This window comes from Athene noctua, chromosome 15 (assembly GCF_965140245.1).
Source record: "Athene noctua chromosome 15, bAthNoc1.hap1.1, whole genome shotgun sequence".
Classification (NCBI taxonomy): domain Eukaryota; kingdom Metazoa; phylum Chordata; class Aves; order Strigiformes; family Strigidae; genus Athene; species Athene noctua.
This window is the reverse complement of record NC_134051.1, coordinates 19,947,315-20,088,123: the sequence shown is the minus strand read 5'-3', so window position 1 is coordinate 20,088,123 and position 140,809 is coordinate 19,947,315. Positions and strand designations below refer to the sequence as shown.

Here is a 140,809-nt window from a genome sequence, read left to right as displayed (position 1 = left end):
TTTGATTTAGATTGGCTTTCAAACACTTTCCACTTATTGATTTTCAATATCGTACTTTTAGCACTGCAGCCAAATGTCATTTAAATAAAAGGTTGACAGAGTAGAAAATATTCACGGCAGACCGGAAAATTCCGCTGCCCGCCAGCCCGGCCCTGCTGGCCGCAGGCAGAGAGCAGCGAGGGGCCAGGCACGCGCTGGCCTCCGGAGCCCCCCCGTGCTGGGCTGGCGCAGCCCTGGGGCGAGTCCCTCCCCTGCCCCTTGCCAGGATTAGCCGTCGCCTCCAGCACGTCACACGAGCTGTGGGCACGGTGGCACCGCTGTTCCTGGCAGGGTTGTTGCTGTTTTGTTGGTGACATTAAAACTCCTTCTTGATAAAAGTCACACCATGAAATTATTGGGTAGGAGCAGAAGTTTGATCTGCCAGATTCTCCTCCTGGCTTCAGCTAATCCTCCCGTCCTGGGGGGAGGTGCCCGAGTCTTCTGGCATAAGCTGAATAACAAGATTTTATTTGCATCAACTGGAAGTGGTTGGGGATTTGGAGACTGCAGGAAAATTACACTTAGGTGATTTCATAGGGAGCTTCCTCCTAAAATATGCAAATGAGTCATTAACATCTTTTCTCATCAAGGGACCCTCACTTCCTCGCAAACCTCCCAGCCAGGGAGGAGTTCACGGAGTTAATGTTTCTGGTGAAGGCACCAGAGATGTGAAATACGAACAAGCGGGACTCCCAGCGCTGCGACTCGGCAGATCCTTCCCCTGGTTTTGGGGGCCGCTGCGTCCTTCCGCCCCACGGAGGCGGGTGCCAGCTATCACGCACGGCACCAGCCTTCGCCTGGGCGTGGCAGCTGCTGCAAAAAGCTCAGCTTTGGTGACAATCTCGTGATCTAATGGTCACAGTTGCCACCACCACCAGTCTCGTGGATCTGGGGTCCCACCAGCCAGCGATCTCCCCGCCCCGGTCTAACGCTCACAACAGGTCGCCCCTTTCACCACGGCTACATTCCTCATCCTCGGCATTTACAAGTCTTCCAGCCACTCTGGTGAAACAAAGAGGCTTTTTGATGGGAAACCCCATCCTTGTATGTTGGAGGATCTTCGTCGTCCCATCTTTCAGAGTTGTGTTCTTGCTCCAGCCTGCGGGCACGGGGAGAGGGTGGGCACGGTGTTGCTTTCAGCCGTCTTGGATGGTGCTTCCCGCTCTGCCGTCACGTAAAGGAGAAGCTCTGTGATTCTTCACTGTTGAGTGCAGTGTGGTGCCCTTTATATCCCTTGAGACCAGGCTGTAAAAATAATACAAAACTGACATTTAAGCTATTGGAGGCAAGCACTGGGTTTTTTTATATTAGGTTGTTCTGAACTAAAATGCACAAAGGAAAAAAAAATCACCAAAAATATGCTGCTTCTTGCCTGTTTTACATTTCAGTATGGGTAATATGTGCACATCTCAGAGTAGATTATATTAATGTTTCTGAACACTGATGAGTCCAAACCCACTAAGAGCTGTACCCGGCAGCTCAGAGGGTGGGGGAGTGGCAGAGGCACGGGGAAGTCAGAATGCAGGCAGGGAGCTGTTTGCTTTTTTCATGGCTCGTGTCTCCTCCTATCTCTCATACTTTTATTTTCAGGGGCTATTTTCTTCTTCACATTTTGGTGATGTGCTGAATACAGATGAGACACAATGTACACAGAGCTATTAGACAGACACACGCTCATTTTGTGCTTTTGGAAAAAAAATCACCCCCTGATCAGGTTATCCTGGCATAGCCTGGAGCTGATGGGGGACACCTGGCGGGCGGTGGTCCCTCACCTGGCGGGCGGTGGTCCCTCACCTGGCGGGCGGTGGTCTCTCACCTGGCTGACACCCGGCTCTGCTCACTGGTGCCTGCGCAGGGCCAGGGCCGCGGGACTCGCTTCTGGAGTCTGCCTGGTCTGACGTGCATGAGTCCAACAATTTATGATCTGGCCACTTTGCTCCGTGGCTGCATATCCTGAGGTGAAGTGATATTTCTTTCCATAAATTTCAGGGATTTCCACGTATTCAGGGAACTCTCTTTACAGAGCGCCTGGCTGGCCACTGTGGTTCAGGCAGAGCTGATCAAATACTTGTCAAATGAATTGTCTGATTAATTTTGTCATTTCAAATGATTTATTTATAAGTCATCTGCAATAACAAATATTTACATTGCCTCCTGACCAGCAATTATGTGCCCTTCCTGATTATAAACTAGTATACACCTGCAGCGGCTGATGCTAATGGTTTAAACCATGGAACAATCATCCAAGAACATGAAGGAGCACTTTGTCATTCCCTCAGCAGTCTGCAGAACATTTGTTTTATTTTCAGCTCTTTTCCAGAATTCTTCCACATACACTTTTTGACAAAAGGTGACTGCAGAGACCCCATGAAGGTCAAAGCTATTAAAAATCTTTTCCGTGAGCAGTGCTGCAGATCTCGAAACACTTGCAGCTCTCCAGGGAAAGTCTGAACTTGCGTTTTTCACCTCTAGTTGTTTCAGTCCCGCCCGTCACCCACCAAAAGAAACCAGTGTGGAAAACAACTTTCTGAAGCACCTGGGACTGTCAAATCAGGCTTGATGAAGTAGCCGTTGTATTGTACCTGTTGAGCCTAGAGAGACAAATACATTTGTTCAAGTAATTTATGTGACTGGAAAAATATAGGGCATGTGAGATGGAAGACATTTTCAAATACAAAGGATCGCTTGTTCAGTATTTTTTCGGGTATCTGCTGAATTTGTATCAATAAAGAAAATCATGTGGCTTAAATAGACCTTGCAGTGGCTGCTCTAAGACTGCAAGGTATGTGGCAAGATTTTGTTGCTCACTATCTTTACCTGCTTTCACCTCACTCTTCCCTTCAGGCACTTCTGGATCTGAACAATGTAAATAGTGGTGTCATCTGTGTGCTGTGCTGAATTTTCATTCCTACCCACTGTCTCGCTTCTCGGGTGTGTGTTAAACGAAAGCGGTTCCCATGCAGGCCAGGATGGCACCCGACTAATAGCCTTTGTCCTGCAAACATCTGTGATTTGTGTCGGCTCTCTGTTCTGCCTCCTGGGCCCCAGCTGGGGGGGATCTGTCGGGATGCTGCAGAACTTTGCTGCATATGACCAGTAATGTCACCCTCACGCCGGCGACGTTTCTGAGGGATGATGTGAGAATGACATTGCCTGCAGCCTCTCTGAGCCAATTAGACAGAGAAATTAAACAACGTCTGAGTCAATTAAAAAGAGAAATTAAACAATGTGACAAGCAGGAGACAACGGAGACTAAGCTCACCGCTGAAGTGCGTCTCAGGAAGGGCACCGAGTCCCTGTGCAGCCCTGGCCGGGGTGCAGGGATCCCTGGTGAGGGGCTGGACCTGCTCTGAACCCCCTTCCCGCGGCCTGGCCTCTTCCTGGCGCCTCCCCTCGCGTGCTGGCGGCGCAGCCCAGCGGAGCCGCTTCCTTCAGGGGCTCTTGAGCCGATGTTTGCTGGGGCCGGGGGCTGGTGGGGAGTGCGGGGGGCGCAGGGCCGGCTGGGCCAAGGCCAGCAGCCCGAGGCCTTAGGCTGGAGCTCGGTGATGGCACAGTGGCACAGACCAGTCCCACTGTCCCGACACTGCTTCTGGTCACGGTGTGTGCCGGGAGTCAAGTAGTAATTCCTCTAGGGAGCTCCTGTGTTTGGTTAAGCTACAGCATTTCTCTCTGAAAAATAACAGTCCGGGACTGAAAACTTGAAACATCCACAGTGTTCCTCACTGCTCCCTCAACCTGCTGGTGGAAGGGAGAGGCTGTCTAGAGAGCAGGATGAGCCCCTTGTAGAGGCTGGCAAGGGGCTGCTGGAACGTGTTTTGCCAGTCACTTCAGAGGAAGTTCTAAATCGGCACCGTAAGCTTGGCCGCGCTTGGCGGGGTCAGCACGGAGCAGCTGGTGCAGGGGTGAAGGCTCCTGGAGTTCAGAAACGCCGACGCTTGCTCTGCCTTGGGAAGCGGCTGCTGGAGCGTCGGGAGCTGGGGCAGCGTCCCCAGTGTCACCTGCACATCAGCCCACGCGCAGGGTAGCCGCGAACCCCCCGGGACGTCTCGGTCCGTGGGCGCAGCGGGCAGGGCCCTCGCCGGGCCGCTGGGCTCCTGCTCCGGGCTCTCCCGGGGCTCTCGGGACCTGCGTGAGGGACCTTTGGGTCTGCAAACCCGCCCCGGCACAGGGGGCTCACGCGGCTCGCTCCAGCGCGCCCAGGGTGCGAGGGTGTCGCGGGTGCCATGGGCACAGGGGGGGTTCAGCGCCCTGGGAGAGGAGGAGCCAGCGGACGGGCCGTCACAGCCTCTCGCTGCCCACACTAAGCAGTCGGGCTTTCCTGGTCTTTTTCCTGCAGTCTGTTGAGCGACTTTTCTCTGTTAATAGGAGCAACCAGGCCAGACTATGTCTTTGCTGTATCTAATTGGCACTTTCAACTGTAAGTGAAGTGATCTACTAATCATTTTGATCTCTGTTCAGTCTTTGATCTAGCTGTTGTTCTCAGGTGCATATAGTGACAGCACAATTAATTAATTGCAAGTTTATAACTGTGCAGCTGCAGCATGCTCTAGTTCACGCTTGGAGTTTTACTAGTTGAGTTGCCAGGGCTTGTCATTAATCCTGGCACAGAACAGTGATCCAAAATACCATTCCTTGACCTTTGAAATGTCCCTAAGTCCAGCAGCAGAGCGTGGCAAGGGACGAGCTCCAGCTTCCTGCGAGGGCTCCCGGTGGCAGCGGCGCTGGGCGCCCGGCCCTGGCTGCGGGACAAGGGCCCGGCGGTGGAGCAGCACTTGTGGAGCTGTTTGATAATTTATTGGTAAGCGCTGCGTGAAGCACACGATACGCTTGCAGGGAAGGGGGAGAGAGCAGGAGAGCACTTAGGGGAGTAACCCAAAGACCTTTGCTGGCATTAACTATTCTGTATCCTTCAGTCTGAAGGGGAATTAATTAAACCTCCTGCTGCAGGGTTTTGATCAGTCCCCGCTGCAGGACACGGGGAGACCTATCAGAGGAGCAGGTTATCCTCCGCTGTGTGCTCTTCTCTGGAGTGGCTGGCAGGAGAGTGCAGCAGATGCATCACAAATGGGATTTGTTCGTGCTGCTCCTCCTGCGTGGAAAACAACCCAAGGGGTGACGTTGCTCTTCGAACCCGGCGCCAGGGTGGCTGGCGTGGCCTGGCGCTGTGGGCAGGGATCTCCGCGGTGCCTGGGGACAAGGTAGGTCGCAAGGGCAGGAGAGCCTGCTTACTGAGGCGGGTGGCTGAGGGACCTGCAAGAGCAAGTGGCAGCCCTGGGTGTGCCGCAGCCAGCTCTGCCACGCTGTCGTGCTCTGACGGGGCTCGTTCGGCTTCGACAGGCTTGTGCTCCACGAGCTGTCACATCTCTTTGCCAGGAGAGCCAGTGGACAAAAGAGCCTCATCTATGCATTTTGCCTCCCTTAGAACAAGGCAAATATTTCAGTATCTGTTGAAGAGTATTTGCATTTTTATGGATAAATTCAAGAAAAAAGGCACCACGCAATCCCAATTTGCATCCCTTATTTCCATAGAAACTACAGGAGCCTTGATTGCTTTCATGTGCTTTTGATGAAAATTGAGTGGGGTATCTTTACCCTGCCATAAGGTGGGAAGAAAAATTGGCATTCACAATAATATCTAATGGTTCAAAGGATACTTTTGCAAAACAACTTGCTGTGATTTATTAAATAACTTGGTGTTTTCAAATAATTGGAAAAAACTTTCTAGAAAACTTGTTGCAAACCTTTGCTAAACCACTGTAGATTAACATCTGCTTGTGTGGGACGAGGATTGTTTACTGGGACATGACTGCTGCTTGTGAAATTGGGGTCGTTCAGCTCTAATCAAAGTTTAGACACTAGCGGGGAGCAATGAGGAATTTAGATATCATAATCTATACAAGTGCCTTTAAACTGTAGGGAGGGAAAAAAAGCGTAAACAGTGAACCAGCGCAAGGCGGCAGCTTTGCTGCAGGAGCTGAGGTGCCCGGGGGTCCCGGCCGGTGCCTCTCGGCCCTCAGCTGCTCCCGGCTGGTGGGGCCGGGGCCTGGGGGGTGTGGGGGCTGCTCGCCTGCGCCTCGATCCGATGGTCACATCCCGCTTTTAGGAGCCGCTTGGAAGCACTTGGGAGCCTGATCTCATTAACGCGGCCAGAGGCTGCTGACGGGTTGTGTCTCCTGGAGCAGGTGGGGTTTGCTGCGCCTGTGCTGCTCATCCTGACACGAGGCCATTTATATTTGATGGTGTTTGGATGAATTATGCACATAGCCACTAAGAGAAATTTAATGATGGGTTTCGTCTTCTTTTTTCATAGATTTCAGCCTTTGAATTAAGCACCAGTTCACTCTCGGTGCTACAGGGGATAAAGGGAATATTCCAGTCCCTGCATCCATCACAGCTGCTCTGCCAAGCAAAGTTAACAAGTAAACAGTAATCGCCCACAATTATTGCCCATTACGTGCTCTCTTCACCTGAGATCACACAACAAAGCCTGAGTGTAGAGTCACAGGAGGAGCTGGGTGGCAAGGAGCTGTCAAGATGAAATAACAGCAAAAAGACCTGTCAAACGCGGGCTCTGTGAAAGACCTAAATCCTCTTCTGATGGCCCCTCGGTGCGGTGTACAAGAGCTACTTCTCTGTAATTATAAATTGTCTGCAGGGCTTATCTGAGAGGTTCAGAGTTGACATTACAATAATAGGGTGGGTGAGCTTTATTTAAGGGATAATGTTGCTGGCAGTGGTGTATACGTGGCAATAAATGATGGTGGCGGGTGATTAACACCAGCTCGGAGCGTGGCCAGAGGAAAAGGAGCTTGGCAGGGAGGTCCCCTGGTGGGGGGGGGGCTCCCTGGGGGGCCACGGGGCTCCGCGTGTGACTGTGGGGCTGCGGGTGCAGGCGCGGGGCTCCGCTGGGCAGCCGAGGTGGGTGCTGGCGTGGCAGCCGGGGCCCCGCCGAGGGAGGCGGGAGGGAGGATCCATGTCCCCGAACGCAGGACGTGCGCCGGTGCCGCGTCTCCGTGAGCGCTGTCTGCCTGCTCTCTCTTTACAGCTAGCAGAGAGGGAAGGGCAGTTTTTTGGTGTGGTTTACCTGACCTACTTCAGGTGCTTATTTGAGGATGAACTGAATTGTTCTCAGAATTGCCTTTTCTCCCCATTTGCTACAAAAAAGCAGAAGGCGATGAGCTCAGATGTGGGCCTGCCAGTCAGGAGGGACTGATCCTGTTGGAAATACCTGACTGGCTTTGTCCAACATTTTCTCAGTGTGCTTCTCAGGTTCTACTGTATTTCAAGGATGAATTTTCTGAGGATGAATTTTCTACAGTGTTTCCATAGAAGTAGAGGTTAGAAGGGAAGGTGCAGAGAACAAGCCTTGCACCTGTGCATTCGAGGTAATTTTTTGTTTTCTTGAGCTGGATTTACCCTGAAGGGAGGTAGACCTGAGCAATATTTGCCCCACTGCCAGCCTTGGGCAAGGTGCTTCCTCCTGCCTCTCCGCTCCCACCCTGCAGAAAAGGGACGATCCTGCTGAAGATGGGGGGCTGCTGCGGGTCCCGTGGCTGGCAGGGAGGATCTGCGTGGGGGCTCCACTGACGGCAGCGCATGGGGCTGGCTGCCAGCCCTTCGGTAGAGATGGCCCCACAACTTGCACATAGAACGTTCTGGCTTTGGAGTCAATACTTGAATCTGGCACTTTGTATTCGGGGGGGGGGAGGGGGGAAAATGGTTCCATAGTCTCTAGCTCAAATCTGTCCAAAGGCTCCGCACGGGAGCTGAGCGCCTGGAGGCAGCGGCGGTGTTGCTGCAGCTGAACGTGGTGGGAGGGCGGCAGCCCCCGTAGTCCTCCTGCGAACGGGGCTGTCGGGCGAAGGGACAGGGTCCGTCCCTATTTTAAGGGGAAGGGAAGCGGCCGTGCTGTGGAACGCGTCGTCTGCAAGGGGCAGGCGGGTGCTGGCGGGTCGCGTTCCCTGCGGAGGAGGCGGCTGCCCCCCTGCCTGGGAAGCGGTAGAAGGGCGACGTGCCCGATGGGCGAGCTCTGCGCCCATCACCAGCCAGGGACTGATTGAGATCCGTGGAGCTGCCAGGCAGGGCCCACTTGGGAGAGTTAGTGGTGATATTAACTGGAGGAAATTCTACAGAGTAAGTATTAGCCTTGTATTATGTAGAATTTTTAAGTGCTTCATTAATTTACAATTCCACTTTTTATTAAATTAATTTGCATTTTAATGAAAAAAATAAGTGGATCCAGCTCTTTTCTTGGAGTAGCAATAACATGCAGCCCGTGTGCGAGTGAGAGCCTGAGCAGAGGGCGAGGCAGCTCTGCGTGCCCCGACCCCCACCCGCAAGGGGCTGTGGGGTCCTCCAGCGCGGGCGTCCCCGCGGCTCCCCGCGCCCACCGGGGACCCCCTGCCTGGGCTGGCTCCTCGGGCAGACGCGGGGTGAAAGGCTGTAGGAGGGTGCGGGAGCGGGGTGCAGCCATCCCATGCCTCTTGCTTGTCCTCGGCAGAGCCCAGAGCCGTCATGCATCCCTACTGCCAGGCCCTTCTCTTCTCCCAGAAATAAGGGCTGTGACAGTAGGAGCCCCCGCCTCCTCTCCTCTGGGCCTGCTGGACAAATTGAAGAGTTTAGCTGAAGGTAAAAAAAAAAAAAATTTCTTATTGACAGGCAGCGTTTGAAATGGGCACCCAGTGCTCCCCTCTGTCCCGTGTCAACCAGTGGCCCTGGGAAATGCCTTCGAAGCTCGGCGTCTGCTCCAAACTGGGGACCGTTGTTCTTCAGGGAGAGCGAACTCATGACACCCCTTGACTGACAGGCATCAGTTCTGGAGTGAGGCGGGGCAGAGTTTTATAAAGTAAATAGCAGAAATAATTCTGAAATCACTGGTGTCAAGCAGCTTGGTTAGTATTTAAAGTGTAACAAAGGTGGTGTTTTTCTCTGCAAGATTTTGGGGTTTGGGTTTTTTTTTGTGTGGGGTTTGTTTTTTTGTTTTTTTTTTTCTAGAGAGAATTTCAGGCATGGTTACAGCTAGGTAAAGCAAAAAATAAAAAAATAAAATAAATCCACCAGCCTCTTTGCCCCCGGCTCTCAGATCAATAGGTAACATCTCTGGTGCCTCTGCAGACTCCTAAACTCTTTACTGGCATACAAGCATTTCCTTCAAGGTCCTTCTGCACTGCTTCAGAGAGTAATAATTTAATGATTCTATTCTTCAGGGCTTTACTAATATAAGTTGACTGAAAATGAGATGCTCTCCACCACACCATCTTTGCTTCCAATCTCTTTTATCATCAGATCTCACAGGCAGCAATCCCACAAGTTTCTTTTCCTTTTTAGACAGGTTAATTTAATAAGCCTTTTAAATTTATTTTTTTTTTCCAGTAGCATCCACACGTCTGCTAAGAGAACTTTGGCTCTCTTACCTCATGGCTTACGTGCTGCGATGACTTCAGTAACTATAAACCACAAATGTGGATCTTCTGACCTGCGCAGCTGGTAGATGACGGGAGCACCCGGACCCTGGGAGCACACAAACTGCGGTTCCCTGCGACTTAGCAGAGGAACACCAGGGGCATTGTGTGTGTGTGTAGGGGTTTTTTTAGAAAGGAAAATTGAGCAATAAACATCCAGAGAAATGAGACATTTAAACATTCAAAGTAATTGATACCAGGAAAAAAATATGATGGGATGAAATCTATTCCTGCAATAAACTGTCCATTAGTTGGGCCATCAGCATAACCCTAATCTAAAGTTACGAGGATCCATTACAGATATAATCAAATACAATTTTCTATATTCCATGAATCAAAAGCACCATATGTATTAAGAGCCTAGTTTGTCTTTTTGTTCCTGCCTTCTCCTGGAACAGTATATATCTGATTTCTTGTGTTATATTGCTCTGATGTCTGCTAAGGGCACCATGCCCTAGAAATTCACATTAAATAACTGAGAGTGAGCACTAGAAATGAAAAAAGTGAAATACTATCTAGACAGCTGGAAGTAAAAATATGAAAAGTGTTGCACTTACAGAAGGAAAAAAAGCCTATTTTTATGACTTGAATAGACAGTTTGGTATAAAGAGAAATTCCTCACCCAGGATCAGACGTACAGCTGAGCTGCAGCAGGCGGCCGGGGCTTTGGGATCCGCAGTGTGCCGAGGTGCAGCGCGGAGCTGCCTTCGGGGGGCTGTGGGGTGGGCACGGCTGTGCAGCGTGCGGAGGCTCCCACACCTGCTGGGCTGACGGTCGCTGCCATCCCAGGACAAGTTTTGGCCTCACAAGTGCGATGTGTCGGGCTTTGCATGGAGACGCTGCGGCAGGGGCTGAGTGTGCAGCCAGGCGCCGGCTGCGGGTGTGTGCTCTCCGACACCAAAGGTGCTCCTTTCACTCCAGCTTGTCCTTTCTTTCCCTTAGTTTTGTAAATTTTCCCATTTCTTGCCATCGATCAGATTGCCCTCCCTCAGCAGCCCCCTCCCAGGTCCCTGCCTTGCCGTCCTTGCCTCTGCCCAGCGAGGGGCGTGGGTGTTTGGGCAGGGGACCCGAAATGCTGTTGCTGGTGAGAGAGAAACCAGTGGCCAGGGGACGCTTCACCAGAAGAATCTAGAGGGAACTGTCATGGTTTGTACGGGCTCACGCTTCCCATCAGAAGTTCCCCACATCTTTGAACACAATTTTCTAGAAGGATGTGTGTGACTGCACGTGGGCCCCAGCACAGGGGCTTCGGGGTGGGTGGTGGTGTCGGCAGGACCCTGCTGTCTGGAGCCACCTCTGCTCCACACCACCTCATCGATTCTCCAGCTGTTCCCTGATCCCAGCTGGAAAAAATAAATCTTTTCTGCCTGGCCTATCCCATTGATTTATCTGTCTCAGTTCATCTCCATAGGTGCCTGTCCATAAGTGGGGATGATTTAATTGATTCATCACACAGGACTTTTATGCCATTTTCTCCAGTATTACGCACACTGTATGAATGTGCCCTGCTGGCCCGCATTATTTGGCCCTACCCAGCCTTTGGGCAGCACCCAGCAGGGCAGACGCTCCCCAGAAGAGCCCTGGGATGCGGTGGGGTGGCTGGTGCTCTGGATTTGCTGTGTACCTTGGCTCCATCGGCCTGGCAGGCTCCGGGGGCACCGGTTGGTGTCCCTGTGCCCAGGAGCCACCGAGCACCCTGGCTCTTGGTTGCTGCCCTCTGTGATGTTCACTGTGCCGGGTGCTGTGGAGGGCTGTGGCTCCCCGAGGACGAGTTCTCCCCGCCCCGTGCTGGCTGACCCTGCTCGGGACCCAGCCTGGGGCTGGGGGGCGGTTCTTGGGGGAAGCGGGAGCAGCAGTGGGTCTCACGCCAGCGCAGGGGTCAGCTTTCAGGGCACGCTGCAGACTTGCTGCTAAATTCTAGGGTGAGGAGCAAAAGGTTATAAAAGGGTAATATTCTGTTGGTAATTGGGACAGAAGTTAGTGGCCCTGAAATCAGCCCAAGTCAATTAATGGTTGTGAGATGCTGAGAAAGTCCCGCTGCAGGGGATGGGAAGTGAAAGCCTGCTGAGGGCATTGAGTGGGAGAGGGATCGCATCCCTTGGCTGAGTGGGAGACTGCCAGCGGCGGAGATGAGAGAGGGAGAGGCAAGGAGGAATGAAACCCGGGTTTGGATTTCTTTGCTTGAGAGCTGGGGATCAGCCAGATAATGAGGCAGCGAGTTCTGAGGGCAAAGGAAGAGCTCTGGACATGGTTAGCTGCTCATTAGCAGCCAGAGACGTGCAAGCTCTCGGCACAGTTGCTAGCTCTTTGCTCTGGCCAAGCCTTTGAATGTCCCTGGGAGGAGGGCTGGCGTGCTGCTCCCTGCGGCAGCGGCTCCCAGCAGCCGCCGACCGCTCCCGAGTGGCGGAACGGCAGCTCTGAAGCTGCTGTGCTAAAGGCTTGAGAAATTAATTTTGCCTGTCAGAGATTCAAATGTAAGTGTGTGAACTGCGGTTCAGCGAGGTAAGCTAACCCACCTGGCTGCGCTCCAGCTCCGGGGATGCTGCTCACCGCAGGGAAGGGGAGGCCAACAAGTACCTGCCTGTGTAAGCTGGTATTGTCTTCCACATAAAACATGCCCTTAATTAATAGCTAGCATGAACCCAAGCCACTATCTCTGTTATCAATTTGTGGATGTGGTTGGATTGTCTGTCTCCCAGGACAGTAATATCCCTTCATCTTATTGCAAATTGCTCGCAGCATCCTTCTATTACACAGGCTTAATGCTTGAAAAATAGAGATTTAATACTCCACCATATCAGACTAAGTGAGGTCAAAGCAATTCATATTCAGGATCCCACAAAGCTCCCTGATAGTGTTTCCTGTGTGAGATGTGGATGCAGGGGCAGCAAACGGGGGAGGCCTAGGCACTGCTCCTGGCTGACGGCTCCAAGTGGGACGGCGGCAGCGCAGGGTCCGCTCCCGGGGCCCCCCCACCCTGCACCCTCCCGTCCCCACGCTGCTGCCACCCCTCCCTGCCCTTTCCTGGTTTGCCGTGCTTTTCTAGACCAGACCAGCAGCAGCACGGGTGTTTCCTGTGTGCGGTACAATCGGAGCACGCTGTGCGTGTTTCCCCGGTGCTGGCTGTTCCCTGGGTGTTGGATGGTTGATGTGTTTTTAATAAGCTGTTTGTAACTAACTTGTGTGCAAGTCTCCTAGGAACTGACAATTGTCACCTTGTCTCCTGACAGAGAGCTCCGGAGGAACACATCCTGTATTTACATGTTTATTTTTGTCCTGAAATGTATATATTTTGAGAGAAATTAATAGCTGGTGTGTGTGCGAGCCTTGAGGGTTTCCTCCCCAGCAAGAAAAGATTTATCTCCAGGGATGATGCATATATTGCCAGGACACATTCCTTCTGCATTTGCTTTTATGTGTGTGCCAGGACATGGATTTCACCTGCAACTCATGAGGAAATATCTAAGCACGTAAAATAAATGGGAAGTTTAGGTTCAGAGGGATTTACGTGCAGAAATTAAATACGGGTTAGGAGAAATATCCTTTGCCTTGCACCAAAGCAGAGTAACAGACATAATTCTCCTGGTGTGAGCTGAACAGACCTGGAGCTACCTCCTTCCCCAAACTGCAGGAGGATCCTGGGCTGATGAAGAGCCGTGCTGGCTCTGCCTCGCGCCCGGGAGGATCCCGCCCAGAGGTTTGGGCACGGGAAACAGCCTGTAATGGCACCAACCAGAGCGGTCTCCGCATGTGTGAAGGCTGCCTACGCCCATGCAGGGACCCGCGAGCAGGGGCTGCTCACCAGCTTTTGGGCCGAGGTGGCCAGCCAGGACACGAAACATCAGTCTCTGGAGAGGAGACGAGAGGCAGAGCCCCGAGGTAGCCAGGAGCAGGCGCAGCAGAGGTGAAGGACTGTCCTGGGGGACAGGAGGGTTTTGTTTGCGTTTGTCCGTTGCTGTGGGTAAGGACCGTTGCAGTCAGGGGCTTCTGAAGGCTGGAGCCGTCCCGAGGCTGCGGCCCCCCAGGGGATGCTGTGCGCTCTGCGGGAGCTGGATCCACAGTGGCCCATCCCCATCCACCGGCTGGGCCAGCACTGGGTGACGCCAGAGGTGGTCCTGCAAGTGCTCCGTGCACCTTTCCTGGCCTTCAGAAGTTCCCACTAAGGGAGTTTGCCTCTGACCTTGGGAAAGGAGCCCTCTGACATGTACCTCTTCATCAGTGGGCAACAGAGGGAGAGTTTATATCCCTGTCTTCAAGACCTGCAGGAGTTCCAAGAATCCTGTAAGAGAAATAGACTAAAGATGATCTGTGTCACAGACTATATATTGCTTGGACAAAAACTATAGACTGTGTAGAAAGACTGTGTTTTGCTTCAACCCTGAAAAAGTAGGATTTTGGAATCTCAGAGATGAAGAGACTGACAGGGCTGTACTGGAGGACTGTCATGAGAAGAGGAGCCCTGAGTGTTTGTTGGATGGGGAGCACGGCTCTCTCCGCTCCCGCCGCGGAGGGGCACGGCCCCTTGGGCAGGATGGGTGCTGCCTCTCCGTGGGCTTCTGCACCGACAGCGCTCGGCAGCGGCACCGTCACTAAAAACACTACTGGTCACGGAAAGGGATTGTTCCCAAGCCCGAGGGATTCTTAGAATGAATCGAGTGGCTCGGCTCACAGTGATGCCCACAGAAATACCCCGATTATGGAAGGAGAGGTGGCTGCGGGGAGCCCCTGCTGGGACCAGTCCACTGGTGACCGCGGGCTACACGTGGCCCCTCCGCGGCATTTCCAGTCAGGAGCTGCCGGGAGCTGGTGGTGTCCCCGCGGCACGCTGAGAGCTCTGACGGATGGCTAATTGCTCAGGGCAGCCTGACATAATGGAGCAGTTGTGAGAGCACCTCCGCTGCGGAGGTCAGCAGTGACGTGGAAGGCGTAATTTTTCATAGCGTGCTCCTTGTATCCTACAACTCCTCCTGTAATGGACTAGCAAATTACCACACTATTTAAAATGTAGCAGTTTATCACATTTTGATAACTGCATGTTCCCGAAGCTGTATCATCTGTGCCTGCGGAGAGGAGGCACGAGGGCACTGCCCGCCCTACGACGTGGCTATGGCCGTGGAGAAACACAACCCTGCGTGTGCCTCTGCCATCCCAACACCTTCCCTTCAGCGCGGGCCAGGGCCATGGGGCAGGATCCTGGGCGACCTCTCCTCTCGGGCATGGGCCGTCTTTCTCCCATTCCTGCTCATTTCAATGTGTTTCTAGTTTGGGTACCCTGATGACATTCCGGTGCTCCCCCAGTTTTGCCGCTTCCTCACTCAGCTCCCTGGGGTCCATGTGGGCATTGCTCACCCGGGCGCACTTGGCCGTTCTCCTCTGTGCACTGTCTGCTGTCACAAGGGAGTTATTTTAACCCCCGAGAGGTGCCCGGGTGGTTGCTCTGCAGAGGAGCCGCAGTCATGATGAAGCAGCAGGGTCGCTGAACTGTACTGACCCAGGGTCAGCAGGCAGTTTTTTTAAAGATCTCTCCTTACCTGCCCTTGGGAATGCACCTTGGGGCTCCATCCCACGTGCAGCTGCCCCGTGCCTGCTCTGACCGCCGTGCACACATCCAGGCGTCCCACTCGCCGGATTTCAAACAGGGGCTGCCCCTCTGTGCTGGAGCGGTTCCGCACTGGTGTCTCCTCTGCTGCAAGGCAGGAATCTCCCTTCATTTCTTGCCAGGAGGAATCTGAAGAATTGAGTGCCTGAAGAATTTGCATGGAAACATTCATCCCTCTCAAGTCAATGAAATCTCACCCCCGGGTCACGGCAGCAGGTCAGCTCTTCCTGCACAAATTGGGCCCTGTGCAATTTCCTTCTCTGCAGCCGTTGCCTTCACAGAGCTGCCTGGCCCCGTGTCCTCGCAGGAGGGAGCGGCAGGGGCGCAGCGCGCTGGGTGGAGCTGGCGAGTCTCCCCGTGGCACAGCAGCGACCTGCAGGGCAGAGGGAAGCGCGTGTGTCCTGCGGCACGAGGCACCGGGGCGGGTAGAGGGTCCCGGCTCACCGGCTGCAGCCCAGGCAACGGGCCTTGTGTCCCCCATGGAGCGGGCTGGGAGCTAAGGGCGTGGGAGTGAAGTCCCAGGAAACCAGGAAAACTGCACGATAGTGCTGGACTCAGAGGACACATCTTCTGGAATGTTGATGCTGCAAGACGTGGAAGCCTACAGCAATCCGCACTTGTGCAAGGCGTGCCCAGCTGCTCGGGCACGGGTGAAGCCACGCTTGTGTTGGAGTGGGCACTCTGCAGCGAGTGCGCCTGTGCGTGTGCACGGGTAGCAATTGTGTTCCTGCAGTAGCACCACAGCAACATTTTTTATTAACTGTCTGCTTTCCCTCTGGAGTGATGTAACTCTGCTCCACGCAGCAGAGATGGGTCCAATTAATCGGATGGATAAAAGTGGTTAATGCACCTTGGAGGAGCGTAATTTAATTGGAAATTATTATTACGTGCTGTTCCTATGTAAAGAGTGTGAGAATCAGCTCTAATGACTCTGTTATGAACATGACTTTTATTCGCTCTATGGTTCTGTGATTTAAGTCTTTTTCTGGGCGTGCTTTTGTTTCCCAGAGATTTCAGGTGGGATGCTGATTGCAATGACACGCTGGGGACAAACAAGGCACATTCCAGTGAGCTGGGGCTGTCAGTCCCGTTTGTGCTGATTCTCGAGTGGGACCAGAAGCGTTATTTGCCTTTGAGCTCTGCAGGGATGGGCTCCGTTCGCAGCCTCCCCACGGCCCCCCAGCACCAGCGTCCCTGCCTGGCAGCCTCAGCCCACACCTGCCTCCTCTCACGCCGACTCCCCGTTTGAGGTTTGCTTTGCAGCGGTGATGCCCGCTGAGGCAAAAGCTGTTCGCTGCTGCATTGTGTGCTTTGCAGTTTGGCATTGCCTTTCTCACCACGTCCCTGCCGTTTCCATGCAGTCTGCAGGACGTTGCTCCTTCCCTCGCTGGCTGCAAACCGCGTTAGAGCAGCACACGCAGGTAGGTTGTGCTGAGTGGCACGTGCGCTGCAGGCAGCTCTTTGTTGCTCCCACGTAGGCTGTGGATGTCGTGGGATTAAAGCTGGTGACGTGGTAGTAGTTACTAAGCTCCCGTGCGTCCCCCTGCCGTAGTACAGATTGTGTACAGGGATGCTCGCCCGTGGAGCTAATGAGCAACAACTGGATGAGGGATGGAAAATGAAGCCTGTATAACCTGCAAAGAAGACAGCGAACTAAGGGAAACTTATCCCCCCGCTGAGCTGTGAAACACTCCCAGTTCACAGGCCACACGTGGTGATTTTTACAGCCCCTTGGGTTTTGCTGCAACACAGGAACTGTGCTTACACGGGTGGTGAAGATGTTTTTGTAAAGCCATGGAAAATGTGGGTGAGTAGACAAGATTTCAGACTGTCGCCAGCACAGATGTACCTGTGCATTGTTTTCCTGGTTTCCGGGCTCCTAAACATGCCACTACAACCAACAATTTTCCTCTCCTTTTTTCCTTTGCTTTTACAAGTATCTTAAACCAAACCCCTCCTTCCCAGCAGGACAGAACACGCTGCTGGGTATGGGATAAAAAAAATCAGGATTTTGAATCCATCAAGGAGAAACAGGGGAAAAAGTTTCTGTTGGATGTGAAGCCAACCAGGACCTGCAGCGCCGAGTCCCCCCCCGCCGGTCCCAGCTCCGCCGTGCCAAGCTCGGGGCAAAGCTGAAGTGGGGAAACAACGTGTGGAAGGACCCTCATGGCCCTTTCTCTGCTGAGTGGGGTGGAGGCCCACGCAGGGATTACGTGAGCGCTGGCTGGTGCAGGCTGAGCGGGGCCGCGGCTGGAGCAGGCGGCCAGCGCTGGGAACTGCCCCCGTGACTTTGTCCTCTCCCTCCTCCCGTCGCCTCCCGCAGAGCCAGAGCAGAGTGATGCTTGCTGGGGCCAGAGGAGCGGGAGCAGACGGCCTGTCCGGGGTGAGCGTGAGGGGGGACGTCTCTGGCGGTGGCAGCAGTCGGTAGGTTTTACCTGCCCGGCACAAAACACATTCAGCAAGGTGCCAGCGTTGTCAGTAGCGCTGGGATAAACAAACATCCCCGAACAAAGGACCAGGGGGCATTTTTGCATAGGTCAGGTGTTTATCAAAGAGCAGTAGGAGATGTAGAAAATTTAGCTGGTCAGTGTGGGAGCTGTTTGGACCCAGGTCTCCTCTCCCGGCCCCAGCAGTGAGGCCTTTCCCCATGTCCCCGTGCCCGTGGGCCTTCAGGAGCCGCCTGTGTCCTGCCGGCAGCGCGTCACCCCGGCTGTGCCACCGTCGCCAGAACACCCCCCCTTGGCAGAGGAGCTGCCCCACGTCCTCCCTGGGGTGCGAAGGCGGCACCGAGAGGCTGCAGGTTTCCTTGTGCTGCGTGTCGGGGGCTGTTCCGCTCTGAAAGGAAGGTGAGCACATGCTGGTGCTCCTGTGGGTTTTCCCTGTAGAAAAGTTACAGTATTGCACGGGAAAAAATTACACATTTTAGAAAGAGAAGAGAAATTCAATCTTCAAGGAGTTTTGCAGGGGAAGGAGGAGGAAACAGAAGAACATGGTTTGATTCCAGAGTCTTAGGTCCCCGTGCTCCCTGGCCATGCAGCGAGCGAGGCCCAGCCGGTGCTGCCTGGGCACCAGTCCCCCCGCACAGACCCTGCGTGGGGATGACGGAGCGTGTGGCCTGGGGTACCCCCCACCCTGGTCTGTACCCCGAAGCGCTGCAGGTGCTTCAGTCTGGTGCTGTTATGCCTCTGTTTAGGAGCACTAAATTTGTTCACGAATCTGAAAGGAAACAAAGGGTGCTCTTTTAAAGTAAAAATGCCATTCACAAGTTCTGTAACACGTATTATATCTGAACTTAATTTTTAAAGTGACCTTTAAGCATTTTAGGTCACTCACTCTGATGCTAGATACAATTTTCTCCAATGAATCTCATATTAACTGTGGCTTTAAATTAAGTAAATTCTCCACCAGCAGGGCTGGTAACCACAATCACATCTTCCAGAGATTTTCTAGTTGTTCAGTGTGAGTGTGATGTGCAGACCTGTGAATCTCCTTCACCAGCTCCGAGCTCAGCTGTGCCATGAGCCCCGACGTCCCGCTGTGTTTGTGTGCTTTTTCATCTCAGATCCATCTTCCCAGGGAAGGTGGTTTGCTCTGGCTGTGTGGGAAGTGTTCGGCATTATCTCTTAACTATGTTCAGATGTTCCTCTTTAATTGATCCTGAATCGTTAAAAAGGCCTAATCAGTAGTGGAGCTGTGCTCCCTATAAACGTGATTTCAGCCAGCAGGCAGGGCCTTTGCTACTGAGCCCAGAAACACTGAGGCTGTGCAAGAAGTGTTTCCCACCCTGTTTCCTAAAGCTGGAGTTGTGTGTTGCTGATGAGGCACAGACACGGCTCATCTGTTCCCTGTATGTAAAGGTGAGAAATACAGAGTTTGGAGAGCCAGTGCTGCCTGAGTGCTCGGAGACTTGGCCAGAGGCACTAAACTTGGGTGGGCGCTCCAGGGAGGATCCTGTTGTAGCCACAGTCAGATCAGAGACGCGGGGTTTGTGTAAGCGGGGTTTGTGTAAGCAGAAGCTGGAGCAGCTGAGGCTGGAGTGTGCAGACTGCAGGCCAGGGCCCCCCAGACTCCTGCGCCAGGATTCTCATCCCGTGAGCCTGCTGGCTTTTCCTGGATCTCCAGAGGCTTGTTTCTGGTCCTCCTGGGAGATCCGAAGCTCACACATCAACTCTGACTCCCAGGTGCCCGGGGCAGCCCCCCTCGGCCAGACTCCCAGCACTGACGTTCCCCCCCTTGCCCACATCTGCTGGGGTGCAGTGGAGTTGAGGTGCCTGAAGGCCTGTTATCCCCCTGCCCGGAGCGGCAGGGCTGGGGAGAGGGAGGAGGAGGCTGGAAAGGGCTCCCCTTATCCACCAGCGCCGCGGCGCCATGCGCGCTCCTGCTGCCCGCCCCGGGTAGCTCAGGACACGCAGAGGAGCTGGGGGCCCGTCCAGCCGTGCCGAGATGCCACGTGCTGGGGCACAGCTGGGTGCTGGTGACCCGGGAGGAGACATGGGGACGATGACAAAGGCAGAAACCTTCCACCGCCTCCAACAGGTAAAAGCCTGAGGGGGGCTGGCACCAGCACAGTAGTTCTGCTTTTACCTTTAGATGTGTCATTGTGGATGCTTGTATGGAGGGGAGAGAGAAGGGACAGTGGATCTGAAAAGGCCTGTGGCTTTCTGTTTGTGCTACCCCTGGGCATGTCCCTGCCAGCGCTCGAGGGCCCGTCAAAGGAGCTGGGAAGGACACAACCTGTAAATAGTGATACTCAAGGCACCCTCTGTAAATTTAAGCAAAAAAGGAAAAAGCCCATGTGGCCTCACCATTTTCCTTGACAGTCTCCACTTTGCACCTTGAATTTCATAAGCCATTATTCTCCTCTCTAGTAGTGAGGTACAACAAAGGCGGAGCGAGCAGGCTCCGAGGGATCACAGGCAGCCCTCAAAGCAGCATCTCTGCCATGCAGAATCAAAACCCAGCTCTTGTTATTTATTCACCACAGAGAAAAAGGAACTGCTGAACCACTGCGAGGAGGAGGAAAGGGGGGGTGGTGGGGGTGGGGGTGTGTGTGTGTGCACACCAGAGGTGGGGGCACCCCGCAGCCGCGCTGCTGAGTGGGACCCTCGCGTGTCAGTCCAGGAGCGCTGCCGAGGCCGCCGGCGCCCAGGGCTCTGCCTTCCCTCTGCCCAGCCTGTGCGGGGCTGATTTTTGATTTAAGTGCCTTTGGAATGTGCACAGAAGGTCCCCCCAGGGCTGAGGCGTCTTGACGGGCTGGACCCAGGGGGTGACCACCGAGGACAGCGGGGAGCTCTGCCCCCCGGCCAGGATGCACGGGGGCCGAGGCCCTGGGTCTGCTTGCCCGGGGTGAGCGCGTGTGGGGCGGCGGTGCCTCCCGACCTGGCGCTGCCCCAACCTGCTCCCGCGGGGTGACAGGGCGATGCTGGGGCGGGCACGGCCCTCCTGGCCATCCCTCCTGCCCAGCGGGCTCCGGGGAGCTGCGGGCAGTGCTGGGCCGTGCTGCTGCCAGCGCATCCTCTGCCCCTCTGCTTCCACACTTCTGCTGTCGGCTTGGGCTGAGGCTGGGGTTGGTGCTGCCTGAAACCAACCCAGCAGCCCGCAGAGAGGCTGCCGCCTCTGCTGAGCTCTCACCCCAGTGCCGCAGGTCGTGCCGGTCAGCTGCACTCCGAGGCTGGCGGCGCCCGGAGCCACCCCAGTGCAAGGGAGAAGCTTTGGGCTCTTCGTCGTGCTCGTGGCAGGAGACTCAGATGCCGCTGGCCCCGGCAGTGGCCCGCAGGCCGAGCCTGGCACGTGCCCGTTCCCCTCGCACCCCAAGGCCGGCAGAGCGCGGCGGCTCTGCGCGGTTCGTTTTGTTTCCCATGGCAGGTCAAAGCCAGGGTCAGTCTGGGCCGCAGGCGCCTCGATCCGCCACCCTCGGGACCCCGTGCAGGTTCAGGGGAAGGAGGCGGCTGCGGGCGCGTTCCCAGCCCGTCCCCGTGGCCGCTGCGGGAGGACGGCAGGGCCGGGGGGCAGGCAGGCCGGACAGGCACCGGTGGACACAGCTGGTGGTGTCTCCAGGTCTGCCCCCTCCCCGGCAGGTGCCCAGAGCTTCCCAGCACAGCCCCTCCATCATCAGAGACCCCTTGGAAGCCTGTTCCAGGCTCACGCGGGGCCGAGGGGAGAGTCCGTCCTGCAGCTGGGAGGGCCGGACGCGGGCAGGGCCCTGGTGGTGCCGCTCTCCTGAGCACACTGAGCTGATTTAATAAACAACAGGAGTGTTTTCCCAGGCCACATGCTGAGCTGTATTCAAAATACATTTGTACGAACATCAATTTTTAATGCAATTTATGCCAAATGTTGTTGCAAAAAGCAGCCGTTAACATGACATTAATTCAATCACTGGAAATACAGTACGTGCTGCTAAATGAAAACATGTTATTAGTCAATTAGATTAACTGGATGTAACTCTTCCAAACACAGTGTATTACGGTTTCTACATGGTTAATTATGTTGTACAAATTGCATGGCGGTAAGGCTTAGCACTGGACACACACACACACAATTAATACATAAGTGGAAAAACCAGCTTGCCATTCACAGTTGAACTCCGTAAAAATTATTTGAAATATAAATATCTTGCAAGCTTGAAATAAAGAGACAGAATTATACTGATACTGCAATGGGAACCGGGCAATTTCTAAAAGAGCCAGCAAAGTCTTTGCTGTGAGATCGCAGATGTTCATGGTTGCTTTCATGAGTTTTTATCTGCTTTAAAAAGACCATTTTAATTTTAAACAGAAATACTCCTGGCCCTGGTGAAGTGCCTCCCTGTGCAGGAATCTCTCAGCGCCCACACAAGTGACGACTCTGCTGCCTCCTCCTTTGTTTGTGTTTTGGGATGAATTTGTGCCCACTTGCGGGGACTGGTGCCAGACTTTGGCACCAGGAGCGGGCGTTGTGCCCGGCAGCCGCGTGACGTGCCGCTGGCACCACCAACCCTCTGCACGGCGTCTGTGCCGCCGCCCGCATGGCTCGCTGCTCGCGGAGGGACCCCCGGCGGGGCGTCCCACAAGGGCCTCACCCCAGAGGCCCCTGGAGAGAGGAGCTGGGGTTCCTGCAGGCTGGGTGTCCCCGGGGGCACTCCCCCTCCCCTGGGACCCCCGGCACCCTGCACTATGGGAACACCCAACTGCACATCGTCCCGCGAACAGGGCGCAAACAAGGAGGTGGTGGAGCTCTGGAAAGGCATTTTTATTGCTGCTGTTGCAATAATTATCACAGTTCATGGAAGTGTGACTCTCTTCTTCTCAGGTGCTCGATCAGTGATCCCGACAGTGCCCTCGTGGTCCTGCGAAGCTTGGGATGGGGGGGAGCCGGGCCAAGCGAGCTGCTCCGGGAGCACGCTCTGCCCAGAGTCTCTGCGTCACCAGAACAGCCCCAGCGCGTGGGACTGATGCCCAGGAGCGTAAGTGGGGGGAAAAAGGAGCAGTGGGGTGATGGAGAAGTAAAACACGGGGTGCGACGCGAGCCGGCCACGCTTGCCGGTGTGCAGGGCCGAGCCAGCGCTCCGTCCGGCGTGGGTGTGGGTGCAGAGATGAGGCGCTCGGGCAGAGCGCGGGGCGGGGGAGGCGCTGGGCTGCTCTGGGGTGTGATGGGCGCAGGGTGCCAGCGGTGCCGGCGCACGCAGGCCCCTGCCGAGAGCAGGTTTTGCATCACAGCGTGTGCGGAGCCCGGCGGTCCCCGAGGGGTGCACGGAGAAACCGTCTGCGTCCCTGCCGAGGGGCAGCGCCCGGGCCCCTGCGCGGGCTGGGGGTGCGACGTGCCGGCAGTCGGCACCCCAGTGACGTGCTGGGGAAGGGGGGGTGCTGCACTGGCAGCCCCAGCTCCTGGGGCGCCTGCTCCCAGCCCGGGGGTGCCCAGGAGTGCCTGGGGGAACGTGCTGGCATTGGCAGTCTGATGGTGATGGGCTGAGATTTAATTTGACAGAACCGGGGGGCATGAGAGGGAGCGAGCCGGTGTGGTGGAGGAGAGCTTATTGGTTTCAGCGGGAGCAGAGAACGGTTGGAGCAGCCGCCGCACGGCCGGCCCAGACACACACCAGCTCACTGTTGACTGAGCAGCCGCCGCTGACAGAGAGAAGTGATAAAGCTCTTGGAGATATTCCTGTCTCATCTGTCTCAGGTAAATCAGAGGGAGGCTGGAAACATCAGAGGAGGCAAAATGCAAAAGCAATAAAAAACTCCTGACTCTCATTGAAGGCAGAAGCCCGTCCAACATGACCACTGGCAAGAGAAAGATTTCACATGATCAGGGGGTTGCTTACTTGAGGAGTTGTTGATTATTTAGTGGCTGCTTAAGGGGCTGGGGGAAAAAGAAATCAAAGCTCCTGCTGTTCGCAGGTTGATGAAAGGACTGCATGCTGCCCCTCTGCAGCCCTTGTTTACCACCAGCATTACCTGCTCAGAGTAGTTGGAGAGATTTCTGACTGCTTGCTCAGAAATAAAAGGAGCCCCAGAATCAATCATTTGTTTACATTGTATAACTTGTTGAAAATCAATTGGCTCCACATGTTGCAGATCTGATTGCATTTTGTTAGCGGTCACAGGGAATGGTTTTCCCTTGACATGCCTGTGTTCGTGGTTTCTCCAGTGCATCAATTGTACCAAGCTTTTAGGATAATTGAGACTGAGCAACAATCCCCTTTATAAATATTAACTCTGATATGCTTGGGAAACTCTGCCTCTCTTGGATGAATTTTTAACTAGCTTTTTAATCTATTGCTTCTTGTTAGAGCAGCAGGCGCGTTTCTTAGAGCCTGTTCCTGTCTCCCCGGCTCCAAGAGCGCAGCGTCCCCGCCGAGCCCCCGCTGCCGGGGCAGACACCCTGCTGCTGCCCTGCCCGGCTGGGACCCCCGCAAAGCCGGTGGGGGGGCACGGGGACGGGAGAGGCCCCTGCTCGGCAGAGCCCTCAGCACCCACCGCCCGCGCGGCCGCCGTCCTGCTCCCGCTCCGTCCCACCCTGCCGCCCGCGAGCCCGGGCGCCTTTCTGCGGGCGAGGGGCGAGCAGCAGGAGGCACGTGCTGGCCCGCGCCCACCCGCGCGGGGCTGCGTGGGGGCTCCCTGCTCTCGGGCCCGGGTTGCAGCTACCGCGCGGCACCAGCACCCTGGTCGTTCCCTTCCGCCGGCGTTCCGCGAAGCAGCGGGTTGGATCCCGCAGCTCTAACCTGCCTCACTTAAACTGTTTCTTTTCCCCCACAATCAGATGTTGCCTTCTTTAATATCATCTGAAAGTCTGTCAAACTGTGTATATTCTTGTGAAACCTCTGTGCAGAAAGAGACAAAAGGAATCAGGGGTGCTGTTAAAATGAAAGCCCTACTTTACATTTCAAATACTTTCACAGATTATTATCTTCTCTTTTTTTCTTGGATCTTTAATAAAAAGCTTTTAAAAGACTACTTTTTTTTTTTTTTTTATTGTGATTGCTTGCCAGGGGACATGTCCATGAGGATGTGAGGAAGAGTTGCAGTCAGAGGTTGCACAAGTCACTGCCCCAGAGCAGGCTCGGCGTTCCGGGCTGGTGCTCGCGGGTTCCAGCCGAGCGGCTGTAGGAGGGATCACCCCGAGAGCCCGGGCGTCGCGCTGCCAGCCTCTGCCTAACAGGCGCCTCGGAAGTGCATCCTGGGAGCTGTGCATCCTTCCTGAGCAGCAGCTGTTTCTCTCCAGTAAGTATGTAAATCCCAGCACGTTCCCAAGTGCAGGAGGTTTCTGTCAGGCTCCAGAGGCTGCCACAGAGGCTGGGAGACCCCAGGGTAAACCCCAGCGCATCATGATGTGAGCAGCATCGGGCAAAATATCAATTCTTGGGCACTTGGTTGTGTTACAGGGTAATACTTTTTTTTTAAATCATCTGTACCGTGCTGTGAATATTATTAAAATGTTCTACCAGTCAGTAGAAGTGCAGCTCACTCTGAGGAGTACGCAGAAATTTAAGTACAAGAAATATATTTAATGTTCTTGTAGACCACGCTGGGGAGAGTGGCACTTGCTCCACGCAGAGTGACAGACCCCAGCGCGGGGGTGCTCCGTGGGTGCCCCGCACACCCGCCCCTCCGCCGTTACCCTGCCTGGCAGCGAGTGGGGCACCTCCTTCGCAGGGAGGAAATGGAATTCCTGATGAAGGGATGAGTGCGGAGCTGCCTAGAAGGCGTTTCGCGCTCCGCAGCGGCCAGGCAGGCTGGGGGAGCTGCCCGCTGGCTGCCGCGCCGGCCAGCCCTACCCGTATTTCAGCGCTTGGGGAGGGCAGGTTATTTCCTGGCTGCTTGGCGTGGTTGCAAAATGTAGTGTAAAAGCTAAAACAAACAGACTGTGCAGTGTCACATGTCGTTAGTGCTGCGCGGAGAAGGGTTGTCAGACCCGCAAACAAGGCACGGGAGGGGTCTGGAACCGGCACAAACACGGTGTCTGTCTGTACTGGCAGGGCTCTGCTGCGGGCGGACATGGACGCAGGGGCTGGGACACCTTCGCTTGCTGCCAAACTTAGTGTTGAAGTCTGGAGCACTAACCGAAGCTGATGGAAGTGTATTTATTTAAATTGCCAGGATAAATTAACTTTTAAAGCCACAGTGAAAAAGTCTTAAAAGTCTGTGCCGCAAATCTGGGCCATGAATATTCAGGCACATGCACTCATTGAATTAGTTTGTTGCAAACATATTTGGAGGCAGCTGTTCATTTAATAATCAGGGATAATCACAGAAATAGACGACTGGTTACTCCATCTAAATTGGATGGTTAAAATTATAATTTTATAACTCCATCTCAGCAATTAGATTTAATAGCTATGAAAATCCAGCAAAACCCAGTTGAGAGAAAGCTGTTATTCCTTTAGTGCAGAAAAGCCAAGGTCAGACTGGGGCTGCCCCTACGCGTAACCAGCAGCGTCTCCAGTGTCTGGTGGTTTCCAACACTGCCCGAGGTGCAGAGCTGAGGCTGCGGGGCCAGACAGTCCGATGCTAAAACCAGCCCAGGCAAGGGTTAATTTTCCTGGCATTTCCTGTCTTCATTACAATATTTGTCCCAAGAACAGATTAATTCCTCCCATTCTTTCTGCCTTTCCAGCCTTTTGTCACGGGAATGCGTTTCACAGGACTGTAATGCTTGATACTTGCTCTGAGTTATAGCTGTGCCGTACGCTGTAAAAGTTTGACTCTCTCAGTATTGTACATTTTGATTCTACCCCTGCAGGCTATAAACAACCCATATTACCTCTTTCTTTAGCTTCCAAGAGGACTAATCCCCTGTCTAGTGCTTTATCAGTCAGTTGAGAAAGAGTGAGACCAACCTGCCAATCCAAACAGAATATATTGAAAAAATCATATTACCACAATGCAGAACCTTGCCGTAATTCACCGAACAGCTCAGCCGGTAAAAGCCTGATGCCGTGGCCGCCTCCGTTACTGTAATGAGACGGGAGCAGATGCACCATCCATCCACCACCCATCCTTCATGCCCCGTCAGCCTCCTGGGCGCCGCGTGCAGCGGGGAGGGGCGGCGGATGGCGCGGGCGGCCGCCGGCTGCGGGCCGTCGTGCCAGGATGAAGCCCGCGTCGGCGCCGGGCACTGCGCTGCTGCGGGCTCTCGGCGTCCCCCCGCTGCCGGCCGGGCCCTGCAGGGGCTGGGGATGCGCCGGGCGTGGGGTCGGGAGGGACACCCCGTCCTGGTGGGGCTTGCTGGGCGGGCTGGGGCTTCTGCATTTCCCCCTGGGTGCCTGCAGGCAGCTCGCAGGGGGCTCGCAGGTGGCCTGTTCCTGAACGCCGTTGCCAGATGCCTCCCGCTCCCGCTCCACACCTCTTTCCCTTGGAGCGTTTCCCTGTCCCTGCCCAGCCGAGCTGATCCCCGCTGCCCCTCGCAGAGCGGGGCGGTGCTGGGGATCTTTTCCCTAACTGGGCCCCCCCGCACCCCTGACAGCCCAGCTGGGGTGCGGTCCCTGCCCGGGCCGGGGGCTCTGCCTGGAGAGCGAGGCCGGAGTTGGTGGCAGCCGCGGCGGGAAGAGCCGCGCTGGCCCGTGATGGTGCCCCCGGCCGCTGCAAGCGGCTCATCGGCTCAGCTGCAAGTCCTCTTCTCTCAGGCACTGAGGCCAGCGCAGGTTGCTCCAAGGTTTAACGCTTTATTAGAAAATGAGAGGTTAGAGCATGTTCCAGAGAAGGAAATTTATTGTTGCCCTGGCCCTGCAGCAAAGCAAAACTCAAATAACCCAGGTGCGGGGAGGACTATAAATCCCCCACTGGCAATCACACTGCTAAAAGGATGGTGACAGCCACAGCAAAGTTTGGCCAGTTAATATTTCTCATATCTGAGTGAGAAAAATAGCAATATTTAAAATTATATCTCTCCTGAATTATGCAAGTAAAAAAAAAGGAAGCTTAGCGCTCAGGTGCAGGAGGTGCAGGTTTGCAGAGGGCTCCCCGGGAGCAGCAGAGGGGCCTGGGGGTCTCCCTGTTGCCCCCTCCATCGCAGGACGCCTTCGCTGCCTCGGGGCAGCTCTGGGCAGGTGAGGGCTTTCTGCCCCGCCAGCCCTGGCGAGATGCCCTGCCTCGTGCAGGGGGAGCTGCCTCGGCCCAGCCTGTCTTGTGAATGGGAGGGGAGAGCAGCGGGAGGGCGCGTGTGCTCCCACAGACACCGGGCAGGCGGTCGGAGCACTCGAGGGCTGCGAGAAGGGGGTGTCACACCGGTGTGACCGGGGCTGCAGCCTCCTCCCTGCCCGGCTCGCTGCCGCGGGCTCAGGGATCAGGAGGGACACGTTTCCTTCCAGCCCTGGCGGGTACCCCTGCAGCGGGATGAAGAGGGTCGTCATCACATCTATTTTCCATTTAAAGTCTTAATTGTGAGAGACTTTTTAATTCTTATTTTCAGGTGGTCATTGCTTTGAGGCCGTACCTGTCCGCAGATTAAAGGTCCTTGGCTGATGGTCCTGGGAACGGCAAGGAACACGTAGCAAGGTAGCATTTCAGCTCGACAGACCCTATAAATTTCCAGCATATGTTTTTGTTTTATGCTCTAAGTGAAGGGAGCAGAAATCATCAGTTCTCCCTTGCAGCCGACCCTGAGCTGCTCTCGCATGGGCAGTGTCTGTCTGGGACACCCCTGATGGGGTGAAGGTTGGTGGAGATCCGGGCGGTTTTGGTCTGACAGGTTTGCCTTTAAAAACCGATTTTCCCCGGGCAGGAAATGCAAGCTGCAAGGGCATGCCAGGAGGGGATGTTTGGATCTTTCTGGTCTGACATCTGAAATAACTCGCCGTTAGCCTTAGCAACGAACGCTCTGGCGCGGGTGTCGGTGTGGGCTCCCCCCGCACGGCCACCCGCCCCCCTCGCAGCCGCGCGATTCATGAGCTTTCACATCTCTGTCATTAGCCCGTTAATCCAACACCTTGCTCTGGCCTCGCACCACAGTGAGGATTTATGGTTCTTACAGACCGATTTTGTTATCCTGGGGGGAAAATCAGCATCTTGTTATGGATAAAATGACAATAAATGAAACGGCCATTAATTTACGATCCTGCCACACAGTGGCACTCAAACAGATTCCCATTAGTGGCTTGTTATTGTCACCTCCCATGCAGGCTAGCAGCGGGTCGTGGGAAGAGCCGCACACACCCGGGGGGGTGGTGGCTGCCGGGTGTGTGCGACCCCCGGCCTGGGTGGGGGAGCAGCAGGAGCTGTCGGGGTCGGGGCACCCACCGCCTTTCTGGAGGAAGAGGTGTCTCAGCAGCAGGCGCTGATGCTCCCCTCCCCGCGGGATTTTTAATTCAGAGCCTTCTTTTGCAAAGCCAAAAAGCGCAAGGCGAGGCTGTGCTGGCCGCACCGTCCGGGGAGCAGGCTCCGGGGCACGTTGGTGCGGGGCGGCGGGGAGCCGGGTCCAGCTCCGCGCTCCTCCTGCCCCTGCCCCACGGGCGTTACGCCCGCCAGCCGGCAGCTCCCTGGGCAGCGGTTGGATTTTGGATGCGTGTTAATCCCACTCGTGGCAAATGACCTTGTGGACTGCTGTGGGCTCCCTGCCTGGCCGGAGGCCGTGGCAGCGGGGGCCGCGGGGTCACGGGCCGCGGCGGGCACAGGGCCAGGGAGCTGCGCCGGCTGGGGATGGAGGCTGCTGTGCAGAAAGGGGAGGAAAAGCTGCCAGCAGGGAGAGCGTCCGGGGGAGTGGTATAAAAAACTGTTTTTTCTCTTTGCTTGCGGCTCAAAAAGCCCAGGAACATTGGCTTGACATTAAACAACTTTTCAAAAACTTCAGCAAAGCAAAAAGCACTGTAAAACATGAAACAAAGGCTAACCTTTCTATGTGCTTGTACTTAATTCACTCCAAAACGATGAACCTGATTTCCTTACCGAATTTGTGCTTTTTAAGAACATTAAATGGCATCAGATGGAAAAGCCCAGAACGTCTGCCCGAAACACAGTCCTTTTAAAAGCCAAATAAACTGGCAAAGCCAAACTCAGTCTGTGAGAAGTTTTGGTGTCATCGAATTTTCTTCTTCGCCCCAAAATGTTCCATTTGAAGAACTTCTCCTGGCTGCTTTCTTGTGGCAGCCTCCAAACGGCTGCAGCTCCCGCCCCGGTGCCGAGGGAGGGAGAGCACAGCCGGGAGGTGCCTCGCCAGGGCTGGGAGACCCCCGGGCCGGGGCAGGAGCAGCTGGATCCAGGGCTTCTGCACCGGGTAAATGATGTTTAATGTGCGTTTTGCTAAACACATTTTTTGCATGACAAGTAAACATGCTAGGAATTGGTCTTCATAAACACATTTTTACAGTAATATAACAGTATAAGTAAATGCTCCCACACATCTCCCAGTGTCATTTTTATTTACATTTTAAGTGACCTGTTATTACTGACCCCTCTGCCATAAACGCCTAATTGAGAGGAGGCCACCGAGCAGGCAGGGCTGATGTGAAAGTGCATTATGCTAAATAATTCATAACGAGCACTGTGGTTGTTGCAGTGATATATGTAAATAGGGGATCCTTATTTTTTAACTTACAGTCTATGTTGGTTTATGAATTTTAAAAGGAGAAAGTCTCCATTCTCTAGTACAGAGCTGAAGAGAGTTTCTTTTTCCCTGAAGTCCCACCCCCAGTAGCCATCTTCACAGATCTGGGGGACAGGAGAAATGTGCTCATGGACCTCTTTCTGCCTTAGCACATTTTAAATCTGTTTATCGCCGTGTTCTGCCTGTGGCTTGGTGACAGTCCCTGTGGGTGCCACCTGCAGGTCCAGAGGGCGGATCCCGGCACCCAGGGGTGGGAGCGCAGCGTCTGCGTGTGCGGAGACCTCAGCCCTGACAACCCGAGTCCGAGTTTCCCTGGGCTGGGTGAAGGTGCCTCTCGTGCGGCGGGACTCGTCCGTGCGCCGGCGTGCAGCCGGGCAAAGGCCCCGCGAGGGTCCCGGGCTCTTCCCCCGCAGCCCCGGGGTTGAAGCGCTTTGCACTTGTCGGGCAGAGCAGAGCACCCCAGCCCCCGGGGAGCACACGTGGGCTTGTGCCGTGCTGAGGCTCACGTGTGCGTTACAGATCACATGAGAAAAGTATTTCCCCTTTCATCCACCTCTTAATTCAATATCATGTTTTCTCTTCCTCTGTTATGAGAGTGGGATGAGAGGTGCTCTCAGACTGTCTCTTCAAGACCATTTATTATTTATTCATTCTGTTTCTACCTTGTTTTTCTGTCTCTCCTTATTTGAGAATTTTTCCAGTCCTTGATATTATTCTTGTCCCTCTCTAGTTCTCATCTATTCCTACAATACCCTCTAGAGATAGGGTAATCACTCCAAGAAAATTGACTTACATTCAATGGCAAAAAGCTTCATTAAAACCCAGTTAAGGTTCCCGAAGGTACCTTCTGCACCTCAGACATATTCAGCAGAACTCAGACTTCCAACAGCACAAACCCAGGCGCTTCGGTGCTGCCCGGTGCTGGGGGTGGGGGCTCCTCTGCCCCGGCCCGGGGGTGCAGGCGAAGGGCCGCGCTCTGCTGGGCCACCACCCTGCGCCGCAGGAGGGGCTCTTTGGGCTGCCCCGGGCCTCAGGGTGCTGCCGGCAAGCCTGGCGGCTCCATCGGACCCTCGGGACCCTCTGCCTGACCCCCAGGCCATCGCGAGGGGCTTTTAGCGATCCTTTTCCTGCCAGGGAGGCTTTGCTGGATCGGCTCCAGCACTGCTGGGAGGCGCCTTGCAGTCCTCGGCGGGGGGCTCACGCTGCCCTGCGCGTGCTCGCGCCGTGGTGGGCGCAGGGGTGTCCCCGGGCAGTGCTGCCCCGGGTCCTGACCCCCCCAGGAGCCAGGGCAGGTTCTGCAGCGCTCTGCGGGGGTGCGGGGACAGTTGGGCCTCCCCCGCCACTCGTGGCTTTGCACTGGTGGTGTCCGTGTGTGCCCGGTCCCTGAGGCTGCTGCGGCTGCCCCCGAGGTGTTGCTCCGCTCCTGCTCGTCTAGATTGGTGTCGTGGGGCGTTTTGTAAATCACTGCTCACCCTCCCTGCCCTTTCCAGCTCATTAACATGTTTGTTAACAAACAGGACCAACTGCAGAGCCTTGACACCGCTGCTGCTAACACGTAGTGACAGAGGAACGGATGCTGCCGTCTGCTGCAGCCCCTCTGTAGCCTTCCCCGGGAAACCTTGAGCAGGCAGGGCGGGCAGGGCAGGCAGGGCGGGCAGGGCTGCCTTCTGGTTGCCTCACCAGCACCAGTTAATCGGGCTGGTGGCAGCAGTGAGCGTTGCCCCAGGCCGGGGTCGGGGAGCTCCCGTGTGCCCCCACACACCCGTCAGTGAAATGGAGCTGCTGCATGGGGGAAAGGCAGAGGGGGTGGGAAAGGGCATTTCCCCTTGCTTCAGATGTTCTTAACGCCGCCCGACAGTTTTCCTGGGGTTCAGGTAACACTAAATCGGGTCTCGGTGCAGTGCTCCCTGCAGGCGCAGCAAGGGGGTTGTGATGATGGTCAGGACGTGCCCCGTCTGGATGCAGCAGAATTCTTACAAGTGCCGTGACCCGTGTGGCCCCAGTGTCCGGCCTGGCCTCGCCGGTCTCTGCTTGGCTTTCTGAGGGCAGGCGGGAGCGGGAGCCGCGGGGGCTCTCAGGAGCCGGGGGCTCGCCAGGCAGGTGCTGTCTGCGTGGGGGCTGCCGGGCTGTTCCCGGCGCGGGGCGATGGGGTCCCGCTCGCGGGGGGGCTCAGCGGGAGCAGGGTCCTGCGAGCACCTCTGGCTGCTCCGTGTGAAGCTGGTAGCCCTTCAAATGCTGCGGGCTCCGCCAGCCGCCACACTTCCCAGGGAAAGAATAAATCATGCTTGTGTAGTATTGCCCAAGAAGGGTTAGGCTGGAAAACTTGCCTTAAAATAACTTAGAAAGTCAGTCTCTTTCCTCTTGCATCAGAGGAGTAATTACCACTTTGTAAAGCTTTTAATTTTTTTAACATTGCATATAAATACTGCTGCTCCAGAGTTCAGAGGCAGGGATTTTAAATCTAATCCACATTTAACAAGGCTATTAAAGAAAATGTTTAAGCTGCCAGAATTTAACTGATTACAATATTTAATAAATCTTACCCCAAAAAAGATGTCTTGAAAAAAAGAAAAAAAAAGCAGTGAGGAGCCAAGATCACATGGCTTTTATATATGCACTACTGAGAATGCTTTAATGGGAAATGGAAACCCAAAAGATGCAATAATCCTGCCAAAAAGGCCCCAATGTATTATAAAAATGTTTAAAGCTCCATTTGAGTTTTTCTAATTAACTTGATAATGACACCAGCATCCTCTCTCTATCAGTCTCCTGGAAGATCAGATGCGCCTGGTTTGCTGGAGCAGTGGCGAGGGTGGCAGAAGAGGAAGGCTGTCCCCTCCCCGGGGCACCCTGGGGCTGTGCTGGGGCGAGGGTGGCAGCCTGTGCTCAGAGGGGAGCTGGCCCCGACGTCCCCAGGTCCCCCAAGCGTGGACGCGCCCGGCGGGCAGGGGGGTCTTTGTGCTGGTGGTCAGGTGGAGGCAATGGGCGAAACCTGCCGCTTGCCCGGGGCTCTGGGCAGGGGCCAGCAGCGCCCGGGGCTGTTTCCCGACTCAGGAGGCTGCAGGGAGCCGAGAGCTCTGCTGCTGGGGGTGTGCGGCCGCCCTCCCCGCACCCACGGCCGCGCAGGCCGGGATCGCAGCGGGGCCCTGCGCTCGCCCCGCCTGGGTGGGCGCACCCGGGGTCTTCCCCGGCTCTCCTCTCTGCCCGCGTGGCGTGAGGGGCGTCGGGTGCTGGCACCATCCTGGAGTGAAGCAGCCGTCGCTCCACCAACCATGCCTGGGAGCTTTCTGACAGCCCCCCCGAGCCCAGTCCCTGGGTCACAGGGTTCCAGCTCGTCCAGCACACCCAGTCAGAGATTTTTGTTAGTTTTAAACGACATGAGTCTCTTTCAGATCCTCTGGAAGAAGGCAGGCAAAGGAAGGCAGCTGCCTGGGCTCCTGGCAGCTGCCCAGCCCGTGCGTGGACGGGTGTCTGTCTGCGGTGCCTGTTTCTGCAGCCCAACAGGAGGAAGAACTGTGCACGGAGCCAGAGGGATGCTGGTGTGAACTGGGAGCGAGGGCATCTGGGCTTTGGGACCAGCCTTTCTGGGACCCGTCTGGGACCGAGTGCATCACGCGTGGGACATCTGCAGTGTCTCCTCTGGCTGGTGCTGGAGTCCCTGGGGAGCTGTAAAAGCAGCAGGACCCCGCCAGGCAGCCCCAGGAGATGCTTTGTCCTTTTCCCACAGGTCCTGTCCTGGTCTCGGACAGCACAGCATTCCTTGGTGGGGGGGCAAAGGCTCTGACAGAGCATCAGTGCCTGGATGGGCTGGTGGGGACAACCCGTGTGCGAATGGGCACAATGGGAACCACGACTGCAGGGAGGTGTCAGCTGCCTCCTGTCTCACCCGCCACAGCACTCAAACAGGCCCCGGGGCTGGGTGCAGGAGAGGAGCCTTGTTGGAGCCCTGGCTGCGGCGAGCCAGCGTCTGGTCGCGGTGCTGAGGCTGCTCTGAAAAGGGGGGGAAGGCATCCCAGTGAATTAGCGGAGATTTTGGGGCTGCATTTCTTGCTGGCCAAGTCAGAGAAGTGCCCCCGAGCTGCAGTGTATATTCTGTAGGAGATATTCACTGTAGGAAATCTGAGGTCAAGGCAGAGTCATATAATTTCATGGTCGAAGGCTCTGGCTGCAGCAGACACCTGACTGATGACGAGTCGGGTGCTGTCGGGGAGATGTCACCGAAGGAGTGCTGGGTGCGCCCGGGGCAGAGGCTCAGCCCCGAACACGGGGGGTGGCGGGGCCAGACCCGCCGCTGCTCCAAGGGATCCATCAGGAGAAACGCTCGGGGCTCCCGGCTCTGTCCTGGCTGGCCCGTGGGGGCACCTGCTGCCCCCGAATCCAGCGCCTGGCGAAGGGGACGGCGCTGAAACTGTGTGGAACCTCCACATGGCCCCAGGATGGGCCTGAGATCCTGAGCCCACTTCCAGGGCTGCTGCTGCCATTTGCTTCTCCCTGCTAATCTGGTCCAAGCTTTGCTTTTCAATAGCAGGCGTCTTCTCCAGCCTCTCAAATGTGTTTTGGGGCTCTTGTTCCCTCTCTACAACTTTCACAGCTCGTCGCAGCATGGGAGGGGAGCAGATGCGATACTCCTGCTGCCTCTCCCCTGCTGCCTCTCCCCAAAGCTGGTTTGCCCACCTGCCCCTTGGCTGCCACCTCTCGCCGGGCGCCTCGAGCACACCGCAGGGCTGGTACAGGCGGCAACTCCCGCCGGGGGGGTGGCCCCGTGCCCCTTCCCCGCGCCGCAGGGCTGCCCCGGGCGTCCGTGCCGGCGACATGCAGCGTCTGACCCGCGCTCGGCCCCGAGAGGCGGCTCCTTGACGGGGATTCCTCATCGACGGACGCGTCAGCTGCTGCTTAATCCATTTAGCGCGGGCTGCGGTGCGGAGCGCGATATTTCACTCAGAATGGCATGTGAGACCGTGCCAGGCACCTCGCAGAAGCCCGTTGCATCTATGTAATTGCCTTAATCAGCCCAACTTGTAATCTGCTGAAGGAGGAGGTGGGGTTGTTTGACAAGGCCTGTTTTCCGTTGCTCCATGCCAGCTGGACTTATCTCCGCCTGTTAAATCTTCATGGGTCCCCCTGTGAGCTGTCCTGTCATTTTTCCTTGAGGCTGCAGCCACCCCGCAGCAGTCTCTGACTCCCAGCTCCTCTCTCAGCCTTTCTAAATATCAGGCTCCTCATTTGTCCCCTCAGAGTTTTCCAGGGCAATGCAGTTCCTCCCAACCCCAAGCCTGAATAGAAATGAGCAGTGGAACGGACACTTCTCCTTCTGCCTCTTCCCAGATTTCATGGACACAGATTTTTCAGGCATGGGACATTGTGATGTCCTCAGCTGGTCATTGACTGAGAGAGCTCACCCGTGTGTGACAAACGGGCAGAACAGACGTACCCCATGAATATATGTGGAGAAGGTACAGACAAATTGTCATCTTTGTTATCCTTTGCTACTTTCTCCTCTGGCTCAGTGAAATTTCATTTGCTCTGCCACATCTCTCAGCAGTGTTAATCTGCATTATTAAAACTGAGATTTACTACTACTTAAAGTTTTAATTCTGAAGCTTTTTCTAGGGCTGTAGATCTGTTTCCTTGCTGTGGTTCAGCACCTCAATCTGCAGCCCAGTGTGCCTGGCTTAGGGCTATTGTGGGAAGGCTTTGCAGGGCCATGCACCCGCACCTGGGACTTGGGGTAGATTTGCTCCTCATCAGGCTCTCCTTGCTCGGCATTTTCTTCCTCAAAAAGCAGCTTTGGGTGCGATGTGCAGGCTGGCTTGGCTCTGTGTCGGGAGGAGTTTGCTGGCCAGGCAGTGCCCAGGCACTGGCTGTGTCTGATGTGGCTTGGGGGGGTACCTTTGCAGCATCTCTGCAGCCTTTTGACAAGGGCCCCCGAAGAGAGCCTGGGAAAATGGATCTGGGTCTGCAGCGTGTGTTGCTGCAGGCTTTGGGTGAGATGCACAGGCAGTGCGGGTTTAGTGCTGGAAGCAGCACAGAAAATGACTGCTATTTATGAGCATCTGCTCTCTCTGGTCTGGGCAATGTAAAGTAGCTCTGACAGCACGTGGCTGACTTGACAACCATTGAGGTATTCGCCTAATGCAGCGATTCCGCAGCTTCAGTGGAATTCATAAAATGTGCCTCGACAGATTCCCTGAATCATCGCGGCGGGATGCCTCACCCCCGTGGAGACCGGGAGCGCAGGCGTTCCCCTTCCAACAATAATTGTATTTCCGAAGTGTGTGTCTCCTGCCACGCGGCGCCGGGCCCAGTGGAGACGATTTTGAGAGTAAAATCTGTTGAGGAGCATCAGGCCCTGGTGCCTGCTGAGCCCCCCGGGGTGGGGGTACCAGGGCTGCACCCAGCACAGCCCCTAGTCCCAGGGGACGGGGGGGCAGAGGACTCTGGGCGCCCCCGCAGCCGCCCGTGTCCCTGCAGCAGGATGCAGCGACCCGGTGACGGGAGGAGGGCGGGAGCTGGGGGGGACACGGTTCCCATGTGCAGGGGGATCCCTCCTGGCACCCCCCCGACCGCCTGCCGGAGCCGAGGGGGTCGGTGCCCCCCGGGAGCAGAGCGGGGCTGCGGTGGCGGGGTGGGACAGCACCTCTGGGACAGGCTGTGCGGCCCTGGCTGCTGCACCCCGTCGAGCAGAGAACAGCCCCGTTAACCGTTCCTCCAGGAGGAGAAATGAGCCTTGTTAGCGACCTATAAAACGCTGTCACTTTGCAGAGAGTGGCTGGTGAAGCTGCTGCACTGTCTGTCCCTGTGCGGGTACCGATGCCCTGGACACAGGGCACAGCACGGAAGGGCTTTTTTTCCGGGGGGTCAGCACAGGAGTTGGGAAATGGCTGAACAAATGTTCCTTTCCTGGGAATACGTGAGATCTGCTGCTGATGGCTTCTCTGCCAGTGCGGCGGGTTAATCGTTCAGCAGCAGCACCTCGCTGCTCTGAGACAAAGGTTTGACTTGTGCTGAAAAACAGTAAAACACCAATGGAGAAAAGCATCTCTGGGAGCAGTAGATAGGCAAAGAAAAACGCTACCAACTTTGCATTTAGGAAAACAAAGAGGTTTTAACTGAGCTCTGATATCTGTCTGTCAAAAATACCTGTGGAAGCCGTTTCCTTGTTCTGAATTTTGCCGTGAATAAGGTCAAGCAAAGACTGCAGGAGGGAGAGTTTTCCAAGCCGCAGGATGCCCCCAGCGCCGCCTCCTGTGCCGGGGTGGCCAGCGGGAGCTCTGCTCCCTGCGCAGGAGCTGGTGGCTGGGTGCGGGTCCCGCTCCCGGTGCCTCGTGTCTGTGCCCAGACGAGCTCCACTGGCCGGCTTCTCCACGGGGCTGAGCACCCCAGGGCTGGGGGCAGTGGGGTGCTCCCCTCGCTGTGACGTGGTCCGCAGGCTCCCCAGCCCCCCCGGACCTCCTGGACGGTGTCGGTGGCGTTTCCCGCCTCGGCATCACCTCCGGGGGGTCAGACTGCGCCTGCGTCTCTCGGGCTTCACGTACCCTACAGGGAGATTTTGAAAAACAAGATATTGATGCAAGTGTTGAGCCACTTCATTGGCTCGTTCACGTATTAGTGGATGTGGCTCCCTTCCTGCTGTTTGTGCTCCGAATGGATTTTTATTGCTTAATTCTCTGTAAGTGAAGTGCTAGCAAATTCTAAAATCCTATTGCTTAACATGTAGCATTAAGTATTGAACTAGCAAAAGAATCAATTACAGGTTTGGTCACTGATTAGCTTGACTTTTTATGGAATTTAATGTCAAGTCTCATTATAATTCTGCTCTTTAATTCAGGAAATAAAGCATGTGTGTGGCTGTGAGTGGCTCTGTTCCAGCTCTGGGCTGGCAGGGCGCTCAGCCCCGTGCTGTGGGGGGGCCCTGCAGAGCCGCTGGCGGGGAGGGGACATCCAGCTGCGCTGCCTCTGGGGCCCCCTCCCCACCCGGACAGGGCCAGCACTGGGGCTCTCCCGGGGCCCCCAGCCCTGCAGGAGACAAGCCCGAGCCTGGCAGGCTGCCTCTTGGCTTCTCTGCCCTCGTTTTCTTGCCTGCACAGAGGCTCAGCACCACCCTGGGGCTCCTGGGGCTGGGGTCCCACCGCGCTGAGCCCCCCACCACCCCTGCCCAGGGTCACCCGCAGCCTCCTGGCTCCCCTCTCCAGTTGCTGCCTTTGCTGATGGACAAGTGCAATTGGATTTCCAAATTACACCAGCTCAGATTAGATTCAATATCCCTTTTCTCCAGCCAGGCAGCCCTTTAATTCCTTTTCTTTCGATTGCGTGGGGACCCTTCTGTGCATTTCAGACCCTTCGGCAGGAAATCTTTGCTGCGTGGAGGCTGCTGTGTGCTGCCGCTGCAATAAACCAGAGACTCAGAGCTCCAGCACAAATAGCAGGAGACCAGCGAGTTTTCCTTTCCATCGTGGAGATTTCTGGAGGCTCCTTCTTGTCTGGCTGAGCTTATCCACCTTCCAGGAGAAGCTCTGCTAGCATACTAATTTATAGCGTACTTGAGCAGTTCCCCTACATCCTGAGAGAGGATGGTCTGGGAAATTAAAGTTTGTAGGAAATGCATCAAAAATCTGATGTCCTCAAGCAAGACATCTGTTTTTCCAGCCACCAAAAGGGAGGTGATAACGAACTGCAGTGACTCGGGGGTCGGCAGGGAGAGGAGGGAGGAACAAGGCTGGGCCGGGGCTGGAGGGGGCTGCGGCGCTCACAGCCCCCGGCCAGGGGCAGGTGTAGTCAGTGCCCGGCGTCTGTCGGCACTGGGAGCGCGGTGCTGGCCCCGAGCCGCGTTACACAGTGCCTGCGCTGGGCATGTCCCCGGTGCTGGCAAATAATAAATAACAGTGATTATGAAAGCACTGTGCATGTGCCCCTAGGGCTCTGCAAAAAAACTTATACGTCAAAATCCAACCAGAACATTTTCCCCCTTGTCTAATTCACAAAATATGCCCATAAAAACAATAATTTATCTGTACAAGGGCAATTCCCTAGGTATTTGAACAAAGATTGATAGCTGCTGACTGAACCCCATCCTAGCAGAGAGTGAGACCCAGTGGAATTTCCTGGGATTTTGCACGAATGCAGAAGTGTTTTGGGTTTGCACATTCACAGGTCATTAAATGACATGATGCTTACTCGGGATTAAACTCTGGGGTAGGTCTGGTCGTGCCCCCAGCCATGTCTCCCAACTCGCTCATGACATTCCCGGGCTCTGGGCCTGGCTCAGCTCCTGATTTTCAGGAAGGGAGCTGGGAGCAAGTGCTTCTCCCTGTCTCCAGGTTTGACTTTCATATCATGGCTTTTCAATGTACTTAAATCTGCGTGGTGTTTAAAATTCAGCTATGTTTGTCGGAATTCAATTACCCCTGAAGATTACACAAAGATTATCAAAGTTGTAAACAGCAGAATATGCTCAGAGATCAATGAAGCGCAACAAAGACCATATTTAACAGGAGAAATAAAAGTAAGAGCATGCTGGCAAACTCTGACAGTGGAGCCTAATGTCGCATCATCACGCTGAAGGTTGGAAAGTAATTGAAATCTATGTTATAGCACAATATATCCCTGCACAGATTTGCAGTCGTGGAACACAGTTTCAGCTCTAATATCCAAGTTATTAATTTGGTTTAAGCAGACCCCAGCTCTGGGGGGCTCTCACCAAGCATGGCTGCGGAGTGCCCGCACAAGTGCCATGGTGGCAGCGGCGCTGCTGCCCACCCACGTCCCCCCCGGTGCTGCGCAGCCTCTCCCGGCAGCCGTCACCAGAGGGGCTGGGGGGCTGGGGACAGGGCGATTCTCCTTCATCCAAATCAAGCATCTTGCCATTCCTGTTTGGGGTTTTTTGGTAGGAAGGTATTTTCAGCTCTGCAGCCGTGCCCGCGGAGCATCGCCAGGGCTGGGGGTGCCAGTGGCCTCTGCGGCCACAGTCTGCAGGCACGGCCGAGCCCTGCCCGCGGTGACACCCTGCCCCGGGGGTGACACCGTGTCCTGGGGGTGACACCCTGCCTGGGGGTGACACCCTGCCCTGGGTCAGTGCAGTGCCCTGCGCCGGGGTAAGGGGCTGTAGGAGGGTGAAGGGTGCCGGGTCCTGTCCCGCAGCCCCGTGTCCCGGCGCGCGGCCGTCCCGTCCCCGCAGAAGGTGCCCGTTTGACGCAGGGCACCGGGCCGTGCCCATGGGCCCGCCAGCCCCTTTCCTGGCCGCCCCGGCCGCCTCACACGCCCGGCAGAGCCCTCCTCCGGCCCGCCGCGCCTCCGCCGTGTTTTGTGGCTTCCCATTGTCATTCTGGAGGCAACGCAGCCAGCTGATTTTTCGTCTCTGTAATATATTGCCACTATAATACCAAGTCTAGCAGAACAATGAACTCTGGAGGATGGAGATACCTTCCTCCTGTTTTGCAAACTAAACATAATTTTTATTTGTGCTCAGATTTGTGGATGCTGCAGGGGGGGGGAGCGATGGGCAGGGAGGAGGGACGGGTGCTGGGCAGGGGCTGGTGGGTGCTGCCCTGGGGACCAGCGCTCCTGCTCCCTGTCCCTGCAGGTCCCCAGCAGCATTGAGATTCAGAGGAGGATGCCTCCTTTTGTCAAACACCGTGGGGTTTCAGAAGAAACCCTTCAACCCAGATTAATTACTGTTATCTGTACCCACTGGGGCCCAGTCCACCTGCCTGTCTGCCGCAGCCAGAATGTGCTGAAATTCTCATTCCCTTTCTGCCTCCCTTTCTCTCTTTTTTTTCTTTTCCTATTTACTTCTGCTTTAATCTGCATATTATCATCAGTGCAAAGACCTCTGAAATAACATCTGACAAATGATGCCTATTAAAAAAAAACTCTGCACTGTCCTCTTTCACCGCCTTCCAATTTGGACTAGCACTATAACTATGCATCAATAGACAAGCAATATTATGTTAAGAACATGATAAAATACCAGCAGCTTCATAATGGCAGCAGCCAAATGGTAATTTCTGCTTCAGAAATTGGTCATTTATTTTGCTGGTCTGTTCTTACGTTCAAATTAGATGAAGTTTAATATACTGTAAAATTGAATGTATTCTATCCTTTTCAACAAATATGGCATGTATGAAATGATTTATGGGTCTTACAAACCTTAAAATGTTAAATAATCTCCTTTTTCCTGTGCCTTAAGTCAGTGATGCCAAATAGTTTAAGTACAGAGAAGCAAAACTTTATTAGCTCCCATCCTGATCATCACTTTATTTTGCTGCATTTACAGAGGCAGGAACAGTATTTAACATATTAGACTGAGTTTTAGAAGCAGCCATATTAATTGGTACATTAATTTTACCCTATTAACTGTAATTGGTAGGAAAGCGATTCTTCCCTGGTGAATGTTGTAATTTGTGGTTTAAATTTTTAATAAAGTCATGATGGCACTGCAGATGCCTAAATTAGGGTGCTCCCCTCAGCTCGAACCCCCGGGCACTGCTGGGCTGCCCCCGACCGGCCGGTGCATCGCGGGGTGGCCCCGGGGTGGCCGGGAGCACGGACCCGTGGCCTCGCCTCTGCCTGGGTGGTGCGGGCACCACCCCTCGTGGTGCCGCATCAGCTCAGTCCCGGCGCATCCAGACGCGCTTCCCCGGCCGGGGGTCACCGCGCGGGTGCCAGGGGCCGGCTGGGCGTGGGGGCTCTGTCGGGGGGCGCGGTGGGACGCGGCGGGCGCTGAGGCTGCAGTGACCCCTCGCCCCGTCCCGGGGCCGCCGCTCCTTGCGCACACACAGCCTCTGCTCCGGACCTGCTGGCACCCTCGGGCAGGGCCTGTCCCAGCACCGTACCCGCACCTCTGGCCTGCTCCCAGGGCTGTCAGAGCTTCCTGCAGCACCGCCCAGCTTTGCTCACACGAGCGGGCAAGGAGACCCCCGCAGCGAGCTGGACACAGCAGCCCGTGGAGGAATCCCCGCGTTGCCCTGAGGTGAGGAGCGTGTCTGAGTCTGAGCTGCATCCCACCTGCAGGTTGCTTCCCGAGCAGACGAGGCTATCGGCTCCCCAACGGCCCGAGGAGGAGCGGGACGAGCTCACCCGGGCTGGCGTCGCCCTTCCCAAGGCGTCCCCGGGCCCTCAGCTGGCACACAGCGGGCTCTGCCCCGGGATGGGCATCGCTCGGCCCCCCCGTCCCCGCGGAGCCGAGACAAGCGGGCTGGGACCTGCCGGCGAGCGGCTCTGCTCGGGGGCAGAGCGAGGATCAGCGTGGGTCTGCTGAAAGCTGCTGACTCTGCACATCCCACCTCGGCATTCATACCTGCTAAATTCAGGTTTTGAGCGTCTCGTGGCATCCAAAGCTTGCAGCAGTGGCCTTGCATTCCGCTTCCTACAAGGCTGGTGGCGGCAGCTCCTCCAAAGTGCGGGAGGTTGGTTTGGCACATCAGACCCTCTCCGAAGGTCTGGCCCCAGATCCCCGGGAAGTCGCTGGGGTGGCTGCCCTGGCTGTGGGGTGGGGTGACGGATGCTGCAGAATCAGCCAAGGAGCAGCGCGAGGGTGATTCCCTCCTGGCTTCTAGTTATTTAAAAACAACTTGTATCCTTGCCCTTAGCCCTTTCTCTGTTTCTCCCTGAGGATAAGCCTCAGAGCAGCACAATCTCCTGCAGTCCCCTGGAGCTGCAGCCCTGTGCACCAGGATAATAGAGAGGCCTTTTATTCTGTTTATTTGCTCTATATAATTTTTCCTGCTCTTGCTGACCCTTCTGGGAAGCGTTCCACCCTTCAATCTCTCTGCTGGGTGCCAGAATTGTTGAGCTTAGGCTCTATTTGCATTTCATATCCTAGTTAAACCAACATCATCAAGGTCAGAACACACTGTCGAGTTGGAATAGGCTACAGGACAGCATCCCCCTTCCTGGCACAGGGGCAGGGCAGAAACGAGACCTCCATCCCGGGGGAGCACCCCTCCTTGCCTCAGCAAAGAGGAAGGAGGCTTCTGCCCTGGGCACTGGCCACCCAGGCTCTGTGGCTAGTGGGGGCCAGGCAGGGGCGAACGCACTTTGCATCCTCCGGGCTTTGGCAGAGGCAGGGGCTCAGCTCTGGGGTCTGCAGCCCGGGCTCATGAGTCTCAGGGCAGATCCCTTTGCTTAGTCCATGCTCTGGACAAGGTGTGGGGGGGGACGTGGGGGTCTTAAGGATGTGACAGAGCGACCGGCTCCCCCTGGGCAAGGCTGGCGGCTCCAGCGATGTCCCCTCTCTCCAGGGACTTCCAGGGCACTCAGGCCACGGTCAGACGTCTGCTCCTGGCCCGCCCTGAGCTCCGCTGGCCCAGCACCCCCCCTCCTCGCTCCCTGCCTGCTGCTGAACCCTCCCTGTGCCCCTTCCCCGCAGCCACCCGAGCCGGGGGGATCTCCCCTGGGGCTGCCCGAGCCACCCTGCGAGCCCCCGGCATGGCGCAGCCATGGCTGGAGGAGACGCTCCCGCGGAGGGGCACAGGGCCACGGCTAAACACTTCTGTAAACACCTGTGAGGAGAAACAGGAAGAATGAGAGAGAACATTCTGGAAACAAAAGGGTAGCCCTCCTGCTCCCCGAAGGCAGCTGGAATTTGTGCCCCATTTCAGAGCATCGTGTCGATGCAGAGACACTGACGTGCATCTCCACGTGTGTGTTCGTACAAACAGGCTGGGCAAGGCAGCAGCTGTATAGAGCACAGAGCTGCTCTACAATGATTTTTACATCTGTGCACACAGTCTGTCTTTCCTTTCATTAAGGAACATTTCTTATGGAAAAGTAGCTGGATTTCCGATGTGAAAAAACAGTTCTGCTCAAGACTGAGAGCTGTTTAGAATAAACGCCAGACACTGTGATGGAGACATTGCATGGAGACTTAATGCTGGTCACATCTCTCTTCTCTGCCAGTAAGTCAAGGATGTGTCTTTGCTATTGTATTTGGTGACTCATCTTTCAAATAATCATCTCTGGAAGAATTTTGTGCCAAGATGAAAAAATGCCCAGCTTCCAGCAGTGTGTGTGTGTGTCGTTCCGTGAGCACAGCCTCGGAGGGAGCTGTGGGGCAGCCCCGCTCACCCCCCCCGCAGGGGCCGGGACACGGGCTGGCACGGGCTGGCACGGCCTGCTTGCCCGGAGCGCCTGTCTGGGCACGGGCTGGGGAGGGAGGGAACACAGATGCTGGCAGGAGGTAGTGCTGCCTCTTGCAGGTCCCGCTCGCGCGGGTTTGGCCGGGGAAGGGGGCCAGGGGGGCGCCCCGTGGCCACCAGCATGCCCGGCGTCACCCTGCCACGCCTGCCTCGGGGCTGGAGCCACCAGCACTGAGCATCCAGCCGAGCATCCCACTGGCACCTGGAGACTTCCCTCATCCTTGGAGCAAAATATGCAGATTAGCTGAGTAAGTGAACTGCTGTATGCTAATTAATTCAACAGACTCACTGTTCCATAACATCAAACCTACACAAGGAGGATGTGCTGGAATTAGCTTCCCCTGGAAAACATTTCCTTGCCGCTTAACAAAAAGTGACACAAACTTATTAAACACTTAACAAGCAGGTGAATACCAGCGGAGCTGTAGGTGCTGTGTGGGCTAAATCTGAGCAGCTGTGCCCACAGAGAGAGCAGGATTCCTCAGTGGCACAGGGGAGGCTCCAGCAGTAGATGTGTGCCTGGTGATGCTGAAACGTGCCCGCAGCATTTTATTTGTAACCTGTAAGAAACCTGTAAGTGTAAATGGCCCAGAAACCAGCAGGGCCAGGTGCCACGGGCTGCGAGCGCAACCTCCGGCTGCTCCGCATCCCATCGGGACAGCGTGGGGGTGGCAGAGCCGCCCTTCTCCAGGAAGCTTTAAAGGTGAGTCCGCAACCTGGTTCTCTTCAGGTGCGTGTCAGGGGTAAAGATCAGCCCCCGCTGAAACACAACCCAGCCCGGACTCGTGTCCGTTTGGGCTGCTCGGTGATTTCACGGGGGTGAAGCAGCCCCTAACGTGAGAGAGGGGATAACGTCGTGGGGTTTGGTCAGTGCTGGGGCACGCTCCAGTGCAGCAGCCTGCGAGCACCATCCCGGGGCACCCGCCTCTCTGCTGCCTTCCAGCTCCTCCTGCTCCTCTGCTGGGGCGCGGGCTGGCACCTCCAGTGCACGGCGCTGCCTGGGCCCAGCCCGGCCAGTGCTGCCCAGAGAGTCCAAAGGGACCACAGACGTTGCCCGGGAGTGCGACCGAAATGGCTGCAGGGGGCTGCGGGGGCTCCCCAGAACACAAACCAGTAAAGCCCCGCGGCAGGAGCATTCGCTGTCCCCTGGGCACAGCTGGGAGGGGTGGATGGAAGAGACTGCTGCAGAGACAGGGAGAGGAAGGCTTTAGCAGAAAGGATTTGACAGCTGCAATCAGGAGGAGCTGAAGGAGCTGAGGGAAGAAAGGCACAGCTGGGTAGGGGGGGATGGTGGCAGGCAGCGCCCCAGCTCCTGAGGTACCCTCTGCGCCAGCGCGGGCGGTTAAACCTCCACCAGTCCTGCACCCCTGTGGAGACCACCAGGCCAGCCTGAGCACAGGGCTGTGAGCCTATTGTTTGGCCTGGCTCTTGGCTTATATATTCAAAAGGCAAAAAGTCTTTCCCACCCGAGGGGTGGCCGAAGGCTGCGGTTCAGCACACGGGGTGCACAGGAGCGTCCTCAGGCTTTAATGGGGGGACTGCGTCTCTATGCGTAACACCCCCCAGGAAGGTGCAGTCCAGCTTGTCGACCCCACGGCACGGCAGGAGGAGTCTCCTCTGCTGCAGGGTTTGGGTCAGCACCGGGTCTGTCTCGTCTCCCCCAGTGCCGTGCACTGGTCGGTGCCCAGAGCCCTCAGGAATGCCTGACCTGTGCCCGTCACAGCCATGACTCCAGCTCGTGTTGCTGTGTAGATCTTTTTTCTGTGTTTAAAATAATAAAGTGGATGCTGCAGTTTTTGACAAGACCAGTGGGTGACTTTGTGGTTTGAGAGCTCTGCTGCTGCAAACAGAGCAAGACAGATGGACAAGCCAGTGGCATATGCCATTCCCTCTCTGAGTTGCATGAAAAGACATTTTCCCTAATAGAATGGGGATAAAACTCATGGTTCTCAGGGCAGTAGAGTATTTCTAATGTATGTCTCTGTGAACACGGGCTTGGGTTGGTTTTTTTTTTTTTCCCTTTCTGAGAGTAATTCTCATATTGTAAATCTAACAAATCTGCTTTGCCACATAAGTTGTTGTACCTGGAAGGAAAACACCAGACTTATGATTTTATTATTAAATCTTGCTAGAAGAAAATGTTAGTTAAACTCTTTTTCTATCTTACCCTGTAGAGATGGCCCTGACCAAATGGATGAGCCGAGTATTTTCTATTGTGTAGGCACTCCAGCTCAGGAGCTGTAGCTCTCCAGCAACTGCAGAGTCCCTCTCAGCAGGACCTCCTCTTCTGTGAACTCTGACAGATTGTGTGAACTGGAAAGTGGCCAAATTGCAGCCCAGATAAAGAGACCCTTTTTGCCTAGTCACTAATGAACTGTCTTTGCAGGCTGGTATCACACCAGGCAGAGGCTGTCGCGGTGCCAGTGTTTAGGATTAAGAAATTGCCGCAGTTGGCTCAGGAGATGCAGTGGGCTTTTAAGGCAGAGCAAACTTGGGAACAGTAAACCTTTGCGAGACAGTAAACCTTTGCTAGACAAACAGGTCAGCCCACAAAGGGCAGCCGGAATCATTGGTGCTTGGGCAAAACACTGTAAATTGCTCGACCTCCTTCAGGGAGATCATCTGCTGAGAGCGGCTCGTCTTCCTCTGCCGGGCCTGTGGTTGTGTTTGTCCTGCAGCCCCCGGGTGCTTCTGAAGCCCTGGGACAGTGCGGAGCAGAGGGTCGTGGGGCTGGGAAATTAGATTAACCCGGGTAAATTTGGCATGCTGAGGCAATGGAGCAATTCTCCATCCTCCGCCACAGCGCCGGAGCAGGGCAGAGTTTTCAGACGTGGCACCTCACCCAGCCCTCCGGCACGGAGCTGCTGAGCTCCAACCCCTGATCTGGGTTTTGCCCCGGGCTGCCGGCTGAGCGGGGGGAGCTGGGGGCAGCGCAGGCGCTGGTGGGTCCTCAGGGAATCTTTCCATTCAGGTGACAGTTCCCTGCCCATCGGTCCCTCTGTGTCCCACAGAGGCAGGTGCCAGAGCCAAGGCCTTGCGCTTCCACGAGCAGGAGATTCCCCGAAGAGAGGAAACGGCTGGGTTCTGCCCAGTGAAACTAAAACCTGCAGGTCACAGACACAGTGAAAAACCTTAAAAATATTACTCAGAGGGACCGATGTCCAGGGAATTGTCATGTGAATAGAAAGATTCCCTGAAAAAAGCTGAATTTGTCATAGGACTTGCTCTCAGCCACTTGTTCTGCTCAGATGAAATCCTTCAAGAGGGGAGTGCGGTCACCCTCCCTGACCTGTGTATTCCTCACTCCTTTCATTAAGCGCAACTTATTCTGCAGGTAGCTTTCTGCGATAAAGGCAAAAATCATCCATTAGCTTTCCCTCGCTAAACTAGGGCTGAACCCCAGCTGAGTCCAGCTGCTAGGCAAGGCTGGGTTCTGTGCAGGGTCCCCAGGGAGGGGAAGGGTGTCTGTCTGTCCCAGGGAAGGGGGGACACTGGGGCACCGGCTGACCTGCCAGTGCCAGGCCGGTGGTGCCCGCGGCAGCCGGGGCAGTGTGGCTTGGCCCTGGCAGCACTGCCCGGTATGCCCGCGGCTCCGTGAGCCCTTGTCTCCTCCTGGGAAGCGTCGCCCTCCTCGTTCCTCCTCTGCTCACCGGGGGCTGCAAGCTGGCGGCTCTGCTCTACCTGTGGCTCAGGCACTGGCCTGATCGCTGCCCGCTGGCCCCACACTCTCAAGACAAGCTTTGAAGGATGTTTGCACCATTAATGGGGTATATTTATAACTGTTTATCTCTGTCAGTTGGGTGGAAAATTGCCAGATGTGTTGTTTGCCTTCATTACACAGATTTCTCTTGTGTTGTCTGGATCAGTGCTTTTAAGTGGAGTCTTGCTACCAGGGAAAAGCTGTTTCCTCTGCTGATGTTTGTGGGCTCTGCCTTAGCGGGTGCAGCGTGCAACACCCCGGAGACAAGTCTCTGGACGGGACATACCTCTGTCACGGCAGGAAAGGGAGCAGCAGAGCTGAGAGCCTCTGAAGTGGGGCTCCCGAGCAGCCAAGGCTGCCTGGGTTGGGCACGGCAGCCTTGGAAAGCAGCACCCTGCCCCTCGGTGCCTCACCAGGGCCAGCTGTGGGCTGGCTCCATGCCCGGGGCCTGGCCCCTCTGCTCAAACACAGATTGCCGTGCCTGCCGCAACTTCAGGCTACAGCATTAATTACCCTGCTTGAGAGCTCTGAGGTCCAAACGGGTGCACTGCCCCAGCGCAGAAGCTCGTAGAGCTGCTACCATATGCCACCCACCGCTGCCTCGGAGCCGTCGGGGAACCGCAGCCAGGGGTGAGAAGTGCTGGGGAGCAGGGGGGGTCCCAGCTGGGCAGGGGGTCCTGGGGAGCACCGACACCTCACCCCCAGGAGAGGCAACGCAGAGTCATGCAGATACCCCTTCTGACACGGAACAAGGGAGAAAGATAAGAATGACTTAAATAGAAAGAAATTGTCTCCAAATAAAATGTTTTCCCTCATTTCCCATGACACGGTGGAGTTTCTTCACGGACAGACAGTCAGAGTAGAGTCCATTACACTCCACGCTTCTTGGCTTGAAACATAAATAGCTGCATCTCATATAAGTGTTTGTTATGAGGAAATGTGTATGCTAGAAAAAGTTAGACATTAAATCATTATTTCATGCAGAAAGATATTGCTAAAGGGAGAGGATTACTTACTATATTAATTCTGTCCTTCAGCTACCCGTACATCTCCCTGCACATAATGACTTTGGTCACAAAATGTGTTGTTGAAACAATCCCGGTTCCTCTCCATCCCGATCTCCTCGGGCCCGCGGTGCACGCCTCCGGCCCCGTGCCCAGGCGCAGCGGGACAGCCCCCCCGGGAGCGCCCCTGGACTGGGCGCAGGAGGGATGGGAGGGCACGGCCCTGCATCCTGCCTCCGAGGGCGGGGAAGCCAGCGCCCGCAGACCCTGTCCTTCCGCACACAGCTCTGGGGGACGGGGGATGCCCACCCTGAGTGTAAATCAGCAAACCAGCCCCCCTCTGCCAGCGAGGAGTGGCGCTCAGGCTGCACAGCTCGTCCTGCAGCCGGGGGTGAGCAGCGGATCAACGCTGCTGCCTCCCCAGCAGCCGGGGTCTGCTGCCCCGGCTCCCAGCCCGGCACGGGACAGAGCCCTGGCCACGGCCCTCCGAGGGTGCTGGCCCCCACAGAGCTGCTTTGCTGGGTGCCTGGCAGGTCCTCTGACACGGGTGAGACGTGTCCCACCCCACCCGGAGCAGCCATGGGGCCAGGCTCTGCCTTATTCTGCAAAGCCCCAATGTCTCCCTCCTCTGCCATCCTGGAGCATCACTACGTTAGAGCAGAAATTCCTGTTCATCTGAGGGTAAATCCTTCTGTGGAGAAACCTTCCGATCTGGCAGCCTCTGCCCTTGCATGGGGTGCATATGGGCACCTATTGGGCTGTTACACCTAAACATTTCCAAAATATCCCTGTATAAAGCAATAGTGAAGTGACCCTCAAGTTATTGCTTCTGATTTCAAGTCTTCTACCTGAAGTCAGAAGAGCTTCTTAAAAGGCACCAAGAATTTTCTAATCATATTTTTCTTCCAGCAATTGACTCATAGAGGGATAGTTTCTTAGGTCAGCAAAACCGTCAAAACCACGAAAGCTGGGGGGGTGTGTGTGTGTGTGTGTAGAACATGTTGAACTTGTTTTGATGTTTCTGCCTGGAAAAACTGGGACGTCACAGCCTGTTGGCACAGGGTGCAAAAGCCACCGCACTGCACCGCACGGGGTCACCGGCCCCCGCCCTGCACCAGGGAGGCAGCGGCGGAGGGCAGGGCGCTGGGAACAGGAGTTTGCTCGTGCTGACACAGCTATAAGAGGTCACTGCAGGTTTGCAACCCAGCCAGCTACATTAATCCCCATGTCGCTCTCCTCCCGGCTCGGGTGTCAGAGGGAAGCTCTTCCCTGCAGCCAGTGGAGGCTGGAGCGCTCGCCTGACGCTCTGGTTTCCCGCAGTTGCTGGTGGAGGTGCAGAAAACTCCGTGTGCTACGCACAGGGCAGGGAAAAGCAGCAGGCAACAGGGTCTTCTATCACCATCTACTATGTCATCCTTAGTCTAAGGGCTCTGTTTGAAACCTGGCATCAGCGTATACAGAACATGTTGCATCTTTGCTGGTACCTCTTCAATCTGGTTTGCAAGACATCCTGGAGGATGTGACCTTGGGAGGCAGGCGGAATATCGAACCTGCATAATAACAGCATCTCCGCATTGGTGGCAGCCTGTTGGGTACAGGGCAGTTAATAAATAATGAGGATGTCAAAGATAACAGCAGGAGAGTGGGAGCAGGTAACAGCTTTGCAGCCAGCTTTCTGACAGCCGCCTGGCAACGGCCAATTAAGAGGAGTGCGCGGCCGCGCAGCCCAGTGCCGAGGGCGCCCGGCGCCGGGACGGGGCTGTTGTGGCGCGGCACCGGGGCAGCCCCCAGCCCCGCACGGGCAGAACGTGCTCCCGGGGCCGAGGGAGCAGGGAAACGCTGCGTGGGGCTGCGCGGGTCTTCCCCGGAGCAAATCCTGGTGGCAGCAAGAGGCCGCGGCAGCCGGGAGGAGCGATGCCCGATGGCCCAACTGGAAGGGCTGTGCAAGGGGCAGCGAAGCCCCGCACGGAGCAGGGGAAGGACACCTTGCGAGGGACAGCTGGGTCACCCGCAGGCGGGACGCGTTCTGGGGCTGGCGAGAGAGGAGCACGTGGGCCCTGGCCCCGAGCAGCGTGCAGGTGCTGCCGGGCAGTGCTGCGGGATTACGGTCCCTCACACAGGTGTTTGTTTCAGGGCTTGAACTGCATCAAACCACAATTCAAATATTAGGAATCTGACTACGTTTGAGGTGTAATTGATCTTCTGATGACTTTTTAAACATCTGGTAAGAGGAGACTGCTTTCTAAACAGCAAAATCTAGACCAAAATGATCTTGATTTGAATAATAAGTATTCTATCCTTGTTTGGTAAATATACCCAGTGTTAATGGTGCTTAATGATGCCTGTAATTGGTGTCTAAAGTTATTTAAAAGTAAATTTACTAGAAAATAATTAGCAATTTTATAGTTCACTACTTCCTAATTTTGTTGATAAAAGTTTTTCAGTGGTTTTTATCAGATGACACAATAGGACCGTGCTGTGAAATAACTTGTTTCAAACTAGCAGGAAATTGTGCACACAAAATAAGATAAAAAAATTTTCCCCCTAATTTCTTTGCCTGGCAGCCAGCCCTCTCTCCTCTTTTATTATCCACTGATTTATCCTTAATCAGCAGCAACTGAAACTTCCCAGGCATTGCTCAGGGATTTGTTCTTTGTGACCTTGGGAGGTGCACCCCGAGCTGTGAGGCCAACACGGAAAGCTGTCCCCCGCTGCAGGGACACGGCCCGCTGTCCCCCGTTGAGCCAGCCCCTGGGTCTGGGGGCTGGTCCCTGCTTTCAGAGGAAAGTGGGGACTATGCTCTCCATGGGTCCCCGAGCTGCTCCCTTGCAGGATGTCTCTGGGATGGTGCCCAACGGGCTGGAAACTCTCCCCCTGCCCGGGACCCTGCAGGCTGGGTGCTGGCCCAGGCAGTCCTGGTCCTGGTCCTGGTCCTGGCTGTGGCATGTGCCTCCCCCCAGCCCCTCTGGTGGGTCTGCTGCCTGGGGGGTGTTGGTGCTGCTGGGGGGGGCCGGGAGAAATGGAACAGAGAAATGCAGCTGCTACAACGTTTTATTGTTTAGTGCTGTGGGTTCAAGTGTTCAGTTCAGGATTTTCATGTCGTTCAGGTACAGAGTGACACCGACAGACAGAGACACGTTTGGGAGGAGGCAACAGCACAGCAGTTTGGTTTCAGAAAAGACTCACTCTCCATTTCCAGCCTCTGAACCATAAAGTACCAGCTTTTCCAGAACAATGAATCACCCAGTCTGTGTATAAAATTAAATATAATTTATGCTTTGCTAATTGAAATCAAATACAAAATTCAATTTCCTGTGTAGTCTAATGCTGACATTTGAATAGTTTAAAAAAAAGAGTGTTATTAACCTGACTCTCATTTCACAGACCACTCTCTGGCCAGATAGAAAATAATTCCCCTGTCAAGCTTGTGCATTAGCACGGCAGACAAACACACACCCCCCCCCCAGAGGCCCCCTTGGTGCCACCCATGCCCCCAGCCCATGCCCGGGGGGTGGCACATCCCCGCTGCCTGCCCGCGCTGTGACGGGCCGGTGGCACCTGGGGGTCCCGGGGGCCCCCGAGTCCCATCCCGCCGGGCCGGGTGGTCGGTGTCCGTGCGGCAGCTGCGCAGGGGAGGAAGAGCGGGGCCTCCTCTCCTGCCAGGCGCTCGGCGGCTCGTCCCAAACGGGTATAAAAAACAAACTTCTGAACACATGGCAGAAGGAACGGGAGCAGGCGTCGGGGCAGGCGGGTTAAGCCGGGGCAGGCCCAGCACCTCCCCGGCCCGGCCGCGGCTGTTAAACATCGCATGGCCCTGCTGGGCCCTGCTCCGGCTCCGCTGGGCCTCGGCCCGCTGCAGGATGGGTGCCCCGGCCCGGCCCAGCCCCACGCCCGGACCCCCCCTGCTCTTAGGGTTGTAATTCTCAGACAAGCACATTTTTGGATCCCCTGTCCCTCCAGCGAGGGGCACGACGAGCAGCGTGACAGGGCCCCGACGGCAGTCGGGGACCGGAGGCTCTTGTGGGGAGAGGCCGGCCTGAGGGTGGGGTGTGCAGGGAGACCCTCTGGGAGGGGACGGGGGGGTCTCAGGGGCTCTTTCACGCTCAACTGCTCCTGGTTAAGCTGTGGGTGAAGATGGAGAGAATCCAAGCTCTGGCGATGGAGGCGATGGCCAGGGCCACGCTGGCAGCCACAGCCAGCCCACCGGCTCCTGGCCAGGCCGCGAGCAGGGCTGGCATCCCCCTGGCACCAAGCCCCTCCGCAGGCACCCAGGGCCACCGTCCTGCTTCTGCAGGCTCCGCTCGGCCCCGTCAGGGACGCAGCACACTGGGAATGGGCAAAAATTTCTGGGTACCCCTCCACTGAGGAGCCCAGACACTGGGCCTCGATGAGCCCCTCGTCCTCCAACTGAATCCATCGAGCAGCTTGCACCAAACTGTGTAACAACAGTTTTCACTTAGGAGCTGATCTGAGATTTTAATAATGTGTGAAACGCTGTAAAATTATTCCTATTACATACTTCCAATTTTCATGTAATAATTTGGGGATTTGTGGGTCTGTGAAAATCTGTGTTGTGTCGAGAGCTGTTTTTAAATCTAATCAGGCTAATAGGAACTGACATGACGTTAGCAGAGACCTTGCAGTGCCCCTCCAGCACGGCCCACGGTGTAAATTTTCTAAATGGCTTCAGCTCTTTTTTCATCCAATCCAAGGCACCAGCACCACTTCATGGCGTAATGAACCACACGACAGGCCATGAAACCCAAAGCAGGTTCGGCTTGTTACCCAACGTAACAGTGATTTCATTTGGTTAGCTGGATCAGTAGGGATTTCTTGCCACCTTAATCAAAACTGAGTCTTGGTCCTACCACAGACATCTCACACTCCATCTCTGCCGCCTTCCGACAGGCAGGGACCTGCCCCCGGGTGGGGATGGGGCACTCGCACCAGCTACGCTCCACCGGGACACATCCTGACCACTCGTTAGAACAAAGAACACGGCCAGGCAGCTCCGAGTGCCCTGAGAAACCACCCATGCGGAGGGAGCATTTCAGCAACAGTAGCTCTGCATTTTTCCTTTTGTTCCCTCGCTTACTGTTCCTCTCAGTAATAATGGAGGTGGAAGCAGGGCAGCTGTGCCGAAGCGCTGCCGGGCGGCTCCGCTGCTTCTAGCACACAGCTCTCATCACACTGCTGGAGGTTCCAGGTGGGATATGGGTTTATTCTACAGTTTCTACCAGGATTTACAGCTGTGGTCGATGTGGTCATTTCCACTAGAAAGCACACATTTTTTGCGCAGAGCAGTGCTCACGCTGGGAATTAATCGCTTTTTTGTAATTCTGAAGTAAAGATGAAGGCTGCTTCCCATTTTGCAAACCCGGCTGTCCACCCCACGCAGCAGAGATCTTGTTCTCAAGGTGTAAATGAAGGGCAGTTCCAGGGACCCCAAGGCTCCGCGCTGCCCAGACCCTCCGCTGGGGCTGTCCCCCCCGGCCCTGCAGTCACCCCCTCAGTTCCCTCCAAAGCGCAGGGCACGGCGCGGCCTGGGCGGGAGGTGCCGTGGGGGCTCCGCACCGCGCCTCGGCGGCACGGCTTCCAGGAGGAGCCGGGGGGCCTGCAGGAGGCCCCGGTTCCCATCTCACTGAGCATCCCAGCAAAGCAGGAACGACTCTCTTCCAGTGGAGATGACACACCCACCAGTCGGAGGAGAATCGGGCCCAGGTGTTTTGTGGCACTTGGTAAATACTAGTTTTAGTGCAACAGGTAATTAAAACATCCGGTGCAAATGAAGTTTCTGTACATAGTTTCTTTGCAGCATAACTGGCTTTATTCCTTCCACACACAAATACCAGTGTGCATCTGAATGCACGTCCTGAATTTACCAGATCTGATGCTGCTGTTTGGGCAGAACGAAAAGCCAGGGCAGGAGAAATCACACCTATGGGTTTGACCCAGTGCTGCTGGGTTTTGTGAGCCACCCTGCGCCCAGCTGGCTGCGGCAGGAGGTGCTGGTCCTGCCTGCGGGGTTGTGTGGGGGACACCAGCAGCAAAGTGTCAACACAAAGCATCCCATCGCCCTGAGGAGCCCCGCTCCCTCTGCCTCCTCCTCCTCCTCCTCCCACCCGCCCCTGACCCCTCAGAGTCATGGTGGGAAGAGCCCAAGTGCAACGCGAGGTGATATGCCACTAAGGTTTCAGAGCTGGAAACACGGGGCGGCTTTGGCTGCATCCCTGACAGCGCAAGAGTCTTGCGCTCACAAGGCTGAGCCTCCAGCCCTGAGTGAGTTTGGGTCTCTAATGAAGATTCACATCTCAAAAGAAAGTAACTTTTTTCCCGATTTTGTGGTTCTACTTATCACTTTCTTCCTGCTCCCACTGGAAATCTTGGCCTGTCATTTGGTAAAACATGACATTGAAGGGTTTGTAAAACTTCCGCAGTCTGTGGATGACGTCTGGGTCTATTTTGGGGTGAGTTCGACCCTTGGACTTGCCCAAGCACCGGGGAGCACTGCTGTCCTCTGGTTTCTTTAGACAGGGGAACCCCTTGGTTTTATTAAAATAAAAATGTTTCTCTGTCACAATCCTCTTGAGGCCTAAGAAGTCCTGGACCTTGGCCATCTCCCCGGCCGGATCAGTGATGAGCCTCTCACCACTGACAAAAAGGATCTGGGAGAGGGGGAAGTACTGGAGCCAGTTCTCCAAGTGCAGGGCGTAGATCCCGATGCGGATGGCGCTCCAGGAGGCGTCGATCAGCCCCAGGGTCCGGTTCTTGAAGGCCAGCACCTCGAAGGTGGGGATCTCTGGCTTCTTGGAGAGCGTCTGCGTGTAGTCCGAGATGGCCCGGGTGACCGGGTTCCTCACCACCACGATCAGCTTCGTGTCCTTGGCCATGGAGTGAATGCGCCTGGGGGCCTCGTTGGTCACGAAGTAGCTGGGGGTCTTCTCCATGGTGATCTGGCCCTCCAGCGTCTTGGGCATCACGTTCCTGCGCAGAAGCAGAGGAGGGGCGGTTAGCAAGGGCCAGGCAGGGGGGACACCTCGGCGTCCCTCCCGCACGTTCGGGAGGAGGGCGGCTGCCCCGCCGGCGGCCCCAGGGACCAAAGCACTTCTGGATTTGTTTCTTCCCGGACCCTGGACGTGGTGGGTGCCTGAAGTGTTAATCGGCCTCAGTAACACATTACACAGCCCACTCGCCATAGGCATATGTAGACAAAAGTTAATTGACAATAAACCTGTACAATACCTGTCTGTTCAGCAAGCCATCTGCTTCCATTTGCTCAATTAAGCCTATTCACTTCAGAGCCTTGTACCAGAGTGGTGCAGTTAGGATTACACAAGACCTTTTTGTTATGATGACATGCTTTTAAATGTCTCAGCTAATAAAACTTAATACAGAATAAGATCCCTTGCTTCTAGTACAATAATTAAATTTATTTACTATCTTGTGTGTGAGAAAGAATGACTTTTCTTTTATCTCTAATTCACATGCTCTGTCAATAATTAATTGCTGCTGGGTTTTGAGCTTCCTGTGCAAGCACTTTTATTAGCCAAAAGGAATTTGCCTACTGGATAAATTAGCATGTAGCAAGACTTTCCTGGATAGCATATTACCATATTGTAAAATGAAACTGCAGAGAGATAGCATTTATATCTAAGAAAATGAAGAGGTAAATGCTTGTCCCAGCTGCCCCCAGTTAAAGATTATCATAGCAAGCCGGAAGGTATTAAATGTCTCCTGCAAGAGCAGCCCAGCCTTGCTCACACCTCCTCAGCCGCCAGGTGCCGGGGAGGCTGGAGGGCAGCGCCATGAGCCAGGCACGGACCCCTCCACTGTGCACACCACGGCCAGCCCCAGTCCTGCCGCCGTGCCCCTGCCCCGCCGGGCTCTGCTCCAGCACCGGCACCGGCACCGGCACCGGACCTCATCTGCAGTGGAGAGGCCCCAGAGGGAACTTGGCTGGATCCCAAAAGCCGCGGGAGTGACCTCACACCAGCAGTGACCTCACACCAGCAGTGACCTCGCACCAGCAGTGACCCTGTGCCGGCAGTGACCTCGCACCAGCAGTGACCTCACACCAGCAGTGAGCTCACACCAGCAGTGACCTCGCACCAGCAGTGACCCTGTGCGGCAGTGACCTCGCACCAGCAGTGACCTCACACCAGCAGTGACCTCGCACCAGCAGTGACCCTGTGCCGGCAGTGACCTCACACCAGCAGTGACCCTGTGCCGGCAGTGACCTCGCACCAGCAGTGACCTCACACCAGCAGTGAGCTCACACCAGCAGTGACCTTGCACCAGCAGTGACCCTGTGCCGGCAGTGACCTCGCACCAGCAGTGACCTCACACCAGCAGTGACCTTGCACCAGCAGTGACCTCACACCAGCAGTGAGCTCACACCAGCAGTGAGCTCACACCAGCAGTGACCTCGCACCAGCAGTGACCCTGTGCCGGCAGTGACCTCACACCAGCAGTGACCTCGCACCAGCAGTGACCTCGCACCAGCAGTGACCCTGTGTGCCGGCAGTGACCCCTCCCCTGCTCAGAGGTTTTACCGGTGCAGTGTCGAGTGCTGCTTCAGTGTGTTTCAACAGTATTTTTAACTTAAGCTTTTCAAATACTGGTGCCCAGGCACACCCACGTGAAGCACAGTTCGTTTAACCTGTCACTGGCTAATTTGCCCCGAAGCCATGGTGCCTGACGCCGGGGGCAGAGCTGGAGCGGTGTCACGGCCCCCGGCAAGCACGTGGGGCTCGGGCCAGGCCCTCTGCAGCAGACACGGAGGCTGGTGATGCTCAGGGTCTTGCAGGATTATCCCTTCATGTTGCAACTATTTTTAGGACAAACATATGGTGAGGAAACAATGCGAATAGGCTGGAAATGGTTCTGTAAGAGCACCTTGGGCACTGGCGACCGCAGCGATGCTGACGTCAAACCGCCGAGCCCCAGGAACCAGCCATTTCAGGAATTACGCAGCTGAAGTCTGCAAGCAGAAGTGCCTGTCAGGGAAGGCCCAGCTACATTTGCCTGTCAGTGTCGCCTCGTATTTGTGACTGCTAAATGCATCAGCTTGCTTTAACCCTCCCCGTAATTTGAGTATTTACTGCTCACTGCTCATCCATCCAGCCGGACTTGTTTTGCCAAGGTGCTGGAGGAGGCGCTGGATCTCCTGGCAAGGCAAGAGCAAAGGTGGGTTTGAGGCTGCTCGTGCCGTCAGCATTTTTGGGCGAAGAGGTCAGCAGGGTCCTGTGGCTGCCTATCTCTTGCAATCAGCATCTTCCCTGTTAACAAATCTGAGTCCTGGCAATGGGGGTCTTGTAGGGGAGCAGGGCTGCAGCTCCCCAGAGCACGGTGGGGTGTCTGCAGTCCCATTTCTGCCCAGAGCACTTCAGCACCTTGGCCCTGCCTTGCACCAGCCATCGCATAGCAGCGATATGCAGGGAACAAGGATCAGTTGGAACGATGCATCTTCAGGTATTTTTCCTTTAAGAAAGCCTGAACAAATTAAGAGGGATGCAAGCACTCGGGGACTGCAGATGCTGCAGAATTATAGACTGACTTTCCTGGGGGGGGGGATCCAGCACCCGGATTTAACAGCCCAGTGGGAAGGAAGCATCTTTTCTAGCTATCCACATCACAGCAAGGCCCACGGCATGGTCAGGGGCTGAGAGCAGCAGCCACCTGGCACCTGCACCACTGGCTGCGGGGAGCAGCGGCCGGCGGCCAACCCTGCACGGGCATCCCTCAAACTCCCAGGGCTGCACTGGGGATCACCCGACTTCTCAGTCTCTGTGCGGTCCTGACCGGCGCTTGTACCCCCCAGGAATCGCAGTCGCTCAGCAGCACGTCTCTGGCAGGGGCTGACCCTCCATTTCGGGATGTGACCCACCGCAGCCGTGTCCCCGCTGCACAGTCCCGCTCGCTGGCCTTCGCACACACCCCAGGCCTTTCTGCGTTGCCCACAAAATATGCCGTGGTGGTGTAAAATTTCCTGTTTGATGGTTTGGTTTTTTTTAAATATTGCTTAACAAACTTGGAACTGAAATGCTAAAATTTCTGCACAGAAAGTGGGTCTTGGTCCTGATGTGAGGCAGCAGTGGAAGGAAGGAGGACAGCTGGGGGCTGAGCCAGGAGGGGGCTGGGGGCTGCTGGGGGCTCCCTGCGGCCACTCTCGGGTTGAGGCTGAGGAGGGGGAGCGCCCCACCGCCAGCAGGGACTGGGATGAGCATGGAGCACAGACAGAGCCCCAGCCTGAGGAGCCTCCAGAAGAGGGGGAGCCTGCACGGAGAAGCCAGCGCCCGTGGCTGTTTTGAGGCTGTGCCGTGGGCCTGGGAGAACACGGCGGCAGAGTGAGGGAAAGAACTGGGACCAGGGAATAAAGGTACTTTCAACCCAGTGACTCTGCCTGGGGCGCTCCCAGAACAGGTTTCTATTGAACCATTAATTACCAAAATCAATGTGTTAGTCTTGTGTTCCTTGTTCCACAAAACAGTTATTTTATCATCAGTTATAGCTAGTAATCTGTAAGCATTTCCTTTTTAAGGGATGCTATCACCAGCTGCCGACCATGTTGTACCCTGCTGCTTGCTGTCCTGTGCCAACAGCCAGAGCAGCGGCACGGCCAGCGCCCGGTCTGACACCCCTCAGTAACGGGAACTCCCAGGAAGGGCTGAGGGTCTCTCAGCCAGCTAGGGGACTCGCTGCCCATGCTCCTTTCCTCCTGATTCCAATCACTCAGGATTTAATGAAGTCCTGAAGCAGAAAGTTTTAATATTTCTTCCCAGTCTCTGTAGTTAGTGGCAACTCTAGACATGATAAACACACACAGAGGTGTCTGGTCCCTCCTGCGAAATTCTGTGCTCAAAGACATCAAGCAGCAACAGGGTCCTCGGACTCGTCCCTCGGTGCTTGGGCAGCGCTTCTCCTTCATGCCAGCTCCGTACTGACTCTGTCCTGCTCCGCCAGGATGGGAGAACGCAGGTCTTCCCTTCTTGCTTTATCCCAACCTTCATTTTACACCATGGTAAAGCCTGAAAGGGCTGTATGGGCTCCGATGCTCCCGTGCCAGCTCCCCGCAGGAACGCTGCAGGTCTCCCTTCCCAGCAGAGGGGCACGTTGGGTCCTGAGCTGGCAGTGGGGGTGACGCTCTGGGAGGCTGACCCGGGGCTGTCGTTACCGCTCCTGCTGCTGGGAGCTTGTGTCAGCGCCTTGGGCCAAGAGGCTCGGCCGGGACCAGGAGGATTGCAGCGAACCCCTGAACCTGTCGCCTGTGGCACTGCAGGATAGGGGAAGAGGCAGCTCTGACTCCTCAGCGAGGAGGGTGAAGCTGAGGCAGGGCTGCCTGGGTAACGGGAGAAGGAGCAGCGTGTAAAAGACCTTCTACCTTGCAAATGGTGCTGGAGCGCCAGGCCAGCACCAAGCCCCGTCACGCCGTGGTGTTGAGCTGCCCCACACGCCGCAGCAGCACCAGAGGCTGGTGCCGCCTCAGCCAGGCCAACCCCTGCAGCGCTGGGTCAGGCAGCCCGCAGCGGGCAGCGGCTGTCAGATGTCAAAGCGTGGCCATTAGGAGATGCTAAAAGCTCTGCTGGACTCCGAGCGATGGGCTCTCAGACAACAGGGCTCGAGGGGCCCATTGCTGCTGTCTGCTCCGACCCCGCGCACGCACAGCCAGAGCTGCCCCGGCCCACCCGAGCGCAGCCTCCACCAGCACACCGCAGCACGGGGCCGGGGGGGCCCGGAGGGCCCCTGGGGTTAGTTAACACCCCTCACCGCTGCTCACGCTGCAGTGTGAATTGGTCTAGCCACAGCCACCGGCTTCTGGGGTTTTTTGTAATACATCTGGGTATCTGGTCTCTCTCTCAGCCGACAAGATGCTGTTCTGCAAATAAGTGCCTGTGGACTCTCAGAATAAAAGCTCAGGGCAAGTGGGGGCCGGCTGGGCCCCACCCCTTGTGCCGGTGCTCTGCCTGCACAATCAGACCGGAGGGTTCCTGAGGCATCTGTACCCTGTTTGCTCCTGCTCCCCCCGAGCAGCATCTCTCCGGCACCGTGAGCCGCCTGCATGACAATTCTTAAAAAGAGATGAAAACTGATCAGAATTCAGGGGCAGGACTGCTGCCCTCCTTCCCCCACGCTGCTGCTGCCGCCCATCCCGCCGCGGGCAGGGGCAGGGGGACAGCCGGGAGCGGGGCTCCCTCTCCTCCAGGCACCGCCATGCAACAGTTCTGTGAACAGGGGTTTTGGTCCCCTCTGCTCCAGGGTCAGGGCAAGACGATTATCTTGCCTATAATATTGTCCTCAGTTTTTACTTTAAATTGTGGTTTCAATAAGCTGTTGCAAAAAAAAACCCCAAACCTCTAAGCTTTTTCTCTGTCGTGGGGACACTTCAGACAATACACTGGAAGCAAGATGTAGTGGCTGATGTTCAAGTAGAAAACAAACACACCAGGGGTTTATAAAAGAAGCACGAACAAACTATTAATTACAATGGCCCCTTCAGATGATGTTATCACAATAAACAGGAGCCAAGAAATTGCAGAGCTAATAATCTGAAAGTGTTGCCACATTTAAGGACTGTGTTTAATTCCATGCACAATAAAGAGCAATGGATAGATGGGTTGGCACTGGGGAGAGACAGCGGGGAAGTAGCGATCAAGGAAGAGAGGAGGAAAAGCAGATTCAGCTTTTGCTGTGCAGTTTTAAGGCTAACACTGGGAGCTGCAGCGTGTCCTCGGAACACCCCTGGCCCTGCAGAGCGCCAGAACTACTGCAGCTCCGGGACGCACAGGCAGAAATGCTTTTTCCTGAACCCTGCCTTGCTTCAGAGTGACTGCCCAGGTGCCGCCTCCCCGGGCAGGCGCACCGAGAGCCTTGCTGAGCACCGCCGAGGGAGGCTGGAGCCCTAGCGCTGACCCGCTCCGGCCGCTCTCCTCTGCGAGGCCGCAGCGCCGGCGCGGGGGCTGCTCCCGGAGAGGACTGCGCGGCCTCCGGGACACGCTCTGGCTGTGCCCGCAGCGTTCCTCCCCCTTTCGACGCCGGGCTGGCTGAGGACGAGGCAGCGCCCTGCCGCTGGCCGTGCCTGGCGGGGGGGAAGCGCTGGGATGGGACACGGCTCCCCACGGCCCTGCGCTGGTCTCTGCCCCCCCCACCCCTCTGCCTCCATCGCCACCCACCCGGGAAAGGGGGGCACCGGAGGGAGCTCAGCCGCACCGTGGCCCTAAGGACGCCGTCGCTTGGTGACAGGGATAGGTGCCACTTCTCCGGGCTTGTTGGCAGCAGCACCTCTGCGCTGTGCAATGTCAAAATGAAACTTTTAATCGCCATTCCCGGGCTTGGCTCCAGGAATTACCTGGTCCTCCAAGCAGATGATCAAATACGTATTGTTGAGTGCTCACTTGGGCTTTTGATATTTCTCTGCTTTCCCATTCATTCCTTGTGACCTGGAGGCTGAGGAGGGCCAGGCGGCCCGGCGTGCCCCCCCAGCACCCCCACTGCTCCTGCAGCTCTCAGTCACACCAGCGACTCGCTGTTGTTGCTTCTTCATGTTTTCTTGCTCTGTACATGAAAATGGCCCCAGCCGCTGTGTGGCGATGGGCAGCTCATCTGGCTCCTGGTCTCTGGTCTGTGGCAAAGGCCAGCTCTAAACCCGCACAGGGAAAATGTGCTGTAGTAATTGCTCTTAACTGCTGGCTTCAGACAAGCTCTTTATTTTCAAAGGATACATTTTATAAATTTGTGAATTTGCATGTTGCCAAAATCCCCTTGTGGTTTATTTAAATCCAGATTATCTTGTTTATTCCTTCAGTCACAGCTGTCATTTATCTCTGTGTAGGCAGCTTGTTCACGATGTTGCAGGTTTCCTGAAATCCCACTCAAAAGGAGTCTTTGTTAACTGTATTTTCATGTTCTCAACAAGAGAAAAAAGTTCACAGCAACTCCCAGGGCTTGGAGAACCACAGAGGAGGACGTGGATTTGCACCGCTGCTATCCGAAAGAGGCAACGGCCAGGTGCTGCAACTGTGTCACCTGCCCGTGAGCTCATCTCTGCTGCTCCTCAGGGTGGAGCAAGCATCTGCTTTTGTCTTCTGAAAAGACAAACGTGAAGTAATTTTCCTTTTTATTATTAACACATTCCGGTATAATTGCTTGAGCTGTCAACTGTGACCTGCCAGTAATTCAGCAGGCGTGGGACTTTCAAGGGGAGAACGGCATTGCAACTGAAGGCTGCAATACGCATTAAAAGCAGAACCTATTTGCTGTAAGCCCCCAAGTCAAATCTCTTGTTGAATTTGTTCAAACATAAATTTACAGCTGAATTTACATAGGTTTAATGTTTTATAATCTTTTTGGTCTGTGAATCTATATTCAAGACTGAGTGCATTAGCTTAGAAATATTGCGCTTAACGCTGAAAATAATTTTAATCTCACCGAAGTCCAATCCTTTGCACATCACTAAACCTCAGAATCCAATCCCTTCTAATAAGAGACACAAAACTTGCATCTGTCGCTGCCTAATAGATTCATACTGCTTTAATTCAAATGGCTTGCACATGTCTGTTAAAAAACATTAAACGCAAATTGTAAAGCACTTTCAGAAAAGTGGGTGCCAGTTCAGTCTGGGGCTAAAGCAAAACAAATCTCCCCCAGGAGACTCACTGACAGAGCTGAATGGTTCGGAAGGTGGTGGCTGGGGGAGAAGGGGGTGAACCACCCTTCACTGTGACTTGAGCTCTTGCGATACTCAGAATTAAGGGCTGCCTGGGGTCATGGGTTTCCCTCCCCGAGACAAGCAGCTTTCCCTTGTCCCCAAGTTTGCAAAGCCATTCGGTGTCTGTGCAAAATGCTCTTGTGAGGGGCAGTTTGAGATCGCAAGGACACTCCTTGCTCCATGCCAGGCACAACCCTGCTGAGCTGCTCCCCTCTGCCTCCCAGGCTGTGCAGGGCTTGGAACCCGGGACACCCTGAGCAGCCGGGGCTTGGGAGAGTCTTGTCACCCTGCGACAGGCCGAGCCGTGCCCCGCTGCCACCGGGTGCTCCTGCTGCCCTGCCCGCTCCCCCCGGGCCACCCGCGGCCGTCCCTGGGCAGCAGTGTCAGCGGGATGCAGAAGGGTCCCCAGTTGCCATACCAACGCAGGTGCCAGCGCCGCCGCCGTGTTGACTAACTGGAGCCGATCTGATCAGAGAACGGCAGCATCGAGTTGCTACGGTAACTGAAGTGCCAAATTGGAAATTGTGTCAATAGCAAAGTTATCCAAGAGGAGGGAAGCGTGAGCAGCGGGGCGCCAGGCCCGAGCCTCTCGCAGCTCCTGCAGGGACCGAGCACACAGCTCGGGACACGGCCAAGGCTCGGCTGTGGCCCAGGTGCCAGCCCCAGCACCTCCATTCCATGGGGCACAGCTCCCCTGCTCCCTCCTTCCCTCTCCTGCTCCCCTTCTGCTTTCCTCGAGACGTGGCCAGAGGGGTTTGTCCCCAAAGGACAGGACCCTTCCGGCACGGCGCAGGCAGGGCAGGCGTTGGAAGCAAGGATGCTGCCCACGAGCATCATTCGAGCCGCTCTCCCAGACGCCAGGGAAAGTGCCTTTGGAGCACAGTCTATTTCCAATGTGATTTTTCATCATCTCGCCCAGTCTGGAGTACAACAATCGCAATGAAAAGGATTCTGTGTCTCCACAAAATGCAAAATCTTTAACGGCTCATTGGCATGTGCTGAAGTTGGCCTGGATAAGAAGTTACTCCTGAGAGCCCGCTATTGATTCTGTCAGGGATTCAGAGGTTTTATAGGCATCGCTCAGGATCTCTTTAGTACTTGTACCTTCTTAATGGCTCTCATCACCAATAGAACTGAAAACATCCCCCTGTGCGCTGGGGAGCGGCTGAATCCGTGCCAGGAGATGGTGCCGCGCTGCTGCCCTCGGCCGGCCGCGAGCCTCCGAGACAGCCAGAACTTTCCGTGGTTTCCCCGAGGCACTTTAGGAGGTGGGGGAGATGCCAGAGCTAGGAAAAGAGGTGGGTGAACCTCACCCGGGAAGGCTCCTCTCCTCCTACCACTATACAACAAAATCAGTGGGCAGCTGGCTGAGTAGCAGACAAAAATATAAATATGCTCTGATTTCACTGGGACCATCTGGCTCATGCATGATAGGCGGGTAAGAATGCTATAATCATGGAGCAGAGAACTAAGCTGATCCATTAAAGTCTTTTAGCAGAAGCAACTATGGAACCTGTATTAATCCAGCAATGCTTTGTGAACAGACATCACAAGGTTAGATCCATTCAGTTGCAATTAAAAATAACCCTCGCTGTTCAGGCTGGCTTGGATGGCTAATACAGCATTGTGTCCCCAAAGACTCTCATGTATATAGATTGTTGATGCTCGCACAATGCAATCTGAAATTATGATCTTAATGCTAAATCTTGCTTTCTTCTGTTCTTTCCTCAAGTGGTTCTCCTCTGGGATACGGCTGTTGCCTTGTGCTGAAATCCCTCGCCCGTCTGACTGCGCAGCTCTCACACAAACGGTGCAGTGTCAGAGCAGACAGCGCTGCTGCAATTTCACTGCCCCCCTAACGGGGGGTCCCCCCACCCCCCCCCCTCCTCACAGCAGCCCCGGCGAACACAGAGGGGTGTGCTCACCCCCCCACTGCCTGACCTCACCCGTGAGTGGCCGCCGGAGCTCCGCAAGCCCCTGGTGCGCTGGAAGCTCTCGGCACACCCGCCACCTCGGGTGGCTCAGCGCGGCCCTCGGCACCACCTGCCTTGACCGTGCAAACAACCTCAGTCCCGTGGACGGGGATTCGTGCTCAGTACGACATCGCTTCACCAGGGATAAACCTGGCCCAAGTGCTCCCATTTTAGTGTGAGATTTATCGCTGGTCAGCACTCAGCCATGAAACAGATTGTCAAAAAGGCTGAAATGCGTATTTCTAACCCCACTGCAGTCAAAATTGTTTTGACTAAGCCTCGCTACAGTTCTCTACAGACACTCAGCAATCCCATTCACTGGGAGTATCTCAGTGTCATCTACCAGATTTAATTACTATATTGATCACAGTTACAGCAAAGCAGCGCTGCTCCGAGTGCCCAGCCTCTCGCACACGTGCTGCAACGGGGACTCGCTGGCAGGCAGCGGCAAGCCCTGCCTCCTCTGACTGGGGGTGTTCAAGACAAGGTGGTCTGCTCCGAGTCCAGGCTTCCCTTCCACATACGGATACAAGTCCCTCAAGTGCTAACTCATTCATTTTCCACTGTCACAGGAGGAAGGGAAGAGACCTGGGCGTCCATGACTTGGTGTAAATCCTGGGGCTGAGAAAGCAGCCAACCCAGAAAGAAGCATGTCCACCCTGAGGACTCCGGGTAACCAGACCGAGCTCCACTCGCAAGAGGCTTGGTCTTGCAGAAAGGGTTCAGGCAGTCTGGGGACCACACAACAGCTATTTAATGAGCAAATAAATCAGCTCTGAAAAACCTGGGGTGTCCTAATACTCGTGTCTCAGTCATGGGCAGCTTGCTCTGTCAAGCGGGTCCTCTGAAGAATGGGGGTGCTCCTGTTTCCCCCCAGTGCTATTCCCCCACCCGCTCAGAAGACACGGCCAAGCCATGGGTGTCACCTGCGCCTCTGGGGACACGCGTCCCAGTGCCCAGTACGGGGCTGACGGTGGGAGAGCAGAAGGGGAGCAGCGTGGAGCCCTTCCCTACACCGGCTTGGAGAGCACCAACACAGCTGCCGTGGGATGAAAACCTGCCATGGGAAAAACATCCCCAATACAAGCGATCAAACCTCACTTAGAGACAGGCCAGGCTGCAGAGCTGTCGCCACCCGGGACGGGCCTGGAAAGCCGCCTGCAGCTCCCGCGCCCCCAGCTCGGGCAGGGGAGGGGGCGCGGGGCTCCTCCGCCCTCCCGCTGCGTGCCCTGCCCAAGCGAGCCCCAAGCTGAGGTGTGCACAGACACAGCCCCCGGGCGCCACAGTCCGCGCCTCAGCCTCGGGCCAGGCAAAGGGCTGCGGCTGCGCCTGCCCAACCGCCCGTCCTCGGCTGAAACGGGCACGAACACACGGAAGGCCGGACAGAACACACCGCCTGCAGGACAGAAATCCTCTCCGGAACACTTGATCCAGGGCACCTTGCCGGCAGCAGGCCCTGGCAGAGCGGCCCTGTACCCCTCTTGGGAAGAGCCATCCCCGAGGCGGGCAGGCGCCAGGGACACGCGGCCGAGTCCTCCTGCCCTGCGCAGGGCTGGCAGGCGCCCGAGCAGAAGCGCTCCCGTCCCGCCTTGCCTTGCTGAGTGCTAAGTAGTATCTGTGGAAGTTCCAAGCCTGTTAATAATACATGCTATTGATGTTGCAGTTCCTGGAAAAGCCAATCTGATATGGAAAAGATACAGCTGAGGAAGACAGTGCTACACACAGAGTCCAGTTCACTTTAAATACTGATGTGACTCAACTGGGCACTTCAAACCATTCCTGTTTCCCAAAGATGGGTCCTTCCGGAGACAAAAGACCATGAAAACAGAGTATTAAAATGTAGTAGCACAGAGCTATACATCCTGAGGAGCCCTTTTTCATCTTCTGCAAAATTTACTTCTACTGGGTAAAAAAACCCTGACAATAATGGCTGCCTAAGTGAAAGCACTGCTGCTGTATCATGCTAAAAGCTTTTCAGGGAAAAACAGTAAATAAATTCCACTCTTCAGATGTATCTGGATGTTATCCTAACACAGGGCCAGAGTATTAGGTGAGCCATCAAGAACTAAAAGGCTGGGAATTGTTACAGAGGGACAACAGAGGAGCGATAACTGCAGAACAGGTCGGGTAACAGAAGTAATTGTACAGATACCGCTGCCGAGCTCTCACACCTCCGGCAGCCAGAGGAAGGGAGGACTCTGGCCCCACGGGCACAGAAAGGTCCGACACAAAGCTGCCGGTAAGGGTGCGTAGGAGCTCCTGGCTGACCAGATGCAGACGGGCAGCACAGCCCCTCCAGAGCGGTGCCCTTACCGTTCCCTGTCCAGCTGCAGGCGAGGGGGGTCCCTGCAGGCCCCCGGCTGGGCGCAGGGCAGCGGTGGCGGGGACAGGCTCCTGCAGGGAGCTGGCAGGCTCTCAGAGGACAGCGGATGCTGGAAGTGGCAAAGCCAGGCCCAAATCCCTCCACAGAGACACTGGGGGGCAGATCTTCCCCATCGCATTCACCTCGCAGCTGCCCAGAAGACAATACCCCATGTTTAATCTACAGTGGGGCAGTGTCTGCCTCAGCCCCTGGCACCCAGCACGTGCCCTGGGCAGAGCCCTGCTGCCCGCCCTCGCCGGTACAGGGCAGCAATGAACACCACTGTCCCATCCCTCTTCACTGCCACTTCCCCGCAGCCCCCGCTCTCCCTCCTCAGCACCAGGGGCAAGCTGGCTGCCTCAGCTCCGAGTCCCCGGGGCACCCCGGAGGCACCGAGGGCTGGCACTGCACCCCCGGGTCCCGGCATCAGAGGAGCCCCATGCCAGGGCGACAGCACAGACCAGGGCCTCCTCCCTCCCTCCCAGGAGCTGCCCTTCTGGCCCGGGAGGGAGCAATGCCAGCCAGGCTGCTGCCGAGGGCACAGCTATTTATTATTTGCTTCTGTCAATTATTTTGGGGTTTAAGTTCATTTATTATGTATGCAAAAATGGTAATACAGTGGCATGTGAATGTCTTTTAGGCATACAATATCCTTATTATTCAAAATGTTTTTTCCGCCATAATTGAATGGTTTACCTTATTATTACTTTATGTTAATGACCCAGCATTTCCATTTTTCTATAGGATGCTTAATTGTAAGCAAAGTGCAATCAGAATCAGAGATGCCATCTGTAATTGACAGCATCATAATAACAGCCAGCATCACAGGAACAAAGTACCAAAATAAATGGCAGTAGGGACAGAGCTGCCTCTGAAAATACCCAGGAAGCTGTTCTGGGCTGGGACAGAGCCCCATCCACGCTGGATCCTCTCCCCGAGCAGTGACAGTTTGGGCATTAACACAGATAGAGTGCTATTTATATCAGTTTGTACATTTAATCAGTTTTTTTGCAGTTTTCAGCGAGATGTGAACTATATCCCTGTCCAAGGCATTTGGTTCAAATCAGCTGAGACAGAGAATAATCAAGATTTATGATTCTCATTCTGACTCGGATCACACAGTCAGTGCAATCGGTACAGCAGAGCTTCCTCTCTGAGCCCGAGTGACATCCCTTCACTCTCCCTCGCAGAAGTGATTTAACGTCCATCTCAGGACCTGTCAAAACACTGCTGCAGCTCCAGATAACAGCGACTCGGGGCTGTCCCCCCGCTGCACAGCCACCCGCTCCCGCCCAGGCAGCGGCACTGGAGGGGCACGGCGGCCCAGTTAGGGGTTGTTGGGCAGAAATCAAAGCAGCACTTGGAAAAGAAAAGGGATTTCATCTCGTTCCGCCTCTCTGTACAGCTCAGAGCGGGCAGGAGAAGGAGCAGCCTGGGCTGACAGAGGTGGAAGGTCCTCACTGGGGGAACAACACGGCGGGTTCCGCACGAGCCCCCGGTGCCCTGCGAGGGGAAGGGGCGAGGGGGCAGCGGGAGCACGGGGCTGCGGCAGGGCAGGAGCCCGCGAGCGGCCCCCGAGGCAGGTCGGGCAGCGGGGGGGTGCCAGCGCCCCGCAGACACAGCGCCATCGCCAGGGGCTCAGCACCGGCCCGGGCAGCCGGAGCTGCGCTCTCCAAGACCTCAGCTGGGAAGCAAATGTTTGGATAGAAACTAAATGATCCAAAAGCAACTCTATTAAAAAAAAAAGAGCCATGCGATGGGAAGGCAGCAGCGGGCAGGCTGTTTCCAAGCCGTTCCGAGGGCAGCCAGGCTGGGCTGCCGCTGGCTCCCGGCTCCAGCGGCTCCTCCCCGGACACCTGCTCCCCGCAGCGTCGGGCGACGCCAGCCCGGGCCAGGCGGCTCGGGGACATCTGCGGAGGCAGCTCGGGGACATCGTCGGCCTCTGTGCCCGGGAGAGACCCTGCGGGCGGCATCCAGGCTGCCCAGCAGCGCAGGCAGGATCCCTCCCCGGGCAGCAGGGCCCAGGCACCTCCGCGGATAAACCCCGTCTCCTGGGGGGGTTCATGAGAACAGAGCGCGGCGACGCGCTGGGCAGGGCCGGGGGATTCATCCAACAAATGGGGTGATGGGAGCTCGGTCTTGACTGCGGCAGGGGGTGCGCGCCGGGAGGGGGAACACGGCTCATCTTCCCTCATGCACACCCTCGAAATGAGGGCAGAGAGATGCCAGCCATGAAGGGAAAATAAACACTGTTTACCTGCAGTACTGAACCCTCCAGTAATGACTTTGTCAGCACAGGTGCCTGTTAACGTTTTGTTTTCTTCAGGGTTTGTTTAGCCCCCTTTTCCCCATACACAGACACACCATGTGCAGCACAGCTCAGGTTTAGCCAGGGCTGTGTTAAATTTACACATGCAGTGTAACATTCAAGTAAGTGAAAAAACAGACTGATGCCACTCCAGTCAATAGAGTAAACAATCCCTGGTTTGGATAAACAGAATTACTAGTGCTGAAGAGCCCTGGGCAGCACTGCACACTCCGATTAGTGTAAATGCTAAACACAAACCAATTAACACTCCCAGGTCTGCTTATCTCATGTCACTTAGTGCTAAAATAAAGCCTAACACTAAATACACATATTGATTTAGCCATTAAATCTAGCATCACTCAAAATAGCTCATTATATTACCGAGAAACAAATAAAGTCACCTTAATTTTCAGAACCTACTGTATTATGAACAATGACTTAATTGCTCCATCCCGCACCAGGCAGTTACTACTGATACTGAGAACAGAGTGACAGCACTTCACCTAAAAATTAAACCTAGCAGGACCAGAGGCAGGTGGCAAGAGGGCATCCCTGTGCCACCCCAGGTAGCTTTGCCATGGAAACACTCGACGCCCTGGCCTGGTGCTGCTCCAGCAGCTCCCAGAGCCAGGATGCAAACGTCACCGTGGCCAAGACTATTGCTCTGCTGGTACAGCCACGGTCAGGGACATCAACTCGCTCTCCTAAGGCCAGGGACAAGACTTAGCACACAGCCCTGGCAGACACTGCTGGGGCCTTTCCTAGGAGCAGCAAGCGCTGAGCCAACACCAGTCCCAGTCCTCGGAGAACAGGAGGCACTTGTGCTTTGATTCGGGTTTATATGCCTGTTAATCGAGAAAGGATTGGGAGCTGGGGTGTGGGAAGCTGCTGACGGGAAGAGCCCGGCTGGAGTATCCTGCCCTAACGAGCACCGGGAGAAGGCAGGGTGGGACGTGTGGATGTTAGCAGGCACTGTGCGATGTTTACATTCCTAATTACAAGAGCTAATTCTTCGTTTTGGCCAGGTGTCCCTTCTGCAGGCAAGGTTAATGGGATGTGAGAGGCCACAGCTGCCACAGCACCAAGTGAGGAGGACAGGCAAGGGACAGCAGTATTAATCAGCCAGGAGCGATGCAAAAATGGTTATCTCAAGCTGTTTGGAGGCACGGATTAAAAATAAATCTCCCTGAGTTTAATATTCTGCCAGTCAGCTCCTTTTTGTAGGTGGAATCTATTAAAAAATTATCTTTCTGCTAAAATGCTAAAGTATTTTTGACATTTAACAGCTTGCTTCAAGCAAAAAAAGTGCAATAAATACATGGGAGAGCTAATTGGCTCCAGCACACCCAACATCCAGCCCGTCATGAATAAGCAATGCAGCGCCAGCTTACCCACGGCTCCCGCAGACCCCACACACCTCCTGAGCAACAGCACATCTGCTCCAGCCTCCCCAATTCACCCGGGGTAACTGGGAAGTGCCCGCCGTGATCCGCCCACAGAACAAAACCCGCCACAAACTGGACGTTTAGACCCGAGGGTACTGGGTGGGATGGGGTGGGACACGTGCTGTGATTTGGTTTTACCAAAGTCTGTACTTTGAGTTACTTAGTTTCCTTCAAGATGCAGAAGGAGCTGCTTGGCAATGTAGTCTTCTCAATAAAAATTAATGCTTTAACAAGAAGCCAAATAGCTACAGCTAATGTACTTCTGAATGAGATCTAAATTTTATTCATAAGCATCAGTGTCAGGACTAAAATAACAGTTTTATGGACACTATGAGCATAAACAGCTCCGCTGATTCAAAAACAGAAACTGCACTTCTGAATGAATCAACTCATTCATTTGGAACAAAAGCATCATTTTAAATACATGCCTGAAATAAAAGAGAAAGCTGGAGACAATATTCTTCTTGTGAGCCTGCTTCCAAGAAATGCACTGCAGAGGAGAAGAGAGACTAGCTCCTGGTGAGGGGATGGCGGCTGGGAACGTGCTGGCCAAGGGGAGCAGAGACCACTCCGAAGGTGCCTGGGACACGGCTGGAGGTGAGGTGGGATGGCATTCCCACCTCCTGAATCATTGACGTGTGGAAAGAATCCCAGATGGGAAAGAAGAGTGCTGCGGTGCTGCAGAGCCCCCGCTGAGCTCCAGCATTCTGGACGTGCTGGCTCTGGTGCCTGCTGGAATGGCCCTCATTTATTTGGGAGCACGTTTAGGTGTTTTTCTAGATTCCTGAGCACCGGGCATTGGGAAATCAGAAGGCATTTAAAGAAAAAAAAATCCCAGGGCTGCGGATGTCACTCCCTGATGTGTGGGAGGACGCACAGAGCCTCTGAGCGCCCTTCCACATGGATCTGCAGGGCTGCAAAAGCCTCTGCCTGGACGGCTGTATCCCCGCAGCCGTCCTGTGGGACGCAGCAACGCGCGATATGGCAGCAACGACACTGAATTTGTGTCTCTGAAGAAAAAAAATACAAAGGCGATGCCTCTGTTTCTTGCAGATGTTTCTAACCATTGCTGGTCCCTGGTCTTTGTGCTCTACCTCTGCCTGCACTGTCTCCCTCACCCTCTCCCTATGGGGCATCCCAGCGCCAGGAGCTGCGGCACGGCGCGGAGGCAGGGCAGCTCGGGCTCGCTCCTCACTTGGGGACCCTCTGTGCTGCCTCACCTCTCATTTCCAGCTGTGCTGCATGTGGTGGTGGCCTGGGAAGGGGCCTGTGGTTCAGGGGACTCTCCAGGAGCTTTGTCTGGATCTTGATGTGAATCGTGGTAACACACAGATATCCATTGCTGGCCCATCAGAGCAGTTACAAATGCAAGTTAAAAGCGGGTAAAATCGGAAAATGGGGAGAGCTGTATAGCTAACAACTAACTGATAAAAGATTTTCAGAAAAACACATCTTGGAGAGTGCGCTCATTACAGACAGAAAAGTCAGGCAGGTGTCAGGAAACACTCTGACACAAAGAGAACTTTACGGAGATGCGTGACAGGACGAGAAAATCAGAGTCAGCTGGACTGGTGGCAATTCTTGGGGTGAGGAGGTGCCACACGGCGCTGCGCGGAGCGAGGGCTCCCGCAGGGCACGGCCGGAGCCCGGGGGGCGTTGGAGCCGGGCTGGGAGATGGGCACCGGGTGGTTTGGCTGGGCAAGGGAGTCCCAGGAGGGACGGGGACACAGGGGAGGGGGCTCGCCGGGGAGCGGAGCCCTGAGTCTGCACGGCTCATCCCCTCGCAGTGCCTCCAACGAGCGCCTTTGTGGGGACGGGGCTCGTCCCAGCCACCTTTGCCGAGACCCCCCCGAGACCAATGGCAGCTCCGGACCGTGCCTTTGGGGGGGATGCGGGGGGCACCCGCCCTCCCCCAGCACTCGCCGTGGCACACGTGCACGGGCCGTGGCGTGGCCGTGCCAGCCAGAAAGACTCCAGAGCACGGCTGAAACTGGGCTGAGAAATGCATTGTGTATTCAGCGATGAGTTTGTTAAGTTGTCCGGCGGTTAATGAAACCCGAACAGGCTCTGGACAGTTTGTTTATTTTACAAGGCCAATTAGGGGCCGTGCGAGAGGAAAAGCGCCAGCTCCCAGCCCCCCCGCTCACACGCTTTCTGCAAGTGGAAACAGGGCCGAGCAGTTGCAGTCGATACCGAAACACCCTGGGCGAGGCGATCGCATCCAGCGCCGAGCAGCCAGAGCTCCCGGTGGGGCCGAGCCCCCCGCCCCAGGCAGCCCCCCCGTTTCCCGACAGAGCCCGTGGGCTCGAGGCAACGCGGGGCAGCTCTGCCCGCCCGGGCCGGGCGTGCAGGCAGCGCGGCTCTGGCCACTGCGGCCCTTCCCGGAACTGGGGTAATACATCTGTGGCCACAAATGAAAGATCAATATTTATTTAACACACACACACTACCCTTTAGAGGCCCTTAATTGTAAATTAATCATCATTAACTGACAGTAATTGAACATGCTGAAAGCTACGACCGTGGCTTCCCCCCGCAGCGGGAGGCCCTGGCGCAGCCGCGGCGGCCGAGAGCAGCAGGATGGAGGCGGGAGGCGGCCCTGGCGATGCCCAGGTCTCCGCTCCGCTCGCAGCCATGCCACGCCAGGGGCACGGAGCTCTGGGGGCTGGGGGCCCCTCGCCAGGCCCTGGCAAAACGAGGGGGTGACCCCAGGAGCAGGCAGGAGCCTCTTGCCAGCTGCAGCCCCAGAGCCCTCGGCAGGACACACTTGTGCTCGAGCCCCAGTCTCAGCCCACGGGGAGAGCAGAGGCGTCCAGACTGGACAAACCCCCACGGCCCCTGTGTCCTGCACGGGGGGCTGAGAAGAGGAAAGTGAGGAGCGAAGGGGCGGTCACAGGAGGAGTGAGCGCATCGGTGCTCTGCCAGCCCGGGGGCTGTGGACAGCCGTAGGTACGTGGCTGTCTGCGGGAGGCACAGCCCATGGCAGCGACAGCTCCATGCCCAGGGGGATGCCTTTCCCTCAGGAGGGAGAAGCCGCAGTTTGTTTCTTTCCAGATTTTACAGAAATACAAACCAGAAGTGCCAGTGCCAGTTCCTCCTGCCTTGGCTCCGGGGTGAACCAGGCGTGAGCGGGGGGGACACGCACGGTCACCAGCAGAAGTGTTTTGGAGAGTGCTGCTGCTTTTTAGACAAACTTGCACACTGGAGGGCTTTCGAGATCTAAGTGTGCTCTCTAGTCCAGGGGGTTAGAGCAGCTCTACCCCGCATTTCTGGTATTACAGCGATTAAGCAGCAAAATGTAACCTAGTCCTTGGTGGGGAGTGCAGGAGAGTGTGGCTGATCTCCAGTGCCAGCAGGCTGTGCAGAGTGAGCTGACAGAAAGAAATGCAAATTCCCTTTCTGTAAGGACGACAGTGGCACGAACACTGACTTTATTAAAATGCAGAATTATTTCAGGGCCCTTTGTTTAGCTCAGAGCCTGGAGGTAATTTATGCGCAAGGATGGAGCAGTGAGGGCTGTGCTCAGCTGCCGGGCGCTGCCAGCATTTCTTGGCTCGTGCTCCTGGTGTAAAGGCTTTCCAGCGCTGGAAGGAAGGTCTGAGGAGTGCACAGTCTCCCTGCCTGCTCTTGCTGCAGAAGTTTTCCTGTCCCCACAGCTCCTATGTACAGATCCTGGGGCATGGGCCCTCTCAGCCCGGAGAACAGCAGCCTGATCGCACCCCGGGCCCGGGGGCCGCTGCTCGGGAGGTGCCGTCCCTGAACGCTGGTGCACGGTGTCCCTGTCTGCTTCCCTGCAGCTCCCCTGGGGCAGAGACGGGCGCATCACCAACCCCCCCCAGCCTGGCCAAGGGGCCGTTCGAGCTGTGGGCAGCGAGGAGGAGACCCGCTCCCTGCCGCGGTGTCGCACCGCAGGGCACGAGCTGCACCTCTCACGGGGGAGCGCAGAACGGCGACCCCTCCAGCCACCGGACTTGGCATCAGCTCTGGATCTGCCCCAAGTGCCCTCAGGCTGGGCAGTTCATGGACTCTGCAGCCCATGAATTCTGTTTGGATTTGGAGACTTGTAGCTGGCAATCTGAGCTGCTGCAAGCTCTGATCAAAATCTGGGGCTTGGTTGGCTCTTCGTAGTTTTGGCCTCTATATTGAAGGGAAACAGGCAGGATTTGGCAGAAGAAATCCCAGAACCTGGCACAGAGATGACAACTAGTTTCTTATGATGAAATACTAAAACTCAGAGGGATGCAGCTCACTCGCCCAAGTCAGGACTCCAGCGCGGCTCAGAGGAAACGTCCTGGTCCGCAGCAGAGAGCTGGGTGGGCTCTGGAAAGGGACCCGGAGGGCATCAAATGGGGGTTTCCCACGAGCCACGCGAGGGGGACAGAAGAGAGAGGAGGGTGCTGCCGCAGGTCTCGAAGCGCAGCAGCAGGCACGTTTGCTCATGGGCACGGTCCGGGGAGAGGGCCCAGCCCAGCCACCGTGGCCGGGGGAGCTGGCAGAAGCTCCCGGAGGAGCTGGGGACTGGGGGACACAGGGGCAGAGGCGGGGGCTGGGAGCGCTCTCAGGCGCCGCAGCTCTACCTGAGCATCATCGCTAAGGCAAACAAAGGCTCCCGGAGCTTGTTGACTGGGGCGTTTGTTGAGATGAAATCTCTGCATCCCGATACGTGTTCTTGCTTTGAGGAGCTTAAATTCTGTCCAAGATCAGGCCAGATGAAATCCTTGACTTCCACTGCTGTCCGGGAAATCTCATCTAGGGTGATTTGCATGCTAAGGCTGGGCTTATAATCAGCAAGAAATCCTTCCAGCTCATCGGCCCAAAGGTAAATGTCTGCCACGGAAGGTAAACAGGGGGGAAGGCTGGTGCTGCTCCAAGGGAAGCTCCCCCCGTGACGCACGTATCCTGACTGACCCGACGCCAGGGGCTCTGCTCCCGCATCCCGAGAGCTGCGGGTCTGGCGTTAGGATGTGCGCTGCCGGGGCTGTGTGTCGAGCACGTTACAGCATGTTTGACACACTCTGGCTTCACTGAGCCAGGTTTATCACCTGATAAAAGCTGCTACACCCAGACACTGCAGGCAGAGCAGAGGGCCTGCTATGAACAGGGGGATCCGGGGCTTCTGCTTTCGTGCAGGTGGGGCGCAGATTGAGGTGGAAGGAGGAGAACCGTGCTCTCCGTGCGACTCCCAAATCACACCAGGGCCCTGCATACACCCGTCACCAGCAGCTGGTGACGAGCCACAGATTTGTGGGAGCCAGGAGGAGGAACGGGGGTGCTGGGAGCGTGTGGAGCTGAGAGCCTGGAGCCAGCCACCCTTCTGGAGGGAGAGACTATTCTTAGGTGGGTACTTGGACGCGGTTCAGAGGAACCTGCCTCGTCACATTTAAATTCCTCTCCCCGTGGTGGCACGGTGACAGCAGCTTTCCCGTATGGCGCCGTGGGAGGGAAAGCTTCCGCCCGCCATTGTCTGTGGCGGATACCAAACGGCGTGCTGGGCGCCTGCCATCGGCACAGCGGGCTGCTGGCCGCCGGTCCGTGCCCCCGAACGGCGCTGGCGGCTCCAGCCCCCATCCCGTGCCAGGAGAGCACCGGGAGCGAGTGTCACACCGGCCGCGGGGACGCTAGGCGCAGAGCACCCTATCAAGGCATTTACACACACCACTGAACTTCCCCAAACGCTCTGCTTCGCTAAACCTCTTCACTCCTAGTTTGTCTGCACGTTGATCTCCTCACCACACATGCTGCCAATTACTATGCAAAATAATCACGTTAATTCCCAACTCCGTTAGCAAACAGCCAATAAAATCTCTGGCGCTTGCCAAGAGCGGGGGCCCCGGCGCCGGGAGCGCGAGCGCAACGCTGCCTGCAGAGAAACCCCGAGTTGCAGTGAAGGAAAATGGCCTCGGCCTCGGCAGCAAATGGGTTCTGTGCCGTGAGTGGCTTCACCCGCACCAGCAGCTCCGCGATGTGCCGCGGGAGCTCCTGCCAGAGCCCTGCCCTGCCCCACCACATCCCACAGCGGCTCTCGCGCTGCCACCGGCCTGAGCTGCCAGGGACAACGTCAACAGGTCCCGTTCCAAGGGTGGGCACTGCATCCCCACAAACATTCCTCCTTCTGTACTTGAGAGTTTCCTGAAAGTTTCCAGCAAATCGGGGTTACAGTAAAGCAGCGCTGGGGTCAGCCCGTCCTGTGCCAGCGGCAGACGTGCAGCCCTGCCGCGGCTCACGGCGGCACGAGGAGATTAATCACCACGGCCAAGCTCCTTCCCTGCCACTGTCACAGCTGCGCCACCCTAATTGTGCTTGTTAAGCGCAGCGTCTTGCCTGCACTTGGTCGGGGCCACGGCCGTCTCAGATAAGACAGAGCCTGGATCAATGCTCCGTGACAGGCGAGGTGCTCCCAGACAGCCTGTTCACGGGGTGTCTGCAGAGCCCCGGCTCCTGAGCAGGGAGCGCGGCCCGGCCCGGCCAGGAGAGCGTCCTCCCGGCGCTGAGTGACCCACCGTCCCCGGAGCGCGGCGGGGCTCTGCGCTGCCCGGCCGCCGCCGCTCCTCTGCCCCGTTCTGCCCTCGCAGCCTCTGCGGGGAAGGCACCAGCCTCCTGGGGTAACGTGTTTGTGCTGCCTGGACGATAAACCCCGACGCTGCCCCGGCCCTTCGGGAAGAGCCGTTATTTCTGACTGACTCCCTGCCCTCCAAGAGGCTCTGCCACATTGGACTCGGTGGCTCTGCCCTCTTGCTGCTGTGCTTAGCACGGGGTAAAGCCGCCTGCACATCTAACACTCAGGGCTTCACTGGTAATCCTGTTAGATGTTTCTGTATTATCTGACCCATCACAAACACCTTGCTCTCAGGAAGAGACAGCTTTGCTGGCTCCAGCTAGCGATGCTCAGCTAAAATCTGGTCACCGCTGCCTGCTCACGCTGCATCCCAACCAGCGCTGGGCTCAGGAGCCGTGGCTGCTCTGAGCACACATGCTGGCCACTGGGGCCACCAGAGACCCAGCGGGGCATGGACACCCTTCCCAAAAGCCACCGAAGCCCCAGGCACTGATGGTGGCCCCGGTGCTGAGTGGCTGCAGAGCCGCTGGGTGACCAGCGAAGGGCAGCCCCCCCCGGACCCAGCCTCTGCCCCATGCACACCCTGCGGGCCCAAGGAGCAGCAGCCAGCGGGGCCAGGGCCGAGAGGTCACCTGGGGCTTTTCCAGATGCCAGGTATCTGCTGTGCCCTCTGCAGCTGGCAGGGGTGGGCAGCATGGGCTGGAGGCAGCGGGACAACTTCCTGGCCTGGGACAGAGCTCGGGGCAGAGCCGTCTCCACCAGCTCCCACCTACCCGGCCGCCCGGCGCCGTGGGGACGCCTTTCAGACCAAACGTATCTCCAGTTCTGGAGCGCTTGGGGACCAGCGGTGACGGATGGTGGCGGTGGCTGCCCTGGGCAACCTCAGGCTCGTGTGGAGAGATGTCTCCTTCCTGTCAGAGAAGAAAAAAGCCATAATCCTCCCTAACTGCTGCTGTGATTTTCTTATCCATCACAGTGGCAGCTTATATCTACCTGCTCGGGACCCGTCACTGTGGCGGCAGCGGACGAGGAGAGGCGGGGCAGCTGGCAGGAAAGCAGCGGCAGCACCCATGGGCACCCCCTGCTCCCATCGCTGCAGCTGGGCCAGCTGGGTCTTCCCGGCCCTGACCCCATCCCTCAGCGCAGCCCCGGGAGGCTCCACGGCCTCAGCCCCAACAGCGACTGGGGCAGCCACCCGCAGCGAGTGCAGAGCCGCTGCGAGGAGCAAACCCTCCGCCAGGGACGGATCCGCCCTGCGCAGCCCAGTCACCAGTTACGCCTCCTACACATCTCCTCTCTATTTACAGACATAAATCCTCGGCACAGCACAAGAAAAGGTTCAGCTTTGCCAGCCAGACTTGTAAACCACTTTACAGTAGCCCACGACTCTGACACAGACATTTTAAGGTGGCACCATTCGTGTGCTGGAGCTGCGCCTGAGTCAGCAGTTGCCACGCGCGCCCTGTCCCGTCCCGGCGCGTGTTTGGCTCCTCTCACCCCGCTGCCAGATCCCGGTGCTGCTGGGGGGGTTGAGGCCGCCCTGGCTCAGGACTCCCAGCCCACTCGGGTCTGCCCTGTGCTCCCAGGGACCTCGGGCCACGTCAGCAGGAGCAGCTCTGAGACGCTCCAGGGGCTTTCGCTCTGCCCAGGGAAGGGAAACAGCAACTTTTAAAAAGTCAATTAGCTCCCTGTCAATTAGCTTACGCTGAAGAAGGTAATTACCTTATCACTTAGAGTACTCCTGTGCTCCTGGAGAAGGCAAACACTCCTCCTCCCTGCCTGGCACAAACGATCCCTGCACTTAACCGCCAGCCTGGCCACGCCATGGCCGGCGGGGCTGGTGGCCAGCGTGGCCAATCCCGGTGCCCCCGGCCACGGGCTGCCCTGGGCACAGCACCAACACGCCCCAACCCGCGCTCTCCCTGGCAGAGCAGGCTTTCGGTGCTCACAACGATCAAGAAAAGAGCAAGAACCAGAACTGCAGTGACTCCCCGCCCTGCCTGCGGCAGCGGCACAAACCGGCCTGCGGGCGAGGGGGCTCACGGCAGCTCTGGTCGGGCCTGGGCACGGGCTGTGCCGAGCCTCTGGCTCCCGCGCCCTGTTCTGCTCCGTGCCCTGCTCGTTTCTCTCCTGCTTTTCCACAGATGCTTCTCCACAGCCGCTCCCGGGCCGCTGCCCTGCAGCCGCAGGGTCACGGGCTCTGGGTGAGGAGAGGGAGGGACGCGGCGGGCACTGCCCGGCCCCCAGGGGACGCAGCCCCTCGTCCTGGTCGGCAGCGCCAGGTGAGCTCTTCGCTGTTTGACAAACGCCGCCGTTCTCTGCAGCGATGGCTTGGCCAACTCACTGCAGAGACGGCCCCAAGTTCACGAGCTCCATCTCCAGAGGAAGACATTCTCCGCACGACGGGATTGCCTTGCAAAATCTGCAGCCAAGCAGCGTGTCACTGGCATGTCAGGATAGGAAGTCTCCATAAAAAATCTCCATAAAAAATAAAGCAAAATAAAAAGGTTCCACTGTAATCCTATTAATGCATCTCCACACAGGTTGGTGTCTTCTGAAGAACACTTCCCATTAAAGAAATCAATTTAGTATTCGGCTTTCTTCCTGTGGTGCATATTGAAGTGGGATTTGACAATGATGGAAAACAGATTTGTGTTAAATACTGCCAATAATGTCTCATAGCTCAAGGTTACAGCTTCTTGTGAGCGACAGACGCTCGTAATCCAACGTGTTGAAAATACTGCACTCCACTATCAATTATCTGGAGTTATTAGGTTTTAAAATAAACTGCACATCCGGACTTCAGGCCACACGTTTATTTTACATTTTCCCTGCAGTTGCTTCACACTGGTCTGGCTTTCTGAGGTTTTCTGAGGCCGTCTGCCACCAGCCCTTGCAAAGTGCGGGGCTGCTCTGCCGCACAGCTGGGTCTGGCTCCAGCCACAGACCCAGCCCGTGGCGCTGAAAACCCACTGGGTGCAGTCTGTGTCCTCGGTGCCCCTGGATCTCAGACCCTGATGGAGCTCCAGACTTTGGAGACGCTCACAGCAGACACGTATTTCTTGAGCCTCCTCTGTTCAGCTAAACACAAACTGCAGGTTTCAGACTCACCAGTTTGGTTGGTAATTTCAAACAACTGTTTTTCTTCCTTGGTTTCTCAGAAGCCCACAGCAAAACAGTTTGCTTTGTGTCCTAAATCCTGGCTTTGATGCTTGACAAAAGCTTTCTTTTCTTTGATAAACAGAAATGAAGCTAAACACTAATGGATCCTTTTCTTCTCACTTGAGAAGGCAGGGGAGCCTTGCAGGGGAGTCAGGAGACCTTTCGGAGCATCTTTGTATTTTGAGGCTGCAGAAGCATCAGCCGAGGCGGCGCCTGCCCCTGTGAGCTCCCTCTGCCATGGGGATGCCCGGGCAGAAGCACGAAGCAACGTCGATCTGGTGCCAGCATCGCGTGTCGGCTGCCCAGGGGTGGTTTCAGCGGTGCCACAGGGAAAAATGGGACAATCTGGGAAAGGCAGGAGAGGCTGGATGTCAGCCCCTGCTTGGGGATGCACACTGTCTGCGGGGGAGGTACTGCCCAGCACCAGGGAGCAGAAACAGCCAGAGCTGGGGAACAGACAGGACTGGGAGGTTCGTCTGACAGGTGGGACATGCAGAACGCACGCGCCTGGGCAGCGGGGCCAGGGAAAGCGGAGCCCTGCGCCCTCCCTGCTGGGCACCCTCCCAGTCATTTTTTACCCCAACCTGCAAGTCAGTAAAGCCATACAGAGCCCCGTCCCATTCCTGGCTCGCACTTTTGAAGCAGTGTTCCCTGGGACAAGGAGTCTGTGGCGTGAGTCCTTACGGCCACCACTTCGCCCAAGCAACGGCAGCGACGCCGACCAGCTGCGGGAGAGACCACAGGGGCCAGCAGGAGGCTTGAGCTAGACCGGCCTGGCTACGAGGTGATCACAAATTGGGGCATGGCACATCTTTTGCAGACCACAAAGACATTGACTGGTCCTACAAACCCCAGGGTAACAGTGAATATTCTTGATTCCTGTCTATCAGCACTTCATTAAGCAATTACAGATCTACAGACATTTCTCTTCCATAAAGTGTTCCTGCATCAATGGCAACAGCCTGCAAATATTCGAGAGGCATAAACAGAGTAATTAATCAGGGTGCTGTAATGGCAAGAAATTAACATAAGGAAAACACAGACTGAATGTTGGAGAAAGTTTTCTGGCAGCAAACCATGTTAATCAGAGAATTGTCACCCCAGGGAAAGGGGGAAACTCCACAGCATGACACAGGTCAGAGATCCCTGGCAAACATCCCAGAGGGAATGCACGAATGCTGGCTTGTGAGATGGACAGGATGACCCAATCTATGACTCGCTTTTCCTAATATCAATCACTGAGTGATTTCTAATGATGATTCACTGCTCTGGGTAACGGCACATTTGTTCACAGCTTGCCTGACAGGGCAGCGACGTACTCACCGAGGTCTCCCCCTTGGTGAGAGCATTTGCTACCCGGGTCTCTCCATGCTGGGCTGGGCTTTGCAGCAGGTTATCCCCTGGCCGCAGGTCATTCCTTCGCAGCGCTGTGCCCACGCCGCCGCCCTGCGCTCCCCGGGCGGGCAGGAGCAGCCCCGAGCGCGCCGGGGGCTGTTTGCGCACGGGCAGCTGCCTGCCCGGCACTGGAACCACCTGTACCGGGTCCTAGGGGCTGCCAGTCCCACAGAATAAAAACAGTTTAATCGTCTGGATTGCTCTGCGTGCGTGTTAATATTTGGGGCAGAAAGAGTGGGAATTGCAGTTCTACAGAGGAAACACAGCTGCAGCCCTGCCCGGAGCCCCCAGGAAGCGCGGCGGGACAGGGCTGGTTCCCGGCAAACCGTGTCTGCCTGGCAGCTACCCGGAGCCCCCCGCAGCTCCGCGCCAGAGACCCACAGCACAGCAGGAACGCCGGGCTCCAGCCAGCCTCGGAAAGGGCAAAACCTGCAAGGTGAAGGAACGCAATTACCCCAAGTCACCGATTGTATTTTTACAGCTGCCTTCCCAGAAATTTGGGCATACAACAGTGAGTGCCATACCTGCACTGCCCTCCTAAGAGACCCTGGAGACACATGGAGCCCCGCTGCCAAGCGCTCAGGGCCCCCCCAGCCTTCCCGGCACCCCGGAGACGCTGCTGTCCTGTGGTGCCCGCGCGCGGGAGAGCCAGAGCCCCGCTCCCAGGTGTGCTCCGCAATCACGGAAACCAGAGGAGCTCTCTAGAGCTGCGGCAAAGGAATTAATCCAAAGGGTTGGGACATTCAGCAGCTGCCGGCTGCTCCCTCCACACCTCCAGAGGCTGTGCCCTACCTGTCCTGACGCTGGAGGTCGAGAACAGAGCAGACACCAGCTGATTTTACAGCACGTGCCAGGAACTCGGCGCAGCATTGACAAGCATCGCTGCCAGAGCCGGGGAGTGCTCCCAGGCGCAGTGGGGCAAGGTTACCTCTACCTGCCCTCACGGGGAGGCGGCGGCTTGTAGGACGCGTCCCCTCGAACACTGACAGATCGTTTGCTTCGCGCGTCCTGTTGCAAACAGATGTCTCTGTGCAACAGAGCAGCCACGCGAATGCTAAAGCAGTTTGTTCCCGGTGCTCCATAAAGATGTCATATTTGTTCCCAGAAGTTAATCTTTAAAGATTTCTAGAGCGATCAATAACCCGGGGATGTATGCAGAGCAGTCTGGATGCAGGAGCACCTCCCGGTGCATCAAGCACAGTGCAGTGGCCGTCCCCCAGCGTGGGATGGGGGGGCACCGCAGCACTGGAGGGCTCGGGGGACTGGGACGCTGAGCCCCCAGTCACCGGGGGCTCTTGGCACAGAGCGGGGGCCATCAGGCAGCACTAAGCCAGGCTGCAGCAGTGGGGGCTCCCAGGGCACACCAAGTCCCGCTGGCACGAGACCGTAGCCGGGGCTCACCGAGCCCCACCTGCACCGGGGCTCCCGCGCGCCTGCCATGAGCACAGGCTCTGGGCACGCAGACACCTGCGAGGAGCGAGGGGAAGTTTAGCTTCAGTCTGGCAGGCAGAGTAGCGGGGAGAGGAGGGTTCACTGCCAGGAAACTGGAAAACCACTTCATTGGCATTGGGCAAACAGCGCAGCAGCCCACGTGGCGCGTCCCGGTCCCACAGTGACCGCTGGACAGCCGGGTGCCTTCGCAGGCACAGGTAATGCCTCACCACCCCCAGAGCCCCCCAGGTGCTGCGTTAGGCCCCTGCTCTTCTCCTCTCGGGAAGGAGCCAGCTCAGCCGGGGAGGGCCGGGCGCTGCCTCTGCGGGCACTTGCCCCGGGGGCCGCTGCGGACCGAGCTGCCCATCGCTTCAGCACGTGGCACTGGAAGAAAGCCCAGATGTGAGCGTTTGGGGAAAACACCCCAGGCCCAAGCAAACCCCCTTCCACCTTCTGAGAATAATTTCCATATTCATGAGTCTTATCACTCCCCTCAAGCTGCTGTGTGAACACAAGCAATTCAAAAAGCAGCACCATACAAAGGCAGATTTTGAAGCCATTGGGGAATCAGTAATATAGTTTCTCAAAGCCTCACTTGCCCTGCACCCGTCCTGCCCGATTTAAGCTTGTGTTCCAGCACTGCTAGTCCCAAGGTGGTGACTCAGTCCCAGCAAGGCCGCTGGTCCAACGCCCCTCGTGGCACTCGTGCAGCAGCACCAGGGGTGGCTCCTTGCTGGGGGAGGGTGGGAGCGGGCTCCTGGTCGGGTGCTGGAGCAGAGCTGGGACAAGCCACCGGGTTGCCAGATCGATGCTGTGACCAGCCACCAGCCGCTGCAATCAGCCGGCCGGCAGGTGCCCTGCCTGGGCAGCGCTCCCGGGCCGTGGTGGCCACGCAGCCTTTGCTGTTTGCCACTTTCAGCCCAGTGTTGCATTTAGCATTTTATTAAGGAGAGCCATTAACATTTGAAAAAACATTCCAGACTTTGTCAGTGCTTATCCTTGTCTGACTCCACAAAGCTTGTTGGGGCTTTTATCTCCCGCAGACTAGATTACACTAATGCCTCGCAGCTCCTGGCTCGCCCGAGGACTGATTACCAAGTGCTGCAGCCCCGTGGCCACGTCAGCCCAGCGCCCCCCCTGGGGCTGGTCCCTGGCCGTTCTGCCTCTTGGAAAGTCTGGAAAGAAGAGTGCTTGTGCTCCGGGTCGCCAGCTTTGATGAGCGCTCTGCGCAGTCAGCGCTCCTGGTGCCCCCATCGCCCGGGCACCGAGCGGCACTGGGCTCCGGCGTGGCGGGGCTGCGCCCAGCAGTGCCCAGGCTGTCCCTGCCCGCGGCCTGCTCGGGCCCTCGCGTGGCCACACACGTCTGGTAATGCTCCACTGACTGGGGTGAAACTGGGGAGCAGGAGAACTGGGGAACCGGGGCGCTGCTGGCGAGACCCACACGCCTCTGCTCCCGGTGCTGCCATCCCCCTTCCCACCGCACGCCGGCTCCCGCGCAGACCCTGCTGCTCTCCCTGCGCTGGTCTGCTGCAGGCCAAATTAATTGTTTCTAATAAACCCATCTTTAAGTTACAGGACCAGGCAGGGGCCAGCTGATTTGAGGGCTTTCATGCCATTAGCCCTACTGCAGCCAGTGGTGGGCCAGGCAAAGCTCTCACTGCACCCCCGTGACCGGCTGGGACGGGGCCCCGCAGCCCCCCTTCCTCTGCCGGGGGGGCTTTCACAGCGGAGCATCTTGGCCACCCCTCTGGGCCTGCGGAGAGCCCGAAGGGGCTCCCACATGCCTGATCGCAAGCCTCAACTCTGGGAGACCAGGAGCAAACACCTCATCTGGTCCGTGCCAGTGACGGAGAAGATGTCCCAGGCAGCAGGGAGATGGAGACGTCTGGTCAGGGCCTGCAGCCCCTGCCTGGAGGAAGGTGCAGTGATAACACACACTAAGGAAAGAAAGTGAAATAATAACCAGCGCTGCTTAACGAGGGGGAGTTTCCCAGGGGCAGCTACAGGCACCAGGGTTTGCAGAGCCAGATTTGCAGGCACTTTGCAAAGGCAGATGCTGGGACAAGGGACGCACCACGGGGGGAGAGGCTGAAGCACTTGGGTAGGATTTGCCCTACCCTGCCCGGGGTATCTCACTTTGATCAGCCTGAGCCCGGCGACGGGAAGCAGAACCACTCACAGGCAGCAGCAGGTTCATTTCAGCACGTTGCAGGCAGCGCCTCTACGCCTGCCTGGCTCCCCCCACAACTTATCTGGACTCTTCCCAGATGGCTTTTATCTTTAAACTACTATACAGCAATACAAAAAAGACAACAATAATTTAAGATCCTCTTTGAGTGCAGGCTAATACCAATTCACTCTGTTTGCCGAAGGATGGTACTTTCCCTTCTTTATATAGCCTCTGTGATTTTTTCAGCGTATGCAGATAATCTCATGCTCCTCATAAACGCAGCCATAAACTTTCCTCCCTCTGCCCCCTCGGAAGTGCATAAAACCTGCAGGATAACCAGCATCATCCCGGGAGGCCTCTCTGAGGAGGCAACAGCTAAAACGGGGCAGCAGCAGCCAGGCAGGTCTCGGGGGAAGCCCCCAGAAACTGGCCCCATCACTCGCCCCTTCGCAAGCCTGAGCGGAGCGGCGAGGGCAAGGGGCAAGCGCAAGGCCGGGGAGCCTGAATTTCCCTACACGAAGGATCCCCTCCACCGCCGCGGGTGTACCCGCCACGCTCCCGGCTGGCTTGAAACCAGGTGCTGCTCTCCCTCGGAGCCCGCCCGGAGCCAGCGGACACCTCTGGGGGCTGTCTGGGAGTCCTGCCCACAGAGCAGCCAGGAAAGGCTGTCTTCTCCTGCAGAGATTTTGGAACACGAAAAGCTCTTCCCATACGGATGAAAGATCAACATCTCCGTGAATTATTTGGGGTCTATAGAAAGGCAGCCTTCCCAGATTTCAGCCCTATTAGTTCTGGGTGTTTTTTTTTTTCACATGGTAGATCTGAATTAATTAAGCCTTCAAATTCTGACTCATTTTCAAACCTGTTCACTAGAGCAGCTGAAAGAAGGTGTTCTGTCAACAATGGATCTTCCCCCCAAACACTTTAAAATCTGAAGGTTTATCAGAATCAACTTTAGTTTGCAAACTGTTTAGGTTTTGACTTAGCAGCTTTTTTTTTGTGGCAAAAAGAACGGTTAAGAAACGCTCCCAGGCATCTCTGCTGCAGATTCTGGGAGAGCAAAGGGGGCTGGCACAGATCTCTGATCCTCAGCCAATTTCTCCAGCACCGGATTATAAGCATCCTTCTTCCTCTTGCTGGAGTGCAGACAAAAACTGCATGTTCCTGTAAAAGCCTCCAGCCCTAAAGAAGACAAAATGGTGTAATGTTTAACAGAGCACAGTCTGCTGGCCATGGCTCTGCGTCCCTGGGGTTATGCATGGGCTGCCTGGGCCACTGCTGGCCCCCATCACCCCCAGGTAGCCCTGGTGTGGAAGACACCTCCAGCTGGGAGGCGGGGAGATGCCACCACGGGCATCTGGGGGCGTCGTTCCCAGGGAGCAAGTCGACCTTTCCGTGTGGGCGAATTAACGGAAGCCCCTTCCCTGACAGCAGAAGCCTCCCGTCTTTCCGCCAGCTGCTCTTTCTCAATTCTTCACTGAGAAGGACAATGAGCACTTGCACCTTCCCTCGGCCTCTGTGGATCTACCGAAGCTGGACATCCCCCCCCGCCGGGAAAGGTGTCGAAGCGCTGGGCGCCTGGTCAGCGCCGGCCGGGGCTCCCCGTGCCCGGCTGCTTGGGAAGGGAGGTGTAAGGTTCTTTAGGTCCTGTCCCTGGCCCAGGATCTGTAGGCTGGGTGCTGCATGCACAGCTCCTTCAGCAAACATCTCCCAGTTTGCTCCCTGCTGAGAAGCAGCATCTAGTTTTGCCAGGAGCCGTCTTGCTCATTACAGGTGCCTCCATCCTGCAGATGACAAATCGCTCCCTGAATGTGCGGGCTGCGCAGCGTGTCTCTGGTTGAGTTGCGATTTCACCCAGAACCACATCCCCAAGAGTTATTATCGGTTTCATTAGATTAATGATTGCAGAACCACCAGCAGCATAGCAGATGAGGCATTTACTTTTGCATTCGCATACAGTAGCAACCAGTTGCATGGTTTTGCTTAAATCAGGACAAGAGACTGACTGGAGACTGACACAGTGAGGCGTGATTTCTTGCTGGCTTTAGCAGCAAGGAGACAGATTTATGATGCTTAAAAAATACCGACTGGACTGCGAAACGGACAGAAATCTTTCTGCTCTGTGCATAACCACACACAAAACTTTAACTCCTTGCATACTACAAACTTCTTCCCAGTCTATTCTCAGATTAGACTGACGGTAGAACCCCCCCTAATACAATGGGGTGGGGAAAGCGAATTAGAAAACATCCTCTCACTGCCTAGTCTGTCATCTGTGCTGCTAATAGTCATGAGTAGACCACATGGTGGGCATGCTGAGATAAAAGGAAGCTAAGAGATTGTTTGTACCGTTAATACATCTCATGATAAATGATGTGTAAAGTTTTACTGCAAGGCCTTAAGGAGGCTGTGAGCAGGGAACACCAGCTGAGGGAATGCCAGGCTGGGGGAAGGACCGAAAGGCAAACCTGGGGAGGCTGGGGAAGGGCTGGGAGCAGCCCGAGCCCAGGAAAGAGAGGCAGGGAAGGTTTCATGCCATCTCCTCCAGGGAAGGTTTAATCCCATCTCCTCCAGGGCCATGTGATACCCCAAAGCCAGATGCGAGGCGCTGGGACGCTGGATCTGATGGGGCCAGATGAGGGAGGTTGAGGCATCACAGCCACGCTGGGAGGTGAAATTGAAGACTCCTGCGATAGCTGAAATGCTGAGGCAGCCAAGGTCAATCCTTTGCTCTTTGCAGGCTTTCTTGCTTTAACTTTCTGCCTATGCTACAACCCAGTGTTAAATGGAGTAAAGTTATTTTTCATCCTGAAGCCGTCCCTGAGGTTTCTGGGCCCTCCTTGCCCCTGGGAGCAGAGTTCTATTAAAGAGGTGGCACCCTGGGAGTGGTGGGGCCGTTCGGAGCACGAGCTGCAGGGTCCGTGGCCAGGGGCTGTGTCTGCAGGAGGTGCTGGGGGGGTCCCAGACCACTTGCACTGCGACCCCCGGGGCACTGTCCTTTGGAAACCGCTTGGCTTCTCCTTAGCCAGGTCTGCGCAGCTCAGGGCTGTTACTGGTGTCTGCTGAGGTCTCCCTGGCGCAGCAGCTGTGTAACAGCACGAGAGCTGCCGGCACAGTCTGCACTTTCCGTGCTCACTCAGGCCAACTCTTCTGGGGCTTTGTCCTGGGCTCGTGGCTGCCGGGAAGCAAACGGTGGGACACCGAGCCCCGGTGCCCCGGTGAGCTGGAGCGAGCTGGTCTCTGTGCCTCCGGCCGGAGCCCGTGCTTGAGCCTCTCAGCACCACTCCAGGAACAAACCTGAGGGTCCCTGGGAAGCTGCCACCCACCTACATCTGCTTCTCCGTGCTGCATCTACCAGCACGAGCTCCTGCTGTGCGGATCCTGATGCTGGCGGGGATCCGTGACTGGCAACACTGCGAGCCCCTCTCCTCAGCTGGGGCTCTGTGAGATTCCCCAGGCAGAGGATTAATGCCATGGCTATCTCATAAATGCCACGCAAACATGAAGAGAATTGAGCAAATGATAAAATGGAGATGAATTTTTGGGAGCAGAGGGATTGAATAAAGAAGGCATCAAAACATGCAGTTTATGCACAGGAAGGATATATCTTGGCAAGGACTAATATTTTATGTGGTGCAAATAACTCAATAGTAACAGACATGCAGATGTAAAAGAGTGATATTAGGAAGAAAGTCCTGGATTCCCCCGCTTCTCCTCGGAGCACCTGACAAGCCCATTAAACACCCTCCTCCTCCCCGCCCTTCCCCTTCGCCAGGGGCTCTCCTCTCCCCGCCGGAGCCTGGCGTGGCGAGGCAGGGTCGTGGCTCCGGCTCTCGGGTGCGGGGCAGCGCTTTCTCCCGATGACACGGAGCCAAGGCCGTGCGCAGGCTTGGGGCGCAGGAGCGCGCAGCCCACGCTCCCCATCGCGCCTGGGGCTGCCTCGGCCCCTGCTCCCGCCTGCCGCGGGCGTTTCCCTCCGCACGGGGGATGCTCTTCAGCTCAGCAGCGTTCACCGTGACGCTCGGGGGGCTGCCGTATATCGAGGCTGTTCGGGTCCGCCCCGGGGCAGACAACGTGCCTGGGGACTCGTGAGGACCGTGGCCTGGACGGCGGGAGCCAGCCCGCGGCGTGACGGGGAGCCGGGGCCCCTGTGCCGCTCACCTTCTCGTCGGGAAAGGACTCTGCCACCAGGCAATCAGGACGCCTTTCAGAAAGTGTGCTTTAGCAGGCTCCCGGCGTGCTTCTGTGCCAGACCATCTGTCTGTGCTCCCCATCTCTCCTTGCCACAGCCAGAGATTTGCACAATCGAGCACATTTAACTGTCACTGGAATCTTCCTACCTGGCGCGAGGGCTGTAAGCCTTATCTGCATTTAGGAATTGCGCTAAGCCAGCAGATCTCCTGCATATTTGCTCTTTGAAACCACGCTATGAAAAGCTCTGGCAGGAGGGCCACATAAAGGGAAAGCCCTACATCTCCAGCCTACAGATAAAGCTTTGCACCATACAAGACATTTCGGTATTTTATGCTACAATTTGGCATTGCTCCAGAAGAGCTGAGTTATCTTAAGCTTCGTAAATGCAGAGCTAAAGCATTAGCAGGGGAGTTGTTCCAAAGTCAAGGGTTAGAGGCGCACAGCAAAGAGGGTTCTTACGGGGCACCCCCCCCCCGGCTTTGGGGGATGAGTGCAGGAGCACAGCCCCCGCCCCGGGGAAGCCACACCACGCTCCCCAGCGCTAAGCCTGGTGAAGGGCTTACTGAAAAACTACAGCACATCAGCTCATCCAAGCTCCTAAGTACCCAAAAGCATCAAAAAGTAAAAATGTACTTTAAATTCTGGTGATTAATTAGGATGATGGATGGGGACACAAAGCTGGTGATGGCGCTTCCTTCGCACAGATGCAGGAGCTGCTCCGAGCGGAGGATCCGACATGTCCAGAACAAGATGCTGCTCTGGGTGGTCGTGGCTCGCGCAGCCACGGAGAACGGCAGGACGTGAGACCGCGGCCACCCAAAACCTGCCGGGGGCTCCTGCCCGCGGCAGCACAGCCAGAAAGGCGCGAGTGAATCGGATCTGCGTTCGTGCCCACCCTGGGTTGCCCATTTTTGCAGGAGCGGATGGTAGGAGCTGAACAGCTAAAATAGGCGGTCTTGAAATAATCTTGAAGGAGAGAAGCGAGGCAGCTGCTCAAAGGCTTGTGCCAGCCTGGAGCTGAATCTCGCTCAGGGAAAGGTGCCGCAGCAAAGGAGACCCTGTGTCTGATCAGGAAGCTCAGTCAAGAGCTGGAGCGTTTAAACAGCAATAGCAAAGGAACTGGGAAACAGAAAACAGGAAAGAGCAAACGGCTTTTAAACAGTGGAAATGTTCTGCTATGGAGGAGGAGGAGGGCTGAAGACGGAGGATTAGCCAGCTATAAATACAAGCAGCACTGAGTTAAAAGGCTAATTAGAATAGCAAAAAGAAATACAGCAGCACATTTCAGAGACTATTTCAACTAACAAAGAGTTTTTCAAATCTGTTTGCAGGAGCGAATATGAAAGAGAAAATTGGATCCCTATGAAATGATCTCAAGAATTGGAGGAGGAAGAAGGTAATGGCAGATCTCTTAAACAGCTAGTCGAGCTCCCTGACATCTTCATCTGCTGCAAAGGTAGAGGGAAAGACGACAGGCCTCAGTTTTCATGTCTAGGGAGGAGAAAAGAGCCAGTAACAAAGGACGGGTTTGTGAAGAGATGGGGCACAAAGGGAAAGGCCAGGCATTCCTCCCCAGGCAGCCTGGAGAGAAGCAAGAAATCCAATTATTTCAGGCTGAACTGGAAGGACCTGAGCCCCAGGGCGCCCACGGTTTGTGACGGCCCCATGACACTGGGTGCAGGGCAGGCGCTGTGTCCCCCCGCTGTCACCCCCGAGCTGGCCCGGACGGCTCCGGGGGGCTGCGAGTCTCTGTGGCCGCACAAGAGGCGGCTCCCGGGGTGTCGGAGCCGGCACAGAGCAAAACCACGCTCTGTGGAAGTGAATCATCGAGCCCTGGGTGATTTATTACCTCAGCATATGCCAGAAATGGCTTTTAGCTTCCCCAAAGGCTGGAACAGATGGTCCTCAAGTTCCTAACCTATCCAATACATACATGCACACACATGTACATACACATACACACGTGTATATAAATGTACACTGCCGCAGCGCCGCGAGCTGCCCCGGGCCCCAGCACGCCCCATGCCGCGGGGCCACGGCCGCTCTGCAGCCCTCACCAGCTCGCGTTTCCTGCCAAAAGTTGTGATCGACGTGTGACACGTCCTGCAGCTCTTCCGAGACTCAGGGCGACGCCGGAGCGGCGGCGAGGAAGGACGTGTCTCTCTGTTGCCCAGTACACCCTGATTTTCCCCACTCTTCGGGTCCCAGGCGCATTTCAGCCCTACGGAGAGCGGGAGAGGGTTTGTCCCACAGACCTGCTGGGCTGAGGCAGCACAGAAAACGGAGACTGTCACCAGGGCAGGGGCCAGTTTGGATGCACACGCTCCATCTGGGTCCGGGCTGCAGCATGAGGGTGTCGTCCAGGTCCCTCTGCAGCTGGAGAGGAGGGACCGGCACCCCCAGAGCTCCCACCCAGGTAAGCAGCTGAGGATCAACGGGATGACTTTTGTTCTTCATCCCTTCATGATATCACTGGCGGCTGCTGTGACCAGAGCCACGGGTCAGGATGACATCAGGCCGTTAATGGGACAAAAGGGTGACAAGTGGGGATGATTCAAGAACCAGGGCGGGGGCAGGGGGGTGGAGGTGGTCAGAAGGAGCAGACGCTCTGTCTCCTCCCTGGCAGGCAGCGGGAGCTGGCGGTGACCCCGCGCATGGCAGCGCGCAGACAGGGACGGTGCGAGGGCTGGGGAAAGGGCTGCCGGGCTGGGAACCTTCTGAAATGAGACTAATTGCATTGTCTAGCAAATCGTAACAGCAGCTATGATACTCTGCTCTTCTCCAAGGATGCGGAGTGGCTTTATGAGCGCTAATTAACTCGGACTCGTACAACACGGCAGCGAGGCAGGTGCAATTAGACCCACGGAGAGGGGCCGTCGGTAGCGCTGGGCGGCACACGCAGCCCGGGAGATCCCGCAGTACCCCAGGGGGTACGGCCCTCCCCGGGGGGCGATTACAGCCCAGGAGTTCCGTTCCCAGGGCTCTACTAATTACCCATCCCAGCCCCCTGCACGCTCACATCCATATTCATCATCGCTGCCTAGAACAAACATAAGGCAAAACCACGAGGAGTAGTTTTGCTGATGAACAGCCACCAGCTGCAGCCCTCTGTCCTGCCCGGGTCCAGCTGAGTCCGTCTGTCCTCCCGACCTCCCCGCTGTGCCTGTTCCTCTGCTCCTGCCTGGTCCTCCGCAGGGCCCTGCAGCTCCCCATCAGACTGGTCCCAGCATGCGGTGTGCACTGGGTGCGAGGCAGCCTCCCCGAGCTAGGACACAGCGCGGGGTCCCAGGTGCTCGGCGCTGCGCCCCTGCCCTCTCCCCGCTCACAGCCACGCGACTCCAGCCAGCGAGGCGCCCACACGGAGCTCTCTGGGGTGCGGAGCAGGGGGGAGAGGAGCAGAAAAATTCACAGACATGCACCTCAAATGAAATATTTTTAAGTGAGTTCCCATGAGGTGCCAGCAGCTCTTTAATATGATGCTGCCTTTGCTGGGTGATCCTGCCTTCGCTCCAGCTGGTGAGGAGAGCGGCTGCCAGCTGCCCGCAGGAAAGGGAAGACAGCAAAGTCCCCTCTCGCCTGGAAAACCTGCGCTGGCTCATCCTCGAGCACCGCTCTTGACTCTACAAAAGAACAGCCTCTTGCAGCGGGTAGCAGGGTGGCAGCAGGAGCGTCAGCAGCAAACATGTGTGGCCAGGGACGGCTGCCCTGTCCCCAGCGGGGAGTGGAGCGGCAGGGCCCAGCCACAAGGTGCAGAGGATTTTGCTCCGAAATGAAGAGCTTTGTTGTTCTCAAAAGGGTGGAACTGGATGTAGCCTCCTGCATCGCACCACCCCGCCAGCCCTGCCCCTGGGCATCGCGCCCGTCCTCCAGCAGCCAGCGGTGGGCGCAGCCCCGCAGCAGCGCTGCTCCGGGTGCCCAGCTGGCCTCCGGCCTCATCCTCGGGCCGAGGGCGTTTGAGATTATTAAACGCCGTAGCCTTAGGGAGCGATCCCTCGTACAGGCAGGGACGGCCCATCCTGCGTCCCCAGGAACCCACCTGTGGTCAGTGCCAGGACACCGGCCTCGGCCACGTGCCCCCACAGCAACCGACTGCTCCGGTCGCTGCTGTCACTCCAGTGGGTGGGATCCTTCTGCACCGAGCGGGGATAACTGCTGAGAATGTCAGCTTTAATAGCAGACTTCACCTTAGCTGGACAAAAAAGCTCTTTGCCCTGTGGCAAAGCCAATGCAGCATAAACTCACCAGGTCAAATCTGGCCATTTACAATTTGTGCTTTCTTAGCACGGGGAAGAAATAGTTATTTCCCCTAATTACAAGTTAAATGCCAAATAAATGCCCTATCCTGTATGGTAATTGCAATGTCACTGAGTGATTAATGCCTGCTCTACAAGCTGAGAATCTGCACAACATTTGCAAACCGCAGTAACCCAGCTCCCCCGAGTTGCCGAGCTCTGCACGGCCTCTCTGTCACTGGTCATTTGCTGAGCTCTGGTGCGCCAGCACCGGGGTGGGCTCCGCTCTGCCGCAGGACACACGCCGACAGAGAGAGGCTGTGCTGCGCCCGCGCCAAGAGCTGGGCCTGTGCCCGACTCGCAGCCTGGCCCCAGCGACGCCCCCGGCCGCGGTGCACTGGAGCGGGCGGCTGAGCCGCACCGGCCGCGGGCTTTGTGCCGCACCAGCGCCTGGCCCCCGCCCGCAGCAAAGGGCAGGAGCGGGGGGGACGGCCCCGCTCCCCACAGCCCCGCGGAGAGCCCCGGCTGGTCCGGGGGGCTGGAGCAGGAGCTCTGCGGGGGCTCCCGCAGCGGTGCCGGACCTGGGCCCAGCCCTGGCAGCTCCGCGTCGTTGGGGCGCGCACGCGCCCGCGCCCGGCCCAGCCGAGGCTCCTTGAAGCTGCTCGTGCCACAGCCCAGCGACCCATCATGGCGCCGATCGATACGAGGCTGAACATTAAAATTGATTCTCCAGCCGATCTCACGTTCCAGTGGCGAGCAGCGCCTTCCCCCCGATGATTTCTGAAGACTTGCCATTATTATTTGTACCCAGTGACACGGCGTGTGAGCAGGAGGGGTCTGGCCCATCGCACCCACCCGCCAGCCCTGGCGGCTGCCGCCACGGGAGGCCCGGGCTGAGCCAGGGCTGAGCCGCGCTGCCTCGCCTGCAGCCACTCCTGCCAGGCAGAGGGAAAGGCTTTCAAGTTTAGTTTTATATGTATATGAGGGTCTCAAACGGTGACACTTGCTAATTACATTTTAGAAAATAACAAAAGGAAATTCTAGACAAAAGCTCAGCATTTAGTCTTCCTCCCCCCTACACACAGGTTTTTCCCCTTTTTAAAAGAAATAATCTTTTAAGCATTAAAAAAACCTCCCCAGTGCTGCTGGTACAAATGCAGTGTAACCTTGAATTATATGTAGCAGGGCTGGCTTTCATTATTTATTAGCACGATCAATTAGAATATTCTGTTTGCAGAAGAATATAATCCAATATGTACTTCAAGCACTAACAGCTAAATATATGCTTATTTAAAAATCAATCTAAAAGTCAAGGTTTCCTTTGTAAATCCTTACTACAGATTTAAAAAAAAGTATTGAGTGTTACCACCTGCTGAACGCTGTAGTCTCCAGGAGACATTTTAAAACATCTCAAATGGGAATTGATTGTAAAAGGCAAACAACTGCTGAACCCCCCGGCGCAGGGGGCTCGCGGCTCGCTGGCACATGCGAGGGCTGGCACACGGGTGGGCACCCCGGGATCACAGCCCGGGACAAGCACCCCCGCCCCGGCAGCCACCCACCTCCCTGCACACACGGGGGCACCGGGAGCTTGCCAGCCGTGCCCAGCGACTCGCCACCGACACGCGGCACCCCGGCAGAGCCTCATTTCTCATTGACTCGCCCGGGCTGACACGGCGCCAACGCATCCGCCTGACAGCCCGGCCCAGGAGCCGCAGTGTCCTCGCCTTTCTCCCCCGAGTCACAGGTTTCTAAGATTAATTGTCATGTATTATTTATTGACCTCAGCCACGACCTTGGCCCAGCGCGGTTTCCTTCCGCGAGCGCCTCGGCTCCGCAGCGGTGGCAGCGACAGAGGCAGCTGCTCCGGCCCCGGCCACGCTGCGGGGCTGCCCCACGGCCCTGGAGATGCCCCGGGCGCTCCGGCCCCGCTCTGCACGGCCATTCCCCGCCTCTGCCAGCGCTCCCTTTAATCTCCTCCGCTCCAAGCCAGGCGCGGGCGTGCTCGGCGAGCTTCCAGGTTCTCCTTCTTTCTTAAGCTCTTTCTCTTTCGTCTTTCATTTTTAAATCTTATCTCCAGGTAAAGAGGGTATTTGATGGGATCAAAAGGTGACCTTTAACAAGGTTAGCAGAGCCTCAAACAATATCCCTGCAAGTTCATGCACACTCGTGCGTTAAAGGGAACCGTTCTCTGATCTCCTGTTCCTTGCTGGAAAAGTTGTTTCACAAAGATCTCTGCCAAAAGTCCATGCAGCAGGCTGAGAAAACTTTCTTAAAAACCCAACACCTAGAGCTAAGCACAGATTGTCCTCCAGCTTCTGAGAAAGCAATCATTAAAAACTTCTGAAGTATTTCTTTCCCTGTTCAAGTTCCCAGTCTCTTGCCAATTCCCTGGGTCTAACAGATTCCCGACTATCCCCCATCTTTCACTTAGCTAAATAAAATCACTCGAACACCTCTTAGGAGAGGCATTACCGCGGCGGAGGGAGGTCAGACAGAAGCAATCAGAACGACTGCAGAGTGATGAGTGGGCCGGAAGCGCAGCCCAACGGAGCGCAGGACAGAGCCCCACGGCGGTCTGCTGGCAGGGGCGACGTGGTGGCGTTGCCGGGGGACCCCTCAGGCCCCGAGGGAGCGAACGGCCCCGTCCCGCTGGGGCTCCCCGAGGGCTCCTCAGCAGCGCCGTGTCCTGCGTGGGCCCCAGGGTCGCCGGGTCATGCTGGGAGAGATGCAGAGAGGGACCAGCAGCGTGAGCTGGTGGATGGCAGATCCCCTCCTGAGGAGACTGGGCTATCTGACCTACGAGCTGGGGGTCGCTCAGCCTTGGCTGACACCAAGGCCCACAGACCTCTTGAAAGCACCTTGCGGATAAATTCCAGGTGGAGTGATGCGGGCACGTGGTGACATGGCTCCCGAGCTTCCACTGCACTGCGGGGTCAACCAGCTGCAGGGCTGCATCCCCCCGGGGCCCCGGCAGACGAGGAGGGGTCCAGGCTGTGCCGGGTCAGGAGGGCGCTCCCAGAGCCGGCACTGGTGGTGACGGGGCCCCCGCGCCATTGGCAGGGCGAGGGGTCACGCGTGGGCTCCCCCGTCGGCAGCCGAGCTCGCCGGTGCCTCCGCCCGTGGCCGGGCGCCCGAAGCGAAGTGAACAGACGGGAGCGGGTGGGCGGGCAGGGATGATACCAGCGTTAATCATTTCCGTGCCACCGTACATGAAAGCGGCAGCGCACAGCCTGCGCCGCTCCGCTGCCAAGCGCCGAGCACGGCGGACGAAGGCGCGGGCGACCAGCTCTGCGCAGAACCTGCCCGTTCAGCATGGCCAGCCCGCCCCGGCTCCAACGGCCGAGAGCGTGTCCCCTCCACGTCCCCGCGGCTCCGGGGAGAGGGACGAGAGGCGCCAGCTCTGGGAAGGGACACACGCAGCCACGCTCCCACCTCCAGCCTCCCCGTGCACACCCATCCCTGCAGCCCCTGGCCGCAGCGGGGCAGAACCACCCCAGGCCCGCCAGCAGCCAAGGGGTTAAAGGGCCTTGTTATTCCTTTCATACCTGGGCTCCACTTATTTGCAGACTGAATTTCCCAGAAGCCGGGGCTTTTCACTGCTGGATCTGCTGTAGAACCACGTTGTTATAGATTGCAAGTTCCTTAAAGGTCAGATAACACAATACAATTGAATCATATTAGTGAGCATAGCGCCTTGGTATTTTACTAAGGAAACCCATAAAGCAGATTGTTTGTTGCAGGGAAACATACGTCGTATAATAAAGTCGGTGTAATTGTCTCCAGAAACAAACAATCAGTTTATGAGAAAAAACCTCCCGTAATTGTGGGTCCTCGGTGCAGCCGCCGTCGGGGCCAGGCGCTGGCAGGGTATTGAGTGCAGATACTACAAGTCTGTATTTTACAATTTAGGCTACAGTACCTAAATGCATTGCAGAAGACCTAGTAGGGAAATAAACAATTTCCAAGTGTATTGTTGAGAGACAAATATTCAATACTCCATTTAATGTATGGTTTGCAGTTAGCGGTTAATCTAAGACAATGCAGAGCGAGCCGCGCTTCACACCGCTATTAAGGAAATGCAGAATTGATTGTGAGGATGATTGAAGATTTCTGAAGAGCACAATTCCCAAGTCCGTGATGACCCCTCCTTTTTTTTTTTTTCTAATTTGCCTGTAATCTACTCAGACAAATCCTTTTATCACGTTTATTTCCCTTCCAAGTTACAACCAGTGTGATTAATTACTTAACTTTGCAGTCCTGCTTACCCTGCTGTACGCTCTAATTTTTCTTCCTTTTAAAATGGTTTTTCATCCCAAATAGACATATTTCCTCTCTAAGCTCCTTTACTTTGTCCGCTGAAACTCGCTGTTAGTAACGGAGGGAAAGGTTTCCGCGGGAGCCGCCCGTCCCGCCGCGGATGTCGCGGTCCCTCCTGGAGCTCCCCACCCCGCTTCCAGCTGCAGAGGGGCTTGGGCCGCTTCTGCGGGGGGAGGAAAAGCACAAACCTCTTTCTCCAAAAACTTGGGCACTTGTCAGACCCTGGGGGGGTCGCAGCCACTCTGCCGGCCTGGAAATTCCCATTTGGTTCTAGATTTAATCTCGAAATGAAAAAGGAATTGGAACCAGTGCAAGTGTTTTAACCTTCCCTATTCACAGAAAGAGGAGGAAAAGTAATTTAAAAAAAAAAAAGAAAAAAGAATACACAAAGCCATGACTCCTCTCATCCACCTTTAAGACCCCTGTGGGCCGCTCGCCATCCGGGGGAGCGGAGGAGGAACCCACACGGCTCCCACCTCCCGCCCTGTGCCGGGCCCCGGCCCCCTCTCCGCAGCCTGCCGGCGGGTCCCAGCCAAACAGCGACAAAACACACGCAGAAAAGCAATTAGATTTAAATCTAGTTTCCTCTTTCTACCTTGCATTTCTCTTTTCTCTACTTAGATGCTCTTCAGCATTGTAACTAATATGATTTGTGTTTAGCACAGTGTGAAACAAGAATGATTTATGGGTCTGTTAGCACTACACGGCTACCTGACGCCATCTCAGCCCCCCGAAAGGGCACTCCAAGAGCAGATTGACGAGAGTGTTCTGGCATTACATGTAATTATTTGTATACCCTGCCCGCATAATCCCTGTTATTCTGGCTCTCACGACGCCTATGTACTTTCCTTACACCACACGCTGGGCTCTGCTTAGGAGAAAACGGGACCAGGACCCTCAGCCAGGTCCAGCCCCCAACGCCACTGCCCATGCCGCTGCCACGAGCTGATCTGCCGGGTTTAGATTGATGTTTCAGCTCAGATTAACTTGTGCTTTAGCTAAAACAAATACGGGCTCATTCTCTGCATTTCATTACCAGCAACTAATGCAAAGGCTCTGCCTGCTTGGGAACCGGTCAGACCCGACTCCTCGAACGTGTTCAGAAGCCCAGCAAGTTCCAGGCCAGCTCAGCGACTCTGGTGCCAAAATCCTAGTGAAAACCTCTGGGATGGGTCAGATTTTACCTGTGGCTCCGAGAGCGGCCACGTCAGTGAGGATCCTGCGCCTCTGCACTAGCAAGTGCCCTTCATTAATTCTTCATGCTGCCCCAAGTACATCCAGCGTCCTCCTCGGCTTGGCAGCCCGCCCCTGCGAAGCGGGGCAGACAATAAGCAGAGCCCCCTCCCTTTCCTTCAACATATAACAAGGAGCCAAATGAAATAATGAAAGAAACTCATTTTAATGCCACAGAGGGAATTGTTTTATTGCTAAAGCAGCAAATAGAACTAATTGAATCCGCTGGAAAAAAAAAAAAAAAAAAAAAAGAGCGAAGGAAAGGAAAGGATAGGTGCAGTGCACAGACAGAAAGGGCGAACTGGAGCCTGAATATTCATGGGCCTGGAAACTGCAAATCCTTGAATGCAAAATATCTTCATAACTGATAATACTGCCAACGGCGATGCATGCACAGTGCTCGGAGAGAGGGAGTCAGGACCGTTTGCATTTACAATACATTTTTTTTAAGTAATATTCTGGAACAAATTCTCTGGTTCATTAAGTTGCTTTGCGCCTCCCTGGTAAAACAAACCAGCCGGGGAGCGGGAGCCAGAACCACGGCCCCGCACCGAGTGCCCCCCACAGCCGGGCAAGGCTGCCCGCGCTGCCTGCACCCTGCCCGCGGGCAGCAGCACCCGGAGGGGCTCGACCACCCGCGGTGCCACCTCTGCAGGCAGCAGGCGCCCAGGGACAGTTCTGCTGCCCGCTGGGGACAGGCAGGAGAGCAGGCAGCTGCCTGCTGGATCTGGAGGCTGCGATCCCCATCCCTGCCCGCGGGGCTGCAGAGCTGGGGCACTTCACCCCAAACCGCTTCCCGTGCCACAGGCCGCCGGTTAAATCTGCCACAAGCTTTTAAACTCACTGTTTTCAGTGAACCTTAATTTTCAGTGGCAACACATATTAATGTAAGGGGCTGCATTCTAATTACGGCAGCAATTGTGTTCTTCCTTACAGCAGTAAGTGATCCAGTAAGAGACACCAAGGTATAAATCCCTTTAATGAAGAAGGAGCTACATGTTCTGTGCTCTACGTTTCGGCACCGATGTACAAAGTGACTGTTCCATGAAGTGCAGGGGGGCGCTCCACGAGGGGAACTGCCTTAGAAACGCAGTTCATCCTTGGAAGGGCCTCGGGATGCTCCTTCGGCACCACCACGATGGCAGGCCCCGACCCTGCACCCCAAAGGCACCGCAAACCCCCTGCTGTACCCCAACCCACCTTCTCCCCCCTGGAAAAGCCCCAAGGCACAACGAGGCCACCTGGGGGTGCCGGTGGGGTTGCACACGAGGGGGCTCCCCCCAGACCCCGATGCCTGTGGGCAGAGCCGCCGGAGGAGGGGGTCTGTCCCCCCCGGGCTGCCGCGGGGCTCTGGGCTCCCAGCGCCGTAACCGGGGGCTGAGCTCTGCCCGGGCGGGGGGAGCCCGGAGCCGCCGCTCCGCAGCCCCCCAGCCCCTCCCCGCACCAGCGCCCCGAGGCCTCGTCCTCTGGGCGCAGCGAAAACCTTGAGGCTCCCTCCGCCTGCGACACGCTCCAAGCGTTAACAAAAGTTAACGGGGGGCACCGGCCGCGCCGGGTGACCCCGGGGAAGGGCCTCGAACCGGCAGCTTGTTCCCACCACGGTGCCCGCGGGGGCCCGGGCAGCAGGGCTCCCCGCTCCCAGAGACATCACCCCGAGTGCCATCAGCAGCCGGAGCGCAAACATTAACAAACGTGCTCCTTAAACACTCTGGCCACGGGAAAGCACTTTCTCACCGTTGCCTACCCCAAAAAACGGCTGAGAATTTCTGCTCAGGTTTTCCAAATGAACCAGCCCGTGGCAGAGACACGGATGGTCTCCCACAGAGACAACCGCATCCCAAGACGAGTGTTTCAGAATATTATGTGGGAACAGAGTAATAATAAAACACCTTGATGTAACTTTACCAGCAGTGGCTCTAGCAGAAAAGCCTGTAATGATCTAATAACACATTTCCCCTGCTGCCACTCCAGCCTTGAGAAATCCAGGGTAGTTTGAGCCTTAAATCCGTCCCAGTTCTTCCTTTGTCATTAATTGTTAGGCTATTTGTATTACGCATTTTACATACCAAATAGACTCCAATTTCATGGTGGGCTAGACTGCAGAAATGCCTCTTTTAATCTTTTTAATTCTAAAGTAGTATCAAACTTTAATATTTTCTAATGGAGTATACATTTACTCACATCTAACAGTATCACTACAATTTAGGAGCAATAAAAGTCAAGCTCCAGTCTGTATGATAAGCTTGCAGCTTTATTTCCAAAGTTCAATCAGTTAACCTAGGAGAGCAATAGCTTCCCTACAATGAGTAACGATGCAGAATAATATTTAGATAGAGATAAACCCTTTTTGCATAGGAAATTACATTATGATTTGCTTGGTCTTAGAAATTCTCAGCGAGATGCTTTAGTTTACCAATGAAGCTATTGCCTTGGGCAGTTTTCCACAGTGCTTTGATTTTTTGGGGGGTTTCTAGAGGATTTTGAGCTGAGTAAGGAACCTTTGTTGTCCCTGATGCGGGCGTGTGGAGCAGCCCCTCGGCCCCTCCCGCGCCCCCCTCCCGTGCCGATGTGTGGCAGCGCGGGCACGAGCCCCCCAAGAGCGGCCGCGGCCCCGGGCTCTGTCCCTCGCGGGGAGGGGGCGGCTGGGCACTGCCCCCGCTGCTGGCGGGGGGCTCCCCGGGCTCCCCCGGCACCCGCCGGCTGCTTGCCCCGTGGGGATGCCCCCGTGGCTACCCCAGCACTGGCAGCAGCTGCTGGCTAGCCTGGACTGCTCTGCTGTGGCCAGATATTTAACTTACCTTGGGTAGCCGTCGCGAAGGCTGGCGGGCCAGAACCCTCCGCTGCCAGCCGCTGCCCGGCTTAACCCTGCCCGGGGCGGGGGGCAGCGTCCAGCACCAGCCACCATCTTCCTTCAGAGCAGGTAAAGCGCCTCCCCCTCGCCCTGCCCGGCCGTCGCTTGCAGCCCTTTGCCTTCCTGTTTATTTTAACGGCTCGGGCGAGAGGCAGAGCCTCGTCCTGGGGCACCCCTGTGCCCCCCGCCAGCGCCGCGGAGCAGCAGAGCAGAGGTGGCGGGTGGGGATTAACACGGTTCAAATAAAACAGCCCAGAAGTTAGCTCGGAGGTGCAAGTGCTGACGGCGCAGCGGAGTGGCAGCGGGATCGGTGCTGGTGCTCCTGCGGGACACACCAAGTGGGGATGAACCAAAGGGCAATTAAAGGCCTCCAGGAGCAACGACGTGGGGACGCAGCATCTGCCATCGGCGTCTCACGAGTCAGCGCTCTGCACGCAAAAGGGTCACTTTGGTTTTAAAGAAGCGGGACTGGAGCCCAAGAATTCATGATTAATCACCTCCCCGAGCCACGCGGCCCCTTCCCTCACAGGCGATTCCTCCCCACACGTCCGGAGCTCAGAGGGGCGTCCCGAACATGGGGGGCAGCTGAGCCCCCCGGGATGGGGGCGCCTGGAGGAGCCCCCAGGCCCCTGGAGCTGGATGTGTGGGGAGGTTTTGTCTTTCCTCGGGCTGGGCGCTGGCAGCTGCTGAACCCAAACACGAACTCAACACGCTGGCGACGCGGACGTTGGCTTTCCACGGGCGTGCTCGCTGCCCCGCTTCGTTATATGAACGTCCATCAAGAACAAATACAGAAAGGGCAGAGCTGAGGCTGAAATAAAGTTATTTGCAGATGTGGATGAACGCTAATAGAAAATATATTATATTACCATACCCATCTCGATGCAAGATGAAAGGAAATGCGCTCTAAAACAAAGGAGAGCTGCCAATTCGGGCTACCAGAGCAACGTTGCTCCGCTCAGACCCAAAATGATTACCCGCTGCTAAAGGGGGGGGGGCGAGTCCACTCCAGCCTGGCTCTGGAGGGAATGGAAATCAGATTTTGGCTTGAAAAGTGTTACAGCAATCTCCGTAACACAAAATAAAGCCTGGCAGATGGAGTTATTTTTATCCAAAGCCAGCTCTGTTTAGTAGGTCCGTGGCTATAAGTGATGTCCCTTTGCTATTTCCCCATCCCCCCCCCGCCCCCCGCCATCTCCCTGCCTCAGTTTCTCTGAGGCGCTGACGAGATTGGAGCGGACAACCGCGGGTATATTTTGAGAGGATTCTACATTGCTCAGCTGTAAAAATCAATTCTGAATTTTGCATCCACCCTCAGCATTTGGCCTGTTTATATTGCCAAATAAATTCTTTAAAGAAGTACTGTACTTCACAGGAGAGCTTGTCAAGGTAAATACCTTCATTTACATAGCAATTGAAATGTTAAAGCCATAAAGAGCAAGTTTATGATCCATCCTTGATGCTTGGATGTATAATATGACAAGGGGGAAAATAGTGCGCCTTGCAACATTTACTAAATTGGTGTGTTGACTCTGGGGATGGAAATGGGAGATTTGAAAAAACAGGCTGGAGGTTTTTTCCAAGGTTGCTTTGTGGGTTTTTTTCTTTTTTCCATAAATATGAATCTTTTCCACAGCCTTCAAACGCTTGGCTTTTAAATACTCTCCTTCAGCTTGGAAGCAGCTGCTACCCAAATAAAGAGGGCCGGGCTCGGACCCGCGTGGGCAGGAGCCACCTGGCACGTGGGGCTCCCCGGGGACGCTCGCCGCGGGTCACGGGGGGACGGCACCCCGGCCGGGGAGGGGCACCCCGGCCACACACCCGCGTCCCCCTAGAAGGGGGCAGCGGGAGGGGGTGCCCACGTGCCGCGTGTGCCCCCAAGGCCAGAGGGGCAGCTCCTGCAGCCCCCCCCGAGGGCTCCCGGCGCGGACGCGGGGCCGGACCCTGCCCGGCTGCTCGCCGCGCCGCGTCCCGGAGCGACGGCCAGGCCACGCTCTGCTGCGGCCGCCCCCCGCCTCCCATCCAGCAGTAACCTCTCACCGTGATTGAAAAAACTCTTGTAATTTAGGGTTTTCATTTAAATTTTTCAGAAGGAAGGAGAAATCAGTTTAAACCACTTCAAATCCTAAATAATACTTTCAAAAAAGTGTACGAAAAGGATAAAACGAACTGCTGCCTGCACACATACCACAGTGAAATTATAATATCCACACTTAATGCTTTGGAAAGTTTGATAGCGCACGTTCCTCACCCAAGCTCAGTACGAACATTTCAGCCATTCATTCATACTCGTACCCTTCTCAATTCACTGAAACCACTTCAAGCAAAAATCATTGACAGAAATTACCTCTGTGTATTACACCACGAGCAGTGAGAAATGTCCCACATGAGCCTCTCCAGCCCCCAAAGCAATAAAATTTCTGCTGAAGTGCATGATATAACAACTCAGGGAAAAGAAGTCCCCATGACAACAAGAGGTAAGAGAAATCCATGAAAAGCAAAAGACTCCGACCTCTCTCAGTACAAGGTGTCACCAATTTGTGCTGGAATTTTCACTTTGAAAAATCAAAAGCCTTTGTCCATAACTTTCATTGAGAACCTGTTGTTCCTTCTTTGCTAGTCTGAGCTTCAAACAGCACAGAACGAGCCTCACTGAATCAGAAACCGAGCAGGGGTCAGGTTCATCATTTAAACCCATGAACACAACTGACTGACTCTTTGTTTTTCTCTTTTCCAGGGGGGCTGGTTTTCCCCAAGCCTATTTTGGGGTTTTCTGCAGCATCTACATGCTTGAGCGATACTGCATCCACACACAGAGCGAAGCTCACAAACTCTGACACTACAAATGACACTTAAACCTTTAGCAGCCAAGCACCGTAGCGTTTCTTTACTGGATTATTGAGCAAAATCCTAGAGAAAGAGCGTCCTTGAAAGTACAGTGCAACAGTTAGATTATTTCAGGCCTGGTGACACATGGCGGTTCCCTATGTCCTCCAAGGGATGCTCCAGAAGTTACTGAAGAGACGTCTCTGCCTCCCTTGGTGGGTTTTCTGAGCCCTGGGCTTGTAACGCCTCTGCCATGGGTGCTGGGTTGCTCCTGTCACAGGGTCCCTGGACACGCCAGGGGAGCCGGGCAGGACCCCGCGGGGTGTGGTGGTGGGACATGGCCCTGGTGCCCCCCCCCCCCGCCCCCCGCTGAGTGAGCGGCGGCCGCGTCCCTGCCCGGGCTGCCAGGGGGCTCCGGGGCACGGCCGCGTCCCTGCCCGGGCTGCCAGGGGGCTCCGGGGCACGGCCGCGTCCCTGCCCGGGCTGCCAGGGGGCTCCGGGGCACGGCCGCGTCCCTGCCCGGGCTGCCAGGGGGCTCCGGGGCACGGCCGCGTCCCTGCCCGGGCTGCCAGGGGGCTCCGGGGCACGGCCGCGTCCCTGCCCGGGCTGCCAGGGGGCTCCGGGGCACGGCCGCGTCCCTGCCCGGGCTGCCAGGGGGCTCCGGGGCACGGCCGCGTCCCTGCCCGGGCTGCCAGGGGGCTCCGGGGCACGGCCGCGTCCCTGCCGGGGCTGCCAGGGGGCTCCGGGGCACGGCCGCGCTGCCTCCCCACGCCTGCACATCGTCCCTCGCACGTCTCTCACTCTCTTTGCAAGAGGAGCGAGCGCGGAGGGGCTGCGGGTGTGGAGAGCAGCTGCCATTCCCATGGCTACAGTCAAGTGGCCTGTGGATAACCATCATCAGGTGATAAAACACTGCAGAGAGGCCGATTCCTCCCTGCGCCCCGTCCCCTGAGCCGAGACTGAGCGGCGAGGCCGGGAGAAGCTGCGGCCCAGCCACGCGGCAGGGTGGGCTGCCCCGGCCCCGCACACGGCGCAGGCAGAGGCGGGAGACCCCCAGCTCTGGCAGGCGGCGGATTCACTCCAGCAGCTCCGGGTGCAGCAGAAAATCCAGGCCTGATGCTGGAGCAGCCTCTCTCCAGCCCCCCGATGGGTGAAACACAGAGACTGACCAGCAAAGAGCCTGGGCCCTGCTCACAGCCTCCAGCTCAGCCCAGCCCAGACCCACCACTGGCTTTACTGGGAGCCGGAGCCAGGCCTGGGGGGAGGTCAGTGCTGCAGGCATGTGCTTGCTCTGCGTGGAAGACTTGGGCTAGAAAAATAAGTGCACAGGTAAGATCTAACCCAGCCGCTAGGAAAGGCGAAGGGGACCAGGTATTGGAAGAGCTGCATTACATGGAAATACTTGCACAGTCTTCAACCCAGATTAATCCCAACACACTGGATCCACAGAGGAGGGAGGGCAGCTGAGTCACTACGTTTCAGCAAAAGCCAACTCACAGCAGGTCCCAGAAATAAAAAAAAAAAAAAAAAAGAAAATCAATCCACTTTCCCTAAGTTACCAGAAGTGCAGAGGGCACAGCACACCGTGCAGAGAAATACAGCCGTCACCAGGCTTCTGCAGCAGCGCCCGTCATTAACAGCAAACCCCGATCTATCCATCCGCTGTGGGTGTTCCTGCAGTGCCCATCAGCGCAGGCTCGCCGCGCCGGGGGGAGCGCTTTGATTTTCTGAATATCCTGAGCGGATCGGAGAGGCACAAGCATTACCCGGGAAAGCAATCACAGCTCCCAGTGAGGGTCACACTGCGGGACCGCGGCCGAAACGGCCCCACGCTACTGCTTCCCAAGAGGGTTCAGGGATGCTGCGGGGGGTCTCGTCCCACGCCCTCGTGCCCAACCGGCACCAGTGCTGCCGGCAAGAGCTGGGTGCTCCGAGGCAGGATCAGCCCCGGGATCAGCACAGCAGGCGGGTGGGCGAGACGGCGAGCAGCCCCTGGGAGGAGCAGAGCCCGTGACAGCGATAACGGTGCGTGACAGGCGCTTCCCCGGCACAGACGAGTTTAATGTCCACAGGGACGCGGCAGCGTGGTCTCTGCAGCCACAGCAGCTGCTCCCCGGAACCGCTGGCGCGAGGACACGTGGTTATTGCTGGGAGAAGAGCTCCCTGTCATGGTGTTATTCATTATTTGTACGAGGGTAGCAGCTCACAGAATAACACACGGGCCTGACTGTTAGGGAGAACGCTCAAAAAAAACCCAGACAGGTGGTGAAAATAGCATTAGACATGCAAACCATTTCATCAGCTGTCACGGCGAGCGCTGCCCGCAGTGGCGGCAGCGGGGCCGCTCCACGCAGGGAGAGACGCCCCTGTCTAAGCGCTTAACGCGGAGGCCTAGGGCAGAGCGAGAGGAACGTGGTCCAATTACAGAGACACTGCTGCAGCTTCTCGGGGAAGGCTCCACCGAGAGGGAGGCGAGGAGTAAAGCAGTGTGTGTATACATTTAGAATTTAACTCCTGATTATTTGGAATAATCCTCCAGTCAGTGAACTTTGAAAGTCCACATTTAAGTTCACCGCTACCGGATACTCTCTTTGCACCACAGACATTGTATTTTTGTTAAAACTGCAAACTGGTTTTCAAAATGCTGTTCGGAATCCCCAGATTTCTGCTAAACACAGGATGTCGAGATTGCCTTGGAAGCCCGAGCAGCCTCAGCTGAAGCTCCTCACGGTGCCAAGCCTGCAGGCAGCCGCGGGCGGACTTGGAGCACTGGGCGGCTCCGCTGGGCTCAGAGAGCTCCCGAGGGCTGAGGCCTGGGGTGCTGCCCGCTCTCAGAACCACCCATCTCAAGCACCATCTGTCCGGGTGCCAACAGCCCCCGCTCCCCTCACACGGACACCCGGCAGTGTTCCTCCTCCGACACCCCCAGACCAGACCCCGGCAGCACCTGAGCCGGAGCCGGCGGGGCAGGGCGGCAGCTGTGCGATGCCAGCAGGGTCACCTCCCTCTCTCGACGGCCACAGAAGCCACCCAGGACCACACGGAGGCTGGGGCACCCCGCAGAGCCCAGGCCCAGCCCTCCGGTACTCGGCCTCTCCAACGGCTGTGGCAGCAGAACCAACCCAAGGCCTCCAGCACCACGAGGCGACAAACCTGAGTGCTGGGCACTGCAGCCAGTTTGCAGTTCCTGTTGTCCTCAAAATCCTCTCATGCTTGTGCACCCTCACTCCACGCCCAGGCAAGGAAACTGGACGTATCCCAGACACTGTTTCTGTTTGTGCTGGTAACAAACATGTGTAGACGTAAACTAAATTCCTTCTGTGCTCTGAGGCCTCCAGAGTGTCCCCATGGTCCCGCTGTCCTTGCTGCGCTCTCAGGAAGGTTCTCACAACTCCTTCCCAGCTGCAGGATGGCTCAGGGCAGAGCACAACCATCACACTGGAGTGAGCACATCGCCCCTGCAAGCGCCTCTGGTCCGGCCTGGCCCCGGGGGCCGTGCGGGGGGCTCACCCTGTGCCTGGGCTAAGTGGGCAGCAAGAGCTGCCCCGGGCACGCGAGGGAGCAGAGGGAAGCTCAGACACTGGCCAAAGCCCAGCAGCAGCTCCGGCGGGGAAGGACGGCGCATCCCGTGGGTTCGGGGGAACGAGCGGGTGAGAGAGCCACCAGCGACCGTCAAGGAGAGGCGGGAACCTGCCCCTCGCCACAACCTTCGCCCATGGGGCACGGAGCTCTGGCACATTGTAGGGGATGAAGTCAGCAAATTTCACCACCACAGACAGTATTTACTGCCAGGTATCAGCGTCCTGGACTTGAGATACAAAGATACACAAGCAATGCATACACCAGAACGACGGCAAAGGGGAAGGTTAAAAGTCGCTTCTCACGCAGCCGTTTAATAGTCAAGTTACAGTCTGCATTAAGGGGGGGGAAGCGAGCTAGGAAATTCATCAACAAAGGTTAATGGACAAGGGCTATTAAGTGCAGTTTAAGGAAAGCTGTATCATTGAACTTGTCCTTCAGGCAGCCCAACATCAGGGTGATCAGAATCACAAATTACAACGACACAAACACTTCTGGCAGCACAACAGCAGCCAGCCCGAGCGAGCCTCTGACCCAGTTCGCATCAGCGCGTGTAAGACAACCTCAGCTTGGTAATTTCTACCTGAACTTTGTCTGCAGGGCTAAAGCAATCCCAGACAGCCCGGCTTTCCCCAAAGGTTCCCGGGAAAACAGCGAAGGCTGCAGAGCTGTGTGCCAGCCCTGCCACGCCGCAGCAGTCGGGGCGATATCTGCGCTCCCTGCCCGGACCCGGGGCACAGCGCCTGTCACTGAGCCACCTCCAGGCAGCCGAGGCACGAGTGAGGCAGCACGGGATGCACTCCACAGAAATGGCAGCGTTTAGGTGCTGTCTCCATTTTACAGGCGGAGAAACCAAGGTGGGGAAACGGCTTCTCCCTGCAGCTCTGCCGGACCAGAGATACGCTCAGCACCGACTGACAAAGCAAGGAATCCCGAGGGTCTGCTCTCTCCTTATCTCTCTACAGAAGAAAAAACTTGACAGTATTAAAAGCTAACAGTTTCTACTGCGTGAAAGAAGTGTTATATGCAAAATATAAACAAGTGATAGAAGTCACTGTAAGGAGAAGCTGGTATCAGTAGTTGCTCCTTTGCTTAAAGAGAATTGACATTTCTGTGGATAGGAACCATCTCCGGTTACCCCGCGTGGGACACGGCAGCCGGCCTCCCTGGTGCTCTCAATCAGCAATCTCAGAGAAGGCCGGGAAGAAAGAGCTGCTAGTGGGGAGGGCGATCTCCCCCCACCCCGTTTTTGCTTAGTATTTGTACAGCCCCAAGCGCACCAGCGGCCCCATCCCCGGGGAACCCCCCGCTCCCGCCCAGGCCGCCGGCGCTCCGCGACCTCCTGTCCCGGCCCCAAAACCTCCTTCGAGGAGGGAGGAAATGCTGCTTGGGCTGGGCAGGTGCGAGGATGACTTTAGGCTAAACAATCAGGGCAAACCCTCGGGGCCACCGTGGCAAATTAATTACACTGCTGCTTAATTATTTATCCCATGACCAGAGAATCCACCCCCCAGCCTACTCCGCCCAGGACCCCCCCAAATCAGCTCCCACCCAGCCGTCCCCTGTCCCACCCCTCCACCAGTGCTAGAAACGGGCTAAACAAGCCAAGGAGCTGCTGCTGGGATGAAAACATTCAGAATGCATTCTGCAAATGAAAGCCTGCATGTGCCTTTTGCTCCACGAGAGGAGTTACACCCACTCTCTAGCCCTTTTCTTGTAGCATGACTTTAAAGATGAAAAAGCAGCTGCTTGCCATAGTCAGTGCTTGATCTTCCTCTGCCTGTTTTGAATAAAACCAAACCTTTTTATATGCCACTTTCTAGCGTCTTCCAGCAAGTTTCTAAACTTATTTTTTAAGGCAAGCCTTTCCTGCAGGAAAATTCCATAAAATAAGATACTGTGTCCGAGTTACGTGTATATACACACTAACCACAGTCAGCCCTTTCTTTCTTCCCCACGCTGGTACAGCACACTGAAACCCTCTCAGACACAAACGCACTTTCTCAGTGCTGATCTCCGCTTTATTGAAGTCCCTCAAGAAAATCCCTCAGTATTTTAACAAAGCCGAGTGGATGCTACGCCAAGGAAGCGTTATGAAGACTTTGCTTCCACAATTGCCACAGAAAATTGCCTGGAGTTCCTCACATTTTAAATGCCATTGACACGAAGACCGTGTACTCTATTTTAATAAAGAGTGACCAGATAATCCGAGCAGTAACTAACTTGCTGCCTTTATCCGGTTCGCACTTCATTTTCAGAGCAGCCACCATACTAGGCGCGACAGGAAGACAGAACTTTATCAGCTTAGGGACAGACTATTTCTTACAAAGAAACGAGGAGGGGTTGCTTTTCACCGTAAACTACAGAACTCCGAGTAATTTGCAAGTTCCACTGATGTTCCGCCTTCCTCCTGGTTTGGAGAATTTGACAGAGAGAGAGAGAAAGAGAGAAGCCCTGAGCCATCTCAATTCATCGATCTGCTAAACCTGCCAAGGCACTTAGCACTTCATTACTGCGTCCAGTATTTCCTAACGATCGGGACTTTTAGCACAAGATTCCCTTAAAATGTTACCCCATGTCAGACACCAGCGCCCAGAGACCTCCCCACGAAGGGAATTAGATCATGCCAACGGAAAAACTTTCTGGCGTGGAACTTGTTGAATAAAGAGTAAATCTGGTTTGCGAACCCACAGCCTGTGTGAGAGCAGGCGCCCTCCGGCACCACCTGGAACAACTCGCCATCTCCTTTATTTCAGTAATTGTTAATTACTGACCTATTCAGACGCGTTCCACGCCAAGCGCAGCTGAACCGCCGCCGTCTGCTCCGGCGCCCTGCGCACCCGAGTTGCAGACGAGGGATGTTTTCGCACGTTCGCTGCCTCTCCATCACACACCGCAGTTTAAATCGCGGCCGCTGCCAGCCGCGGCACCGCGTCCCCACGGACCCACCTGCGGGCGCGGGACCCGCCGCAGCCCCCGCCCCGACACCGTCGGGGTCCCGGGTCCCACCGACCAGCCGCCTACCGGGGCCATCGTGGGGGGTGGGGGGGGGGTAGGCCGAGGACCCCCCGCCCCACGGCCCCCCGGGACCCCCCGCCGCCTCACCTGTACCACTCCAGCCCCTTCTCGTAGTTCCTGTCGAAGAAGTGGGGCTCGGTGCCCACGGCGCGCACGTCGGGGTGCGCCCGGATGGCCTCCAGCAGCGCCCGCGTCCCCCCCTTCTTCACCCCGATGATGAGGGCTTGCGGCAGCCGCTTCTCCCCGTAGTCCGGCGTGGTGCTGCCGCCGCCGCCGCGGCTCCCGGGGCTGCCGGCCCGGCTCAGCTCCTCGTCCGTGGTGCTCGACTCCTGCGGGTCCCTCTCGAAGGCTCCGCTCGGCGCCGCGATCGCCTCCCCGGGGGCCAGCGGCGTCCGCAGCCAGTCGCCCGCCGCCCCGGCCCGGCTGCCGTTGGAGGCCCGCGTCGGAGCCGCCGAGGGGCCGGGGGTGCCGGCGGGGGGGCGCGGGGCGCCGCCGGGGCCCGCCGTGGCGGGGGGGGAGCGCGGGGCCGCCGTGGCGGAGAGGGCGGCGGGGGAGCGCAGGGCGGCCGGGCCGGTGCCCCCCATCAGGCTGTAGCACAGGTACGTGAGGCAGAGCGAGAGGCTGCACATGCAGAGCAGCTTCCGCGCCGGGGGCACCTTAGAGCCGCGCCCGCCCGGCACCCCCGGCTGGGCGGGGGGGGACATGGCTGCTCCCCGCTCCTCGCCCCGGGCACCGGGCGCACATGGTGTCAGCCGCCGCCCGGCCGCCCCGGCCGCATGGGGGGCCGCTGCCCTCCCGCCCCGCCGCCGCCGCCGCCGGGGAGGGGGGGGGGCCCCGCATGGCACGGTCGCCGCCGGCCCCCGCCGGGCACCGGCCGCGCTGCGGTGGCCGCCCCGCCGCCGCCGGCTCCGCACTGTTGCCTCCCGAGTTCCTGCTGCTAAACTTTGTGCCGGGTGGGAGGCGGGAGCGCGCTCCCGGTGCGGGGAGGGCCCGCCCCCGCCCCCCCCCGCCGCCGCCGCCGCCGGGAGCGCGCCCGGCCCCGCCGCTCAGCACCGCGGGGGGCGGCGGGGGGGGCTCGGAGCCCCCCCCGGGGGCAGGGCAGGCTCCGGTGGCGGCCCCCGCCTGTGGGGAGCAGCCCCCCCCCAGCCCGCCGGACCCGCCCGCCGGGCCACATCCCCCCCCCGCCCCGGCAGCGCGCCCGGGCACCGGCCCCCGGGGCAGGGGCAGCGCCCGCGTCCGCCACCGGCCCTTCTCTCCCCCGCGGCAGGGCCCCGTGCCACAGCTCCGTGACCCCGTGTCCCGGCCCGCGCCCCCCCGCCTCCCCCGAGGCGCGTCCGGCGATGTCACCCCCGGCCCCGCGGCTCCTGCCCAAACCCTGGGGCTGCCCGGGAGGAGCGGCGGGACGGGGCGGCCGCGGGCAGCGGGGCCCAGGTCCCTGCGCTGAGCCCCGAGGGGCCGGGCGGTGTCACCGGGCAGCCGCCGCCTCCCGGAAGGTTGAGGGGCGGCGGCGGCTCCTCTGCTGGCCCGGGGTGGCCCTTGGGAGCGTGGCGGGCCCGTCCTTCAGGTGCCAGGAGTGCGCTGGCAGGTGCGGCCGGCCACCCCCCAGCTGGGGCCGAGCCTCCTCCCTCGCAGCTTTTCTGGAGCAGCCACCACGTTCTTCCCAGCTCCGCATTTGGCACTTCCCACCCCCGGTTCTCAGCTTTGGCTTTAGCGAGGATTTTCTGAGGGGAAGAAATGCTTTAGCGTCTCTCAGCTTCCTCCTGTCGCTCACTCTGGGGTCTCCAGGAGTCTCTCCCTCGTAGGTGTTGCCCTGTGGCACGGGGGCAGCTCTGGGCACCCTGGGCACGGCCGTCGCCCCAGCAGAGTGCCGGCATGGCCGCGCCGCGGGGTGACCCGAGGAACGGTCATTTGCTAAAGCCCTCACGGGGGAACGAGCGGCAAACGCTTTGCACCCCGACTGCTACCGCAAACCGCCGGCACCCCCCGAGCGCTGCAGATCACCCGGGGAGCCGGGGCCCGGCGGCCGGACCCGCGGAGCACCTGCGCCCCCACACAAACGGGGGCCGCAGCCGGGCTGGCGGAGGGCAGAGCCGAACCCTGGCGTGGCCGTGAGTGCCCCCGAGCGGGAGCGGGATTTGGAGTCAGGGACCCTTCCCCAGCCTCCGCCTGCGCCCCGTGCCGCAGAGGTGCAGCCCCCTCCTGCTCCCCCCGCCGAGGAGCCGTGACCCGGATCTGACGGGGGAAGCCCAGGGGTTCCGCCACATCTGGCTGTCACTGTGGAGCTCAGCACGGAGCACAGAATCACAGACTGGGTTGGAAGGGGCCTTTAAAGGCCGTCTGGTCCAACCCCCGCCATGAGCAGGGACATCTTCCACTAGATCAGGTCGCTCAAGGCCCCGTCCAACCTCCAGGGATGGGGCATCCACCACCTCTCTGGACACCCTGTGCCAGTGTTTCATCACCCTCATTGTAAAAAATTTCTTCCCTACATCTAGTCTGAATCCACCCTCTTTTATTTAAAACCGTTACCCCTCGTCCTATCGCAACAGGCCCTGTTAAAAAGTCCCCCCTCATCTTTCTCATAAATCCCCTTTAAGGAGGAAGCTCTAAGGTCTCCCCGGAGCCTTCTCTCCTCCAGCTGAACCCCCCAACTCTCCCAGCCTGTCCTCACAGGGGGTGCTCCAGCCCCCCCAGCATCTCCGTGGCCTCCTCTGGCCCCGCTCGAGCAGGTCCGTGTCCTTCTGCTGTTGGTGCCCCAGAGCCGGACCCAGCCCTGCAGGGGGGTCTCCCAGAGCGGAGCAGAGGGGAGAATCCCCCCCTGGCCCTGTGCCCACCCTGCTCTGGGTGCAGCCCAGCACACGGGGCCTTTCTGGGCTGGGAGCACACGTTGTTGGCTCATGTCCAGCTCTTCACCCACCAGTACCCCCAGGTCCTTCTCGTCACAGCTGCTGCCCATCACCCCCAGCCTGTGTTGATACTGAAGGTTGCCCTGATCCATGTGCAGGACCTTGCACTTGGCCTTGTTGAACCTCATGATGTTCACATGGGCCCACTTCTCGAGCTTGTTCAGGTCCTCTAGACGACATCCCGTCCCTCTGGTGTGTCAGCCACACCACACAGCTTGGTGTCATCTGCAAACGTGCTGAGGCTGCGCTCGATCCCGCTGTGTCGTTGATGAAGATGTTAAACAGCCCCGGTCCCAGGGCAGGCCCCGAGGGATGCCACTTGTCACCGATCTCCATCTGGACCTTGAGCCATTGACCACTACCCTCTGGGTGTGATCATCCAACCAACTCCTCATCCACTGGAGTCCACCCATCAAGTCCGTCTCTCTGCAGTGTAGGGAGAAGGATGTGGGGGTCTGTGTCAAAGGCCTCACAAAGTCCAGACAGATGACATCTGTAGCTCTTCCCTTGCCCACTGCTGTGGTCACTCCATTCTGGACGGCCACCAGGTTGCTCTGGAGGACTTGCCCTTGGTGAAGCCACGCTGGCTGTCCCGCACCACCTCCCTGTGCTCCGTGTGTCCTGGCACAGCTTCCAGCAGGATCTGACCCTCCATCTCCCCAGCACAGAGGGGAGGCTGACGTTCGGCTGTTCCCAGGGTCCCGTTTTCTGCCCTTTTTTGAACTGGGTGCAGTGTCTCTCCAGCCACCGGGACTTCACCTGGCTGCCACGACTTTCCAGATACCACGGAGAGTGGCTTGGCCATTCCCTCAGGGCTCGGGATGCATCTCGTCAGGTCTCTCCCGGAGAAGCTCTTTTATTATTCGTTGTGTCCCTCGCCAAGTTCAGCTCCAGCTGCGCCTTGGCCTTCCCGAGCCCTCCCCTACACACCGGGCAGGGCCCCTCCGCCCATCCCAGGATTCCTGTCCCTGCTCCCCCTGCCTCTGCGCTTCTCCTCGCCCTTCCATTTGACCAGCAGGTCCCACCCCAGCTTCGCAGGTCTCTTGCTTCCTTCCCCGATTCCTTACACCTGGGGGTGGAGAGCTCCTGTGCTCTAAGGAGAGCGTCCTCAGGGCTCTGCCCACTCCGTTTTCTCCCTTCTCCCCGAGGGCAGTTCCCCGGGGGGTCCTTTTGACTGACTCCCTGAAGAGGCGGCACTTTGCTTGCTAAAACCTGACGTTACTCTTTGCCTGACCCGTATCCCTCAGGACTGCGAACCCCACCAGGGCAATGTGCCACTGAGGTCTCAGCTGTGCTTGGTCTCATGGCAGAAGCAACATCTGAAAAAAAAATTAAGTGCCAATATCAACTAGATAACCAGAGCTGAGAGAAATGTTAATCAAAAACGAGGAAGATCACAGACTTTACCCATAATGAACAAAAGCTCAATGCTGCTCTCAGCTGGACATGTGTTCTCTCTGTGCAGCTCCAGTTCCAACAGAGATTATTCCTTCATAATATATTTTTTATGGTACACATGAGACCTCTGAAATGCAGTGTCTTGTGTCCTGTAAATCATTTCCTGTAACTCGTGGATTCCTTTTCAACTGCATTACGGTAATGTGAACGTTAAGGGACTAACTTGAACTGACAGAAGCAAAGTCTCACGTCCCTCGCACACGCTTCCCGCCCCGGCGCTTGGGGGAGGCTGCACAGCCCCTGCCCAGGTCGCCCCGCTTGGCCTGGGGGTGTCCCCAGAGCTTGGCCTGGGGGAGTCCTCGGGAGCTGTGCGGAGCCCACCGGGGTGGCACACACGCCCTGCCTGGGCAGGCTGAGCCCACAGACAGAAAGCTTGCTGCACATTTAGCAATCAGACTCAAGCCTTAAATGAAAACCCCAGGTGGGTGCAGGGGGGGTCATGGGGAGGGGGGGGGCCGTGCTGCAGGGCTGGGGACAGGCTGACAGTCTCGGGGAGCCCTGAGCAGGGCGGGTTTGCTCTGCTGCTCTGCTCAGCTCATATATATGTCCTCTCACATAACTGTTATAATATGTATAGATCTACCTTGAGAGAGATGAATCCTCCTCATACATGGAGATACATTCATTCCAAATTAGAGAACCCACAGAGAGTCTGCTGGCATCAGCAAGCCCGCTCTTGAGTTTCCTGATATCACACCAAAAAAAAAAAAAAAAAAATTGTTTTCAGTTCCAAAAATATAAGATGAACATCAAAATAGACGCCATTTAATGAGGAGTCGCGGTGCTTTGGTCTTTCTTACACTGAGCACACATCTAAACCGCAGTGCTTAGCAGAATGCCCTGCTCTGACATCCTTGTGTCTCTTCCACTGTGATGTGCTGCACAGAAGACTAATAGGATTTGCAGGCAAATCATACATAACGGAAAGACTATTTCTTCTTGGGCACCAGCTTCCAGCCCAGAGGAAATTTTACAACCAGAATGTAAAGCCCTCTAAAACAAATGGTTTAGCCTTAAATGCCTACTGCCTGGGCTCTGACTCTTTTTATTCATCATAGACCGTGTATTTCTCCTGCATGGATGTCAAACGCATCCGTGAGCAGATCCGAGTGTTATCCGAGCGTCTGGTGGTGTTCAGCCAGTGGATGCAATAGGAGCTGATGGAGTGTAACACTTTATTTGACAGTTCTGCTTTTAAAGGCTTATGTATTTACACTGCATACCTGCACACTTCTGTTCACATTAATTAGCAACAAGAGTGCTTCCCCAGCATTCCCGAAGTGTGCAGGCCAGCTGGAGCTGTTAGCCCTGCGAGGGAATTGCCAGGATAGGCCAGGCTGGTGGGTTGTCTCGTTCATGCCCCAGATTTTGTCAGGGACCAAGACCTGTTGCTTTGGAGAAAGGTGGAGGAACTCTGCAGTGGACAGCCCTGAGCTGACGTAGTTTCTTCTAAGTCCCCATCATTTTGTGTGACCTGCGCCCGTCCCAGCCTGGGGCCGTGCCTGCGATGCTCAGAATCGTGCCAAAACCTTGGTTATGGGGACGTGACGATAGGTCATGGCAGGCGGCTGGGAGCTGGCAGGGCCTGACTCCCCGCGCGCTGAAGGCGAGGCCCTGATTCGAGCTGGTTTCCCTACATAAGGGACTGGGAAGCCTTGTCTGAGATCTTGCCACCCCTCCAGCAGCACGAGGGGCTCTCAGCGCCGGCTGGTGCCGCGCAAAGGCGGGTTGACTGACTCGTCGAGGGGAAGCAGAGCTCTGCTCTGAGGCAGGACAGGTCAGGGCTGGCCCGTTCGCTCTTTAGACACTGGAACGTCCCCCCAGGAACGTCAACGGGGAGAGGAACGGGGGCAGAGCCAGACCCAAGGACAACTCCAGACTGAAGAGGCCGTCGGAGGGCACCTGGGCATATTTAGCCATGCGGGAGGAGGGCTGGGAGCGTGTCCCTGCTCCCTAAGCACAGGGGCAGATGAGCACCAAGGAAGGAGGGAAATGGCCTCAGATAACAGGCAGTGCTGGCACAAAACCAAAGAGGTATGAATTGGCACAAATACATTTTGGCTGGAAATCAGATGGTTTCTAACTGTGGGAGAAATGTTGTTCTGGAACAGATTCCTGAGAGGAGTACTGGGGGCAAGGCATGCAATTAGTTTGAAGATTGAGTTTGAAATGGACTTTATAACATGGTTGCCAGCGATTGCAGGGAAATGGGACTGGATGGCCGAGCTCTCCCTGCCAGCTCTGCGCTCCCGTTGTGACTCGGGAGCACCAGCCTGAGAAGCCCCTGACAGGAGAGGGCTCTTTAATCTGTCAGAGGCTTAACAAAGCCCAGTAATGGGAAGCTGGAATTAGACACATTTGAGTGAAATGAAAAGTGTATATTTTAACAGGGACAGTAATTGCCTTTTGTAATACTTCGCGAAGGAATATGGCAGGTTACCTCCCTTGGAAGGCTTTTCGCTGTCACTGGAAGTCTTTTGAAAGAAATGGTCCTACGGGGCCAAGCTATGAGCCGGGGATGCGGTCCCTGTGGAGAGGCTCTGGCCTGTGAATCCCTACGTGCTGCCATCTCCATTATTGCTCCTGCTAAGAAGTAAACTTCCAGAGATGAACACCTTTATTTCCTGACTTTTACAAACACTAGAACTATATTTTTCAGAAAACTACCGAAGTTAACCTCCCATAATTCCTCCTCATTATTTCTTTGTCATCAGAAGCAGTGAAATACCTTGAAAAGAGGTAGATTAATTCACACGGTGCTCTACCTCCTCCAGGGAATGAATGAAGATTGTAAATATACACTGAATAGAAAATAAACAGTGAAAATGCAATGACATTCGAACTCTAGTCCAAGGCAGCACTCAAGATGTTTCACGGTGGCATTCCACACTCTCAAAGCATTTTCCCATTCATGGAAGCAGGTTCAGGTTTGGAATAAGTGTCTGCTCTAGAGGCTTTTAGCAGTGGCTCCCGTGATCTAAACTGTGCAGCCTTGGAACCTAAAATTAACAAAAGGTGGAAGAGGATCATCTCTGGGCAAACTGCTCAGAAACCAAGCCCCCTGTTTCACTGATGCATTGTTCACAGTTGCTATAAAAAAGGGAACAGCTCTTAGACTTGGAAAAATGTGTGTGGCAGAAATATGTTGTTGTACGTGATTTATACAGTGAATTGTCCCAAAAATGTAGCCAGAGGGAAAGGCATTCAGTCTGAGAGGTGCACGCTGGCACAGGCGAGGGAGGAGGTTAGACAAGGGGCAGTCAGAGGTGCCATGGGCATAGGAACCAACTAGATGGTGGTTCAAGGTCCCAGCAGCCCTGAAAGCCTGTTCCTGCACACTCCGCGTGGCTAAAGACCGTGAAGGCCCCTGGCCCCGGTCGTGTGAGCAGCAGGAGAGGTCGTGGTGAACGCCGGGGAAGCGGGGCCCTGGGCTCTGCTGGTTCTGCTGTGGCTCTTTTGCTAAGCCAGCCCTCAGGAAAGCCGTGGACAGACCAAAGCCAGGGATTGTCCTGCCATTGCTGGGCACCCAAGTGATGTACCTGCTCCCCATAATCCTCCCTGTGCTGGGAGTGCCCCCAGAGACACGGGGGGCTGCTGGTGCACCCAGAGACACGGCCCCAAGCGGCAAGGCCGCGCGGGGCTCAGCCTGATGAGTGTCCTGCTAAGGGGGGGCTGCCCGTCGGGGCCATGCTCAGGCCTCCTGCTGCCCCTGAGCAACCTGCTCCCGCTCTGCAAGCCCCCCCTTACTGCTCAGGACTAAAGTCTCCCGTTGGAGCTGGCTGCTCTCCCTGGGGGAAGGGCACTGCGGGGCCTCCCCCATCTGTCCTGCACTTGCTCAGTGTCAGGGGGTGAGTGGCTCTATCTGCACATTATCGGGAGATAATCTCCTGTTCTAATCTCGGCTCTTGCAGAACGAGGACCAGGGCTTGCAGAGGAGGCCCTTCGCTGCTCACACGACAGGATGGCATGGCCATGAGCAGTGTTAGCTGGCTGGCTCGTCCTTGTGCTGAGGCAGCGATGGTGGTGGGGACGGGGAAGGCAGAGGTCTCGGAGAAGCCACCTCGGATTCACAGGGTGGCTACAGAAGGGGAAACCAAGGCAGGGAGGAAGGATGAGATCCGCCCTTTGATCCCAATCTCGGAGGTCTGGTGTGGGTGCAGCGTGGCCCTGCTCTGTCCCAGCACTCCGGGCCGGGGGCTGGCGGTGGCCAGCAGCGCATCCCACAGGGACCCGGCGCCCGTGGCCGACGCCGTGGCTCCGTGGACAGGGCTGCCTGCAGGGAGCAGCCTCCGGGCCGTCAGGACATCCAGCGGCCAGCCAAGGCTGGGGGCTGCGAGGCACCCAGGAGACCTCCTGGCCTCTCCACCTCACCAGCTGGGCCCCTCGACAGACGCTGCTGGTGCCCTGCCTGCCGGGGGCTGGAAGAGTCTCTGCAGCACTGGGGCAAATCCTGAACTGGGAGGGAGTGGGACGTAGCGACCAAAGAGCGCAGAGCTGGGGCCTTGGGTGCGGCTCACCCTGGCACCGCCGGGCGCCAGCTCTGCGTCAGCGCGGCCGACTGCAAGTGTTCGCCCACACGCACCAAGAACCTGCCTGAAAGGCCCGTGCCAGCGGCGTGGCCCGCTCCAGGAGAACGCACTGGCTCTGCGGGTGGGTTGCCCGAGGCGTGTGCTGGGCCACCGCGCTGCAGCCTCCACCGTGTCACCCGCTCCAACGCCGGACATCTCCCACGCTCGCTCAGGGGCCGGGGGTGACTCTGTGCCAAGATGCCCCTGACCGCGCACAGCCATGGCAGCCTCCCGGCTCCACCTCGGGGCATGCCTCTGAGGTGCTGCTCGTGTTACCATGGCAATCGGCGAGGCTGCCCGAGAGGGAACGGCCCAGCCTCTGCCGCCTCTGCCCGAGGGGGTGCTGCTCCCCCAGCCCAGCCCAGAGCCCCACAGCAGAGATGCTCTCCCTCTCCCTCTCCCTCTCCATCGCACAATGGTGTTTGGCCATGGAGCAAGGACACCATCACCTCCCTCACTTCATCCCTCCTCTGCGGAAGCCCTTCTGGCAGCCAGCAGTGCTGCCAGGTTAAACTGTCGGGTTAGAGCTGACAAAGCTCTACCGGCTCCAGAACCTGACTCTGCCACCTCCTGCGGTTCCCCAGCGTTGCCCCCGACACGGCACCTGATCTGGGCAGGTCCACCTCAGGGCATCTGCTGCTCCTCGCCGCGTGGTTCAGCCCTGGCGGTAGCAGCTGCTCAGCTGGGAGGGCTTTCGTCCCCCTGCCATGGTGCAGAGTTGCCCCCCAAATCAGCATCAGGTTTTACAGGGATGCAGCGATGAGGCTTCCCGGGCCCTGCCCAGGGTCTCCAGCCCCTCGCTGGCAGGAGCGACGCCCCGTGTGAGCCTGTAAATCCTCCCTGTTCACACTCACCCCTTCCCTTTCCTGTGCGCTTCCCCCTCCCCTCCTCACTTGCCACTCAGCCAAGCCCTGCCAATTCAGTAATTTAATCTCTGCTCATTAGGTGGATCCTCCACCTCCCTCATCATTTCTGTGGCTCTTCTGTGAGCTGCCTAATTTATCACTCTCTGCCTGGTAACAAGGTACCCAGCGTGTTCCCGCTAAGATTTATTCTTTAGAAACACCCATGCCACCTACTCTGCAGGGCTCTGCTCTCTTGACTGCTTAGGGACTCTTTCTTTTAGGATTTTGAATGATTTTACCTGGGACTGAAATAGGATTAATAAGTGATCATGACTATTCATTTACGAGATTTTGACGCCACATCTGCCTGCCTTGGTTCTGGTATCTTCTGTAGTCTAGAAAAAGAAACCTCTGCTGATGTATCCCCAACCGCTGTGATGCAAATAATACCTGAATTTCAAGTGGGGAAATGAATTATGCTCCACGCCTTATACGACCAACAGACAGCGAGGTCTGAGCAAGACAGCAGTTAATGTAGCCTGGGATGGCATTTAGCGAAGTCTGAAGTCATTTCTTCTCTATCAAAAATGAGAAGTTCTTGTTCTCTCATGTTAGAAATATTGTTGAGATATTAAATTTTACAAACCTGTCTGTTGTTTCATCATCATCTGGCTGCCAGCCAGCTGCCGGCGTGGGCTCAGAGCCCTGTCTGGCCAGCAGCACCGCAGACACTGCCCAGACCTCCCGGGAGATCCCTGTGACACTGAGCCTGTGCCTGTCACCCTCCTTCACCGCTGCAAGCCCAGGAGGGCCACCGCTCGCCACGGAAGAGTGAGGTGGCATTGCCAGCGCTTGCCACAGTTGGTGGTGGGATGCAATCCTCGCCACCATCGCCAGAACATCCCCAGAGGTGGAAGGGAGAGGCACTCGCTGCACCTCCCAGGGGTGTCTCAGAGCATCTGAGCCTTTGCTAGAGGCAACAAAGAGGGGAGGCAGGAAGGGAGCCAGAGCTTTTAGGATACTTCAGTTCAAATGAAGGAAACCCTTATTGCTCACGAGCACCCAGGACTCCTGCCCCTGAAAGCATTCCCTGGAGATGACAATTCACATCCTGCAGCTGCAAGTGATGGAGCAGGCCCGCTCTGGAGCACAGACATCAAGAGATTAAGAAAAGGAACAGGAAACAAAACGGGTGTTGCCACCCATCAGTTGCACACAACCCTCACGGATCAATTTTGCAACCTGAGCTTGTCCTCTGCTGTGCGGGAATACAGCAGATGCATTCAGCCTGTAATTTAGTCCAGCTGTGGGTGCGATTTCTAGCTAGAACTGACTCATGGAAACATTTGGTTTCATCTGGGAGCAGAGAACCCCCGCAGTGTGCCAAGTGACTGACTTCTGTGAGCTTGCGTCCGTGTGCCGGGACTGGGCGCTACCTGCAGCTGAAGCGCAGAGTCCGCAGGGAAACAGCCCGTGTGTCCCCAAACCGCCTCCTCTCGGGGCTGGCAGGAGCCATGCAGGGCTGTGGCATGTCAGCCACGCTCTTCTCTGTACCTTCTTCTCCCTTGGGGGTACCCACCAGCTTGGCAGAGCAGGGCTTGGCTGTGCAGGGAGCTGGCGGCCCCCAGGCACCCCCCGGGTAGAGCCGTCCTGCAGCGCCCGCTGCCCTCCCCAGCAGCTCCCATCACCCGCCTGCACCCCCGGCCTTTCCCCGTGGCCGCCGTGGTCCCGCACTGTCGTGCTGCCGCACGAGCTCCATTCCCAGGACCCCTCAAATCTGCAGGGTGGGTCTTGGGGCGCTCCTGGCTGGCTCCCGGCTGGAGGCGGCGACCGAGCAGGACGGGCGGCTGCGTCCCGCCAGGGGCTCGGGACACGGCGGGGAAAGGGTGGAGGACGGAGCTGGAAAGGCCTGCGCAGGGATCGTGGGGCCCTTTCGCAGAGAGGATTTCCCACCCTGCTCTCCTCGTCCCCATCCTGGGGAGGGCAGGGGCTGACCTGGCGGCGGCGCTTGCCCCCGCAGCCCTTGCCTCGCCCCCCGCCCCGTGTCCCGCTGTGCAGCCTTCTGCCACAGCCCAGCAACGCGACCGCGCCGGGCCCGGCTCAGTTTTTCTTCCATGATGTGAGAAGTGACAGCTCATAAACTTGAAAGAGTATCTGAAATGTCTGAGGAAAGGAAAAGCAAAGAAACCCCCCGATGCCAAGGCAAGGCAACTGGGTTTGGATATCTGACATTTTTGTGATTCAGAAATCCACCGTGCAGTGAACTGAAAACAGAAGTGTCTGCCTAACTAGCTGCTTAAACAAACTTCAGATTCATCTGAGCAGAGTTTCTAAAGACTCGGATATAAAGGTCAAATAGTCCTTGCCAGCCCATGAGCTTCTTATACAGAGAAGCATCAACTATGGCCCTTGTTATGGAAAACAGTCAAAATAATACAGTGATGTTACCTCCAAGAGAAAATAGATAGTGCAAGTTATTCCATCTTCCCTTTTAGTGATATCAGTTTAGAAAAAAGCTAGGCTATTTACAGAGAGCATTTCGCTTCCAGTACTTTTGAAGTAAGTGAATTTTGAATTAGTTTAAGTGCAGGATAAATCAGTGAAATAGGAAGATCTTTACACTCCAATAAGATGCTATTACTCATAAGCATATTGCACTCTAGCTTGTGGACTAAAACTATCAGTGCATGACAGGACACCAAGGGCATGAAACACAGGGGATCCATGAAAATTAGCAAAGCACCTTCGGTATGAAGAGGTAATTTGGGATATTGATTGGCGATGATGGCAGCCCAATGCTGAGATAATCTGGCCAGATCCTGTGATCCTGGGTGCTTCAGACAGCTGTGAAAACTCCAGCACCCCTTCCAGGAGCAATTTATATTTCTTCAGCTTTCACATCAGAGGCTGAGGCAGGAACACAGAATTAAATGCTGTGCTGTTGTTAAGGACACTGTGTCCAGCGTTATTCTTGTTTATCACATCCATCACCCCAGCGCAGGAGAACCACAGGCGGGAGCTTGGCCCCTTGCCGGGCACAGTGGAAACACGCCTGGGGCCAGGGTCTCTTTAATGAGTTTTTAACCTGGGTTAGAGCAGGGTGCGCAGGATGGCAGATGCACAGGGATGGAGGGGAAGGGTGGAGCGGAGGCTGCTGCGGGGGAAGACGGAGCATCACCCCAGGGTGTCTGAGGAAATAGTAATTTTTCTTTGTTCCATCTATGACTGCACTGTATGTGGACACCTGCAGCTGGGCACAAGGAGACTCGGTGTGGGAAGCCCGTGCCCAGCTCCCGCTGCACGGGTCGTCCCCACCGCGTTACACCGGGCACGGCCGGCTCCGGCAGCACAGCAGGAGCTCTGGGTGTCTCCAGCGCCAGTGTGTGTGGTACGAACGCGATCAGAAAGGCAGACCCGGAGGCTCCAGGGACAGCCAGGCGTGATATATCGTGCTACAGGCACACTCGCAGCTTCTGAGCGAGACGCGCAGCAGTGGCCATCGCTTCTGGCCCTTATCTTTGGTCACGTCTCCAGGCAAAGAGCCTCCCTGGGTTGCAAGTCCAGACAGCTGCTGGTCAGAGAGGAATGGCACCGAGTCTTCATCATCCACAGTCCCAGCTGGTTTCAAGCACGAAAATAAGAGGGCGAAGAGCAGAAATGGCTTTGCAGTTTCCACCATTTCTCTCCTCCTTCTCATTACCACGAGGAAGGAGCACTGAGGCGAAGGTGTTTCCTCCTTGTGCTCCAGCCACACCGTACCAAAGCTGAACCAGCCAGTGGGTTCCCAGCCGCTTCCCCCAAATGCCAGGGGACCTTCCCGTGGGCTCGCACCTGGCTCTTGTATCTCCAGCTCTGCAGCAGAGGTGTCGGAGGCCTTTCTGGGAAATGAAACACAGCCAGGCGCTGGATGCAGAGAAGCACAGAGAATCTCTCCCAGCTCCCTTGACATCTTTCACCCTGCTCCTCACAAGCTGCTTGGATTTTGTGTCAAGAGGTGATTCTGCAAATTAAATCGGTTCTTGTCTCCTCTTGGTTGGCATGGCAACCCGGGAGGATGGATGGCACAGCCTTGCTACAGCTCTCATGGCTGGAGACACATCCCGGCTCCTTCATGCGAGATCCCGCAGATCCAGGCAGACGGTGCCGGAGCCCCAGGCAGGGCGGCTCCGTGGGCAAGGCCGGGCCCAGCTCCTGGGACGCTGCTCAGCACCTGGGCTTGGGTTCGTCCGGCTGAAGGGCCAAGCTCAGCTCAGGGCCAGGCAGGGGCAAAGCCTGGCGCAGGGGAGGGGTGCCCGGGCCAGCAGAGCCTGCGGAGCCTCCGGAAACAACCGCAGCCAGAGCTGCGCATCAGCACGGCCACCGCCCGGCTCCCGGAGCCCCAGGCCTTGGCAGGGATCTGCTTTCCCTGCTGCCTCAGTAAACGAATTTAAGCATTTTCCAGCTCAGCAACTAGAGCCTTTGCTAGTCTTGCATTTGTGTTTGATTAATGAGATAGCCAGTAATTTAAACATCTCTTGAGGTCTCTGTCTTTCCTGAGTAATTCTGAAGTTATTGCTGTTTACATAGAAGAAAATCATATTGCCTTGCAGAGAGCATTACTGCGGTGATAAGAGTGGAAATTGATCCTCGAGGAGTAGAGGCAATGGCACTTCCACCGAGTTGCAGTGAACGCTCATCGTTTCCTGGAAGAGAAAAACCCCTTCTGCAGGCTGAGAGTCGCCCAGCCCACACCGGGGAGAGGCTGGGGCCAGTCCTGCCCCACGGGTCCGAAGCGCCCGGGACCCCGTGGGAGAGGCCCCGGAAAACCGGGAGGTGGGACTCACCAGCCAGAAACCCCCATATTGAGGATTCCTCCAGGCTGGGGTTGGGGGGATTAATTTCCACAAGCCGACTGGTTGTCAGACCGATTTGAGATAAATCCGTTTTCAAAATTATCACGTTAAAAGGTTTTAATTATTGGGGACACGTTAGGAAGACAGCTGGGATTTGCCTTCTGTTGTTCCCACCAGGCCTGAGCAGTCCTGGTTTTTCTCACATCCCAGCATAAATCTGGAATAATCCTCCAGGTCAGAGGACTCGGGCTGCTGTCAAGGCAAAACCCTGTCTGGGAAGAGAGTGCAGACAGTGATGATTTGGGGGGATACTTTTACAAAACCAGGACTTGTTCCTGAGCAACAGACGTGGGATTAGTGCTGACGCTAAGCCACACAGATTTTCTGCATGTGTAACCTTGAAGCTGCTTTGCCTTTGAGGAGAGAGCGCTGCAGCCAGACGTCGCACGCAGCACCCCGGTCTGGCTGGTTTTCCAGGAGGAACTTGGAGGCAGTTCAGATCCTCAGGTCTGGCTGGCGAGAGCTGTCGTCCTGCCTCGGCCCCCATCCATCTCCGTCCTTCCCCGGGGCTGCAGAACCGCTCCGGGCAGTTCCTGAGCAGACCGTTATCTGCAGCTGCTTCTGCTCCTCGGCACAGACACCCACCCCGCGCCCCGCTCGCAGGGTCAGGGGCACCCTGGGCTGTGGCGCCGGGCCAGGGCTGGGGGGGACGGAGCAGGGCCGCTGAGCCCCCCAGTCCTCCCCCCGCTCTCGGGCAGGCGTGGGGAGCTCCAGCTTGGAAATGTGTTGCCTAGAGAACTATATTCCTCCTGCTCCTTTTCCTCAGCTGCCTCAGGAAAAAGCTACAGAAATGGATAAATCCAGCTGAGGTTGTGGTTGAAACAAGTCGTGAAAAAAGGGACTATTTATCAAACACATATAAATATATGTTTCTTTTCCGGGTTAAGTAAAGGTGGCCCGTCCACCTATGTCAAAATCAGTAAGTTTTGACTCAGTAAAGTTTTAGGCCAAATGAGGGGGTCAAACAGACGCAGCTTGTAATGTCGCGAGATTCCCATCCTACTATCCAACTTGAGACATGAGTGTGCAGTACAATCAGGTTGGAAGTTGGAAATTACATAGAGTGCTTAAAGATAGAAATGACTTTAACAGAACCGAATAGAAAGTGATCAGCAGAACCGAAAGTGCAATTATTAACTAAATCTACAAATTTTAGCTAGTAATAAAGCGAGATTTACTCGCAAATATATGAAGTATGTCTACTGAGGAGAAGAGGGCCATATTACATAATCTCCTCGCAATTCTCTTTTGTCTGGATTTAAAAATGCCCATATCTGCAAGCAGTGAATAATTACCTTCGTACCATTTTCCACGAGAACCCAAGGGAAAGCCCGTAAATTTAATTTTGGATGCATTTGTCAATTCTTGAATTTGGTCTTTTAAGTGTTTATACTTATTTGCTTTTTCTGATGCAGCTTCCTGCAACGTTTCAATTTTACTTTCATATCTAATTGTTACATCTACCACTATTGCTGTATCTTCTTTTAGAAATATTAAATCTGGTTTATACAATTCATTTTGGCTATCTCTGAGCAATGGTTCCTGGTACACAATCCAATCTTTCTTTTTACCTTCCTCAATTAATACATTACAAATTCTATTGTGCCTTTTGATTCTGGCATCTTGTACAATGGGACACAGGCCAATTATGTGGGCACAGGTTTCATTTTCGGCATGGCAATGACGGCAAGATTTATTATATGTCAATTGCCTGCCTCTCGCTAGGAATTCTCGGGTGGGGTATACATTTGCTCTTAGTTGGAGTGCAGTGATTAGCTTTCTGTGAGGAATGCCCCTATAGTGTTCAATCCAAGAATTACTAATATTATCCTTTTCAAAGTTTTCTATGCCTCGGCCCTGAGATGGCAGTTTGATCCAATTCTTAAATTCCTGATTACGCCAATTACAAGGTTTTGGAAAGACTCTTCTTGGGGTGGGTCTCTCCCATTCTGAGTCCTCTTTACGTATTATTCCTTTGGTAACAATCATAACTGTCCCAGGGTCCCACACGGAGGGGACCTTTTCCTTATCTCCACCTGCTGAAATCCAGAGGTTTTTAAACTCTTTCTCAATGTTCTCGTTACTAACTATTTCCCGGATGGTCTCATCGGAGGACTGTGCTATTCTATGGATTCTTCTTGCTTGTACGCTGGGGATTAGGCCGACGAGGCGAGTTAGACCTAATCCCCCATCTTTAGTGCTGGAGTAAAGCACGGCATCAGCTGTACTTAGGGGAAGGTGTAGCCATCTTTTAACTGTGTTCCTAATTATTAGGTCTAATGACTCCAAGTATGTAGGTTTGGTGTCTGAATGGTCTGCCAGGTAAATGATTCTTGGGATAGTGTAAATTCTAAGTATGTCAATCTTTTGGAATGGTTTTAATGGGGACCTTTCTATTCTCTGAAGCCAATCTGTCATTTTGTCAAGTAATTTTGGTTTGGTTATACCTATCCAGGGGTCAATATACAGTCCCAGGTATTTCTCGGTGTTGTTTGGGTGTATCATATTGAGGGGAATGCCTTTGATAGTCCATGGGGGACAGTCATTGATGGTATATGAGTCTTTTGTCGGCTTGATGTAAAAGCCGTGACATTTTTCCCCTTGTGTTTTAAGACCTGTTAAGTCACAGAATATTCTAACAATATCCAGGTTCTTTTGCATCCCCTCCCAAGAGCTACTTAGTAATACTAGATCATCAGCGAATGCCATAGTTGTTATTTGCTTCGTGTGGTGCTGATAACCAAGACCTTCCTCTTCCAGTTTACACAGGAGAGGATCTATAGCTAGATTGAATAGGATCGGAGACATCGGATCACCCTGCTTAACACCGATCTGAATCCTAATAAACTCTGACTGCTCCTTCTTCGTATCAATGTATGTTTTGGTATTCTTGTACATATTGGAGATGAGGCTGATGATGTGATTGTCAACCCCTTTCTGTCTCAGAACTTCTATTATGTGAGCGTGGCTAACGGTGTCGAAGGCTTTGGCAATGTCGACAAATACCACTCCCAGGGGCCGTCGTTCAGTCTTTGCATGTCTTATCAATAGCTTCAGGAGTTTCAGGTTTTCAGAACATCCTGATGATCTTATAAATCCCCTCTGTCTCGGATTGATCGGGCATGCTTTTGTTATTCTCGCTGTCAGGATCCTGGAGAACAGCCTCAGGACTATCGATCCGATGGTGATTGGTCGCCAGTTGTTGATGTCAGCCTGACGCTCCTGTAAGGCTGATTTAGATATTAATACAGTTCTGCATTCCTTGATGACGTCCGGAATGACGCCTGATAGCAGCCACAGGTTGAATAGTTCCATCAGCTGTGTGTGGTCCGGATCCATCCCCACTAGGTGCCTCAGATCTAATCCGTCCGGCCCTGGGGCTGCATGCTTACTCATCTCTTTGATGTTTTTCTTGATCTCTTTGCTTGTGATCATAAGTTCGAAAGCGGTGTTATCTGATCTGCCCCTCGAGAAGAAGCCACCTAGACCCTGGAACGATCCTGTTGTTTCCCATCTCATTTGGAAGGTCTTGTGTAGTTCTGCCAGAGGGATGTTGCATCTCAAGGACTCCACGTCATCCAGTATGATACTGGCCAGCTTCCTTCTGTCCATTTGGAATAGGCGCTGGAACCTCAGGAACTGTCCCCTTCTCCTGGCTCTCTTCTTCATCCACTCCGTTGATGTTTTTGCAGGGTGGGCTTTTTGGGTCACCTGGTGCTTCTTCTCTTGGGTAGCCTTCGTTACTTGAGATAGGTCGAGGCGAGATGAGAAGCAGGTCTCAAATGAATCTTCAATTAGGTCGGCCGCATTGCCATCACCATCGAGCACCTTTCTGAATGTGTCTTGAAGAATGGGCAGCTTTTCTGATGTTATCCATCTTAAAACTGTTCTCTTATACTGGGTTCTTATACCTTCTACTATAGGGTGTTCAGTTTCTCCAACTGTTTCCAGATGTTGTACCCAGTCTTGGTTATCATCTTCCACTTCCGCTGGAGGTTTTTTATGAAGGTCTCGTCTCTTATCACTAATTTGTTTTGGTGTTTTGGATGGAATATGTTCTGCAATGAGTTTATTAATATCCTTGGCCCCCTTGTATTGTTGATCTAATTTGATTAATAGGGCGACTTCTTCCTCTGACCAGCATTTTTTATGTAATCCCCTAGCAGAGTTTTCTTTTGGACGGGATGCCGCAATACGTTCCTGATTACGAAGTATGGGGTGGGCCAGACGTTTATGCTGTCCTAATCCTATTTTAGTTGTAAATAATTTATTGCATTCCTCACATGAAAAGCCACTCATTGGCTCCTTACTTACAGCCCCTTTACATTTGGGGACATGACATGCTATACTTTGATGTTTCTCATTAATTCTACCACATTTATTACATTCAAATAAGATCTTTCTTTTCCCGTGGGTTCTCTGCAGGTGTTCTATTAATGATGATATTTTATTAAGTATAGTTTTACAATATGGACAAGAATGTTCTTTGGATGGAATTTTAAGTACCGGTGTATTGGGTGCAGGTGTACTATTGGGATGAGGAGGAGGCGATGGAGGGCCTGGTTGAACCATGGCCGGTGGTGGTATGAGGTCCCCCTCTCCCTCGGTGACCCTTCTTTTATTAATCCTGGGTCCCGAAGGGGAAGGTTCTTCATCCTCCTCCGGTATCATGGCTATTAAGGCCCACATGCTCACTCTCAATCTGTCCTCTACATTTTTGAGTCATCCTGTTACATCTGGCTGTCACCAGAAGGTCGCCCGCCCGCCCTCCCACACGTACCAGTCAGCCCAGCGAGCCTGAACGCTCGATGAACGCTGGGAGGCTGGAAGATGCGCCGCTGCGGGCGGCAGAGCTCGGCTCTGCTCAGCCACCGGAGCGCCGGAGCCCAGCACCGGGCTGGGCCGGGCAGCACGGGGTGCGGCAGCGTGGCGCTGAGCCGGAGAGGGGCGGCAGGAGGTGCCCCCATTATCCACCGCAGGCTCCCCCGAGCGAGCGCGCCAGCGCTGCTGATCCTCCCGCCCGTGCCTCCCGCTTGGGCGGCCTTGAGGCCAAACTTCCCCGGCAGCGCCGGTCTGTACCTCCCCGTGCTCTAACACAGCTTTTCGCAGGCTCTCTCTCGTGGCTCTGTATGAAGTCATTTCAATTTAATGAGCTCAGTTAGCTGCAGATTAATCGAAAACAATTTTGCACAGGTTCCTTTTCATTATAAAAACACTCTGGTCTGTCTTCTAATTTCTCAAACTGTCCCTCTGTGGTCATCTCCCTTTTCTCCCCTCATGCTGCTGGTACAAATTACCCTTCCCTGAGCGGGCTGGATGGAGAGCGAAAGCCTCAGAAACTCCTTAACTCCTGCATCCTCCCTGGGGAGAGGAAAGGAGCTCCTCCCTGTGCACTTGGCGCGTCTGCAGGAGACACTTAAAATTCCTGCCATGGCGCGAGGCCACGCTTGCTGCAAAGCAGCATCTCCCCTGCACGCCACGAGCACCCGCCGTGCGGCCACAGCGGGCAGCAGCTGGGAGAGCCCTGGGCTGGGCCCGACGCCTGGGCAGGAGAGGTGCCCGCAGACCCCTTTGTGCCTGCTCTCCTGTGCCCAGCAGGCTCCGAGCTTTCTCTTTCTCGCAGCACTCGGTGCTGGGGTTTCGTCCTCAGACGGCCCAGCTGCAGGGCTCTCAAGTGTCCCGGTGCATTTGACGTGCTCAGGGGAAGGAGTGCGGCCGTGCAGCCCCACCTTGGCGCTCTGGCCAGCCCGGGGGTCCCTCACCCACCGATTCTCATCCAGAGCCCCGAACTGCGGGACCTCCCCGCTGCCAAACCCTGTTGCTGTCCCAGGGAGGCTGCGGCCCCAGGGTTCCCAGCGCCAGCACCGCCGGGGCTGTGCGGCACCGCTGCGGTCAGCTTCTGTCACCGAGCGATCCCCAGGCCCCTGCCGAGCGCAGGGAGGCAGAACCAGCTCACCCAGGAGATTTCCTTCCCCCCGCAGCAGACGAGCTCTTCTCTGCACTCAGACCCCTGCCCACGGCTCCAGTGCCCTCCCTGCGCCCCGCGCTGCTGCTCCCCGTCCCCCCGCGCAGCCCCCGGTCACGGCCGTGCCACCCAGGAGGGACGGGGGGCACACGGGGCAGACGGGGCGCAGCGTTTTCCAGCCGCTGCCCCGGCGTGCATCCGCCGGCGGGACGGACGGTGCAGTTTGTGACTCTGGTACCGTCTCCTCCGGGCAGGGGGGCTGGGAGTTGCCTTCGGTAAAGCCAAGTTTCTGCTGCCCCGCGGAGAAAATTCCCTGGACTTTCCCCTGCAGCTCTGCAGGAATCCCCGTGACTGCATAGTTATAGCTCAGGCATAAAGGAAATATTAATTATCCCCATTATCACCCAAGCAAATCAGCCAGCGTGAAACACAGGCAGCCTCGAGCCCCCCAGCTCCAGGCGGGGTGTGGAGCTGTGAGCAGGGCCGGGGGCAGGAGGAGCCGCTCCCTGCCCCGGGGCTGGCAGAGACCCTGCGCCCACCGGGCTGCCATCGGGGGCTGCTGGGTGCCGTGGGTGACCGTCCCTTCCGCCAGCCGGCCCCGAGCCGTCCCCCCACCTGGGCAAGCTCTGGCCCAAGGCAATCCATCTCGCAGCCTTATCGCCGCATGCTGCTGGGCCCCGATTTACTGTTATTGGCAGTCAGCAACCTTTGCCATTTATATTCGGTGCCAAGCTCCAATTTACAGTACACTTTCTGCTTCGGCTCACCCCAGCCTCTATCTCCACCTTCCACATTAATGCAGGATATGTGCGGAATTCATCTCGGAATTTATTTAAAAAACGTCAGCCACGCTGGCTTTAGTGCGGTCCCTCATCAAACCAGCACAAAGCTCAATTTAAATGAAAATTAGCGAATTATGGATTGTCACCCGAGCCAGCACCCGGCTCAGTCCCGCTGAGCTGGCAGCACCCCCAGGGGCTCCGCGCGGTGGCACCACCCTGGGGTGGCTCCGGGCGCTCTCAGGAACACGCGTAAAAGAGAGCAGGAGGTGGTGGCAGCCCAGTGCAACTCCTCTGGCTGCAGAAGATGAGCCACAGCCTGTGACATGACATGTCCCCCCCAGCCCAAGTGGTTTTAAAAGCTGTAAAACATTAAACTGTGCAGCAGCAGCTTTCCCTCCCAGGGCAGAGCTGTCCCCAGATCAGGGTGTGCTGTGCAGGGGTGGACACCCTGCCCCCCCCCCCCGACAGCGATTAATTTATGCTAATGGCAAGGACCTGCAGCGGGGCACACAGGGGAGAGCAGTTACTGTTAATTGGGATAAAGAAGGGGAGCGCCGTGGCAGCCTGTTGCTGCCTGTTCTTGAGTTCAGGCTGGGAGCGGGGGGATCTGTGCCAGGCCAGGGTCTCCTGCAGGTTACCTCGTGCTGCCCGGGTTAGGGTTTGCTGCCCTGTGCTCCAGCTGTTTGGGGCATGTGGGGGTGTTCTGGATTTGGGGGGTACCTATTGAGACAGCAGCTTCTGCTTTTTGTGGTTCTAACGAGCTCCATGTGTAGATTTGCTCTTGCGGTGGTTTCAGCCTTAATAGGAGGCCTGGACCAGCCTGCACAAAAATTTTGATGTGAGCAGCAACAATTTTGGGAAGGAGCGAAGCTATAAGGGGGGCGCTTGCTGGGAAGCGCTGCCCTGGGCTTTGCCAGGGTGTGATGGAGTCTCCACCTCCCTGGTCGGCAAAGGCAGCCCCTCCTGGTGCGAGGGGCACCCAGCACCCGCCGCTGCCCAGCGGGGGGACCCTGCCCGGCCTTCAGCCTGAACCCGGGGCCGGCGGCACCCTGGGCACGAGAGACCCGAGGGGCAGGTCGGGGTGGGGGTGCTGAGGGGGGGTCCTGGGGGCAGCTCGGAGAGGAGGGTCTTTGGCTGGAAACCCGACTTGTCGGGGATGCGGAGGTTCCTGGAGGTGTCTCCGGCTGCTCCCCGCTGGCTGGGGACAGGATGGGGATGTGTGTGCTGGCTGCTGCAGGGAGAGGTGTCTGCAGCAAGTCGGGAGCAAACAACAAATATTGTTGCAGAAAAATGCTGTTTCCCCCATTTTACAGCAATTAATATTCTTTTGGAGAGCTAACCATTGCTCCTTTGAGAAAGGGACAAAAGAAATATCATTGACAAGTTTTTCAGCCTCATTACAATATTCTGTACATCAAATGTGCCCAGTGTACCAGAAAATACAGATGTTGCAGCTGTCATTTGGGATAACCTGATTATCCTTTTATTTCTAGCTTTGTTCAAAATAAATTAGCTGTGGTAGTCTGTTCAGAGAGATAATTAGAGTCAGCCTAAACACCAGAATGTAAGAAACCTCCTCTAGGTCGGAGACTTAACTGAGGCCGAGCCAGGCTGAAGACCCAGCCCTGTGCCTGCACCTCCCGCCGCACTCGGGGCCTCCTCCCCTCCTGCGGGAAGTGTCTGAGGATGATGATGATGTGCCGGGGGGAGACGAAGCAGCCTCAGGCTGGGGTGTGCTGCCTCAGTGCCGAGGCAGTGCCGCCGGCCAAGGTCTCGTTTCCAGCACCGGTGCCCGGGAAGGGGAGCCCTTGCCCTTGCCCGCGGGGGCAGGGGGCTGCGCGGAGCCGGAGCCCTGGCAGGACGCTCCCTGCCAGCCCCGCGTCGCCGGGCGCTCGGGGGTCTCTGCGGGAAGAGGTTCCCTGCACGAGGGGTGTCCGGGAGCGCGGGGCGACGCCGTGGCTGGGGCGGGCGGCTCTGGCCGGGCTGCCCGCGGGTCTCCGAGCGGTGCCCCAGCTCCAGCCGAGCCCCATTGCTCCCAGGCCCGAGCTGCAGCCCAGTTACCATTGATTCAGCACACTCTGTGCACCCATTAAATGCTTCCATTCCAGTTATTAACTCTACTCACTTTTTAACAATACGAAAAGTGAAGACATTTTCTTTTTAAGGCTGATGTTATTTTGGCAGCTGTTGAATGTGTCAGTCTTAGCAGAAGCTAATTCTTCTGAATTAGGCCATAGTCAAATCTCTGTTTTCTAACTCTAGATATTTAAAGCCCGAATGATTAGATAATCCAGAATACAAATTAATAAAGCCTGAGGAAACGGAAAACCAAGCCACTTCAGTGGGGTCCCATCCCATATGTTCTGACAAAAATAATGCAAATAAATGCAGACGTGGAGGTGTGGCAGAAGACCAGGGTGTAACCTCACGGCTCTCGGTTCAAGCTGGGGGTTTGCCTCTCCGGAGCGCTCCTCACCCCCTCTGCGGGGATCCCTTTCGGCGCCGCCTGCTCCGGGCTGGTTCCAGCACAAGCTGCAGAGCGGTGAATTGAGTGAAACTGTGTGGAGATGGCTAATCACGAGATGGCTAATGGAGATCACTAATGGGTCCCTCACCTCTGCCAGGAGCCCCCACTGCAGGTTATTACCACGGCTGGTGCTGCGGGGATCGATCCCGGCCCCCCGCACCCTGCAGCTGGGTTGTGGGGAGCCGTGACTGCCTCCTGCTTAATGAAATTACAGTTCATAAAATTTGCTGCCTTACAAATCAATAGTAAACACAGGCTGAGCCTTCCCGAGGAGCGTGGCTAATGTGCTTGCCGGGGCTGGAGGAGCGGAGCGGAGCGGGCCCTGCCACGGGCACAGCTGAGCTCAGCCTGACGGCGCTGGGGACACCGAGCTGCCCGTGGGGCTCTTCAGGGAGGCTCCCAGCCCAGGAAAGGTGAAATCCTTGCTCTGAACCAGCCTAGTGAGGAGCTCGTGTCTCTCAGGAGTTTATTGGCACCGCGGGGAATGAGAGAGGGGCAGGAGCAGGTTCGAGGTGCCAGCCCAGCACGCCGGCCGCGCCCCAGGCCCGTGCCCTGCTGTGTCGGTGTGTGCAGAAGAGTTCGTGTGTGTGTGTCGCTGCTCCGGGTGGCCCGGGAGAGGCCGGACATCCCAGCCGGCAAGGGGACATGCGGACCGTGCTGGCCTCGCAGTCACCTCTCATGGGCTGGGGTTTGCTCTTTGCCAAGGGCAGAAGCTTCTCGGCTCCCCGCACCGTGTCACCATGTCCCTGTGTCCCCGTGTCACCCTGTCACTGCGTCACCCTGTCACCATGTCACTGTGTCACTGTGTTACAGCTCCTGGACACCCGTGCCAGCCCTGCAGCCCGGTGACCTTCCGAGCTCGGGGGGAGCTGCTACTGGGGGTAAATCCCCCAGGGTAGGGCTGGGTGCAGGAGGAGGCTTCTGCCAGCTCCACACAGGTGCGAGGGTTGTGTGGGGACAGGAGGGCCCCAGCCACCTCCGCCAAGGAGCCCTGGCTCGGCTGCGGGCACCCTGGTGCCAGCCCCCCCTGCTGCATGGACAGGACGCGCTGTGGGTTCACAAGGAGGCTTCCTCTTGCCCACCGAAAATCATCTTCCTTTGGAAAAGTCAGGAGGGGAAACTGCCTGAGGAGAGGCTCAGGAGAGAGGGTTTATGTACCAAGGAGTGGGGCGGGACGCCCTGCCCGCGCAGCCCCCGGGGGTGAGCGCGGGTGCCAGGCAGTGCCAGGGCCGGGGGCTGGTTACCGGGCAGAGCCGGCTGCCCCCACACTCATAAATATTCTCAGTGCAGGCAGGACTGGCTGGGTTTTGATCGTGGTTTTGCTAGAGAGCTTTTGCAAGGATCTTTATCATTCAGTGTCTGTGTAAAACACTTTCCAGAGTCTAAATTCTGCTATAGAAAAACTATTTATCAAGCGCCCCCCCTCTGCTGATACACTGGACAGGAGTTGCCAGCGCGCTCTGACAGCCGGCTGGAGCAATATGATAGATATGTGGCTAATAATCAATCGATACTTTTGTTTAGGCCTCTGTCTATCAGTCTGGCATTGTGTGAACTAATTAGATGATAAAATGTGATGAATGTGTATTAAAGTCAGCTTCCTCCTGTTAGCACTCCAGGGACCCTTTCCATTTTCTAGCTGACCTTTTAGATCTCAGCTTTATTGTACGTGAATGCAATTAAATCAATTTGTCAGATATTTGCATTGCTCCTGCTAGTTCAGAATTCAATTAGTCAGTGTCACTTTACCGTCCTTGTCAGCCTCTGCACCAGCTCGGGTAAAAAAAAAAAAAAATCCTGTTCGAACCAAACCAAATCCTGCCAAGACTCAGTTCCTGTCTCCGTGGCTCATTCCCCCTTGGCTCACACTCCTCCCGGGCCCTGCACAGGGGCTGCACCCCGCCGGCGCCTGAGCCCGACGCCCGCGGTCCCCCCATGCCCGAGCCGGGAGGACCCAGCTGGAGCAGGCGAACCACTTGGGTCTGATGGGGCAATTAGCAGGCACCCCTCATTACCTCTGCTCTGGCTCTGCCGAGTGGAAATCTTGTCTAGCAAAATTATTCACACAAGCAGAATGAAACTGCAACAGCCATTTCCATGCTACAAGGGTTTTAAACAATATTCAAATGAGAGCCAACCTTGGCAATTATTTTTCTTCCTGCTGTTCTAAAGTGATGGCTCCTTTATCCATATTTTATCAGCCAGCGAGGAGCTCTTGATAGTTAAGATTCTGTTGCTTGCTTAGATCCACGAGAGCACATCCTGAAAGTCTGTTTGAAATTAGCATACAGGAATGCATCTGGCGAGCCAGGACTCGGTCCTCGCCCTCCGCACTTGGATTTCGAGCTACTCCTTGACGGCGAAGCAGTCGCTCACGGCCCCATCGCGATGTGCTGCCCTTCTCCTCGCCCGCCGCCGCCGGGGCTCTCTCGGGGGCTGTTATCGGGCCCGGGCAGCGGCGGGTGGGACAGAATGAGCCCTGGTCTGCAAAGGGCGAGTGGGAGGGACGGCAGCGGCACAGGCAGAGGGACAGGCAGCGGGAGAGTGCTGGGCAGAGACCCCGTGGGGCCGGAGCAGCGGGGGAAGAGGAGCGGCCGCGCTCCTGCACCCTGCCAGCGCGTGGTGCCGCGGGGCACCAGCCAGGGAGGGGAGGCAGAAGTTTGCTGGGTCTAATGTTTGGATGACAAGAGCTTTGCTTGCACAAGCTCACCTTCCCCCTCTGCGTTCTGACTGGGATATGAATATCTGAACCATGGCAGGTATAATTAACAGATGGAACTAGCTAATTACGTCCTTTGCATGTGAGCAGAAGACGCAACTGTTAATTGCTATTTGCACATTTATTATTCCAAGCACTGGGACTGCTGGCATTTACTGTGACATGTGCCCTGTTTAAAAACAAACAAACTGCACTCCTGTCTGTGCTGTGGTACAATTTAAGGCCTAATTAATATAAGCTGCTATGCTGCCCCGTCGCTTTGAGCGGTGCGTGGAGGGAGTGCGCTGGTGGCGGTGGCCCCAGGCCCTGTGGCCGGCTGCCGTGGAGCCGCTGGCCTGGCTGTGCGGTGGGGACAGCGCTGCAGACCCTGCGGGGCCACTCGCGGGGAACCGGCCGTTGCCCCGCCGCTCCCAGGGAGCCACGCCGACCCCCGACAGCGCGTCCCCGCGAGGCTGTTCTGGAGATCGCTTGGGAGCCAACGTGCACACCCCGGACGGCAGCAGGAGCAGCCTCACTGCATCTGCCAGCCTGCAGGTCTGGGACCCGCTGCCGCTCGGAAGTTTCTTCCAAAATCCCCATCAGGAGTTCGAGGATCCCTCACACCGAAGCCTCTCCACTTCAGAGCATGTCCTAGTCCGCGGCTCATCCCTACCTCTGCTCCAAAATCAACAGCAGGAGCCAAACTTCCCATCGGGGGAAGGCTCCCTCGGAGCCTGCAGTGACTCCGCACGTGGGGGCCCAGCCGGTGCTGCACCGACCGGGGAGGGGGACCTCAGCGTAGCCCCCGCGCCCCAGCCGGGCCCAGGACCAGCAGCGCTGGAGCGTACCCAGGGCAAAGCTGAGCTGGTCTGAAAAAGCCACTCTGCCTCTCTCTGTCTCTCTAAAATATAATAAGAAAAATAACAACTGTGTTTTCAGAAGTAATGATTAAATCTCTAGTCTTGAATAAGTATTTGTTTGAGATCAGTGCTCAGAGTGCGCCTTAGCTCGGTGGTTAGTTATATAAATATCAGAGATGAATAGCAGAGGAATTTCTACCTTTTCTATTAAAGAGTTGAGATGGATTTCAACGACTACACTTACATCAGGGGGTCTGAGCTAATGTTCTCTGGGTGGAGGCTCTCCTCTGTGATTGGAGGAAGTGCTCTCTGAAGTGCTGTTATTCCCTCGCCAAGCAGGACACGCTGCACCAACCTCCGCTCCACGGTTAGCGTGGGGTGAGAGGGCATCCCCCCCACGGGCTCTCGCCAGCACAAAGAGGCTCTGAAACCACGGGAGGAATGATGGAGCCCGAGCCCCCCGCTCCTGCCTCCAGGAGGGGCCAAACATCATCCCGCGGAGAGCGGGGCTGGGGTCCCTGGCTCACCACAGTGTTGCCCCTCTGAGGGGCTCTGGGGGCAGGGGAGCGCCCAGCCCAGCCCCCTGCCCCGGG

The 140,809-nt window shown here is 56.3% G+C and overlaps 1 protein-coding gene across 1 annotated transcript; it reads right to left on the bottom strand.

Moving 5' to 3' along the window:
- Nucleotides 1-52,000: 52,000 nt before the first annotated feature.
- HS3ST4 (heparan sulfate-glucosamine 3-sulfotransferase 4) lies at nucleotides 52,001-113,503 on the bottom strand. The gene is made up of 2 exons (XM_074919385.1): nucleotides 112,803-113,503; nucleotides 52,001-55,940 (listed from the first exon to the last, which is right to left on the bottom strand). Exons 1-2 carry the CDS (start codon nucleotides 113,417-113,419, stop codon nucleotides 55,304-55,306), a joined length of 1,254 nt encoding a protein of 417 aa, XP_074775486.1. The 5' UTR covers nucleotides 113,420-113,503; the 3' UTR covers nucleotides 52,001-55,303.
- Between the last annotated feature and the right edge of the window lie 27,306 nt (nucleotides 113,504-140,809).

Bases quoted from the DNA above. Each gene is read 5' to 3' on its own strand.
- HS3ST4 (XM_074919385.1), bottom strand. From the start codon at position 113,419: ATGTCCCCCCCCGCCCAGCCGGGGGTGCCGGGCGGGCGCGGCTCTAAG. The intron at 55,941-112,802 runs GTGAGGCGGCGG...GCTTCTGCGCAG, and splicing joins AAGGGGCTGGAGTGGTACAG to GAACGTGATGCCCAAGACGC.